This window comes from Cornus florida, unplaced genomic scaffold, assembly GCF_030987335.1.
Source record: "Cornus florida cultivar Cherokee Brave unplaced genomic scaffold, ASM3098733v1 CherokeeBrave_3.0.0_Hap2_Chr08, whole genome shotgun sequence".
Classification (NCBI taxonomy): Eukaryota; Viridiplantae; Streptophyta; class Magnoliopsida; order Cornales; family Cornaceae; genus Cornus; species Cornus florida.
In genome coordinates this window covers 835,494-970,235 of record NW_026775578.1, presented here as the reverse complement: position 1 = coordinate 970,235, position 134,742 = coordinate 835,494, and the positions used below count along the sequence as shown (strand labels likewise).

The 134,742-nt window shown below is 34.4% G+C and overlaps 14 protein-coding genes and 1 long non-coding RNA gene across 22 annotated transcripts; 8 read left to right on the top strand and 7 right to left on the bottom strand.

Moving 5' to 3' along the window:
- The first annotated feature begins 12,007 nt into the window (after positions 1-12,007).
- Positions 12,008-14,414, top strand: LOC132268776 (pentatricopeptide repeat-containing protein At3g62470, mitochondrial-like). The gene has a single exon (XM_059769611.1). It carries the CDS (start codon positions 12,179-12,181, stop codon positions 14,132-14,134), a length of 1,956 nt encoding a protein of 651 aa, XP_059625594.1. The 5' UTR covers positions 12,008-12,178; the 3' UTR covers positions 14,135-14,414.
- A 2,205-nt stretch (positions 14,415-16,619) lies between these two features.
- Positions 16,620-21,991, top strand: LOC132268326 (histidine kinase CKI1-like). Its single transcript, XM_059769182.1, has 7 exons — positions 16,620-16,673; positions 17,000-17,236; positions 17,336-18,025; positions 18,797-19,172; positions 19,291-19,865; positions 20,228-21,499; positions 21,721-21,991. Exons 1-7 carry the CDS (start codon positions 16,620-16,622, stop codon positions 21,931-21,933), a joined length of 3,417 nt encoding a protein of 1,138 aa, XP_059625165.1. The 3' UTR covers positions 21,934-21,991.
- A 342-nt stretch (positions 21,992-22,333) lies between these two features.
- LOC132268775 (uncharacterized) lies at positions 22,334-25,877 on the bottom strand. Of its 2 annotated transcripts, XR_009469363.1 has the most exons (3): positions 25,863-25,877; positions 25,484-25,668; positions 22,334-22,756 (listed from the first exon to the last, which is right to left on the bottom strand). It is a non-coding gene; the product is annotated as an uncharacterized LOC132268775 (long non-coding RNA). The 2 variants fall into 2 exon arrangements; XR_009469362.1 differs by lacking the exon at positions 25,863-25,877 and having other exon boundaries at positions 25,484-25,854.
- A 6,199-nt stretch (positions 25,878-32,076) lies between these two features.
- LOC132268774 (uncharacterized) lies at positions 32,077-33,504 on the top strand. The gene has a single exon (XM_059769610.1). The coding sequence runs from the start codon at positions 32,309-32,311 to the stop codon at positions 33,398-33,400; it is 1,092 nt and encodes a 363-aa protein (XP_059625593.1). The 5' UTR covers positions 32,077-32,308; the 3' UTR covers positions 33,401-33,504.
- A 680-nt stretch (positions 33,505-34,184) lies between these two features.
- Positions 34,185-50,561, bottom strand: LOC132268773 (vacuolar protein sorting-associated protein 51 homolog). Of its 2 annotated transcripts, XM_059769608.1 has the most exons (21): positions 50,416-50,561; positions 50,075-50,304; positions 48,453-48,592; positions 48,058-48,112; positions 47,784-47,891; positions 46,424-46,522; positions 46,183-46,260; positions 44,545-44,622; positions 44,035-44,190; positions 42,235-42,335; positions 42,039-42,106; positions 40,788-40,861; positions 40,615-40,681; positions 40,034-40,152; positions 37,603-37,869; positions 37,372-37,488; positions 35,505-35,576; positions 35,359-35,409; positions 34,968-35,198; positions 34,713-34,889; positions 34,185-34,537 (listed from the first exon to the last, which is right to left on the bottom strand). In XM_059769608.1, the coding sequence occupies exons 2-21, from the start codon at positions 50,261-50,263 to the stop codon at positions 34,418-34,420; spliced, it is 2,367 nt and encodes a 788-aa protein (XP_059625591.1). In that variant the 5' UTR covers positions 50,264-50,304; positions 50,416-50,561; the 3' UTR covers positions 34,185-34,417. The 2 variants fall into 2 exon arrangements, with proteins under 2 accessions (XP_059625591.1, XP_059625590.1); XM_059769607.1 differs by having other exon boundaries at positions 50,075-50,561.
- A 7,575-nt stretch (positions 50,562-58,136) lies between these two features.
- LOC132268769 (bZIP transcription factor 53) lies at positions 58,137-59,577 on the top strand. The gene is made up of 2 exons (XM_059769604.1): positions 58,137-58,219; positions 58,337-59,577. Exon 2 carries the CDS (start codon positions 58,861-58,863, stop codon positions 59,302-59,304), a length of 444 nt encoding a protein of 147 aa, XP_059625587.1. The 5' UTR covers positions 58,137-58,219; positions 58,337-58,860; the 3' UTR covers positions 59,305-59,577.
- A 2,978-nt stretch (positions 59,578-62,555) lies between these two features.
- LOC132268771 (calvin cycle protein CP12-1, chloroplastic) lies at positions 62,556-63,184 on the bottom strand. The gene has a single exon (XM_059769605.1). It carries the CDS (start codon positions 63,141-63,143, stop codon positions 62,754-62,756), a length of 390 nt encoding a protein of 129 aa, XP_059625588.1. The 5' UTR covers positions 63,144-63,184; the 3' UTR covers positions 62,556-62,753.
- A 1,613-nt stretch (positions 63,185-64,797) lies between these two features.
- Positions 64,798-69,290, bottom strand: LOC132268772 (probable cytochrome c oxidase subunit 5C-1). Its single transcript, XM_059769606.1, has 2 exons — positions 69,135-69,290; positions 64,798-65,234 (listed from the first exon to the last, which is right to left on the bottom strand). The coding sequence occupies exon 2, from the start codon at positions 65,203-65,205 to the stop codon at positions 65,014-65,016; it is 192 nt and encodes a 63-aa protein (XP_059625589.1). The 5' UTR covers positions 65,206-65,234; positions 69,135-69,290; the 3' UTR covers positions 64,798-65,013.
- A 3,879-nt stretch (positions 69,291-73,169) lies between these two features.
- LOC132268768 (uncharacterized) lies at positions 73,170-76,777 on the top strand. The gene is made up of 2 exons (XM_059769603.1): positions 73,170-74,034; positions 76,115-76,777. The coding sequence occupies exons 1-2, from the start codon at positions 73,599-73,601 to the stop codon at positions 76,651-76,653; spliced, it is 975 nt and encodes a 324-aa protein (XP_059625586.1). The 5' UTR covers positions 73,170-73,598; the 3' UTR covers positions 76,654-76,777.
- A 2,334-nt stretch (positions 76,778-79,111) lies between these two features.
- Positions 79,112-82,584, top strand: LOC132268767 (protein trichome birefringence-like 6). The gene is made up of 5 exons (XM_059769602.1): positions 79,112-80,028; positions 80,281-80,473; positions 80,562-80,752; positions 81,835-81,993; positions 82,087-82,584. The coding sequence occupies exons 1-5, from the start codon at positions 79,238-79,240 to the stop codon at positions 82,412-82,414; spliced, it is 1,662 nt and encodes a 553-aa protein (XP_059625585.1). The 5' UTR covers positions 79,112-79,237; the 3' UTR covers positions 82,415-82,584.
- Positions 82,585-84,041: 1,457 nt separating this feature from the next.
- On the bottom strand, positions 84,042-103,796 carry LOC132268766 (histone-lysine N-methyltransferase EZA1). Of its 3 annotated transcripts, XM_059769600.1 has the most exons (18): positions 103,651-103,796; positions 102,771-102,854; positions 101,787-102,070; positions 99,373-99,534; positions 96,563-96,647; positions 96,248-96,403; positions 96,100-96,147; positions 95,945-96,016; positions 94,899-95,061; positions 94,320-94,815; positions 92,986-93,139; positions 91,979-92,199; positions 91,475-91,606; positions 89,012-89,099; positions 88,870-88,917; positions 88,662-88,790; positions 84,689-84,766; positions 84,042-84,619 (listed from the first exon to the last, which is right to left on the bottom strand). In XM_059769600.1, exons 1-18 carry the CDS (start codon positions 103,687-103,689, stop codon positions 84,428-84,430), a joined length of 2,631 nt encoding a protein of 876 aa, XP_059625583.1. In that variant the 5' UTR covers positions 103,690-103,796; the 3' UTR covers positions 84,042-84,427. The 3 variants fall into 3 exon arrangements, 2 of the variants coding, with proteins under 2 accessions (XP_059625583.1, XP_059625584.1); XM_059769601.1 differs by lacking the exons at positions 102,771-102,854; positions 103,651-103,796 and having other exon boundaries at positions 99,373-99,539; positions 101,787-101,925; XR_009469361.1 differs by lacking the exons at positions 84,042-84,619; positions 84,689-84,766 and having other exon boundaries at positions 88,700-88,790; positions 91,956-92,199.
- A 2,087-nt stretch (positions 103,797-105,883) lies between these two features.
- Positions 105,884-106,899, bottom strand: LOC132268482 (uncharacterized). Its single transcript, XM_059769322.1, has one exon. It carries the CDS (start codon positions 106,897-106,899, stop codon positions 105,997-105,999), a length of 903 nt encoding a protein of 300 aa, XP_059625305.1. The 3' UTR covers positions 105,884-105,996.
- A 6,098-nt stretch (positions 106,900-112,997) lies between these two features.
- Positions 112,998-114,313, top strand: LOC132268765 (glycine-rich cell wall structural protein 1-like). The gene has a single exon (XM_059769599.1). It carries the CDS (start codon positions 113,125-113,127, stop codon positions 114,079-114,081), a length of 957 nt encoding a protein of 318 aa, XP_059625582.1. The 5' UTR covers positions 112,998-113,124; the 3' UTR covers positions 114,082-114,313.
- Positions 114,314-120,595: 6,282 nt separating this feature from the next.
- Positions 120,596-122,272, top strand: LOC132268763 (probable WRKY transcription factor 69). The gene is made up of 3 exons (XM_059769598.1): positions 120,596-120,895; positions 121,057-121,203; positions 121,544-122,272. Exons 1-3 carry the CDS (start codon positions 120,807-120,809, stop codon positions 122,169-122,171), a joined length of 864 nt encoding a protein of 287 aa, XP_059625581.1. The 5' UTR covers positions 120,596-120,806; the 3' UTR covers positions 122,172-122,272.
- Positions 122,273-123,665: 1,393 nt separating this feature from the next.
- On the bottom strand, positions 123,666-129,007 carry LOC132268762 (uncharacterized). Of its 4 annotated transcripts, none has more exons than XM_059769597.1 (8): positions 128,402-129,007; positions 128,215-128,300; positions 126,596-127,393; positions 125,374-126,034; positions 125,177-125,277; positions 124,991-125,080; positions 124,768-124,895; positions 123,666-124,591 (listed from the first exon to the last, which is right to left on the bottom strand). In XM_059769597.1, exons 3-8 carry the CDS (start codon positions 127,286-127,288, stop codon positions 124,447-124,449), a joined length of 1,818 nt encoding a protein of 605 aa, XP_059625580.1. In that variant the 5' UTR covers positions 127,289-127,393; positions 128,215-128,300; positions 128,402-129,007; the 3' UTR covers positions 123,666-124,446. The 4 variants fall into 4 exon arrangements, with proteins under 4 accessions (XP_059625580.1, XP_059625578.1, XP_059625577.1 ...); XM_059769595.1 differs by having other exon boundaries at positions 123,670-124,591; positions 125,374-126,040; positions 126,596-127,407; positions 128,402-128,866; XM_059769594.1 differs by having other exon boundaries at positions 123,671-124,591; positions 125,374-126,040; positions 128,402-128,865.
- Between the last annotated feature and the right edge of the window lie 5,735 nt (positions 129,008-134,742).

Genomic DNA, 134,742 nt, shown 5'->3' with positions numbered 1-134,742 from the left:
TTCTTAAGGATTTGTGCTGTCCCTTTTTCTGTTGATCCGAACACCCTCTTTATAGGGGTGTCAAGTTACATTAAAATAAGAGTGTTATACCTTTTATCTTTTTCGAGATACTGGAGTTTATCCTGATTTATAGACTTGTGTGACAGTTAAACTTCCTATGTAAAAACTTCTTATCAGTATGCAATGTACATTCTGAGTCTCTTATACGAAAATTGTGTCTTTTATATTTTATTCAATAAGATAAAAAGGTTAGGACTTGGTCCTGTAAACTCTGTGTGCCTATATTTGTGTTTGTATATTGTGTGTGTGTTATGTTGGCTGAGACTTTGTTACCCCAAGTGCCATTACAGAGAAAAAAATTCATAGTGTAATTGGTCCCTGTATGCGAAATATTCGACTCGTTAAGAATTCTAAGTGGCATAGAGACTCAAACGATGTGGATAAACTGAATGAGATAGAAACAACTACTGCCCTCTCCGATGACTCTTACAAATTGTAATGGACAGGGAAAATAAATCAGTTTCATGATAGAAGACTACCACCATTAATGCTTTTATAAAATAAGTCATTGGTCAACCTAAAAAGGTATACCATAAATATCATATTTAATCCTTTCGCCGATATTCAATCGTCAAGTACTAACTTGACCGTAAAAAAATTCACAGTTCCTTCTTAAGACAAATAAGAACCGACTTCTCCACTCCAAATTGGATTTGGATAGTCCCTCAATTAAGAGACACTCACATCGGCTGGTTAGGTTCCACCACCATCGTTCTACCCTTTTTAGAATATAACAGAGCAAGACCTTGCTAATAGTTAAGGGAGGGTTACCACATGTTTTCCATAAGACAAGACATTTTATTAAAACTTTCCAGACATTTGGGGTAAGTTGTCCGGGTGTAATATGGAGGAAGAAGAAAATTTTTCTAATAAAAGGAGGAAAAAATAAGCGTAACCCAGCAAGAAAGTCACACTCAAAAAGACAAAGTCCATCATTTAGAGCCTCAGATGCTCTTTCACGTTGAAGGGGGGCCCGGATATAAATACAAGAAGGAATGGAGTACAAAAATCATAAATTTATTAGACCAGATTTCGAAATTAAAGACTAAACATTGTCTCCCATTTTACATTGACAGTGTCCATCACAAAGAGAAGAACAGTGTGAGAGAAAGGAAGTTTATCTTTAGGATTATGAAGGTAAAAAAATTTTCTTCCTTCACGCTCCTTAAATAAAGGAGAACATGTGATTTTGAAAGAAAAAAATAAAAATAAAATGAAATAATAAAGGCGTGCATTGAATACTTTTGAAACATGCCTGCCACGGTCAGTGATTCTTCTGCTCTTGAAACATCTTCGATCAACTATCTACTTAATTTGATTCCGAACTGCCTACTGACTATACTACCTACTACTTTATTTGATACTTATCTTCAACTATCTACTTGATTTGATTCCGAGCCTACTACTTTATTTGATACTTGTACACATAATTTGATAGCTGTAAAATACTATTGATGCCTGTACAACGCGCCATTCAATGTCTACTACTTTATTTCCTACCATTTTATTTAATAAATTACTTTTGATGGTTGTACAATGCGCCATTCAACATACAATGCCGGTGCATTCAACATACAATGCTGCCAGCTGCCACCGACTATTTTATTTTAATTATCTACGTGGTTATGTGAATTATTTGTTCTTTAAATGTTATTTATTTCATGCGTAGTTTTTATTTAAATTCTTTATTTTCTATGGCTATGTGACTTAATGTTATTTATGTAATGTGTAATTAATTGTCACTGAGTTATAATTATTTAATGTATCTTTGTTTTATGAGATATTAATTGTTTGTTTATTTGCTTTTATTTATTTAGATGTTTAGGGTTTTAAATTAATTATTTTATTTTAGTTTTATATTTAAATTTAAAGAAGGTTTTGGGCTTGTAGTGTGGGCCAACCAAATGGTGTTGGGCCATCAGGAAGAAGCTTAAACGAGCTGACATTTTGTTCCATAGTTGTATGTGCAGGCAGATATAAAAAATATATATATATTTATATTTATATTAAAGTGTGATATATATATATATTTATATGTATGTATATATATATGTACATATATACATATACATATAAACTATTTTAATTTGTTATATATATGTATATGTATATTTACATGTATATAAAGGGTTATATACGTGAGGTTATAAAAGGGTGTACTGGTGTATGTTACTTTGTTATTATTATTATTTAATTTTGATTTTATTGTTACTTTATAGGTTTTACTCTTCAATGATCTTGGGTTGTTAAGTGGGAGGGTGTGTTATAGTGTAGCTGATAACATATAGGTCAGTATATGATTGGTTTAGGTTAAATTTTATGAAGCACGGACACTCCTCCTAGGGGTCTCGTATTAAATTTTATGAAGCACGGACACTCCTCCTAGGGGTCTCGTACCGATGTCAGATACTTTTCGGACACGGACATGCGTGTCCGACGCTTCTGTGAAATGTCCAAAAATTATTTTTATTGGACACGGGGTGGACATGGGTCAAACACGGGTGGACACGGCTTGGACACGGGGGGACAAGGCGGGGTATATTTTGTAATTTTTTTTTTAAAGATAAATGGGGTAACTAATGTAATTTTTTAGAAGTTTAAAAGTAAAATTTTGAAAAAATAAAATAACAACTACAGACAAGAGTACTACACAGTAAATTTATTTTCTCTCACTTCCTTTCTCAGTCTCTCTTCTTCTTTAATTATCTCTGTACATGAACAAAACATTTTTTTTTTTTTTTTTAAGTTACATGAACAAGACTTTGTGAAAGACTGAAAGTATATATGCTTATTCATGCACATATTTAGCCGATTATAACTATGTCTCTTCTGCACATCTTCGTTTGGAATTTGGATCAACTTTATTTTTTCATTTATTTTCTATTTTGTCTTGTCTATGTTTTTCTTATAACAAAGATGAAATTATTGAAATTGGTCATGTTATTTGTTATTGTTTTATTTGCAATTTTGTATTTATATATACCTGTTTGTTATTAAAAAAATGAATGTGCACGGTTCTAGTAATTATATTTTGAATATATAATTATATATATATATATATATATATATATATATATATATATATAATTTTATAGGCGTATCCCCGCCGTGTCCGTGTCCTATTTTTTTTAAATTTGCCGTGTCGCTGTATTCGTGTCGTGTCGTGTCGTACCCGTATTTCGTGTCGGTGTCCGTGCTTCATAGGTTAGATTGTATATATATACATATGTTTGTGATATGTGTGGTGAGGCTGCTGTACGCAAAAAAGAAAAAAAATAAAAGCACAGAAAGGGGTGGCGAGAAAGTGGGGAAGAAAGAGAGAAGAAGGACGAGAGTGGTGATGCTGGACCAAGAGGCATAGGAGGAGGTTGTTGTGGATGATATTCAGAACAGTAGAGGTAGACGACGGCGACTCGAAAGCTGCCGGGGTTAAAGGGAAATCAGAGAAGAAAGGCATAGAGAAAAGGCAAGTCTTCGTTTTACTCATCCTCGTTGATTTCATGTTCGATTCATTTCAATAATGACTTTATGGAATTAATTTTTAAATTGGTTTGATAATATTCATGCCTATAATGTCATACAGTGATGCATTTTTATACATATATATATATATATAGTTTTTATTTATTTATTTCTTGTGTGAGTATTTAGGAACCAAGTACTAAAATTCTCAGTCTTCGTTATTAAATAGAATAGTTGCATGGATGAGAGATTTCTTCCTCACCTTTCTATTTATTATATGTATATGTTGATGGTGATAATTAATTCTACCATGGGGATTTTATCTGGTTTGCTTATTTCATGTTACTGGGTCTTACTGAGTTCATGTGTTTCGTGATTTTAAATTTTAAAGTAAACATAGTAGATCTGTTACATGTTTACTCGGTCTCGGCGGCTCTGTTCGAATCATTTAGTACCCATTGTTACTTGCATGTATAGATATATAGATAGAAATGTGTGTGTATATATATATATATATATTGTAAACAATTCAATAGGATGACATGAAATATAGTGAATAATGGATTTAGAGATTTAAATTAAAGTTGTGTTTGTTTTGAGGAAAATGACAAAGGTCCATCATTCTGTGTTTTACTTTTATTTGAAAACCTTACTGATATGTATTTGACCTTATATAATTGATTATTGTATAATCATATTTGCAAGCACACATCTCTATTAAAATTGGTACTTGACCCAATTAAGGTCAATGGAAACATTTTATTACTTTAGTATATTTAATTCGTTCATGATTTCAAATGTTTTCTTTCAGTAGTTTGTATATTTAATTTCAGAATTGGTTACATCTACTTTACGGTGTGTTTGGTAGGGTTGATTTGGAGGGATAGGGAGAGAAAAGAAAAGAGAGGATAGTGTAGTGTGTGTTTGGGTAAGTTAAGTGGAGGGATAGGGAGGGATAAGGAGAGATAGGGAGGGATAGCTATCCCTCCCTATCTTTCATTTGCTTTCTCCTCAATTTTGAGAAGATAGGGAGAGAAAGGATAGTGGTTTTAGTGGTATTTTGATAATACCAAAATTAGCCTCCACAAATCAATACACAGATTTATTATTCCATTCAAGTCCCGTGATTATGAAAGGATAAAAAAGTAATTTGTCTATTATCCTTTCTTTTCTTTTCTCCCCTCTATTTTATTCAAATAAGAATAACTATCATTTCTTTTCTTTTCTCCCGTTCTATCCAAACACAAATAGAAATTATTACTATCATTTCTTTTCTTTTCTCACCAAACTATCTTTTCTTTTCTTTTCTTTTCTCTCATAACTAATACTATCCAAACACACTTAGTGAAAATTTGAGATGACAATGAATTGGCTAATTGTATAAATTACATATAATTTAAATAAATAGCTAAATCAGCTAATAAGTTGTTAGTGATGATAATCATTATTATATTTTACTATGTATTATATGGAGTTAAGTGGAATGACTATTAAATACAGTCATACTTATATTATATGGATGGGTGGCACAAGACATGATTTGTGGCTGTCTTGTGGAATCATATGGGCTGGCTAATATGTCTAGGCTCATACATTTTGTCACACCATTGTCAGGATATGGTGATGACCTTAGATTGCGCCATTGTCGGGATATGACTATAGTTACTTATATATGTATATGTTAATGGAGTACTATGATACGATCTTGAGATATCGGGATCGATGGTTAAGATTGACGTATATTGCTAGATGAGATGGGTAACTGGATATAGGGATATGTGTGTCCTGGTAGAAGAGGTACTCATGACCACTTTGTGTGCACTTGCATGAGACTTACTATCCGGTTGAGTCTGCCTTATAGTCCAGTGAGAGTCTATAATGTGTATACTTATGTAGTTTGACCCACGTAATTATTGTATGAGTCGGGCTAGAATGTATCGTTTATCGGGTTTCTGTTTGGGATGTAGTAAAAAGGGTTTGTTCGTGGGTTTTCACCCACCTTTGTTGTTATCTTTTCAGGTCCTCGTCAGTTTTAGGCGTAGAGTCAGTTCGTGTAGAGTAGAGGCCGGTCTTCTTCACTATTCCGGTGTCATCAACGTAGGACTCTACATTATTTTTTTATTATTTCTGCAATAAACATTCATTATTCATTTATCAGTTTGGGATTTTTATTATGGGTCTATATATTATGGATTTTCAAGTTGTTCTCTGGAGATTTATTTTTATTATAGGAATTTGTTGGAGATTATGGTATCAGTGAAATTTACTATTTAATTATTACATTAGATTCCCCTTCAGCAATATTTATTTATTTTATTATTATTTCTTTTGTATTTCATGCTTGTTTATTATTGATTGACTAATATTTCCTGATTTTGTGCGCGGACTTGATCAACCTGTGTTCCGAAATTAAGGGGTATCGCATGTAATGGCTTAAATTCGAAGGATCTGGATCGCTAATCGGGTCCTGATCTGACCCGAGGGCACTAAAGGCAAAATGGTCATTATGCACCTTACTATATGTTAGGAGTTATAAAGATGGCATACCAATCATATTTAACCAAATTGGATGATGAAAGAATAATAACTTAGATCTCGGGTTCACCCTAACTCCCTAGGGTTGATAAGGGTAAATTGGTCATTTCATGTAAAAGTTTTGGAATGGAACCGACACCATTAGAAAGATGGCTAAAAAATATTTAAGTTAGACTAAAGAACGACCCTATTCGGGTATAAAACGAAGAAGTTATAAGTATTTAAAGTTTGGACTAACATAAGTATAGGGTCAGACCACTTTGTGCTTGAGTTCAACCTTGTGCTCGAGTAAAAAAGTTTATGCTCAAGCTTTACGACCTGCAATGAAAAGTCTCGAGAGTAGCTCTCAAAATCACCCCAATACTCAAGCAAAAAAGTTTGTACTCGAGCTTTAGGATCTAATGCTCGAGCATAAACCCCCCTTGTGCTCGAGCATTGACCACCTTGCAAATGATAATTCTCGGCCAAGGCCCTGTGCTCGAGCACTGGCCTTGAAAAATGGCCAAATGCCCCTACTAAACTATGGTTTGGATCAAACAAATTGCTTAGACACTGGGATGCATTCTCATGGATCAAAATTATTTTGAATCATAGTCATACACTTGGGTACATTGATAAATAAAGTGTATACCTCAACATTAAACATCAATCTAACACTTACAGAGTCAAATATGTTTTCTTACATTCAAATTCATAACATTGTTTCCTTACACTTCAATATACATTAAAAATGGTCCAATTAATTACAAGTTACAATCATACACTCTTACAATCGGAATTACAAACGCCTTACAAGGAAAAATACATCAACTAAGCTTTTGTTACAAAATTATCAAATATACTATCATCAACCCTAACTATGCTTGTGAGGGACCATCATCGACCACGACTCCGTCATAACCCGAAAAATGTTAATGGAAGGGATGAGCACAGAGGTTCAGTATAAATCGTCTAAGGCGTCAACTTTGGACTCCCTTGAGCCATACTATACATAACAGGATAAAAGAATACCGGGGTCATGCATTAGGGTACTTAACACGTTTACAGTATAAAAGTAAGTCAATCAATATCAATCTCATAACTCAAATGCCAATGTGCATGAAATGAAATGAAATGCACATTGCTTCCCTACTTTGGTCTCTACTAACCCAAACTCACACCGAAAATCGCTAACTGACTTTATCGATGTGAGATTGATAACTATCCCTGGTTCTAAGTCCGGCAACCATTTGGGACTTATCAACTTTTTTATGTCCTATACCGGACTGCGATCCCTCTAGATCAAGTTAGTACCGGACTCGCGAAATTCGGTTCATTTGTAAAAACTTCCCTTTTTTGCAAAAACTTTCTTTTCAAACTCTTTTTCATTTCCTTCCCCGCCATCCAATGCAATGCATCATTTCTCATCTACATAACATCAATTTCATTTACAAGACAATGATGGAATTTGCATAGCGTTCTCAATGTAAGAGCTTTAGACATAGCAATTTGCATAATTTAACTATAAGCATAACATTCACAACCAAGCAACTATAATCATGATATTTCTACTTCACACAACAACAAGCATGTTTTTTAGTACAATTCTCATCATTTTCATCATTATATCAATTAACATTTAGCATAGAAAACACTCATTCATTTCATGTAAGCATGTTTAGAACACAATATCAAGTCATATCATTTATCAAACAACAAGTCATAATCTTGCATTAAAAACATGAATTTCCCGATAAGAATAAGCAAAATGCTCAATGAGAAGTAAAGTATAAAGTATTAGGAAGACATCTACCTCAATTTATTCAGAATTTAGCTTAGCCTTAGGAAGACATCTACCTCAATTTATTCTAGCCAAACAAGCCCTAAGGCTAAGCCAAATTCGAAACTCCTCTAAGCCCATGCATGAATGGTGTCAAATGAAATATCTTGACGTGCTCTCCAAATTTCCCTTCTTGGTCATCTTAAAAAACTCACTATAACCCTCTAAAAAATGGCCTTGAAGCATATGTGTATATAAATATAGAAAAAAAGAAAAAAGAACTAGAGGGTGGAAGAACTTTGGCCGAAATTGGGAAAGAAATGAGGAAAAAGTTAGTCTTGCAACCCAAAATGTGGCTCTAACCTTGCCACTTGTCAACCAACGGTCAAATCTAACTTCATGTGAAGTTACCAACATGCCTTCATTCATCCACCACAATGCTAATATCGTCCCACAAAATATCTCCTATAATATATAGATACATGTATATGTATATACGTGCAAAAAGATCACAATGCCTCTCACTTAACATGACAAAACCGGGAGAAATTCCCTAGCCAAAAAATCGTCCCCACTTCCAAAAAATTATAAAAAATGACACCATCACTTCTAATTGACTTAAAATAATAAAAAATACATTTCTAAAGCCCTCAACTTGAAAAATGACCGAAACGGACCTCGGGGCTTACGTGGCACACAAAACGAGTGCGTAAAATAAATAAAATAAAAAGATCTAGAAAAATTTGGGACATCACAAGCGCCATCTCCAAATGGTAAGAGGGTTTGAACCCAAAGTGGACAATATCATATCATATGGTGGAGTGTAGGGCTGCAAATGAACCGAATTGCTCATGAACAGCTCGGACGCGGATCGTTAAAAGCTCGGTTTGAGCTCGTTTATTTAGTAAATAAGCCGAGCTCGAGCTCAAATTATAGGCTCGTTTAGTAAACGAATCGAGCTTAAACAACATTGAGCTCGGTTCGTTAGGCTCATGAACAAGCTCGTTAACTTAAAAGGCCCATTTGTATTTTTCATTCTATATTAAAAATGTTTTAGCCTATATGAATATAAGTTTGACCCAACCCCATCAATTCATTAATAAGGCCCGACAATTATATAATTCATTAGCCCATCATGCAAGTCGCATTTAATCTCAACCATTAGACTTCAATACATCTTAGCAGTTGGTTCCCTGATATAAGAATAAACCTAGAACTGAGTGTGTACAGCGGCGGCACGACTTCTTCTTTTTCAGACTTTAGAGCTTCGTCGAGCGATCTCTCTGACTCTTCTCATGCGATACAGAATTCTCCCTCCCAAATATTTCTTAAGGTTCAACAGTGATGTGTACAAAGTTGATAAAATGTTGTTAGCTTTGGTTTCATTTTGAAAATATAATCTGTAGATTTTATTTTTCTTTCTAATTGGAGATGGAGATCACATTTTTTTCTTTTTTTGTCTGAGATAATCAGATTTCATTGAAGAAATCATGGTGATTTCTTGAATCGGTAAATGCTGTGTAGTTAATCGAGTTGAGTCGGAGCTTGTTGAATCTTTACTGAGCCCGAGCTCGAGCACCGCTCTGAAGTTGACGAGCCGAGTCCGAGCAAGCCAAAGCTCAGCTCGGCTCTGTTCATTTGCAGCCCTAGTGGAATATGCTATTACAATGATATCAAATCTTGACCCAGTCGGAAGTGTAGCCAACGAGAACCACTTTCTCAGTATTTGTTTTAAGCCATAGATGGGATGTTTGGTGAATTCTTTTAATATACTTGGATAGTGGGAGGTTTATTTATTTATTTGCTCTTATTTTATGGCATTCACAAGAACTATTTGCAGTTTTATCATTTTATGGATACTTGTAACTTATAAAGTTTTTGGAGCATTATTATTCATATTATTATATTCGTGAATTTTTTTGTGCACATATGGCCCCTAATGGGGTAATTGTGGTAATCTTGCGGGCAGCTACAGGTGAGTGTTACTCAGACTTAATCAAAGGGAAAGTCAGTTTTATATGTGAAATTATAAAAGAAGTCCATATTATTTAGACAATCTACATGTGAGGTAAATGTAACTATCTTGTGTCAAAAAATAAATAAAAAATGTAACTATCTCATTTAAGTTGGCCTCCCAATTTTATTTTATTTTTTAAAATATTCTATTTATAGTTATTAATTATGGTTTGCAAATAAAATTGCTTGTAACCCCTTTCAAAGTTCAACAAATCTTTTGCTTTTAAAAATTCAAATTAAAAAAAAAATGGTAATTATTATGGTAATTCTTTTTGCAACATACTTTATTAATATATATATACACGGACACACAAATTATATAGAAATTATATCAGCAGTGTTCGACAACTCCTGATTGGTAGGGAATAATTCTTGATCTAATATGAGGGCACTGAATTACTTTTCCTATTTTAAGAAACTTACCCATTATTTTCATTACCATTAAATATAATCAAATTAAAATGACAAAACCAGACCTTTCATTAAAGAATATAAAAATAAAATAAGGGAGACGATATTTGCACTCCACTTTTCTACAATTACACTACATTTTTAAAGAAATGAAACTTCCATCCCTAATTTTATAAATAATTAATTATTTTTCTCAAATACCACAATTACTCTTTCAATTATAGAAATATATATTTCTCTCACTCTCTCCATCTCTTTCAGTTAGGGCTTAATATTAATTTTTGTATGTAACAATGGAAGATTAGTACTGAAAGCATGTAAGATAGATTAGTACTGAAAGCATATAAGAATTATCAATACTTCATGAGCCATTGGACACCATTGATGCGAATGGTGATGGTAATTTTTTCTTTTATTTTTCCTTTTGTATTGTGTGTTTTGAGTTTAATTTCAAATTTTTTTCTTCACATGATTTTTAAGAATTAATTTGAAATGTATTTAAATTTTGAAGTTTTTCTTGTTGATGAGAAAAGCCCTAACTATTTTGACAATAAAATTTCAAAAATGGAGATTTTATGAAGAAAAAAAAAAGAGATGCATATTATTAATATGTCAAAACCTACATCTATAGAATTCATCTTCAAAATATTTTCTCCTTTCTTTTTTTCTCCTTGGGGTATAATTTTTTTTTTTGAAAGATTAACAAGATATAATATTAATTAATTGAAAAAAGCAGGGAAAAAAAAAATCATTAACTGCAATAGAGTTTTCAAGAAAAGTATTTTATAGAAAAAGGAATTTTCAACTAAATGAATAAATGATATAGAAAGAAAAATGGGTGAAGAAGATGACGATGAAACGATAGTTTTATCTAAAATTATTCAGTGCATTTAATATTCCACCTAACACTAAGGAGGACAATTGGTTTATTGCCACCTTAAACTATAATTTTAGAGTAAGTAAAGAAGGTAAAAACAGAAAGTTTATAATGTAAAGAGTAGTTATGGAATAATAAAATAAGAAAGTGATGCATTAATTAGTTTATGATTTTTTTTTTTTGTCATTCACAATAACGAAAAAAGAAAAGTGGAGTATAAACGTAAAAAAATGTAGTGCGTGTATAATCTCCCAAAAACTACTTGGTTACTCGGTCCTGCTCCTTCTTGTGGATTACTCAAAGATGATTTTTTATTTATTTTAAAAGGTTTAAAATAAATAAAAAATTAGAAAATTCAGGTAGCAACCAGAAAATTCCATTAAGTTCTTAAAATTGGGCATGTAGGTTAAAATTTATTCATTTAATTATTTTAGTTTTATTCCAATTAAGTCTTGTTGGATTTAGTTATCTGTGTCTAAGAATTTATCAACCATAAACCACCATATGGATTATGGAGTTGCATTGCTCATATAATCACTTATCGGAGTTGATGTTCTGTCTATTGCATGGGATGGATTGTAGGTCGACTCAATACCAAAGAGAGAGCATTAATTTTACCGGGGCAAAAAGAAAGAATATTTGTCCTCTTCCCCCATTTATTTCATCATATTTCCATCCTTTCTTTGTCCAATCGAATATTGTATAACCCAAAAAAATATATATATTTACAGGAGAAAGAGTAAAAACAAAAGGAAAATCTATTATTTTCATGGTTTTATTATAATATAATTTCCCATCAGTATACGCGAATAGTTGAGTTGACATTAGCCGGGCTGAATTACATATACAAGTCAGGCCAACTTAGGTAGTTAACACATTGGGCCAGGCCCAATCCTAACAAGGACCCGACAGGCTGTTTGTTGGGGGCACCAACCTTCCGGTAGCCGGTCACCATCCTACCAATACTGCATCACACTCCGATCTTCAGCATCCGTCGTCGTTGCCACTTCCTCGTCGTCATCTTTTTCTTCGTAATCCTACATTTTAATGGCGCTGAAATGAATCTTGTTCTGAAAAAACTCAAAAAATTTAGAGTTTTTAGAACTCTATTGTGTTCAAATTTCAACATCAATGGCCAACTCTTCTTCCACTGCTCCGCCGCCATCGACCTACCCTCCGTGGATGATAGACAAACCTCATGGCGAAGACGACAACGACGAGGGCGTTGTGGACAGCAGGTGCGCTTCTTTAATGGCAGCTCTCTGCCCCTGTCTCGTCTGCTTCATCCTCATCCTCATCGCAGTCTCCATCGTCCTCGTTGTCAAATTCCACATCTTCTGTCACACCCCTTTTCACTCTCTCTCCTCCCTCTTCTACAAGAAAAAGTGTTAGCCCCAGCACCAAACCCTAGCCTTGTCAATTCTAGAATCCCACTATTCCCCAATCATGATTTGCACGCAAAATCGTTATATTTGAATTCTAGAGGTTTCTGTAGGGTTTCAGATGTAGATGGAGATGATTCCGATGCTGAGTCGGACGCTGATGGTGTTGAGAGCGAAGGTGATAATGTTAGGTCGGAGGTGGATCCGAAAGAGGTTGATAGGGTCTGTAAGGTGATCGATGAATTGTTCGCATTGGATAGGAACATGGAGGCGGTTTTGGATGATAGTGGAATCAACTTGACTCACGATTTGGTTGTTGAAGTATTGGAACGGTTTCGGCATGCCAGGAAGCCGGCGTTTCGGTTCTTTTGCTGGGCAGGACAGATGCCTGGGTTTGCTCATGATTCAAGGACATATAACAAGATGATGGCGATATTAGGGAAGACAAGGCAATTTGAGACCATGGTTTCAGTGCTTGAAGAAATGGGTGAGAAAGGGCTTCTCACATTGGAGACATTTAAGATTGCCATTAAAGCTTTTGCAGCTTCCAAAGAGAGGAAGAAAGCAGTTGGAATTTTCGAGTTGATGAAGAAGTACAAGTTTAAAATTGGGGCTGATACTATCAATTGCTTGCTAGATGAACTTGGGAGGGCAAAGCTTGGGAAGGAAGCTCAAGCTTTGTTTGACAAGTTGAAAGAGAGGTTTACCCCGAATTTAAGGACCTACACAGTGTTGCTAAATGGTTGGTGCAGGGGGAGGAATTTGATGGAGGCGGGGAAGGTATGGAATGAGATGATTGATAAAGGTTTTAAGCCTGACATTGTTGCCCATAATACACTGCTGGAAGGTTTGTTAAGGGGTAAACAGAGGTGTGATGCAATCAAGTTGTTTGACGTTATGAAAGCCAAGGGCCCAACTCCTACTGTTCGAAGTTATACAATCTTAATTAAGGAGTTCTGCAAGCAAACAAAAATGAGAGAAGCTGTTGAATACTTCGAGCAGATGCTTGGTTCTGGCTGCCAGCCAGATGCTGCTGCTTATACTTGTTTGATTACAGGCTTTGGGAATCAGAAAAAGATGGACAAAGTCTATGGATTATTGAAGGAGATGAAAGAAAAAGGATGTCCACCGGATGTGCGTTTATACAATGCCCTGATCAAATTGATGACAAATCGGCAAATGCCAGATGATGCGGTTAGGATTTACAAAAAGATGGTTCAAAGTGGATTTCAACCAACAATACACACTTATAACATGATGATGAAATCTTACTTCGTGACGAAAAATTATGAAATGGGTTGTGCAGTTTGGGAGGAGATGAGTCGAAAGGGGTGTTGCCCTGATGATAATTCTTATATTGTTCTCATTGGAGGGCTTATAAGACAGGGAAGATCGGAGGAGGCTTGTAAATATTTAGAGGAAATGATAGAAAAAGGAATGAAGGCTCCTCAACTTGATTACAACAAGTTTGCTGCTGATTTCTCAAGAGCTGGCAAACCTGATGTACTCGAGGAGTTGGCTCAAAAGATGAAGTTTTCAGGGAAGTTTGAGACCTCCAATTTCTTTGCAAGATGGGCTGAGATGATGAAGAAAAGGGTTAAAAGAAGAGATCCTGTTACAGCTGAGAGGTAATGTGCTTGAGTTACTCGCTGAAGAATAATATTTTTGTGGTCTTTACATGGCACTTGGACCTTGGATTAACTACTATCGCTTGTTCAAGCACTCAACAGAAGAAGATTTACCCCTATCACATGTTGTTTGGGCAAATTGAGACCCGTAGTTGTCTCAATTGTATTTGTTTCTTGTTACAACCTTATTAGTATTTCAAAATTTTATCAATTTATCCGTTGTTGTGGTGTGCCATTTGACATTTACTTCTGTGCAATATAAACCATTGTTTGTCACTGTTTCAGGTTTGTTTCTTAGATGCTCTTTTATTTATTTATATATATATATGGTACTCGTTATTTTTTTCACTTTTACATGACAATGTAGAACACAGAATGAGCGGAGGAGACTCTGTTACCATTGCTATTCGGGTAGACAACTCATAATTGAATGGTTTAGCAGTGATTCAGGAAATTTAATTTTGGAAGGAATATGCAATTACTGATGAATCAAACATGCTGATGGAAACAACTCCCAACTACATTATATGTCAACCATCAGGTTCTCAAGCTTTCTTTTGGAGACTACTAATGTCCATCACTTCTTCTAAATCCCAGACTGCCAACATGTTCAGAATGAGTGTTTGTGTGTATATATGTACATATAGATATAATTTTTTATATTTAAATTTTGATTTTTAAGTCTTTGCTGGATGCATTTAGTGACAAGTGTTTTAACTCAAATTCCCAATAATTTAAATGATTCAATACAAAAGGTGATGATATTATTACCATTTTCATTTATTGAAATATATTGGCTAAAATCTCTGGAAATATATATATATATATATATATATATATATATATATATATATATATATATATATATATTGGCTAAAAATCTGGGTTATTCAATTGTTCCATTACTGACACAACATAGGGTGCAAAATTACTAAAATATTCTAATAATTTAATGAAATTAATTTGATCAGAGAACAGAATACAAGTTTTAGGACTGTACTAATCTACTCTTATAAAACAAAGGATTACAGATTACAATTTTGGTAAATGGTTTATTATTCAACAGTAATTAACAACTATACGGTGGTGAATGGTTTTTTCTGTGCTGCATGGAGCTTCTCTCTTGTTAATCAAGTTCATACATGGTACTATTTACAGTCAGTGCCAACCCAAATGCCAACAGTATAACAATTTTCGTAATAAATGTTAATCTGTTTGCAGTAGATTCTTTGGTGCTCATTTAATAATTAAGAAAACTAATTGAGTGAAAATACCAAAAATAGCCTATCAATTACCATTTTTATCCGCAGAACCTCCCTTTTGTGAGTTGAGAACTTAGCTCTTTTATACGCGTTACAAGGGTGATTATGTCAGTTAATTTTTTAGATAAATGTCAACTTCTGCTCTTATCTCATGATAAATATTCCTGGAGAATAAAATATATTGATTGTGTTTTTGCCTGCAAAAAACAGAAAAATAGAAGAAGAAAAAGATTTCATGTATTAGAAAGGCAAGTCATAGGTCTCTCTCTCTCTAGGGTAATCAGCCATGTCTACTTCTCCAACTCTCGTGCTCCAGTGAAGAGAAGACAGGATATGTAGAGAATCCACAGAAGAAAATGAAAAGCAAAATGTGATCTCAAACAACTAAAGCTCATATATATATATGTGTGTGTGTGTGTGTACACATACCTAAGCACTAGTGGAAGGATGGGAATTAGAATTCAACCACTTCTTTAATTTGTTTTCCTTTTGTTCTCATATCTCCTTGGGTTTCCTTTCCGATTGGTTGCAGAGAAAGAAGAAGAATTCTTTTGGACATGCAATAACATTAATGCATGTATAATCCTTTGATGATCAGATGTGAAGAGTATGGGCCAAACTTCAAAATCTGGGACAACTTTTTATCAACCCAAAAAATCAACGGTTCAAGGTTTCTGTAATGTCTCATATTACTAGTCTCTATGGTTATTAGTGTTCTTGTTCATATTATTTTTCTCAACCTTCTTCTTTCTTTAGGTCTGTGTTTTGATTCTCAGCAATGATTTATGGAAAATTAGTACAATCCTTTATGGAAAATAAGTTAATTGGAAGCTTCTAAAAATGAAATTAGAAAATTTAATTTCTGTTTCTCTTGCTCTTATTCAATTCATTCCAACTTTTTGATGTACGCGTGATTTTTTATTTTTTATTTTTTATTTTTTTTGTATTGCCAATAATATATATATATATATATATATATATATATATATATATATATTTGCATAATTAAGGGAATGTTTCACATAAATATTTATAAAAAAGTTAGCCGGAGAGTCAGGGATTTCCTTTAGACATGCCTTCTTCAGTTAATATAAGAGAGAGAGAGGCGCAGATACACTTTCCATACTTGGGACATTAATTTTGCATATCTCAAAATTAATTTCCTATATTTTCATGTCAATGCAGAGCTGACATTGGCCTTTTCATATGTCAAACTCATCAACTACAATGAAGGTCAGCTCATTGATAGTGTTGCGGCCTGTTTGTTTCTTCATCATTCTGGTAATTAGTTCACTGGTCTCAATGTTTCGTAATCTTTATTTCTTGGTTGAGTGCAGAAGAAGAACAAAAAAATGGAAACTTAAGTTGTTCAAGATTCCAAAATCTCCATTTTCCCTCATATCCCTGGCATGAATTGAGCATATATACATATAAATTAATACAGTTGCAAAATCTTCCAAAACACCATACTTATAATGTATAAACTATGCTTTTCAGTAATACCTTAGGTAACTTTTTCTTGTTAAATATATATTAGTGTAATAGTATTGGTTATGATCATTTATTTCCCTCTTGAAAATTAAGACTGACCTAATTGCATGGTACAGGCACTGGTAATGCTGCTACTCCCCAGTTTGTTGTTCCCATTTTGGATTATTAAGGCTAAAACAATCCAACGAGAGGTGAAGTTGATTTCCCTCAATGTCAGTGAAGAGCTACCATTGGAAATTGAAAACATTGCAAATTTGTTACTTCCAAAGATTACGTCAGCCACGACTCTAGCAACTCTTTTGAGCTCATCTCTTAATGGCATTCGACTTTCATTCTCTAATATTGAAACTAAGGTTTGTATCTATCTGCTCCTCTTGCTGAGAAAGAATTGTTAATTAGATATAATTAAGTTTGAACAAAAACAACTCATGATTAATAGTTTGATATTGCAGGTGGCCCCTATACTGTTTCAAGCATTGTTGACTATTCCGCAATTGTCACAGATTTCATATACTGGATTGGATGGATTGTTCTTCTCATACTACACCAAAGCCAATCAATCTTTTGCTGTGTATTCAAACAATTCATTTTCAGTTTATCCAATTACTCCAAATGCCACAACAAAGTACACGTGGTACACTCAGCCTGTAAATCAAAACACTGGAAGGCCATTCGGAGAAGCTGTTATTTCCCATCCTTGGTTTAATGCGAATGCAAGTTGGATTCAAGAAGCCTTAAATAGTACAAATGGGTATTCTTCAATAGGAATGGGGTGGAATGGTGCTAAAGATCTCCTATTCCTTAGGACAGCTGGTGTGGATGGAAGAGGAGCTATCTCTTTAGGGTTTCCGGTTGAATCATTAGTTGGTTTCTTCTCTAGCAAAAAACTTCATGGTGGGAGCTTGTATTTGGCCACAAAAGATGGGAAAGTACTCACTGATGGGATCCAAAACACTCACATGGTCCTTGTTGGTAACTCAGTTTCATTTCAGATGTTGAAACCAAATGGTGATCACATAGGTAATATTGGTAATGTTACTTGTGAACCCTATAATGGCACATTAAAACCTTCTGTGTTGGACATTTGGGAAAGAAAATACATGTTTTTCTGCTCACCAATTGAAATTGTTGGGCTGCAATCGGTATGGTCCCTTTCATCACAATGAACTTCTTCTCTTAGTATTTATCACAATATACGTAATGCTCATAAGTTTCTTTGTATGTAGAATATTGTGTACATGTTTTGCTTTCACATGAAAGTTTACATGCCTCATAGCATTTGCTTTTATTTGATAAAGTTTTCTTCAATATCTGTTATAAAGCAATGTAATGCTTCTTTCCAGAATAAGTGAATGCATATTCTGTTGTTCTATTAATTGTCCATTGTTTTAGAAAACTTTTAAAGCCTCAAAGTAAGAGTCCAGAAATCAAACTTGAGACACAATTATCTTGATTATTAGGTCACTTAAACAGCTGTGATCAATAATATATATATATATATCATGCGTAATAAACATCATCAGGAATAAAGCAAGACTGTAGTATATCTATGATATGTTTTTGAATATTTTCAGTTGATGGCTCGCTCTTGTTAGAATTTACTTCCCTTCTTCATGAACAATCTGTAATCTGGAATCTGTAATGTTGACTTAGTTTATGCTTATATTAGGTATGCCCTTGAATTAAATCACAAGGTGACAAGGTGTCTCTATAACATATAAAACATTTCTAAAGAACCACTGACCATGCGTACATGTTCTTACTCGACTTATGGTTACACAAAATAGAGTGAAATTGCATTATAAACGTTATTTTTTTTTATTATTATTTTTGGGCAAGTAAAATGCATTATAAACATGATTGTACTATTCTTTGTTATTTTTAAAACTAATGCTAACTTATCTAGGTTTCAGGTATATGCATTGGCTTTACCACATAGGGAACAAGAGAGCATTGTTCACAAGAATATCAAGTTTGCATTCATGCTACTTGTTATAATGATCTGCACTATGGTTATATCCATTGTCACCTTCGTGTTCTTAATTGTTAGAGCAGCTAGAAGGGAGATGCATTTATGTTCTACACTCATAAGACAAATGGAATCAACTCAACAAGCAGAAAGAAAGAGTATGAATAAGAGTCTCGCATTTGCAAGTGCAAGCCATGACGTGCGTGCCTCTCTAGCAGGAATTACTGGTTTGATAGATATATGTCGTGATGAAGTTGCTCCTGGGTCAGAATTTGAGACAAATTTAATGCAAATGGAAGTTTGTATAAAGGACCTTTTAGGTATGTTTACTAACTAGTTTTTTTATTTCTTCATAACATTTTCAACTGGTAATAATAGTTGTACACTCATAGAAATTTATATCATTAATCTTTTGAAATCTATAATGTGCTTATCCAGGTTTATTGAATTCAATTCTTGATACAAGTAAAATTGAAGCTGGCAAGATGCAACTTGAAGAAGAAGAATTTGATTTGGCCAAGTTACTTGAAGATGCAGTTGACTTATATTATCCTGTAGGTATGAAAAAAGGGGTAGATGTGGTGTTGGACCCTTGCGATGGTTCCATTTCTAACAATACACTCGTTAAAGGAGACAGGGGAAAGTTGAAACAGATATTGTGTAACTTAGTGAGCAATGCTATCAAATTTACCCCCGAGGGACATGTAGCAGTACGAGCTTGGGCAAAGAAACCTAGCTTCAAGAATTCCATACTTGGTTCCAATAGGAACAGATCATTGAGTTGCATATCATGCTTATTTTTCAAAAATAATGAAGCATACAATGACCTTGAAGCCATGAACACAATTCAACAAAACCCGAATTCTATGGAATTTGTATTCGAGGTGGATGATACAGGAAAAGGAATTCCAAAAGAGAAGCAAAATTCTGTATTTGAAAACTATGTTCAGGTCAAAGAGACAGCTCTTGGACAAGGAGGCACTGGCTTAGGACTTGGTATTGTTCAATCTTTGGTACGTAAATAGTTAGTCCTAATAATTTCAACAAAAGTTACGCTACTTTTATTCTTTAATTTTTTTTCCTGTTTCAATCTGTGAATTATATAGTACTCAATCTTGTTGCATTTGTTCTCTATAGATAAAAGTAATCCTGAATGATTTTTATGTGGCAGCCCGGCCCCTTGGTCTTTGTTTTTCAGAAAATTCATGTCAAGAGGGATGTTAATTAAAATTACCTGTTATTTGCATGTATTATACTTTGGTGAAGAATTTATTAGATTTTTATTTCATTATTTGTTCAGATTTTTTTCATCAATTAGTTGTCAATACTTCAAAATGACTTGAATGATTTTTAATTCAGAAAATTTTCACACTAGGTACGTCTAATGGGTGGAGAGATACGAATTGTGGATAAGGAAATTGGTGAAAAGGGAACTGTCTTCAGTTTCAATGCCTTCCTCACTACATGTGGGATTAACTCAAGCAGTAGCTATGCAAGAGAAGGTGATGTTAAATCAAATGGTGGTTCCATATCCAGTTATATGAATCAACACTCAGAGCCAAGTAATCATCGCTCCCCTAGCCCTATCCCAAAGCCAGAGTTGTCCCAAGTCATACTCTTCATTCAAAGTTATGAACGGCAAAGAACTTCACAAAAATTCATGGAGAGCCTGGGGATAAAAGTATGTGCAGTAAAACAATGGGAGCAACTTCCTCATACCTTTAAGAAGATAAAACATAAACTGAACTTTTCGCGGCACAGCTCTTCAGGAAGATCAGATGTGAGCATGAGGAGCGACTGTATGAGCAGACCGGGATCGCACAGCTCTAGTATTAGAGCAAAGGATTTACCTTTAAGTGCCTTGGATGGGACAGACCAGATACCACCCCTTCACAGGAGGATTAGTTATAGAGCTGTGCCCAACTTCATACTAATTGTGATTGATACTAATGCTGGACCTTTTCGGGAATTAAGCAAGGCTGTGGCTGAATTCAGAAGAGACCTTTACAATACCTGTTGTAGGGTCGTTTGGATAGATAAACCCGGTGCTCATAGCATCCATTTGAAAGGCCTCAACGAGGAAAAGCTCCCTCCAACCGATCTCATCATATCTAAGCCGTTACATGGTTCTCGCTTGTATCATTTGATAGGACTTCTACCGGAGTTTGGAGGTACATTGCCGGGTGATTCAACAAAAAGCAAGTATCGAGTTGAAAAAGTTTCTTCCGAGTCCGGTTGTTCAGAAAGCCATGCGCGTATGAGGTTGAGGAATTCTCCGACTCAAAACCTCCCAGTCCAAAGGCGAGAGATACAAGAACATGTCGACCCAAGTCGTGAGAAACGTTTAAGTGGGAAAAATGTTTTATTTGCAGTTCACAACCTCCCAATCCAACGGGGAGAAATACAAGAGCACGGTGGCACCAGAAGTGATCAGAAACCCTTAAGTGGGAAGAAGGTGTTGGTTGCTGAGGATAATACTGTGATGAGCCAAGTGGTTATGTCTAATCTTTCTAAACTCGGTGCAGCTGTTGAACACTGTAAAAATGGAAAAGCTGCCTTCGAATTAGTTTGCAAAGGTCTAAGTGATCAAAGGACAAGCAAAGCTTTTGGAGTTCTTCCTTATGACTATATATTAATGGACTGTGAGGTAAAAGATTTTTTATTTTTTTATTTTTTACCATGCATCTCTTTACATATATCGTATGGCTAGTTCTACTTAATTAATACACATACATAGTATAATTTCTTGGTGACGATATTCCAAACCCATACCCAAATTGTGCATATATAGTTGCATTCAGTTATCAAGGAAGGATGCTAGGCATCCTTTTTAGCTTGAAATATAAATACTATTCTTTTATTTGACAGATGCCGGTAATGGATGGGTTTGAGGCAACAAGACGTATACGGGAGGAGGAAACACAGTACGGTGTTCACGTACCCATCATTGCATTGACTGCTCATACAATAGGTGAGGAAGCAGAACGGATGATGAGGGCTGGAATGGATTTTCACTTGCCCAAACCTCTGAAAAAGGAACAACTATTGGAAGCCATCACATACATCCATAGTAAAATATGAGATACTAACATTAGTATCTATATTTCTCTTTTACCTTTAATTTGTAGTACTCGTGTACATTGTGTCTATTCTTTTGATGAAGTTATTAGATTATACAATATATATATATATATATATATATATAATTAATTAATTAATTAATTGTATTCCATGCAAATACAGAGAGTTTTCCCTGGGTTATGCAGACATTTTCAGCACATTGAATTCTTTCGTCATTATTAAAACCTTCAATCTTCAGCTTATATCATGTGAGGTTTTACACCAGCCCATAGAGGTAGCAGGAAGAACTTGCTCTTAGAGGAGGGGTTTGGCAAACAGCGATATGGAACATATGTATGTATCCTCGCAGTGTTTTATCTTTGCCCTTTATTATTGATTCATGTTGTTCAAAGAAAAAAGAGGAAGAATAAAAATAAAATATAGCAAGGAAAGAGCGTATAAATTGTTAATGGAGTAACATGCTTGACACTGAATTTTATGCAGTCTATTACATTTCCTGGAATTTAAATGTGCGTCTACGGGAGGAAAAAGAAATTATTTCCTCTTTTTCGACTTCACATGAACTTTTTCAGGGATTTCACCATCATCTTCTGAAGAGATTTCCTCTGGTTCATCGGGGACATCATTTGGAACATTATGTTTGGTGATGAAGTCCTTCAGTACGCTCATGCTCTCTTCCTTCATTGAAACCAATTGCTCAGAAAGAATTCCTTTGTTTACATGAACAGGATATGTTTCTGATCCAAGGACAAATGTAGCTTTAACCCGGGTGCCAGGAGAAGCATTCTCACAAGATTGAGCCTCCGTCATATATCCAGAACCCCTGCATATCATTCAAAATTCAATTCTAACTTCAATAAACTAATTACTTGCCCAAGCTCACCTTTCTCTAGCATGGACTAAATAAAAAAATATATATATAAGCAAGACAACAATTGAATTAAACCCATTTGTTAACTAGATTACGAGAAATTTTAATATAAATGGTCTAACCCAGAAACTAAATTCAAGATTTCCTTTTCCCATTTTCTTGGGTAATATTTATAAGGATTGAGTTTATGTTCTAGGCAGTAATCTTTTATAAACAGAAAGTGGGTTACCAGAGACAATGAAGTAGTTATGTGAGGTTTTAAGTATCAACATTTATGGACAATAAAGTTAACATCATACCATACACAAATTGCCAGATGATATCAAGTCCAGGTTCTTGGGAAAAGAGGTACGCAATGCAATGCACATAACTTATCTTATTATTTTAAAATTAACGGTGTGTGATGGAGATCAATGGCAACAATCTTTGAAGGTGTATATGAACTTGGTGGGCATCATGATGCAATGAAAGCTGGGTTTTATTTATGCTATTAAGATATGAATTATGAATTTGAAGAGTTGTGAGACTTATTGATGACCTCAATTATGAGGAAAGTTCAAAAGTCACGAGTTCTCATCAATTATGAGGAAAGTTCAAAAGTCAGGAGTTAAGCTCCACCTAAGTCTAAGAGGCAAGAGCAGAATCCTATAAAAGGGAGGGATGGGGTTGATCAGTGAACGAATGAATAAATAATAGTGTATGAAATTTCATTGTGACTTGTGAGTGATTCACAAAATATAACGGTGTGAGACCTTCTCTAGGTGTGATGCCTAGACCTACCTGTCAGCGTGACTCCAATGGGCTATTACTCTTTCTCATTGTTTGTTCTACATCTCTACTATCAAACCTCAAATTTCAGCCCTGATTGTTGAACTTTTAGCCACTGAATTTAGCAAGTTTTAGCTATTTAAGGCTGCTGTTGATGTCCTACATCAGTGTGATACCACTACCACTGAAAAAAGTGAATGTGGTCAGTCTAGTCTAGTCTAGTCTGATCCCACACTACAGATTTAGCAAGCCCTTGGACAATAATTCTAACTTTCTTAGATACACAAAATAATAATAATAATAATAAGTCCAATTTCTCAAAAGACAAACACCACTGGCTATGCGATTATGCTACTCCAACTACTCATGAATTTCATAGCAAGCGTGTAGGTGCTCAAATGCAATGCGATTATGCTACTCCCAACTACTCATGAAAACATAATATTATTATGATTAATGGAAAATTATAAACCAATCACAAGTCGATGTTCCAATTACCCCAAAACCGGAACTAGATTAAACAATATTGCAGCTCAAGGGAACCTTGTTCTAATCTAAACTACAGATTTTGATAGATTACAAATAGGCTGGTATGTAGTATCAATTCAGGGCCGGCCTAGAGATTTCAAATATTTTGAGAGGCCCTAGGTGAACTTTCAAATGTGAGGCCCTTGAGTTTCACACGCACAAAAAAAAATTATAAGAGTGCGAAATGATGTTTTCAATTTCTATAGCTAATATAATTGTGCGTCTGTGCAGTGTGCTTAAGACAACTAACTAATAACTATAAATTTTTATCACCACCAATAAATAATTGTGCGCAAATTGTACGCATGTGCAATGTGCACAAGACAGCTAACTAATAACAATAAATTTATAAATTAAAGAGTGCAAAATTTTCACAGGCACAAAATAAAAAATGAATAGAACAGATTACCAGAGAACAGAAAACTGCAGCTTCTTTTACATTCATTGTTTATATAGCTACTAAAATTTGATGATTACAGATGACAAAAATATGTGGAGATGAGAGTGACTATATATATATATATATATATATATAGGAGGCAGAACTTGTGGTACTGAAGAAGTAGTGGGCCTTTTAGGTTAAATGTGGCATCCACTATCATATATAGTTTTGTCTTTCACTCTTTATATTAACTACACTATACTTTCTTTGTGTTTTTTTTGGGAGCCAATTACCCGCAGTGATTGATTGATCATTGCTACAGAAGACCTGTGCAAATTGATAGAAAAAACCATTAACTTTTGTTTTGTTAAAGCCTGCTCTTGATTTCCATGTGCTTGTACATTCTGATGGCAAGTGCTTTGACAGTATTATTAACCGAAATTCTAGCTGAGCCAACTTCAAATAACATCAATAATGGTGGTATGCATCTTCATATAAAAATAAAAAAACCCTTAATTTGGCACTTTTAAGTATGAGCATAATTTAGAGATCGAAAAAGTACATTATTACCTCAACGCACTAGTAGAAGGGATCCTTAATTTTCTTGGGATTGAATGTGAAATGCAAAAAATTATGAGGAAAAGGGGAATGGTTGCTGCTGTTGTGAGATTGGAGTGGACTTGGGGAGAGGAAAAAAAAAAAGTACCTGCCATAGTTTATGGACTCGATCGCCATGAAAGACGCATGTAGAAAGGTACACATTTATTAAAATACTAAGAGAGCCATAATATATTCATTCAGCTTTTGATAGCCATCACACACTGACACACACACACAAAAACCCTAGCTACTTTTCACTATTGGAACAAAGGTAGAGGCCCGAATCAAACGAACCAAGGTTAGAACAAATCAAACGATGAGATGAGCGAAACAAAGAAACATATATAAAAAATCGATTCAAGCAAAAGGAGATAGAAGAGAGAGAGAGATGATGAACATACCTTGTCACCTGAGGCGATAGCGGAGGCGATAGCCCTGTGGAGTGTCGAAGCAGATTGTGTCGTCTGAAACTTGCCCTAACTTATTTTTATTTTATTTTTCCATCCCCTATGGGCCTCAAAATTTGAGGCCCTTTAAAATCTGAGGCCCAAGGCAATCGCCTGGTCGCCTTGGGCCAGGGCCGGCCCTGTATCAATTTAGGGATCCAGAGCAATACAAGAATAAAATAATTCACACCTGTACAAAAGTTTTGAAGTTGCAAAATCTAATACCCTAATTCTATAAACTTCATATCTGATATTATTGGCGATATTATATATATATTCTTTAACGAGTTTGTGGAGAAAAAGAAGAGAGAGAGAGAGAGAGAGAGAGAGTAACCTGGTGGGCAAGCGACTTCAACGTCGATAAGCGCTACTCGCTGTCTCTATCTGCTTGAATGGGAGAAGACGAAGTATCAAAATGTCTAAAACCCTCCTCCCCAATTACACTTTGCTATATTTAAATAGCAACCCAATAGTTTTGTATGGGGTTAATTACAATGACATCCTGAAGTTTGCTGTAATGACAATCATATATAAGTTGAGTGTTTTTTTAATAATGACACCCCTTATAAAAAAATGGACCCAAACAATCCCTTAAAAGATGTAAAATGTCAATATTACCCTTAAATATTTTATTATAAAATCTCTAAATTCTTAAATGACACATTTACCCATCAAAACCTTACCAATCTCTCTCCTCTCTCGCCTTCTTTCATCAGAAGCCCTCCTCTCTCTAGGAGTGGAGGATGGCGGATATGGATGCGCATAAGGCTTTCATCTGGACGATAGAGTCGGCGGAGTCGCTGAGATTGCGTTGCTGATTGCTGACGAGTTGTCGGAGTTCCTCACTTTTGTTCTCAATCTGCTTCCAGGTACTGGCTTCACATTGCAGATCTCGGAGATCGGCGAGAAGAACGATTCGACTTGTCTGTCTCGTTGGTGTCCCCATCCGCCGCCACCGACGACGGCTCCATTAGTGGTGGATGGTGACGAAGGTGGGTGGTGGTTCGCCGGATTACTTCTTAGGCACATGAGGAACCGGCCTAACATCTTTTAAATCGAAATCCACAAATGGAAGGGTTAGATTTTTGACTATCAGAAGATCATGGGCTATCAGAAGATGAGATCCATGAAAGTATCGACAAGTCCACCCTGTCCGAACACCAAAAGCAACATCAAAATAGTTCAATCATAAAAACTAATTTTTCAACATTCATTTTTTCTATAAGCCTACAGGGTTCTTTGTTTGGTTTCATATGAACTTCTTATATACATAATTTTATGCTTCATTTTGGATTTGGTTTAATGTGAATGTTTTTTTTTTATTTTTTTTTATTTTTATTATTATTATTTTTTTTTATGAATTGTAAAACAAATGACAATGTTTACTTAATTGTATATCTACGCATCAACCATTTCAATCTTTACTGATGTTTTTAACTTTTATTATATTTTAGGAGTAAAAAAAAAAACTAAGAAAACAAGAGGAAAACAACTAAGATACTGGAGTAGACTAAATTAAGTCTATAAAACTCTTGTTATTTTTATTGCATAACATTATAAATCTGGTTGATGATACCTACTCTTCTTTTCTTTTACCACTACAAATTCTAATACTCATCTTTAGAATTGATTTTGATTTGAATTGCAATAATCACGTCGATGCTCCTTGATAGAACAACCCCTCATAGTGAAAGGGTTGGATTTTTGACTCCTGAGTCCGGACCATTTCCATGGATTTGCAACAACTAAAAAGAAGCAATTCCTTATTTTCATCAGGTGTCTATGCGGGCAAGAAAGAGAAGGGGGAAGAAAGCTTGGATACTTAATTGGAGGAACTTTTTGCCCTGATTGGCGAGATTTTACTGACAGAAACGGTACAGGAGAGAATAGGAAAGAAAATAGTTTGTTTTGTTTTTTTGTTTTTTTTTTTTTCTAATTTTATTTTATTGATAAAGGTTAGAAAGGTAATTTCATCACTCAATTTGGTCAATTAATAAGTCAAAGGGTAAATTTGTCAATTCAGAGGTGGCATGCCATCATTGGGGTGTCTTTATTACCTTTATCAAATTTTGAGGTGGTGTCATTGTTTAAAAATAGCTCAACTTGTATATACTTGTTATTATAGTAAACTTTAAGGGGTGTCATTGTAATTAACCCTTTTATATATTACCAAAAGTCTATCAACCAAAAAAAAAGTTAATTAGTCTAATTCAAACGCGATCTTTTTTTTCTTTCTTTTAAGGTTCGTAATAGGTAAATACAATGATAGACATATACAAGTTACTTATTTTTGGACACCCCTATAAAAAATTCCATCAAACAAGGTGTAACGGGTGGGCGCTTGCCCATTTATCCAAAAACTCGAACTGTTAGGTAAGGCTACATACTCACCCATTTATACCCAATCTCTTTCCCATCCGATTCCAATGTGGGACAAAATGACCCTTGTTACATTCTCCCCCACCCAAACTCGCAACGCCCTCGTTGCGGTTGGGCTACCCTGCCTACCCGGGTGGACTCACCCGGACGCCTTCCGGGTCGGGCACTTGGCTTGGCACCGGATCAAGGACTGGGTTTGGCTCTGATACCAACTGTAACGGGTGGGCGCTTGCCCATTTACCCAAAAGCTCGAACTGTTAGGTAAGGCTGCATACCCACCCATTTATACCCAATCTCTTTCCCATCCGATTCCGATGTGGGACAAAATGACCCTTGTTACACAAGGCCTTAATGATCTAAAAAGAGGAAATTACTCATTAATATTAAAAGGACGAATTACAAAATACCCCCCTCGACTTTCACCTGTTTGCAAAAAAAAACCCTTTATGAATATTTTTAGCAATTAATCCCCCTCAACTATCGGGTCATTTTAACTAACCTCTAATTGATTGCGTGATAAATTTTTTGGACGAAATTACCCTTAAAATCAAAACAATACATTAATATTAATAAAGTACTCGCCACTCACTTTATTTTTATTTTTTTAACCGCATAAAATACTAAAACGAGACCTCTTATTTTGAAACTAGTCCTTTGATTTTTTCTTTCGAAATATTGTTGCATTTGGAACATATAAAGTAATATGATAGTTATTTATCATATGTCAACTTAAATTGATTTTGGTAAAAAAAAAAAAAAAACTAGTACCATGATTTTTTATAAACTAAGATAAAGAAAAAGATATATACGAGAGATCTAAAAATATCAGTACCGTATTTTTTTATAAAATTTAAAAGTAGAAATTTATAAGATTCTAAAAAATTATGGATATAGCTTACCCCAAAAAAATCCAGTGGTGTTCACCATAATATCAAAACAAAACCCCCCCTCCCCTACCTCCAAAACATATTTCACACACTTTTTTTTTTTTTTTAGTCAAAAGATATTTCACTTAAATATTAACAAATATTTGTTTGGATTATCTTTAATTATTTATTTATTCTGTAGAACAAACATTTATTATGACATAAAATTTGATTTATTTCAATATCATCAATCTTAATCCCAATACTTTTCTACTAGTATTAAATTGTGATATGCTACTCTCACACACACACACACACATATAAATGAAAAAAGCCACTTCCTCCAAATTATGAGATGATTTTGCCACATAGTTTGATAAATTTTTATTTTTAATTTTTTTAAAAAAATCATGGTACAAGTTTTTATTTTTATTTTTTTCCCATCAAAATCAATTTAAGTTGACATTTGATAAATAACTACTATATTAGTATATATATATTCCAAATGCAAGAACATTTCCAAAGAAAAAATAAAAGGCCTCGTTTCAAAATTAGAGGCTTCGTTTTAGTGTTTTATGCAATATTAAAAAAAAAAAAGAAAAAAAAAAGTGAGTGGTGGGTACTTTAGTAATACTAATATTTGGTTTTGATTTTAAGAATAATTTTGTCTAAAAATTTTATTACACAACCACTCAAACGGATATTTAATGGTACAAGTTTTTATTTTTATTTTTTTCCATCAAAATCAATTTAAGTTAACATTTGATAAATAACTACTATATTACTATATATATATTCCAAATGCAAGAGCATTTTCAAAGAAAAAAATCAGAGGCCTCCTTTCAAAAAATTTCCTCGTACAATCACTTCAACAGTGGTTAGTTAAAATGATCCCCTCGTGATAGTTGAGGGGAGTTAATTGCTAATGATATTCATAAAGGTTTTTTTTTGCAAATCGCCCATATTAAAATCAAATTTATTGTAAGAACAAATTACTGCTGAGTTAATTTTAGCATTACTATAAATTATTAGATGATCTGGTCTATTTGACGCTTGTGAATTAATTCAATAAAAACTCTTGAATAATGAAACTTTGCAATTTAGAGCCTGTATTTAATTGGTCCAAGTGCTAATGACCATCTAATAATTTCTTGCTCATTACATAGAGAGATATGAGGACGGCAGAGGCCGTGGGTGGATGCCGGCGGAGGCAATGATGCTGGCGGTTCATGGCATGGTGGCGTTGGGTAGTAGTGATAGCCAGAAAGATGAGGAAGACGGCGGTGGTAGTGGTTATGGTGGTTCATGGCGTGGTTGCGGTGGGTAGTGGTGGTGAGTGGTGATGAGGACAACGGACGGTGGCTATGACAAGGCCGGGAAGAGCAAGGAATGACCGGTAGTGACCCAAACCCGAACCACTGTGAACACGGTAGGTGGAGGACGTCGGTGATACCAATCACCCTTCGTCGCAGTGGTGGGTGAATACAGTGGTGGGTGGTTTTCAATTATCACTAATAGTCGCACATGGAATTGGATATCAATCTTTTGGATTTCTTTCAATACCACTGGAGTGAGCTTGTCATCTTTGCCTTGCATTCACCGGACGGTGGAGCTTGGGGGATTTGTAGCAAAAAGAGGTGATGCACTATTCGCGAACACGCATCGGGTCTTTGGTTTCACCTTCAACTATCACTCTCCGGCAATCCCTCGACTCCATTCTTAAGCTTGAAGGCCCTACCGCCTTCTATCACACCTTCACCACCGCGCAGAAATTAGGGTTTTGGGCGATGGTGATTGTGATTGTTGAAATTGAGGTTTGAATTAGGGTCGACGTGCACAAGGCCACTGAGGTAATGATAATTTCAATTTTTTAGGCACCAGGTATTCTAGGTCTCTCATAGCTAGCGACGCTGGTTGTGGTGGCGGTGGCAATGGTAGTGGGTGAATACAGTGGTGGGTGGTTCTAGAGATGGAGACGATGGTGGTGAGGGGTTTAGGGGCGAAGAAGGTTAGGGATTTGGTGATGGGTTTGAGGGAGATGTAGTGGCGGCTTGTTTGGTTTGAGAGGAGAGAGAGAATAAGTGAGTGAGGAGAGAGAAAAATTGGTTCCTCATAGGTTGTACGCCGTGATCATTTACACCCATTTGATTTAAGGATATTTAAGTTAATTCAAAATAATTGCATTGTTTAAATTTATAATTTAATGTGTCAAAGGATAATAAAATTAATTTATCATTATTAGGTGTTTTTGTCAATTTTATCAAACATGAGGGTGTTAATTTTAAAAAAAAAAAAAAAAAAAAAAAAAGTAACTTGTATATGTTTATTCTTATGACAAACTCAAGGTGTCATTGTACTTTATCCTTAATAATAATAATAAATTTTATCACATCCTTGTCCTATTACAAAATTTATTTTTCTGTACTTTATATTTGATTTAATTGTAATTTTAAAAATAGTCCATTTATTTAGGATAAAGTACCAAAAAAAAAAAAAAACCAAGCTCTTGTGCAAATAACTCCATTAAATTAAAAATTATTGATTTATTAAAATTAATGACAAACTCAATCATAAAAGACTATTTTACCCTTTATCATTTAAATTTTTATTTCTTATTAAATTATTCTTATTATCTTTTCTCTTATTTAAATATTAATTATTTTATTTACCTTAATTTTATTATTAGTATCAATTAAAATTTATTATTTATAATAAAACTTATTATAACCCGTTTAAAATTTTTACTGTAGAAAAATACATTTTTTCAGACAATATATTAATGAAAAATTAATAAATTGCTTAAATAAAAATATCTTCTTTTCATTTAATATATTCGTTAAAAATTAAGAATTAATTAAAAAATTCTCCTAAATTTTTTTATTTAAACAAGTATTTTAAAAAAATTAAGAAAAATTTATGCAAATTTAATGGTGAATATGTCATCAAATTAGTATATTTCTTTTTTCATAACTTATATTAAATAAAAATAAATAAACTTTAATTAAATAAAAAAAGTATTATAATCATTTAATGAAACATAATATATATATTATTATATTTTGTAACATTTAGAGGGTTGTTTGAAAATTCAAGCAATGCTCAGAAAGTTTTTACAATTTACCCATTTATATATGATGGTAAGGAAAAGAAATCATTTCCAATACAACTCAAGGATGTAAAATTGTGCATTTTTTATTCAGTAGCGTTAATAGTATTACATTTTAATATAACACGTCCGATGCTACAATTTTAAAAATGTATTGCATTAATGTATATGCTTATTTGGTTATTATATACGAGAGTTACATAAAATTGCATTGAAAAAAAAATAATAATAAAAAATTGGCATTGGATATATGATGCATATACGCTTATTATATATGCATGTGAAATTACTAAGAAGGACCAAAATTATTTCCCTGCCCGTGACGGCCGCTACCACTTTGGTTCGAGTATAATTTTCTCACCCTGTTCCACTGCATCTCACACACAACACACTCTCTCTCTTCTCCAGCACAGAGGCGTACTGTCCAGGATGAATATCCAATCCTTCTGCAATCCCGAAACTCCCACCACAGCCATGGCCACCCTCAATTGTCCAACCTATTTTCCTTCTTCGCTTTCCAACCTTAGAAGACAGCTCTCACTTCCGTCATCCTATTACTCAAAACCACCTTCAACCCTCAAAACCCTAACCACCACCTTCCCAAACCTCATCCCTCTCCGATCCTCCAAGTCTCCCGTCTCCTCCGACCTCTCTCTGTCGACATCCACCACCTCCTCCCCACTATCCCTCAAATCACGTCTACACAATGGCGAAACCCTCTACGGCATCTTCCTCCTCAGCTTCTCCCCTACTTTGGCTGAGATCGCCGGCCTCGCTGGCTACGACTTCGTCGTCGTCGACATGGAGCATGGCCACGGGGGCATTTCCGACGCCCTCCATTGTCTCCGAGCCCTCGCCGCCACCAGAACTCCGGCTATCCTTCGCCTTCCGGAGACTTGCCCTACATGGGCCAAAAAGGCCCTCGATCTCGGCCCGCAGGGCATCATGTTCCCCATGGTGGACAGCCCAAAATTGGCCCGTAAAGCCGTCTCGTATTGCCGGTTTCCGCCCAACGGAGTGCGTGGATCGGCCCATACGGTGGTTAGGGCTTCTGATTACGGCATCGACGTGGGGTATTTGAGTAATTACGAGGATGAACTGCTGATCATGTGCCAGGTTGAGTCGGAAGACGGAGTGAAGAAGATCGAAGAAATCGCGAGCGTTGATGGGGTGGACTGCATTCAGATGGGGCCGTTGGATCTGAGTGGAAGCATGGGGTACCTGTGGGACCCGGGAAACAAGAAAGTGAGGGAAGTACTTCGATCGGCGGAGAAGGCGGTGCTGGGTACGGGTAAAAAAGGCGAAGGCGGCGGCGAAGCCTATTTGGGCGGTTTTGCTATGCCGCACGACAGTCCAGATGAGATGAGGATGAGGGGATATCACATGGTGTCTGGTGCGGTTGATGTGGGGATGTTCAGGAGTGCTGCAGTTGAGGATGTGAGGAAGTTTAAGATGAGTTTGATGGAAGATGATGAGAGAGAAACCGGTAAAGATGGTGACGAGAAGTACTGGAGTGAATGAGTTTTTGCTTTCTGGAAAATAATAATGGATGATGATGATTCATGTTTTTTAATTATCTGAGATGATTATGTTTTATTTATTTATTTATTATTATTTTTTTGTCATGTGATGATGAATTGATTGATACATGTTAATGTTGAGCACTTTTGGCCACTCCGGGAGGGCACGGAGAGCGGTCAGTCGGTTTATTCCGGTCTGATTCATAGGTCTATGAAAATGCTTCATAAAATCATTCCCGGGAGAATAAGCCCAAGCGGCTGAGGAAGATGATATGCCATTTCAGAATTCTTTTGTGGCAGGCTATCTCCATCGCCCAAAACTTGAACAGGAGTAAGGAGAAACGGAGAGGATCTTACTCCCACGTTATTTTGGATTAACTTGGAATTCAGAGTCTTTATTTGATGCAAACTATTGCAAAATTCACTGAAAATGTATGCACAATCAAATTATATATCACAAAAAGGAACAAGGGGTCTGTATACCTCCAATGCAGACCTCCTACATCGTTCCATGAACAATTCCACTCATACCCTTTCTTCACCTTTCCAAACGCATCATCTCCCCAATTGCATCCGCCATAGCCAGATGTTTTATGAGTTTGTTGATGGAATCCCGCCTATGTTAATGATTTATGCATGAGAACTAACTGGTATCCACATTGGGCCAATATTTGGACAATATAGAAAAAAAATATTTTTGGCCTTTTGTTTGGTTTCTTTTGGGTTAGAATTTTTTTGTTTATCTAGATCGGGCTCCTGGGGCATGCCCCTTGTACATATGTAAATTACTCTTATGTTATCTATGCATCACTTTATTACCAAAAATTAAATACATCAAGGGGGTCTGTATCAGAGATATTCAAACTACAAGAAATCATAATAGTTATTGGGTTTCCCTTGGCCACACACAAAAATAAAAAGAAAAAAAGAAAAAAAAAAAAAACAAACAGACAAACAAACAAACTTCTTTAGGGGTAAAATTTGCATCGTTAAGTATATATTACACTTCTTTTTTGCTTTAGGAAGAAATTGGGTTCTGTTCCGAGGTCTTTGCCAACTTAGCTTGTATAAGTTTGTCCAAGATGGAGGGCTCCAAGGGAATTGGATCAAGACAACGCTCTGCAGCAGCAACAATGACCTGCTCAACAAGAGAAACCCATGTTTATTTCCTTGTTCAAAGCTTAGCTAGTATAAAAACAAACTTGTACTGACCAAGATAATCAAAGAAAAGAACAAAAAATAATTTTAAGAAATGTAAATGATTCAAACTTCAAATCACACAGACTGAAACTATACAACAAACTTCCTATTACCTCATCAAGCAAGAAATCAACGGCAGCTTCATCTTCAACAGTTTCCTTTAGAGTAGTCCTCAGGAATTGAATGTCCAACTGAATTTGCTGGAATCCACTTCGGTTAAAGGTCTGGAGTCTAACAAACTCTTGCAAACTCTTCAGGCAAAGTTTTACTATAGTTGTTACAACTGATTCCTGCAATTTAAATAAGAAATGTTATTTTGTTCCAATAACAATATCTGTCACTTTTCTACCAACAGAGAGTACTCAAACCTGTGTATATTCAACTTTTGTGAAAATTTCCATTTTTTGCTTGAACAATTTCGCTAGATGGGTTTCCAGAAGTTGGCTCCTGGCCTTTTGGGTATTTGACCGGCTTAATTTATCATCCCGTAATGGATTGCTGCGTGAAGAAGTGGTGCTCCCATTACTGTCAGTTCGACGATGTTTATGATGGAGCCCTTGAGGTAAAATCTGCTTCACTTCAGTTCCTATTGCTTTCAACTATAACACAATTTTTGAAAGACAAAATATCAACGCATTTCTTGGAACACAATATGATATAAAACTAATATTGAAACAAGCATGATTAAAAAAACCCCAAATTGCCAGCCCAACTCATAAATCAGAACATACAAGAACCACAAAGAACACAAGTATTTACCTCTTGAAGAAATAAATCAACAAACATATGAACTTCTCTGGGTTCCTTGTGCTGGGAGAAAAAATGAGCAGAATTAATAGAGAAATTATATAATGTGCCATTCTCAAGCTTCAAAGTCGCAAAATGATGTCACAAACTGTACTGACCTTCACCCAATTTGGTGTTGTGAACCTCTTTCTCAAAAGGACTGATATTTTTTGAGTTCTCATATTTATGTACTGAAAAAGGAAGTGGCACTGAGATCAGTTATCATTTTTATTTTATATTTTACATATTGAAGGCACTTAAAGTCAATATAGACTACAATTTTTATGTTGCATCTTGCCAGAGATAGCAAATGGACTCAGAGAGGCAACAATCTCAGTCTCACGTCATAGTTAATCTGAAAGAGCCAAATTATATACCATTCTATTTATATAAAAGTTGCATTCGACAAGTTTATAAAAGCCAAATACTATTCAGCCTTTCCTCATATCATTTAATTTCTCTCCCATGCCTATCCAAACCAAATGGGTGCAAAAACAGCAATATTGTTGTGTGATTCCATTTCAATGCTCAACTCTGGTTAATGGACAATAATTTCATCTTACATAAACAACATTTTATGATTCAATTTGCAATAGGAGAGAGACAAGAATAATAATTCGCCCCAAAGTCTAACCCTCTAGACTGTTCCTTCTAAGTCCTTGTGTTACAGGAGGTGAAGAGGATATAAAGATACCAAAGCAAGTGCAAATAGTCTAGGATATTGGTGTTTTCAAATTACAAAAGATAAAATAAAAAAATATACATGGCTAATATAAAATATATAAACATCAACACGAAAAATTCATAAAATGAAAAACATATTAATAAGAAAATCAGTATAAAGTACAGAGAAAAAAGAAAAAACAGTTTCCAACTTGAAATTATCAACAGCACCGTCATGGATGATATAAAAGTATGATTAATATAATACAAACAAGATGCTATTAGTTGTGTATCTTCAACTTGCTATATTCAACAAATTACTAATTTTTTTTTTTTTGATAAGTTATATTCAACAAATTACTAATTAAAATCATGGAAGCAGAGCTAACTAAATGATCATGCAGAGATAATTTATTACTTAATTCATACACAAACTGCAAATATCCAAATTTTTTTATCCACTGCAAAAAATCAACAGCTTGTTAAGCCTCAGTTTGTATGCATACACAAAATCAACAGCTTGTTAAGCCTCAGTTTATATACATAAACGCTAAAAGTATTAAATTAAATTTATAATCACAAGGCTAAGAATGTAATCATCATATTTCCCCCAAAGGGGGTTTATTCTGAATCCTCGTATTTATGTGAAATCGGACCTGATAGTTGGGTTGTGCATACAAGTGACACGACATCTTATATTAAGTTGCATCAACATTAAATTGTACATTATGAGGTATTCACCTACATATTAAACTAAAACTGTATGCTGGACGCTCAAAATTTAGGTGCTCCACAGCACTAAAATTTATTCATAGAATGTCAACAATATATTCAATATATCATTTTTTGGCACCCAAAACTGCAGAGGCTGAAACGGATTGGAAATGGAATGAGCACATGGTTGAGAACACAAGTGACCATTTTTTGGGGGTAAAATATCAGGGGGAAAAAAAAAAGTACCTAGCTTAAAAAACATGTAAATACTATGTTGCGGAGACAGGTTTCAACAATAATGATGAGACAAGAACAGATGTTTTGGTATTGATGAGATTACTTCAATCTGAACATTAGAAATTGATATTATTATCATCCACTATGAAATGAGCTGTAGGCCATGTGTTGCCTTATTAAAGTGTTATCTCAAGTAATTTCTAGTTATACCAGACAAATAAAATCACAGACCACACAGAACAGGCATATTGGTGTGACTTTAGTTTCCATTAGCAATTTCATAATAAATTGGCTTCATAAACCTACTAGACTGCTAGCCAGAAACAAACATCAATTTCAAATCCTCGTAAATTCAGAATTGAGCACTCATACATGGTGCAGAAATTTTTCACCAGCTGACCGAAATATGCGACAAATTTCTGCAGGAACAAATGCAGGCCCATACTCATAGCCTCGAACGCCACCACCAGAAAAAGAAGAAGCTATTTCCTGATTAATTGAAACAGAAGTACAAAAAAAGCAGCTAAGGTTATGAAGAGGACTATAATTATAGTAATTAAAACTTGAAAAATGTTGAACATGCAAGTATAATATGGCTTTTACCTCCGTAATTCTTGGGATTGCACTCTGTTCAATAAAAACAGAAAGCTGAGCCAGCACAAGAACTAGCCCAGCATGAACTCTGTCTCCTTGTTTTCCTTCTGTCAAATCTTGATCTTGACTGGTTGGGTTACTCTTTCCTGAGAGTATGAGGAAGTGATAGTCAAGCTTCCTGAAGAAGTCTTGAAATCCTTCTTGTACCCAGTCAATAATCAAGGTTGGCAACTTCACTAGCAGTCCTAAGTTGTTGTCAAGAAGCTGGCTGAAATCCTATAATATACAAATAGAATAAGAGACAGAAAAGCAAAATGAAGTAACATAAAAGAAGTAACCTATAGCAAAATACCCATTTAACATGATAAAGTGTAAGAACTCCAAAAATTATAACAAAAGAGATCAAAATGACAAAGTTGAGAATACAAGTAAGCTAACTGAATTACAAAATTTCATGTCAGAATACTCTGAATTTGGTTCATTGTGCTAGAAGGAACATGACAGGTAAATCATGCCTGGTCATACCAGTAAATGGAATGGGAGATGTTTTGTGTAGAAAATTACTCTAATTTTGTACGCATTAGGGTTCTCTTCAATCAAGAGAAGACATGGAAAGATTACCTCAGAATCAACAGGTTCACTAAGCACCTTCACAAGTTCGTTCAATATAAATTAACTTTATAAGATCAAAATGTCATTTCTTTGCTTGCCATTCATTCTACAGAATTTCATACTCTATTAGAATGTGTTAGGTATATCAGTCGTGTTGACATATTCCTACTTAAAATCTGTGCTGGAATGAATCAAAGTCTCTTGAGTCGTTCGAGGGCATCTATTGAAGACAAGGCAGACAAAGTGTGAAGATCAAGGTGGAATATCACATACTCAGTCACACATCTAGGTCACAGGTAATTTGACATTAGTAAGACCTTAGCTTGACCTAATTTGATCTTGGTTGGGCTCATAATATGTTTTGAAAGTGTTTCTAAAAATTGGCTTTTCAAAATTTAAGTCTTATCTATTCTTTTCACAACTGGTTTTCAAACTGGAAAGCAGTGTGCATCAATCAAATGGTCGATCGAAACGTTAAAAGTAAATTTGTTTTCAAAAGAAGAATCCATCGATCAAAGTGTCAATCGATCGAAAGGTATCGGGTGCAGTTTGATCGAAGGCTCAAACAACCGAACCTGTCGAACATGAATTTTTGGAAACTGTCTCAAAATACAATTTTACAAGGATTTAACTAACTAAAACGTATGGGACTCTTATATTGGCTATAAATATGGGGGGTTATAACTAGTTTAGGTATGGGTTGAGAATCGCTAATCATCCATAGAGATAAGAGTCCTTGAGAGAATTTTTTTTTTGTTTTATTCAATCTATGGTTTACATAGACTAAATTGTGTGTGATTGAATATTCATCAAGAAGAAGATCATCAATCCGATCCTATTCAACTTAGCAAATCCGAGAAGACATGGGCGAGCAATCACTAGAGAAGCAGATTCATGAGAAGCGGATGTTATAGACGAACAAATGGACAACTTGGAGATTTTTAGGAAAAAGTTTGTCAGTCATTTGTGTTTAGAGGTAAATAGGGGTTCGAGCATGAGTAAACTGTTAACCTAGTTGCCATCTCTTTCCCGACAGTGGATTGTGCCTGTTTGGATTAGGTCTCATAATTTTTTCCTTTTTGGGTTTTCCACAAAAAAATCTGGATTTTTTTTTTGATAAGTAAAAATCTGGTATCTTTATTCTTCTCTACTTTACTTTCTGTGTATTGCTTAATTGTGAGCTGGTTGATTGAAATTGAAGCTTAACTATAATTGAAATATCAATATTCACAAATAACTAAATGAAATTTAAAAAAGGATTAACAGATTTTTACAATGATAGTTAAAAGCGGGAATATATCCATAAAACCTATTCAACCCACCCCCCCAGAACAAATTCACCACTCACACTCAGAGCCTCGATTAACGGTCTACACACTTTCAAGATGAAGACATTATTTAACATATTGCCTTAAAGGAAAGGAAAAATAAGGGAAAAAAATATGAAATTCCTTTGGATTGTCAAAATCTGATTTCCAGAGCACAAAGTTTCAGCATGCTAATAGCACTACCCAGATTATATAGATCACTGCATAGTATTGTTTCTCTAATAAAACTGATTTATGCCCAAGTATTTAGCAAATTATCAACAATATTTCCAAGCATACCTTCCTAATGAAAAGGCAAGAGACAGTGAGAGAGAAAAGAGAGGTGCAACCATAACAGCACTAACAAAATCTTAAGTATTTATGGTGAAATCAGTTCACGAATAATAGGCAAAGATAGCGGAAATATCAATGATATTCACATTACCTACCAGAAAGTAAAAGGTCAATTATCCCGAAATTAAAGCAGACGTGTGCAGTTTTCATGGAAGATCATATTTTACCAGTAAGACATCCATGCAGCCCTGGATTACTGCCTTTTTGCTGGATTCAAGTGCAGCTTGCAAAGAATATTCTACTTCTGCTCCCTCCTTCTGTCTACCTTGTACTTTTATAAGGGCATCTTCCGGTTCAAACAGAATTTCAATCAGACATTCATATCTAAGGATGAAGTGAATCTCATGCAAACATGCTGTCATTGTTAACATCACATGCTTAATAAAAATCATGTTCCCAGTAAGCTGAACACAATTCATTCAAAAATCCTCAGGTGGTAAAAAATCTAAGAGCCTATGCCACTGTATATCCTTCTTTTAGAGCTATTATCCATGTTATCGACAAACTGACATCTGTCTCTTTTTTAAAGTAGTAAACTGCCATTTGTTTCAACATATGCACGCTTTGGATTTTTTTTTTTTTTGTTTCTTTTTCATTCGTATTTGTGGGCGCTGATAAGAATTTCGGTACATTCTCACTTTTAAGGTAAGATGACCACCGTGGGACTTGCAACCAACATTTTATTGGGAAACTGAATCTGAAGAAATGAACATTTTTACCTTTTCTAAATTATCACAATAAGACTAACCTGAAATATCATTTAACAGACGGGAGAATGTGCTAGCAACATACTGTTTGACAGCAACATGGGCAGCCTGATATCACAGAGGATTATTTAGTGCACCAAACTTCACCTAGCACGAACATGAGATGCAAAAAAGAGAGATTCATTAATTGTAAATTTAAAAGAACAATAATGACCTCCAAAAAGAAATCAGGGAGAGCAGCCTCAGGTAACACTTCATCCATCAGGACCACATCAGTCCAAATAATCCCTGCATGAAAATGGTAAATACTAGAACATGAAAAATTATTTTCACATTCTATGATGCTAAATGCTAGAACATGACATTATTTTCAACATTAAAAATTCTAGATATTCTGGTAAAGCCTGACCAAAACTAATTTAGTGATGAAAATATTGGGAAAAACAAATGAAATTTTTTCATATTTAAGTTTAATAAACAAAATTTTAGTGGTACAAGTCCCCTCTATGATACTAGAACACTGGCTTAAATATGATGGAATCTCACCCAATAGATTTGCCTAAGCCTGGCTCAAGGGCATCTAACATGTTAAAATTTATACCTAGAAAAGGAAATAAAAAGATTCTTACAGATCATTTAACAAATTTATACCCAGAAAAAAATAAAAATAAATAAATAAATAAAAAAGAAGAAGAAGAAGAAGAAGAAGAAGAAGAAGAAGAAGAAGAAGAAGGTTCTTACAGATCACTCAACCTGTCAACAAAGAGATTCACTTGTGTAGTTGTGTATTATTAATCAACTCCTTGTAATTGTTTACTCCCAGGTCTGATGAATGATAACTAAACAAATCCTTAGCCAAAAGGAGGTCTATGCAACCCCTACTGCACTTTCACATTGGCTGTCCAAGTGCTTAGGCAGTAACCTAATGATAAAAAAAACTTACAAGACCCAACAACCTTCAGCCTAGACCATTATCAAAGTAGTTAACCGCCTGGCTTTACAAGAACTCACAGAAGCATTCATGCAAGACCTGGGGATCATATTCATCTGAGCACTTGCTGATTTGCATAAGTTAAAGAAACATACTTATTCAACTCAACTCAAGGTTAAATACCAGAATCATGAGTTCCTCACCAACTCGAACTAAGTAATTTTTTGCCTTTTCTCTTAACCTTATAGGTACCTGCAACTTGATTCATAACAGTCCTTGGTGGTGCATTCAATGCCCTCAGTAGCAAACACCCAAACCAAGTTATACACTCATGTATTTGTTGAATATAAAAAACCCCTCTGATAAATCTACAAATCTATGTCATGCACAAAATAATTGGTAGAAGCATTAAAAACATTTACCCAAAAGAAAATTTGATCAGTCATAAAATAAATATTGCAATCACTTGAGCAAGAAATTAAAGTTCCAAAATTATAAATAATGACGGTGTACTAGCAGGTGTATCGAACTTACGAAGCATTCCCAAAAGATCTGACGAACAAATCCGTTTGTTGATATATTGTTGAGTGGCTTCAAAGTGCCTAAGCAAACAAATTACCAGCACATTCTATGAGCAAAATGTGGTTGTGCTTTCAAATTTTACGCTCAAGAAAAGAAAACAGCACATACTAAACTTATTGATAAAAATATGATGAAAAATAGATCATACTTGGTAATTAGGTCTTGCACAAGTTTAATTAGTTCCTGTTCTGAATCAGGAAATATCACTCGGCAAGCACGTATAGCTTCCGCAAACTCACGTGTAGAAGCCTAAGTTTAGAATATTTTGAGAGCAGCATAATGGTCCATTAGTGCGATAATCAATAATACACATGCCAAAAAGTAAACAGAAAGATGTAACAAGAAGGAAATAGTTATCAAGAAGCACATAAAAGCTAAAAAGACCATAACTCGGTGTGGTCGCAGAGCAAGGACTTATTATATTAATTTTTACCACCAGCTATTGGTGACCTATATACATATCAGACAACAACATTTATCTCTTTATCATAGCTAAAGTGCATTTGAGATTTAAAAAGGTCACAGTGTCAAGGTTTGAAGGAAACCTCATACCCATGTCAACACTCACTACCATGTGAATGTCGTTATTACACTGCCACAAGCCAAGATGCAGGGGAAGGCACATAAAAAATTAGGTATATCAAGAAATTATTGAATGCTGAGAGTGGAATTACATTTTACAATGTAGCACAAAGAGAATAAGCACATAAAAGCTAAAAAGACCATAACTCGGTGTGGTCGCAGAGCAAGGACTTATTATATTAATTTTTACCACCAGCTCTTGGTGACCTATATACATATCAGACAACAACATTTATCTCTGTCATAGCTAAAGTGCATTTGAGATTTACAAAGGTCACAGTGTCAAGGTTTGAAGGAAACCTCATAACCATGTCAACACTCACTACCATGTAAATGTCGTTATTACACTGCCACAAACCAAGATGCAGGGGAAGGCACATAAAAGATTAGGCATATCAAGAAATTATTGAATGCTGAGAGTGGAATTACATTTTGCAATGTAGCACAAAGAGAATAAGGCTAGCTCCAGGTATTGATTACACAAAATCAATTCAGTCCATCTTCTGGAGGCTCTGTACATATATGAACTCAATAATTGCCGCTGTAAATAGCATCTACTAGAGTACTCAAATTGCCAATGCCCTTTCATCATAAAGGCATTAGCAACTTACTTCAAGAGGGAATAAGTTCATAGGCAGTCTAAGAGAGCTACAAGATTATACAGATAACTACGAGTTACAATTTGCACATCAATCATCTTTATTTCATACATGAAGTCCAAAAAGGAATTAGAAGGACCCTGACCATCCCCACTTGCAATTGGAGTTAATAGAGTTTTGGGACTAGATCCAATGGGCACACTAATTCCTTTGTGCATTACCTACTACCGGTCCTAGTGTCAGTTTTTGCTAAATTTCCTGACAAATAGAGGATCCTGCCAACCAAACAAATTCAAACAGCAAATGCCTGGCAACTATGTTGAAAACTCAAGGGTCATGCATAAAAGCTGTAGAATCGTAGACACAGGATTCCTAATGAATTCTCTCTCTATAAAGCATTTTAAGTATCAACAGTAAAGGGCATAGGTCATTAGCGAAACAGGTTCCTTCAACATCAGGAATTTTCTGCAAATCATTCTTTTTTTCTTTCTAATTCACCAATAAATAATGCAGATATAAGATAAAGGATTTGTAAAACAAGTAAAACATTTACACAAGATATTTTTAGGGAACTGAAGTTAACGATTTTTCAATCAGAAGAAATGTTGGCATTTAAGTTTCTTGTTTTCAACTATTACTCTGAATCAGAATGCTGTTCACCTATGTACAAAAACATCTACATTTAAGAGGGCACCCTCACAGTGGAGCAACCCATGATATCTTTTTCCCCTGTAAAAATTTGTATAAGACATATTGCTTTTACTTACCGCATGAACAGTAGCAGGAACTGATTCAGAAAGATTTCCTTGTTTTGTAGGTTCATCAGGATTCCCTGAAGCATTGCTTATTTCTCTAGATTCAAGATTAAGGTCCACAAGGCACTGTTCTAGCTTTTCAAGTAGTTTCACCTTCAAGTTGTCAACCTGTCAAAACACGGTTAAAATGTCATGGCACGCACATCAATATATCAGATACAATCAAACGACACATAAGAAAATTAAAGGATTTTTCTCTCAGCATACTTGCATTAAGAAGAATTTAATACCACTGCAAACAAAGGATTCTACATTTATCCCACAATCCCTACACATTAATGAGATTCCAACTAACTGACATGTAATTTTCCATCGTTCTATGTTTTAACATTTTAATATTCAGCAACAGTCATCGTGTAGTCACTGTAGTGATTACCATGATGTGTGCTTTCCTTTAAGGATAGACACATAAAACAAGTAACAGAAAAGCTTAATTGAGAATGAAGGCAGAAAATTACAAACCGGGAAATCCAACTGCTTAAGAAGCATTACAGCCTCAGTCCTTGCCTGTATTGATTCAGAATCTGAAAATAGCTTACCCTGAAAAAACAACTCGTGATGGTTATTTTTTCGATATATCTTTTCTTCTTCCATTTTTTATGGAATCAGCAAAAACAAAGTCAGCAAGTTATACAGTGAGCAATTACACTTCTTAATCATCATTTATGGCTACTTGATAATTTCCTCTCAGTGAATATGGTTAACAACATGGCCCTACCAGTATATCAACAGAACATCCATCCTCATGTATGGCAAGACCTATTCTTCTACTGTACTGCCTAGCCATAGGTTAAAAGCATTAAGCAAGGAGGCCACAAACCATAACCCAAACAGAAAACATATGACAATTACAATTTAAGTCTCATCTCAAAGAATTCTCAACCTTAGGCTCACAGCTCATTAAATGCCTTTGTCCAATCTCAAACGTTTATTCTGTAAGAATCATTCTATTCTCTAAGGGTATCGTACTACAACTTGGTCTAGGGGCCTGGAGGTCCATTTCTTTCTTCTAATTTTCTAAATTGGTATATTGCCATGCATGTTAAACATTCTCAAAAAATTGTGATACCCATGGCAATTGAAGGGGATTGGAGTAATAAGCTTGCAAGAAAAAACTCAGTTACTTCTACTGTTTATAGAAGTCAGAATCTGCAATAATGATGACAACATATGTAACAAGTCTTGCTCTCCTCAATATGATGGTTGAATAATTTTTATTTAGCATCATACATGCATATACATATTAAAGTATATGCCGCAAACAGTCATAAGTAATTTAATAGGTTACTTATTCTAATTTATTCTTAAAACACAAGAAACACCCATTATGGCCCTTCATGCAACAGGAGGATAACATCAATCGAGGTATATCTTAATAGATACAGGAAAAAATATATTAAATTAATTTATAATCTAACGGCTGGTTATGGAAATGTCCAAGTACAACTTATGCAACATACTTGTACAACTCAAATTTTGAAAAATAATAATAATAAAATAATAATCTTCACAATTTCTAATTCCAAATAATTAAGAATGAATTTGGTTGAGATAACCTCCAATGGAAACAAATCCAACAAGGAAAGATTAAGATATTTTCGAAACATTCCACATCCACTTCTAGATGTCTTGCTTCCTAGTTCCTACTGTCCCTACAAAAGTAGACAAAGGATTACTAGAAGGCAACTGTACATAACTCCTCGTCTCCCACACTTCCCACAATCAGCAACTAAATGTAACAGCATCCAGTAGTTGCTGACACGCAAACACACAAGACTACAATCAGCTCAACAAAGCCTTGAATGTAAACTACTCAAGGCCATCTACACAAGTACACTTTTTCTTTTCGGATCTACTACAGCCATATTTTCTGCTAAACCATAAGCTATTGTGTAGTTCTACCAACCTCAACCAACTTCCTTCTTGGCTCCAGTTTCTTGCAGCATTGTCAACTTAGATAAAATCACTCTATTCACATGTGCTTTGACCAATCTTCATTGCACACAACTGAACGATCTCAATATCTCTCCCATCATGTCCTCAAATAGTGAAGTTGGTTAATCCAAATGAAAACACCATTAAAAGCAAACAAAAACTTACCTGTAAGTTTTTTGTAATTATGGCCACTGCTTCTTCAGATGCCCTTTTACAATCCTGGAACGATGAGTCCCCGTACGCCTATTGAGAAGAAAAAGTCAAGTAGGCATGTCATAGCTGAAAGAGAGACTTAAGAGGAAACATTGACAACATACCAAGAAAGGAAAATGACACCAACCAACACAGGACCAAGTAAGAAGAAAGTAAACCTTTTTTTTTTTTTTATAAGAAAGAAGAAAGTAACCTTAAAAATTGGCATGGCTCCAGTGTAGAACCTGACTGCATCAGCATAAGCTTCTGATTTGATACACTTTCCAAGTCTAGTAGGAAGATCATATATGAACTGCTCTTTTCCACAGAAGATGAAATCTGTGTAACTCATACATGACCAAAACAAAATTTTACATAATATATAGGACGTGAAATAAGACTATTTCCATCCCCATGCAAAATGAACCACAAAAAATTAACTCATAACCCTATATAACCGGCAAAATGATAACTTCATTACCATATGGTTATTTTTAAGACAACTGTGTTCACTAATGTGTAATTGTCACTATTGACTGACAAGTAACCTTCGTCCCCTCAGTTCAATCACACAAGGTTTATACCACACCACTCATTGGAGAGGTTGGAGAGCATGACTGCATTAGCAAAAGCTTCTGATATGATACACTTTCCGAGTCTAGTAGGAAGATCATATATGAACTGCTCTTTTCCACAGAAGATGAAATCTGTGTAACTCATACATGACCAAAACAAAAATTTACATAATATATAGGACTTGAAATAAGACTCTTTCCATCCCCATGCAAAATGAACCACAAAAAATTAACTCATAAGCCTATATAACCAGCAAAATGAAAATCTCATTACCATATGGTTATTTTTAAGACAACTGTTTCACTAATGTGTAATTGTCACTATTGACTGACAAGTAACCTTCATCCCCCTCAGTTCAATCACACAAGGTTTATACCACACCACTCATTGGAGAGGTTGGAAAGCATGACTGCATCAGCATAAGCTTCTGATTTGATATACTTTCCGAGTCTAGTAGGAAGATCATATATGAACTACTCTTTTCCACAGAAGATGAAATTTGTGTAACTCATACATGACCAAAACAAAATTTTACATAATATATAGGACGTGAAATAAGACTATTTCCATCCCCATGAAAAATGAACCACAAAAAATTAACTAATAAGCCTATATAACTGGTAAAATGATAACTTCATTACCATATGGTTATTTTTAAGACAACTGTTTCACTAATGTGTAATTGTCACTATTGACTGACAAGTAACCTTCATCCCCCTCAGTTCAATCACACAAGGTTTATACCACACCACTCATTGGAGAGGTTGGAGAGCAACTGGGCCACAAGTTGAAATTACTTGGATTACACAGATGCGAAGCAAATGAAGAGATCATCACTTTTGTTCTCTCTTGGATGGCAACCTTACCTCACTCAAAAAGACAGGTCTAGGCCCCCACGGGTGGGAAAGTTAATAACCTATCAAATATGTTATCATGCAGTATATAGCAGCAAAACTAGAGATACAAGCACAAATAGTTTGATACATCAATTTAAATACCTGAACTTTACGCAAAAGGTTACGTGTGCGATGCAATTTCTCTATATGCTCTCTCTTTTCAAAAAGAGAAGTGTTGACCCCATCACTTCTAGATTGCACCGACATTATCTGCAACAACAATGAGGAAGATGTGATTCTATATAGCACTGCTTCTTTTTTTTTTTCTTTCGCTCTCTCTCTCTCTCTCTCTTCCCGCTCTTGTTCCTTTTTTCTTTTTTTTTCTTGATCTGGATGCACTGATACAACAACAGAAATAAATGTTTTCCAAAAATACCTTTTCAAGCAGCTTTTCCATATTTGATTCCATGCCCCCAATATTGTTTTTCATCCTGAAAAGGAAAATATTGAACAAGAGTTTTTCATCTGAGGACCATTTAACATTCCCAAAAAATTACTACCTGCTTTGCAATGGACAAAGATCTAGTAATAACATTAGTGAGATTAACACAGAAATTTTGTCAAGAAGAGCCAATACACTAGTTTTTATTTTTGTAAGACATTGGACATTGACATTGTAAACTCTGAACATATTCAACAATATGCAAATGTACACATTTCAATTAGATAGCCATATAGAGCTACTAAGGTATTCTTCCTGTATTTCTACCAAAGAATGATAAAATGTCGAAATAACAGTTCATAAACCGTGTGAAAAAAGAGGAACGTTACCTTTTAATGGTCTCTGTGGCACTGATAAATTTGTTGTAATTTTCATATACTAGCATTTGCAAGTCAGTGTCAAGGTTCTTTATCTCAGCAGCCATTTCGACATGTCTCTGAAGCAGTCCCTCCACATTTGACTTTTGTATCTGCACAATTTAGTAGAAAAATAGAATAATAATTATCAAACCCACATCAGAAGATTAGAGATATACGTCAAACACGGCAAATTCAGTGTTGTACAAACCCCAGCACCAGATAATGCATGTGGTTACTGTTGGAAGTTCTGATTCTTAAAATGATTTATTTACAGCAGAAGCTGAAAAGCAACAAATATCTGCATTGATCTGGACCTAAATTTTGCTAGCTCTGTGCAAAGAGAATACTAACCCAATACAAAGGACGTTGTTTTGCGTTGTCACTTGGCAACAATATTAAGTCAAAACCACATGAGAGTTTGAACATAACTATGAATTTTGTAGCTGCAAAGAGCTGTGATAATGTTTATTACAGTTCAACAAGTAAATTAACATACCAACAACCTAAAGAGTTACAAAACTCAACAATTGCAAAGAGCTGGGCCTCCTTTTTTTTTTTTTGGTAACTCAATCATACAGAGTGGAATGGAAAAATGAGATTCATGTAGCCAACCCCAAATAATTGGGAAAAGGCTTGGTTATTGTTGTTGTTGTTGAAATTCAATCATAGACCTTATTGATGCAATTGTTGGTCTTCCTTCCAATGAACAAATTCATCACATCAATAAACTCTCACTCTCTTGTCACCTGTATGTACTGCTACATCTAAGCAAACATGCACATATCCATTTTGAAGTGCATGAGAATCTTGAAAACTAAGTCATGCTAATTGCCTTCCATTGTAAAGAACTAGCCCAGGCCAAGAAGAAGGATTAACATTAACCCTTTATTAATCATTTACAAAACAAAAGAAACCCTTTTATTTGCCATCATATATATTTTTTTTTTTTCGGAAATTACCATCGTATGTTATTCCCGGTCAAATATGTTATAGTTCCCAACTAAACTTTATTCTATGTTAAGATTCCACACAATGATAACATTTTATTTCAACTGACATTTAAAAATAATTACATTTTATTTCTCACAGCATCTGAATAAATTTTGCCGTAGTGTACTAGACAATCTTTTGAATATATTTTTGTTATGTTTAAACAATAGTTCTATATTTTCTCTTTTGAATATATTTTTGTTATGTTTAAACAATAGTTCTATATTTTCTTTTCTTTCAGGAAAAACTCCACTGGGACTGATGAAACTTGAAGCATTCAATACATTAATTATCAATTTATATATAGAGAGAGAGAGACAGAGGAACTCCGTCCCTTGTAGACTTGTAGTAGAGTAAATCACACTGAATAAAACAACAATAAGTACGGAAAGAAACAAATTATTGCAGATCATTTGAGTAAATAGACTTAACAAAACATTCCAATTAAGATCTGATAGTCAAATAAAATATACGGAGAGACTAATCCGCAGCGTATCTGCAACAGATGATTCATATAATATTCATGCGTATATGTATGTGTGTGCAATTATTGATGGATCTTGAAAAAGAAAAATGAGAGAGAAAAAGCGAAGGGGGCGTACGAGAAGATTCATGTACTGGTCGGGATCGAAGGAGGTGGTATTGATGGTGTCGAGCGTGGCAAATCTGGAAGAAGTGTTGGCGGGAATCGAAGAAGAAGAATGATCCGGAGAGTAGAAGCTGGATAGCAGATCTCTCATCCTCTTCGCCTTATCGTCCATCGGAGGAACAACTTCCTGGTCTACCGGCATTTTATTTCCTTCTGACAATCTTTTTCTCCACTTCCTAAAAACTATCAATGAATTCGTAGATCCCAAATTTAACAACAAACACAGACACTACTTCAGAAAAAAAAAAAATATATTTCTTTTCTTTTTCCTTGATATTTACAGTATTTAATAACCTGATTAAATTCAATAACTCGGCAGTGTGAATGGATTGAAATAATAAAAAAAGAAGAAAATGGTTCTTCTTAGGGCTTCGCTTGTCTTAACGCAGATAAAAAGAAGATGAAGGCATGTTTGGGACGGTGGGTATGAAGCGGGAGTATAACATTAGTCACGAAAGAAAGGAAAAAAAAAAGAGGAGGATAATTTAGTTAACCAAAAAAAAAATAAATGAAATGATAATAAAAAATAAATAAAATAATAATAATAATAAAAAATTATTTTAAAAATTTAACTATTATATTTTTTATATTTAAAAAAATATATATATATACACACACATAGTCTCTTATACTTACACAAGAAAAGAAAAGAAAAAAAAAAAAAAAAAATTTGGGCAAATCATTTCAGCCTCCCCAATCTCACCTCCATCTCTATATTTATATATATATATAGTCTCCATGGGGCACAAGAAAAGAAAAGAAAAAAAAAATTAAGCCAAATCATTTCAGCCTCTCTAATCTTGCTTTCATCTCTATTATATATATATATATATAGTCTCCATGGGCCACGAGAAAAGAAAAAAAATAAATAAATAAATAGGGCAAATCATTTCAGCGTCCCCCATCTCACCTCCATCTCTATTCTAGTTCTCAACTCTGAAGTTGCCCTTTCCCTCTCTCTCTCTCTCTCTGCACTACAAGAATCAGAAGTTCAAAATCTAAACCCACATATTTCAGCTTATCTTTCTGTCCGCAAGAAACAAAAATTCAAATTGTTTAGAAAATCAAAACTCATATCTTTCAGTTTCCATTGCCGCTGTTCCAGTTCGGTTCCCCGTTCGCAAGCTTCAGCCGCTGCCCGTCGACTCTCATCCTTTCTGCAACTGCTAACTTGTTTGTAACTTGTATATATAATGTTTTGAGAGTAAAATTGGCATCGCAAATATTGCATCAGTCATTGCATTCCCTTTCCTTCCGTTTTAATTTTTTGAAGAATAAGCAAATTACTGTACAAAGCTATACATAATCCTCCAAACCGTTCCCTATTCTTTTATTTCCTTCCACCCATTTTACCCAAATACAATTTTTTAATCACCCTCCATTACCTTCCCTTTCCTCCCATTTCCATTCTACCAAACTGAGCCTAAAAAATGAAGAGTAATGATAGAATTAAAAAAGAAATAATTTTCTTTTACATGGTGTGAATGAAAAGGAAAGAAAATAAAAAAAAAATTGGTGTTCTTTTCCCTCTCAAACACAAAACTAAAAACTCTTCAAAATTGGATGGAGAGAGAGGAAAAAAAAAATCACAAACAGAAAATTATTGGTTCCCAAAGTAAAAAATTTATAAAACTATACAAATACAATATTTATCTATATTATGTATAAACCAAATATTTATCATTTTAAAATTTTTATTAAAGAATTTTTATTTTATAATTTATTCATCATATTAAAGTTCTACAAAATGTATTTGTCTTTTACAAAAAAAGTAGGGGTTGAAAGTAATTTTATAAAATATGACGTTTGAGGAGAAGTTTTAGATATATATCTAATTTTGGAGAGATTTTTGTTTTATGTTTGTGAGGGAAAAAAAAAAGTATCATGTTTTTCTGTTCTTTTTATCTTTTCTTTTTTTCTTTCCATTTTTTGTTTTGTTTTTTTGTTTTTTTTTGTCTTTTCATTTATACCATGTAAGAGAATACGGGAGTTTTGGCAAGAAAAAGGAATAATAATTTGAATAAAAAAATGAAGGATTAATTATTATTACCATTTAGATTTAATTTTACTTTTTCTTGATACCGGTAAATATGGGTGAAAAAACAATTTTAACCCTAAATTTTTTAATATTTTTTTATTTAAAAATATAAAAAAAAAAAAAAATTGAAATAACTAAAGTACCCTTATTTTATCTCTTTCTTTCCCAAGTACTCTTTCTCACTTTATACACTTACACTATCGTCGACACCCAAAACTCAAATTTCCAACCAACTCAACTTTTCAACTACCTCCATCAAAAACAAACCCTGATCCCATCTTCTCCTCTTTATGTTTTGAATCTGCTTCTGGATTTCTATTTATTTATTTATTTTTTGTTTCTTTGGTGTTGAAAATCACGAGGAAAATTCAAAATATTTCTCTTGTTTGAAGGGCATTGTCATTGGAGGTCTAGAAGTGCAGTGATGGAACATAACTTCCATTGTTGAACTCCCTTTTTCTTTTTCTTTTTTTCTTTTTTTCTTTTTTTTTTATAATTTAAATATTCATTCCAGTCGCAGTCGCAGCCGCAACAATACTATACAATCTATACCAATAAAATCTTCAATCCAAACTTTTCATCATAAAATTGATTTGAACATTTTGAAATGAGAATATGAATTCCAATATACACACACGCACACACAAAAGGTACAAGAAAAAATAATAAGAAATTTTTTTTGGGAGAGAACCATACAAAAGTCCTTTATGATCCCACAAGTCCTTTATGTTTGGGAGAGAATTGTTTGTATCTGTCTTTGAGTCAACCTATCAATGTAAATATATCGATAATATCACTAGGAACAATATAAGGAAAACAGAAGAGTAGAGAATGAGGGAGAGAGAGCCAGCCCAAATTAGGGTTGAGAGCGATGGTAGATCAGACCAATATGTTGCTTGCAGTTGACAGAGCCTGGTATTTTTGTGTCCCTTACCTCCTTTCAGCCCTCTCTATTTATAGCCCAAGGTCATTCAAATATTTTATCCACCGACTGTGAATAAGGTCGAGTCAGGGCCCATTTCTTTATGCGGCTCATTTCTCTTGTAACTTGGATAGAGGGTGGTTGGGAGGCCTCTATGTTTACTCCAGATTGTCTTTTTGCTTTTTCCTAAATTGGGTCTGTTATTCACAGGACTTAAAGCTAATCCTCCATCCTCCATTCTGAAATCCCTTCAATGCTCCCAAATGGCTTTGAAAAGTCTTACCATTAGTCTTCGTTTAGGTACTTGGACCGATGGTTTAGGTTCATCGATCGGCAAATTGTGGATCGATCGATTGACTGTTTGTGGTTTGGACAGATTGAGGTTCTAGGACTGTTTGTGGCTTGGTCAGATTGAGGTTCTAGGACCGTCGTTGGACAATTTGTAACTTAGTCGGATCGAGGTCATAGGCCGGTCGATCGATAGTTTGTGACTTGATCGAATTGAGATTCTGACTTGTCAATGGAGAATTTATAATTTGGTCAGATCCAAGTTTTTGACCTATCGATCAAAAAGGACAGTTTGTGACTTGGTACATCTAGACTCTAAGCCTATCAATGGACCGCTTGTTTGAGTCTGGCTAGTCTTTTCATGTTTATCGACCAAGTGTTTGAAAATATTTACTTGGTATTTTGTTCCTAATGTTTGGTCAGGATCACTATTGCTGACTTGCTGACGTGGCGTAACCCACGCCCACAAGAATCATACAGACCAAATTTGTAGTTTTTATGTCTGTGTGTATTGTATATATATAATTATATGTATATATGTGTATCTATATATTTTTTTATTTTGACGCTCAAATCTACCAAGAAAGCCAATTCACTTAAAACAATTACTCCTGTTAACTAATTACTCAAATATTGAAAGAAAAATAATCAAATAAAAATTGATTTATTTGGTTTCTTGCTTTTATTTGGATTCTAATTATGTTATAGTCATTGGCAACTGCACCAACGAATATGGAAATGATGCATTCTAGTTCTATTGCTTTTATTTTGATTATAGAAGAAGAGGAGAAAGAGGAGGAACAGGTTAGCATCTTTAATTATAGGAATTGGGTTACGAAAATTGGTGGTGGTGGTGGTGGAATTAGTCCGTATATGATGAGAAATATAAATATATATATATATATATATAAAGAATAATTTTAAATTTATACAATGATAGTTAAAGGGTATTCATATCATTTCAATCTTTTTTTCTTTTTCTTTTTCTTTTTTTAAATCAACATAAAGTTAAAAGGGTAGCACTGTCCTTTTACATACAAAAATGGCTCTTGTACTATTGAAAAGTGACATTTGGGGTATGAGCTAAAACGGACCAAACATTTGTGATGTGAGTGATAGTAATTTTCGAAAGTTATTTTAATGTGATATTTGGCCTGAGAAGGTGTCAATGAAATTAACTAAAAAATGAAATCATAGTATTCTTCTTTGTAAAGGACCAAAAGATTAAAAGGAGAGAAAATAAATAGTAAGTAACAATTAAATTACTAGCATATCCATTTGTATTTATCTTAGCAAAAAAAAAAAAAAAAGAGTTGTTATTTGTCCTCTAAATTTCTGGACGCTCCTTTTGCTTTTATTAAATAAATGGTAAATTACACTGACACCTTCTTAGTTTAAGTCAAATCTCACACAAATGAATATTTTAGCTTTAACTTATGTATACTCGTATTTTGAATAATTGATTCGTATTTTCCTTGTACCCAAATGTCACTTTTCAAATATATCAAAATATTTTTAAAATCCAAAATAACTATGTTAACCTTTGATTTACTGTTGATTTACAAAAAGGATATTTTAACTTTTTTATGACAAAAATACCCCCAAATAACCCATAAAAGTAGTTGTGCATATGCACCCATCATAGCCATTCTCAACAAATCACTGGGCTCATCACCACCACCCCAACCCAACACCTCCCACCACTTATAACAAATATTTCAACCAGGTTATAACATTTGTTAAGGCAACAAATTTGGGAAAAAAAATATAATAAATTTCTATCATATTACGAATGTAGTATATATTTTTTTTAGGGAGTTGTTCCATAGCTGACTTGAAGGCAGTGGTGAAAGATAATAGAGGTAGTTGTGGTGGTGACGACAGTAATGGTGTAGGTGGAAGGTGACAACAGTGGTGGCAATAATGGTGACGGTGGTGGAAAGCAGCGGAGGTGGGTGGTGGCAACAACTATGACATTGGTGGTTGTGGAAGGTAATGACGGTGGTGGTTTTTGGATTTGGGGTGTTTCTTTTTTTTTTTTTTTTTTTTTTTTTTTTTTTTTGAACTCGAATTTTTTAACAAAGTTAATTGGGAATGACCATTTCATAAGTTTTATTGTGGAATGGATTTTCATTAAATGAAATAAATCTGTATTCCAAAGAAATAGTTATTCCCACTTTAAATTTCACACCACACAAATGTAAGTTGGAATAGACATTTTAATCCAATCTATTTATGTAAAAATTATAAAAATACCCCTACAATTTAGTACATGCACATAAATCCCAAATATTTGAAAATATGCGCAAATTTCTCATTAATCGTCAAATTTGACAATATTTTTTTTAAATAATTCCAAAATACTTTTAATAATCAATGTTTTATGAAATTAGTATCTTTTATTTTTATTTTATCTTAAGTGTATTTTAGGTATTTCCATAATGCTCTTATTTGCTCGATTTAAAAAATGTATAATATATATATTTTTAACATATATTTGTACATTTTAGTATATAACAAGAGTTTTTTGCATTTACCCTTAACAGTGACAAATTGACAATCTTTAAATTTGAAAGTTCAAGGTTTAAAAATTTTAAAATCCATAAGATTATTTTGAGGCAAAAGATTTAAAAAAAACATTGACGGAATATTACATAAGGGTGACCATGGATCGGATTAGGCTAAATTTAACCCAATTCGATTTTTATGAATGGATGAAAATTGAATCCAATCTGATGTGTTATTTTACGAATTGGATTAAATTTTTTCATTGATCGGATTGGGTCTAAGAATTGGACTTTTTCTAGACTAAGAATTTTCTTATTGGGAAAATTAGATGTTGGTGACCAAAAGTAAACAAAAGTGACCTTAGAGTCAAGAAATAATGGATAGTTGACCAATTTTAAAACTTAATTACTAATAAGTGACCATTTGAGGGCAATTTGGTCAAAAAAAAAAATATTTACTTGTTTATAAAATATTCTAAAAATAAATTCTAGATAACAAAATTATTGATTCATTCTCCTTTCTCTTTTTTGTTCTTTTTTTTCCTTTTTTGTTTGCAACTTACCATTTAAAAAATTAGAAATTCTTTAATAACCTTATATCTTAAATTTAGAATTTCTTTATTAATCTCTTTTTTTTTTTTCAAATTTTTTTTTTTTACAGCTTTTCACCATAATCAAAAAACATGCTAAGCACAAAACTAAGTATATCATATCCATTATTATAATTTCTACACAAAACTAAGTATATTATATCCATAATTATAATTTCTATAGATTTACATTTACATGTATACACACATACACACATCTTGTTTGCACTTCCCTCATTGTCTTCATCTTATCCTCTATTGCCAGACAACAAAAGTATTTAAGGTTGGGGATAAATTTGTTCAATTAAAAAATATATATATATATATATATATATATTACAATAAGGATAATTTATGTAATAACCCGTCAAATAATCACTTGGATCAGTCTAAAGTGTACCCCACCCTATTAATCATTTGGTTGGATTCTGGCTTTCCCCAACTAACTACTAACAATTGCCGGACTAAAAAAAATTAATAATAATTGTATTATGAGGCAAATACATCCAAATATATATATATATTTTGTTGGCACCAGGAACTTCCTAAGCAGGACCCAGCCTAGGCAAGTACATCCAAATATTTGATTTATTTATAATTATTTTTTTATTACCGATATAGCCATGCGACTATAGAATGGTTGAAAAATCAATCATAAAAGGTATAATTATTTAATTGAACTTTAAAACTTAACATTGTAGGACTAAATTAGTCTTTAAAATTCTATATCTTTATTTTTTTCCCCATTTGTATATATACATACATGTATATAACTTTCATTATTTATCTTTTTGTACAATTGTCTATATATATATATATATGATTATATATATGTGCATGCTTACAAAGTCACAAGGATGGAATCTTTAGTTTTCATCATTATTAAGTTTTAATTGAAGTAATATTATGAGATTAAGTTTTAATTAAATTAAAATTATAAAATTTGAGTTTTAGTTAATGTGTAAAAGAAAAATAAGAATGGTTTTATAATTCATACGTATATATGTTCATACGTATGTGTGTGTGTATATATATATCGAATAAAAGGAAAAGAATTGAAAAAAAGAAAAAGGAAAGGAAATAATCTATTCACATTAGTATTTATTTATTTATTTTTTTCACATAATATTGAGTGCATATATATATATATATAAAAACAGTTAAGAACTATTAAAAAAATATAAAGATAGAATGAAGGTAATGTATATCTAATAAATGAAAGAAAGAAGATTACGTATGGTAAGAGACAAAATGTTAAGTTGTAACGGTAAATTTAATCTTAAAATGTTAAATTGTATAGGTAAATTTAATCTTAAAATGTTAAGTTTTAAAGTTCATAAAATGTTAAATTTTAAAGTTTAACGGAAATACAAAAAAAAAAAAAATGCATTAATTACACTTTTTATGATAGGTTTTCAACCAATAAAAAGGGGACGGTCCTTCTACAATCGAAGTCGAATGACTCCAGCTAGCAGCCCTCTGTTTTTTAAATAAGATTTTCTTACTTAGTGAAGGGTCAAAATATGCCAACTGGCTTTAAAGCTTCGCTGTCTTTCACGCTGCACACCTGTAATTCCACCGACGCACTTAGTCACACAACTCACACAAACTCGTAAGCGCAACTAACCTAACAAATATTATTAAAAAAATGAATTAAAAAATTCAATAAAACGCGTTTTTCCGGCTATAAAAGCCGAATTTGTGGTGTTTCGCCAACCTTCTTTTACCCAACAATTGGTCGTATCGCCTCCTGGTAAGTCCGCGTCTCTTTCATTTTCTTTTCGTCTCTATCCATTTCGATTTATGCCATTTGGGATTTGTTTTCTTGATGCGTCAATTTGAATGATCTTTTTTGTTGTTTTCTTATCAGATCGATATTGAATTATCTCGATTGATTTTCCCTGAATCCGTTGTCGATCCATTGAGTTATTTTGTTCGGATCCATCTTGGTCGCCGATCGGTTCGTTTCTTGTCTATCATACTCTAATTTCAATTTCAAATCGGATCCTTTCTCAATTTTGTTATCACATAATTAAATTTTGTTCGATTCCATTTCTCGGATTGGAAATTTAGGGTTGGACTCATGGTTTTAGATTCTGGTCTGTGGGAACCCCACATATGACGTACGCTATCCTCATTCGTCGGATTCGCATTCTCCACTCCTTCTCCGTTGTGTTTCTTTACTGGTTCTACGTCTTTTCATGAATTAACCTTGTCGATTGATCATTGTTTTTGGTTTCAAGTCCTCAATTTTTTTCACCTGTTTCTCAAATTTGTAATTCAAAACCCTAATTATTGACGTCCCTTGTAAACACACCAACTCAAATCTACATTATTCACTTATAAATCAAGGTTGGATTGGATAGTTTTCTGGGAAAAAGAAATCAGAAAAAAATGGCTTCAATGCAACGTCAGGCAAGTTCTGGTTCTGGTTCGGATGTGGATCCGCGAAATGGTAAGGTGGACGAGAAGAAGAGGAAGAGGATGATATCGAACCGAGAATCAGCTAGGAGGTCTCGGATGAGGAAGCAACAGCATTTGGATGATCTGATTGGCCAAATGAGCCAGTTGCAGAAGGAGAACAATCATGTTTCTCAGAAGATCGATGCTGCCTCCCAAATGTACGTTGGGGTTGAATCTGAGAACAATGTTCTCAGAGCTCGACTTGCCGAATTAACTGATAGGCTGAGCTCATTGAATTCGGTGCTGGAGATCGCAGAGGAGGTTAGCGGGTTTGCAATGGACATTCCTCAACTCCCGGACATTTTGATGGAACCGTGGCAATTCCCTTGTTCGATACAGCCTATCACAGCATCTGCTAACATGTTTCAGTATTGAACACTCCCATCAGTAGTTGGAGAAGTCATCATTGTGAGACTCTTCTGTTATGGTTTTATATGTTTTAAGTTTGTTTCTGTATCTGTCTGGTCTCTGTCTTTGTTTTGTTTATGGTTATTATGTGTCTTGTCTATCTGTTGAGCTTCTTATGTGTCTGTTCTGGTGCCTTGTAATTTCTAAGTGTGGGAGCGCTATTTAGCTTAAATTTGTGTTCTTTGAAGGTCAAGTAATCTAGTCATTTTCTATATATTGGCTGTCCTCTTTTATTTGTTATGGGATAATTGGTTTGTGGATCTTTAAAGTTATGCTGCAACTGTGTTCTTTGTTTGTAGAACAGCCTGAATCTAACTTGTGTGTTGGTTTTGCATGATATTATAAAATTTTGATGGTGTAGTGGCAAAGCATTGGCCTTTATTGTATAACATTTGTGTGTGGGGGGTTAGGGTTGATTCTGCATCTTAAGTTCCAAGGTGCTTGAGCTTATAAGCTTTCCACCAATGGGCATTAGTCCAAATGGTATGATCATTAGCTTGGGAGAATAAAAAAGAAAGAAGTAAGGGGCATCTTTTGTTCTCGAATTTCTAATAATAAAACAGTAAATGATTCGGAGATATTTTAAAAAATTGTTCTCTAAATACTAAGTTGGAAACTTTACAGATGAATGTTTTTATATAATTATTCAAAACACATTCCCTTTTGACGTTGATGTTTCCATATAACTGAAATAAACAGGCTTAAAATGCTTTGAGACGGTTGAAGTTTAACATGGAATGAATAACTGGTGATTTTTATGAAAAGACATGGAATGAATAACTGGTGATTGATTACACAAACATACAGATTTTTATGAAAAGATTGTATTATCTACATACTTCTGAGAGCTCTGACCATGCATCTGAGAACATCTGAGAAAGGAAGTTATTAACAGTAAACTATAGGCCGGGAGGGATGGTGATTTCTTCTTTTTTTTTTCTTTTTTTTTTGGGGATTTTAAAGCTACTGAAAAATATTAATAAAAAAGGAGGAAATTACAATGTGGGCCAATAGGCCATGAAGTCCATTTGGACCAAGAAACAAGCCCAAGAGGGCCAACAAGAGAGAAACCCAACCCAGAAACTAATGACCTCCATTAACACTAATAAGAAACTGTTAAAGGAGGGTGTTAGTGAGCGATCCGGTAAGACCAAGCAAGGAGCTCAACTCCGGCGAGAGCTAGTCCGAAGGCCATGGAGGGGGGCGACAGTAAGATGGAGACACGTTCCAGTCGGAGAGGATTCTTCTGGACCCTGAGCATTCTTTAAGAAATCCCAACTTCAGAATTGAAGACACAGTGGAGCAAATTTTCCGGAGGACGATCCTCTGTGCAGAGTGTTCTGCTTGAAGACCCTTTCGTTCCGTTCTTCCCAAGTGTGGTATACCATGGCTGAGAAGCAAATCTTGCGAATGAAGTTCATAGGAGTCTTCCTCTTCCAATTGCTGCTGATCCAAGAAATCAAGGCTTTCCAATTTGTGATTGAAGTGCGGAACTTGCATTTGAACTTAAGGAACCTCCAAATTGGGGAGATGAAACAGCAGTTGATGAACAAATGATCATGAGATTCAGGGCTATTGTGACAAAGAGAACACAAGTTATGATGTTTTGCCATGGATTTGCAATCCAATGTTGGGAGTCTACCTTGCACTGCCAAACATAAATTAAACTTCATATGAGGGATTGTAGGGGAGTGCCAAACAAGACTGTACCAAGGAGCAGGATCAGAGCGAGGGGCCAGGAATAATGATGTGTGCTTCAAGTGGAATTGACCTGAGGAAGATGCAGTCCATTGCTTTGTATCAGACCTGGAGAGACAAGACTGTTGGAGAAAGAGGAGCTCAGGAATGGCAGCAGTGAGTGAAGGTGGGAAGGACCATGATGAGGTGGTTAAGAACCTCTCCACTGTGCTATCCTCATCTATTCCAGCATCAATGAGTAGTGCAATTGGGAATCTAGAACAAAGAGGGCCACCAGGAGCCCAATTGTCCCACCAGAAATAAAACTTTTTTGTGAGTTGTGATTGCACTGGGTGTGCAAAGGACGCAGTGATGGAAATGTTAGATTGATGGATACCCCAACTTTAGATTCTTCTAGTCCAATTCATTCGTGTTGCATTGCTTTGAATTGCGGACCTTTAAACGGTCAGGACCTCCAACAACCAGGGGCCAAACATTTCAATCAAACTCCCCTATTTGGTTATGGGCAACCCATCTACTCAAAGCAGGAGCCATCTCATTACAAACTTTGTTAGTAAAATGATGCACTAATTGTGTAATACAACAATTGGTAGAATTTAGAGACGAGGCATTTTTACAGTCGTCCTCAATTGTTACAATACGATTGTAGCCCCAACGTAGCATGAGTTTCAACCCCTCCTTTAGAATGACAGATTCTGCAGCTTCAGCATCACCAATATTAACAACCCCATGTGGGGAGCTTTTCGGCCGAGAATTGGTTGAAGATCATTACGAGGCAAATAATGAATAAGGAATATTATCCTGTCTTGCCAAATTATGAAATTCATAATATTGCATCATAACTCGATCCAAAGAAAAATAATCATCAGCATTATCCAACCCTTCCCACATATTATGAAGATAAATCTACACTTGCTTAGAACCAAAGTCCACCCTCAAATGGACACGCTCTCCACACAAAGCTAGCAAATTTGGGCAAAAGCACAACAAATGAGAGAGAGATTCTTCTCTTCTACCGCTCAACTATTGAGGACACGCTCTACGCACAACTCGGAATGCTTGTTGGATGATAGACTACAATTGAGAGACTAGGAAGGATGATCAGCTGAGGGAACTAAGTAAGAGTGCAAGAATTAGTTCTTTATGTTACAAACAATTGGAACTATTGTAGGAAAAACAATAACATATATATTTTTTAAATGAAAAAAATAATTGCATATACTCTGTACAAATTTGAGCTCCCACCAAATAGGTCATTGAGCCAGTTTTTAACCTAAAAATGAACTTGTCATTGAAGCCGCGCACTTGACCTGACTTTATCCGTCACCCAAATTTATGTTATGTGGGATTGGTATTGACTGTCAAATGGAAGACAATATTAGCGTGAACGTCAAATACTAATTAAGCATCACAACAAATAGTTTTAATTCTACTTATCCTTATCAAAAGGAGATCGAAAGACCCATGAGACTGCTCAAATATAAATAAATTCAGAAACTAAAAACTAGTTATATCATCCATGGAATAAATATACTGTTCCAGATGGTATATATATAAAATATAGTATCTGGTCAAATAAACAATAGTACAAGTTTCTTCATACAAGGAAGTCTAATATGCATCAGCCCATAAACAACACTAAAAAAAAAAAGGTTCATTTTTAAGATAAAAAGGCATGATATCAATAGACGACCCATGCACCACCAACTAATAACATCTCAATCTTCGTAAGTGCGGCATTCATCGGTTTCGGGGTTATCCTTACAGTAAGCTTCAAGTGGATCGGAGTCTTTCTTCTTGTCCCGTGCATGGCTAGCCGCTGCACTCAGCTCCTCCACCTCATCCCATGCGGCCACACACTCTCCGCTCACCGGGTCACCGGAGCATGCTTCCTCCGCATGCTTGATGCTCTCCTCCACTTTCTCCGAGATGCTCTCCGGTGCTGCAGCCACGGGTCGCAAGCGCATGCGACCTGCTCCGAAATGAGTAGACGACCTCTTCCATGGATGCAGCAGGTTCGGCCTCATGGTCTGGGCCTTGGGTGAGTCTGCTGAGGCCTTGGCCAAGACTCTTGGGGTTGAGAGGCTCACACCAGCTATCGTCGCCATTGTTGTCTGTCACTTGTGTTTAGTTTTGCGGTTGTGATAAAATATGTGAGGCAATATAATTGGGGGCTGTAATGCTTTGTGAACACACACATCCTATCAACTCACTGCCAATCATGAGCTTCCACATCACCACCTATTTCGAGATTTTTATATGGAAATATCAGTTGGTCAAAGTCCCTCTTTCTCCCTACTACTAGAATCATGTCAATACACTGCAAAAATCAATTGCTTCAACGGCCCTTATTTTTCCCCATCACTCCCTCCTAAAGCATTTAAAATAACAGTTTATTTTCCAAAGCCATCCCAAATATTTCTTGGACCAAATAAAGCGGTAAGAAAATTGTATAGAAACAGGTTCGATTGTCACCACCTGAAAAATCTACACCACTGAATTCAGAATTGCGTTAAGTAGCACCAATTTATAGAATTTATTTTAAATTATTAAAAATAAACGTCTTCACCTCTACCACAATTTAGCGGGGAATTCCGTATAATGATAAAAGAAGACATCGCTTTTAGATGTTGCTGTTGCGGCATGCCTGTGCGTCTTCACAGTGCTTGTTAATTGACTCAGACTACTTTTTTTTTTGGTCCTTAAATCCTCAACCTCTCCTTAACACCTTGGTTGATGAGATTAATTACTGCAATTTGCAAAAGCAATACCAATCGTTTTTTTCCCCCTACTCTTTTGGTAATTATGAATATATAAATAAAACAAACTACACACCACTGGAGTATCCACAAATACAGAGCTACACTCCTAAAAGTTAAAACCAATAGAATTTTCAAGGGGTAACCTCTACTCAATCCAACAGAGTAAGAGGCTTACCCCCTTTCTACAAACAGTTTTTGGCTTTCTGAAAAAGAAAAAGCAGCAGCAAGTCTTGTAGTTCAAATATGATCATCAGCCATTAACAAATTGTCACCTACAAATACCACAAATAGTGCGACTCAATTGCAGCTAAATGTTCTCTTCACACTCGCGCACACACACCACACAAAAAAAAAAAAAATCATTATACCCTTCAAATAATAATAGTGATTATAATTATCCTGTTAAGTTGCCGTAATTTTGCTTAAATGACATAGTTTACTTTACACAACGAACGTAAGTGCTAGAAAATAGCGATATAAAACATGCATGACAATGTCTTGTCACTTGTTTCACGTACTTCAGAATAATATGAACAATATGACAACCTTGTTTCTTATCCTTTTTCTTATTTTATAGGCAACTATAAAAAGCATTGATAGAAGTCATGAAAATAACAAACTCCCTAGGGTTTCATGAGTAATAAAACAATGTAGAAATATGCATAACACACTTGGTAGTAAAGACTGAAAAATCAATGTCAAGGAACAAGATAAAAACTGAAGAAAGATATATTTATCACTAGACAATATCCTTCAGGGACCATCTATCAGTTTTTCAAGCCACAGCCTTCAAAGGCTTGCTTGGTATTATTCCATAAATGAAGCCAGCATTTAGTCAGATAGCTGCAAGTCTTCAGCAGCCAATAATTCATAAACTCCACATTTTTCACAACTCATGAAGCTACAATTGAAACTAAACATTTAGGAATACCGTTCAACTATGAACAAGCCTACACTAGAAGGCAAACTGCAAACAAGCAGTAGCTATGAAGAAAACATCTCGAGTCAAACCGCCATTAAACAAAACATAGAATCATAAAACCGGAAGGTTTTTTTGAGCAATAATGTGCCCACACTGGATTCAGTACAATAAATTTATTTTTTTAGAAACTGGAATTAAGTATGCTCATTTCAGATTCAAGAGCCAATAGACAGGGATACAAAACATCAGGTTACCAAAAGTGTGGGTAGAATCACTATAGAAGCTAAGAAATATTTATTCTTCAGCAACGACGCTGATCTCACCTTTCTCTAGCAAGTCATAGAATGCCCTTGTCTTCCTCTGCTCATTCCAGTGATGCATCTTCCATAGGCCACCTGCAGCCAAGCCAAGTGCGAGTCCAATAATTATCTCCTTCACCACACTTGGTCCTTTCAAAGTGGCATGAGCAACCTTATGGGCAGCCATTTTACTTCACTAATTAGAAGCTTGTAAATCTGCAATTAACAAACAAAACATATTTTTTCTCACGGAAGTGTAGAAACACCATAAAGCACTATCACCATATAAGCACTCCATTCATATTAGTTCAACATACTGGATCGGGAAAAAAAGAGGAAGGTAAAATAGAAGAGAAAAGGTTTAAAGGTAACTGAAAAAAAAAACTACTTGTTACAGATAATAGGTATCTGATTAATATCAATCACAATCCAGACAAACCGAAACCTTCAGATAAGCTAGTATCAGTACTTCAATCAAGGTGACAATAAAGTCTCCCAGGTGTGGCCAAAATCAGCCTCACACCAGGCCTGAATTATTCAAGTAGAGATATCAGCTTGAATTTAAACTAGTCCATTCAGCATATTCGGCTAACCATCCTAATATATAAATAATTTGCTTGGCCCTTCCTAAGTTTACTTCATTTACCAATGTTCCTATCAAGATTTTTAGCCGAATAGCTAAATTAGTAAATTTTCACAATTTTCTAAATTTCAAGGAGAGAAAAGAAAGCAAAATTTCAAAGAGAACAAGTGAAATTTTCCATCCAAATAAATCCGATTCAGGTGCATGAATACTTTCATTGAGTATGACGAAGCTCTTTCAGAATTTTTTTAATTTGAAGTAGATGAGCATAACAAAGTGCACAATGACGCCAAACAGGTGATATGGTGAGAGATTGAGTTTGAGTTTACTGCATTACAGTGATATTGAAGGCAGATAAGAACATTGCTTTCAGTTGCAAGCAAAGGTATGACGGGCTTCGATTAAATATTTTTATGAACATAAATCTCGTTAAAAGAAGAAAGAGAGAAGCCCAAGTACACAAGAAATGTACAAAGTAATGCAAGTGGATTGGATTAAGGGCCTGAAACAGAATGATTGATAGAAGGGCCAGCTGATTGATACAAAAGGTATCCAGCATCATTTCCTTTTACTCCATAAAAGGAAGCTACTGTATAAACTCCAACTTTGTCCTATGCACCCAAAAATCATGGAAAAGGGTAAGGGATGTTAAAAAAAGAAAAAAACACATTAATTGTTGATTTGTTTTCCATAACCTTGTGAGACACAATTATATAAAACAAAAAGATAGAAAAAGAAAAACCCTAACCCTAGACCTAGAACTTGAATAACCCAAATTAATTCAAACTCTCTATCTCTCTCTCTATGCGTGGATGAGTGTCAATTAGTGTCGATTTGGCCTTTTAAATCTTTTTTTTATTATGACAACAAAACCCCCGTTTTTAATAAAAATATTTACAAATTTCCCACCTATATCCCTACCGTATCCCAGAAGTATCCGATTTGAAAAATATATACATTGATCATCATCATCATCCTTGCCTTAGTCCCATATGACCATATGATTCTCTCTCTCCAAACTTTTCTATTACATGCCAAATCACCTACTCTCTCTCTCTCTCTCTCTATATATATATATATATATATATTAAAATTATGGATATTCCCCAGCAGTATTGGACATGTAACTGGCGCGTAACAGCGTCGAATAATTGTCCGATACAACCACGACAACCTTGGGGAAGTCTTTGTGCTTCCTAGGAATGCAAAGGACTAAAACACAATATTTCTCCCACAACTCTCTAGTAACCAAACAATGAAGGGAAATATGAACTGGTGCGTATACATGTCAGATACTTGTCTGATACAGCCACGACAACCTTGGGGAAGTATCTGTGATTCCTAGGAATGAAAAGGACTACAACACGATATTTCTCCCACAATTCTCTAGTAACCAAACAACGAAGGGAAATAAGATGAAGGGTTCGACAACCCTCCTACCACACAATACACCTTTAGGAAACTATAAGTCATGTAGTGACAAAACACAAATATTAGTCATGTAACGAATCCAAAATAGTTGATATAAGACATGTTATAGTGGAGCTTGTTTATTAAACTTTGTTTCATTTTAAGTTTATCATGCTATAAGATTGTCTATCATAATTTTGACAGTCTTTTAGCAGATTAAAATATCCAAGTCCGAATTCTAGCTTATTTTCTTGAATCATTCAGTTTCAATATCAACAAGCTAAAATTTGCCAAGGAGGCAAGGAATAATCTAGATAAAATATTCCACGTCATTAAGTACATTTTTATAAGATAACAGGTTCCCTGAATTCCATCTACACAATTGATCATTGTGTTTAGCAGTGTGTTGAGGGTGTTCTTTTTCAAAAATTTCTTGATATCAAAGCAATGCTTTACTTGCAATCCTATCTCAGAATCTGGGAATTCCACAAATTCCCAAGCAAATTCATCGACGGGAACAAAATCGTCAGAATCCAAGAAACACCAAAAGAATGATATGATGCAAAAAGCATTTGATGAGAAGCTGAATCACACCAACAGAATCTTGGATAAACTTCCACCGGTAAATCCAAGGCTTGATTCCACATAATAGCAGCAAAATGATAATAATTTCTTCCTTGTAATCAGGTTTCACATAATCAGTTGGATCAGAATGTATTGCAACCATTTCTATCAACTTCATCAAGTTGATCAAGCTTGTTATCATGAAGCCAAACCTCCAAGCTAATGCTTGGGAAGCTGGGTCCACTATTGTTTTAAAACAATGGGGCCGGTTTTGGTCAGTTTTCTGAATATCATTCTCAAAAACTTGGAATATTGAAACTGTTTTAAGGAAACCATAAAATATTTTTCTTCAAATATAGGCCTTTTTTTAATTGAGCTTTTAGAAAACTGTAAACCAAACAAATATCTATATTAGTATTTTCGGGTATCCAATTCTCTAAAAATAGAAAACTGTTTACAAAGAAAAAAAACCAAACAGGCCTATAATTTCCATCTTTAAGGAACTGAAAAATCAATAAATTTTTTAATGAACCTCTAAGTAATGCAAAACCATGTAAAATTCAACAAAATTTTAATATGGTTAACCTCCATTCAACCAATCACAATGCCTTTTAATTGTCAAGAGTCATTCCAAGGTGCCATTTTGCATCAAGGATTGTCCAATGCAATTGCATTAAGTTTTAATTTTTAAAGCTTTTTTCAATGTTAAAAGATTTTCAAATGAATCTATCAATCATATACTAAAATTTAAGATAAATCTAGAGGAACAAGGTGGGACCATTTTCAAAGGAATGTGATTTGGCCAATGTGATGGGTCCCAGAATTGAGCTTCTTGTTGACTATCCTGGGGCTTACTCGATGCATTTGAATTGTGAGGCATAAGGGCTAGCCTCAACCAAAAATGGGTTGTGTACACCTATTTTAAACATTTGCCACAATCCTCAGAATCAAATCAATTATTTTTCAATTAGTTTAAAAAAATATGACCTCTTAAAACATTTGGTATTATTTTCATAAGGACTTTTAGAATTTTCCTGATATAATTCTCTCTCTCTCACACACACACACAGATGCAATCATTTAAATGAAATATGTAGACATCTATTAGACACCAATTTGGACATTTCTAGGTTACCAGAACTTAGTTTACAGAGATCAGTTTAACACAAAAAATTCAATATCAGTCAGCAGTGCAAGTCATATTAAAAGAACAACTAGAATCGACAAAAGTATACATTATCAACAAATAAACCATTAGATATCAATTAAAACAATTATGCATATATATATATACGCACACAATAATAGAAATATACATATAGCGATGATACAAAAGAAGGGAGTATAATAGATTTCAGATCGACAAAAGAAGACAACAGTATCAACACTTAAAGAAGAAAGAACCATTACAAAAGTCTTGCACATAATGTGACCAATGACTGACCCATCATTTGCACGACTTCATTTATAGATCCGAGAAGTAAAACCCTAACAAATATAGACTCGTAAATAAAAAAACTGATCAGATGTCAAATCGAAAATCAAAATTAGGATTTTACCTGAAAAGATGGATGAGTGAAGCAGGGAAGGAAGGAAAGAAAGAACCTCTGAGATGGTTCTTTACAGGTTGGAGCTTCTCGCAATTTGGCGTCTTTGTTTTGCCCTTTTGACGGATACAGGGCCTTCAACAAATTTGTAAGCCAGCGTTTGTTTACAGGGTTTATGCTATTCATGAAAGGGTAGAAGTGGAATACCATACCCACACTTGTTATAAGAATGCCACGTTCAAAAAGGCGGATACCAACTTGTACCGTGTTCAAGGTTAGTGCTAAATTCTCAACGTTCAAAAAGAAAATAAAAGAAAAAGATAAACGGGTACAATAATATTTTACGAGGTTTATAAAAAGATACACAAGTAAAATTTATTATTTTTTTGAATAAAGACATCCTTTAAAGATTAAAAAATTGACAAAGACATCTCTAAACATAAGAAATTGACTAAATTACACTTTGATCGTTTAAGAAACCATTTTAACTTTATAATGTACTGTAATAAATTGGACCAATTAACCCTCATGAACAATTTATGTATAAAAAAAAGAAAAAAAAAAAGAAGAAAGAGTCTCTTCTCTCACAATACCTAATATCTAATACCTTCTCTCTCAATAGATTATACGGCGGCTGTGATGGTCTGGACAACCGTCACCGTCCTCTCTCTCTCTCTCTCTCTCTCTCTATATATATATATATATATATACACACACACAGCAACACCCCGGGTAGGGACGGACTATCTGACTGGTCTAATTCATCTTCAAAGGTTTCATATCCAGATCAAATAAAGATGCCTAGAAAACTATTAGAGAGATATCAGTGACACTGACAAAAGACATCAGGAAACAAATGCCATGTACATGAACTTATTTTAGTACATTAGATCAAATAAAGATTCCTTTAATAATAACTTAAGAACAGTAGGGGATTGTAAGATTACAAAGATCTTGTTCGATTTTTGTGACTATGACAAATTAATTCAATACAAAAGGCTTCCAAATTGATATGGCTGAGTAATTTCATTTCCATGTGATGCCCAACCACCTTCCGTTTTGTTTGATACCAGCCACACTTGAGGGTAATTTTGTCTTTTTAGAGGATTTAAGGCCTTCGTTTAACTAGAGTTTCGTATAAGGGGGTGTCTTTGTTAAAAAAAGAAGTAAATTTCACCTGTGTATTCTTTTGCCAAACTTTAAGAATGTGATTGTAATTTACCTAAGATAAACAGAAGGTAGGACAAATGCCATGATTCACATTATTATCTAAAGCGGTCTCTCCTACCTTAATTAACGAAATTTACCTTCTTCTTTTTTTTTTAATTAATGAAATTCACATTAGGAAAAGGCCTTGTAACTCTTTGTATGTGTGTGTGTGTGTGTATATATATATGTGTGTGTGTGTATATATATAACTCTTTGTATTTGGCTGAGTTATTAGTTTAATGGCTGTTCAAAGGAAAATTTTGCAATCTTTCGAATTAATTTTGGATGGTGTGTGGTATTCTTAATCATTTAATTAAATGTCAAATAAAAATAAAAATAACACTTATATGAAGAAGATTTAATCTCAATCTATCATCAAGATCACAGTTGTGCACTTGACGTGACAACTATTTATTTACTACTGAGTAAAATTGCTCGCGCCATATTGCGGTATGTATAATTTCTAATTGAAAGTACTATTAAAAAAATAAAATAAAAAAAAAAATTCAGTCAAAAACTTTTCACATATAACCGCTAAATTAGAAGATATATTAAATAATTCAATTGATTTTCTAAATATCTCAAAAAATAATTATAATTTAGTGATTAAATATCAGAACCCATAATTCTTTTCATTCATGCACTCTTAGCAACCCGCTCTTCTAAATTTCCCAACAGCATCCTGTAATGCCAAAATGATATTTATTGCGGATACACCTAAAATGGGCTTTAAAACTACAATCTAATTTTAGACAATTACTTAACAATTATAATTATTATATAAAAATATAATTATAAAAATTTATTAACAATCATAATTATGAATTTTATTTTTTAAGTATTAAAAATTAATTATTTTTTTTCCCATTTTCCCTCAACTTTGTAATTAAATAGTGAAAAGGAAAAAAAAATTAAACAAGTCAGTGACCGTATCATACCGCTATTTTTGAGAGAGAGAGGTGAATTAAGCCTTCATAAAAGTGTATGAGTACCTACTAATAAAAAATAGAAAAAAAAAAAAAAGAAAGAAAGACTCAAACTAAGAATACAAAATGTGTGATTACTTCCTCTTTCTTTTTTGAGTTGTTCTAAAATAGTAAAATACTACTCTTATTTGAAAAGTCAAAGAAAAAATAAATGCAATCTTTCAATAATTATCCCTTTAAGTTAAAAAACTTCTATCCACAGTATAAATATTTAAACTTGAAAGGCAACTTAATATTTTTTTATATAAAATAATTTCAATGTAAAATAACTTTTTCGAATAATATTTTTTATATAAAAAACTTTCAGGTAAAATTTATTTATTATTTTTTAACGTTGGCAAATGTTCTAAGAAAAAATTCAGAACAGAAACACAAGTTATTTTGTTAAGTTTTGGTAAAATATTTTACTCAGTAATTATTTTACTAAAAATTTGAACAACCATAAAATATATATATATATATATATATATATATATATATATATATATATATATATATATTACATTTAGGCACCGTTTGTTTGGATGTAAGATAATTTTTAAAAAATATTTTTTTATTTTTTGATGTTTTGGTTGTCGTAAACCATTTATGAAGAAAAAATATATTAAAATATAACAAAAATAACTTACCTATCAACTATTGATAAGTTATTTATAAATGTTTGTTATACAAATCTTATATTTTTAGAATCCTTATTTTATAAGCTTTCCGTGCATATATTATTTACAATTTTTAAATGTATGATTTGTGAAATATGATTTTTTGAAGTTCGGGAGAATTAAGATATAAATTAAAAGGTATTTTGATTCAAATATCAACTATTTTACCTTTTTCGGATAGTTGAGGGGGTTCTTTGATAAAAAATTAGGCAAAGGGGATTTGTTGGAAAAATGCTACAAGTTAATGAAGGTTTTTTGGTAAAAAAAATAGATGAGGGGTTTTCTATACTTTGACCTATTTAATACTTCCTCTTTCTTTTTTGAATTATTCTAATTTACTAATCTTATATGAAAAGTCAAAGAAAAAATAAATGCAATCTTTCAATAATTATCCTTTTAAGTTAAAAAACTTCTATCCACAATATAAATATTTAAACTTGAAAGACAACTTAAAATTTTTTGATATAAAATATTTTCAACGTAAAATAACTCCTTCGAATAATATTTTTATACAAAAATTTATTTATTTATTTATTTTTTAATGTTTGGCAACTGTTCTAAAAAAAAAATCAGAATAGAAACACAGGTTATTTTGTTAAGTTTTGGTAAAATATTTTATTCACTAATTATTTTACTAAAATTTTGAACAACCATAAAAAATAATAATAAAAAATATTTTACATTTAAGCATCATTTGTTTGGATGTAAAATAATTTTCAATTTTTTAATTTTTTTTTAATTTTCTAATTTTTGATTGTTGTAAACTATCTATGAAGAAAAAATAAATAAAATCTAACAAAAATAACTTACCCATTAATTATTGACGAGTTATTTTATATGCCCAACTTAATAGACTTGACCTCAATCTCGATTTAAACCTTTGTCAAACACCCAAAAAATAAAATAAAAAAATATTTTACTTAAATAAAAGAAGTATTTTATGAAAAAAATATTTTACCTCAGAATAAACTGAACATAAATAAATTCGTATTTAATGTAAATTTTAAAATAATAAAGAAGGTAAAAATAAAAATAAAAAGGGGGAAGACGTTTAATTTCACATGTACACGAGAGTCTTTGCGTGCTCAACGGTCAAATGATGCCGCTGCCTAAAATCTACCACCACAAAAAATCAAATACAAAAGTCCAACACCCATCCTCTCGGATTCTTCTCCCCCATTTCTCACCTGTATCTGTCAAACTACTATTTCCAGTTAATCTTCCTTAAATCCATTTCAAAGCAAAAAAAAATAATATAATCAATTGCAAGATCATTACGTATATTATATCACGAGATCCATCATCACTATTGATTATTTTATTGTCAAAGAAAGAAAGAAAAAAATCTATATTAACAATGAAAATGATGAGTATTTACTGTAAGAGTACACAATAATTTATAATTAAGTGACATCGCCAAATGCCAATATATATAATATATATATATATAGGCACACAGAGTCACACACTACACAGCACGAATTCAATATATATATATATATATATATATATTTAAAGAAGTAGCCCCCCTCCTATAAAGAAACCCCCCTTCAGGTATAACGAATTCACAATTAAGTAAGGCAACACAACACCCACCCCAACAGTTGTCTCAGTGATCGATCATGGCGTCCTTTTTCTGCTCCATGAAATTCTTCTTCCTCCTCTTTATCATCTCCGCCGTCCCCATCGCCTTCCTCATATCACTCGAAACAGCCAAACCACTCACCCATGTCTACAGCTACCACAGCACCGGATGGCTCAGAGAGTCCAGCAAGTGGGACGATCTCAACCGTCGCTTCCTCGTCTCCTTCCTCGAGGGCGGTGTGGGTCAGATCCAGGTGCCGGACGACCACTCTCCGTCCGCCGTCTTAGATGAAATTCCGGTCATCAAAGACGCTGACCTGGCCGGAAACGGCTCTTTCGGCATCGTCATCGACCGTCCCAGGAATCGTCTTCTGGTTGCCATCGCCGACGTGTTCGGAAATCGCTACAGCGCACTGGCGGCGTACGATTTAACCTCGTGGAAACGGGTGTTCCTCACTCCGCTCAGTGGCCCAGGTACGAACCCAATCACTTCATTTGATATTGTGTGAGTGAAGTATACAGATTGTTCATAGTTGGCCCTTTACTTTAGCCAAGCTTATTAATTTGATCGGAAAAGAAAAAAAACACAGAAGATACACTAAATTACACCGGCCGGAGATGTGACAAAATTAAGCATTACGCCTAATTCTTGTCAGTGACGTGTTTGGTATTGTTTTAGTAAAACATTATCGTACGTATAAATAATTTATAAATAGAAATGAAGGTTATATTGAAATGATTACATTTTTATAACATTGACAAATACATTAGTTTTTGTTTTTAGAAGTATCAATATAATTTTGAAATCATAAGAGGATCTTGTAAAGGTTAATATATTTTACTCCAAAAATAAAAATAAGGAGAAAAACAAGCTTTTCCAAGTGAAAAAGCTAGCGATTTTGACAATAAATTAATAGATATGAATGAGATGGACACATTGATTAGCCAGATACTTTTTGAGCTTAAATAACATTAGTTGAAAGTTGAAATGGAAGTTTGAAAAATTCCAATAAAATTGATATTAATTTGGAGGGTGACATCAAATATCAATTTATGCCATCAAGTTTAGAAAACAAAAAAACAAGGTAGTGTAATAGAAAACACTAGTATGCTTCATGGGTTTGACTCAGAGCAGTATTTGGAAACGAACGCACAGCCTTAGATTAACTAGTATACTACATATATGAAATATAACAATAATAATATTCCTTCTGTTCTAAATTAGATTTTCCGAGAACAGAGTCAGGATTTTTGTAAAAGGAAGGTTATTTAATTTAGGACAAAAATAGTAATAATTATTATTACTTGGGTTTTGAGTTTAAGTTGATGTGAATAAAAGTAGTTGGGTTGGGTTGAGTGGGGGCATTTTCAACTAAATTAGAGAGCTTTTATTGTTTTTTCCTTTCGTAAAAGATATCTTGCACCGCGTCCTTTTCATAGTCCTCCTTGGTTGGCTTACCAAACACACTGTCCACCCATTAAATCATTTACTCAATTTCAACTCCATCTTCTCAATGGCATTAAAAAATGGGATTGATGTTTCGCGTGTTACTTTCTTTATTGTTAAAAATTCTCAAACTCATTTTTATTTTTGGTCCTTTTTATTTTATTTTATTTCATTTGGCATTCAGGCTATCCAGCTTCATAGCAGAGAAATACAAAACCATGGTATAGTGGATGTGTGTGCCTAAGGGTCAAAATTAATAAAATATTAGTAGTAATTTAAATGAGTGAAAACGTATTAGAAACCAATAATATGAAAAGGAGAATTTTAAGTCCCGAGGAAGGAATATTAGGATACATTAGTTTAAAGATAGTGAGATTTTATGGGCGTCTAAATTTGACCCAAAGCTCGGTTGCCAATGCCAATATTAAAGTCTCCAGTCTCTCACGGCGACTGCCAATATGAGCTCAATTCACTTTGTTGTAATGTATATAAATGACTGGTTGTATGACTTTAAGTTATTGGAGGGACTGACTTATTCAAGAAATGGTTGGCAATGGTCCACCCTACCCCACCAATCAAAATGCTAGTCAGCACCATGTATTCTAAGTTCTAACCCTTCAATTATTCATCCATTTTCATTATTAGGTCCTGCATATGCTTTGAAATCCTCGCATCTTCACTCTATTATTTTTTACACACCAATACACCATCATGACAAGTTAGCACAACAAAATAAATCATGCCAATTAATAAATTAATTTCATTATTAAATGTGTTTACAAAAGTGTACGTGTTTTTCATTGAACTTGCGTTTTCTTGTTAATCATGTCAACTAATTGTTGTCACATTAAAACATGTCATTCACATCAGACAATCAAATTACTGGTTCGCAGGTGTGCTATATTGGAACTAGTTCAGTTTCTTGGTAAATTATTAATTGTTTTCTTTTTTTTATTGGTAAATTTAATTTGGTAATCATCTTTTTCAAAAAAGCCAAAAACATGGTTTATGTATACCTTCATTATTAATTGTATTCTAATTCTCTGTTTTTTTTTTTTTCCTTCTTGAATATTGCGCGCGCGCGCACACACTTATATATATATATAGGAGATGAGAAATCATTTGCAGATGATGTAGCAATCGATGGTGAAGGTAATGCATATGTGACGGATGCGAAAGCAAGCAAGATTTGGAAGGTGGGGGTGAATGGAGATTTCCTGTCAATCATTAGAAGCCCACTCTTCACTCCAAAAGAGTGGTACAAAAACCTGGTAGCGCTTAATGGAATCGCTTACCATCCGAATGGCTACTTAATAGTTATTCACACTTTCACCGGCAATCTATTTAAGATAGATATAGGGAAGGGAGATGAAGTTAAGTTGATTGAGGTGGATGGGGGTCCATTGTCATTTGGGGATGGCGTTGAGCTATTATCTCCTACTAAGCTCGTGGTTGCCGGAAACCCCTCCAGGTTGGTGGAAAGCTCCGATGATTGGGAAACCGCTGCGGTTGTGGGTAAGTTCAAAGGGCCACCACACAGGTTGGCCACTGCAGCAACTGTGAAGGATGGAAAAGTGTACTTGAACCATTTGATCGGCTTGGGGTACCCTAGGAAGAAGCATGTCCTTGTTGAGGCAGTTTTTTAAATTTGAGAGTGAGTGAGTGAGTGAGGCACAATCATATTCTAGTTGGGTATTTTATTTTTAATGTGTATCAAACTTTTGGGGTTTAAATCCAATATGCATCAATATATGTTACTTTTCGCGGTAATGTGTCAATTAAAAAGATTGCTAGCATTTGAATTTATATGAATTAATTGACGTCTTGTTTGATTTGAGAGTCCAAACATGCCCCTCATGTTATGGGCTGTGCCCGTTTGGATGGCTTGACCATCCCGCTAGTACTAGGATCATCCATCCCATTTTGGGTTTGTACATTCTTTACCTTTGGCTTTGGGTTACACAGTCCCCCAAAATGATAAACCACACTAGGACCCCGTATTTCTCTTCTTTGAAATTTTTTTTTCTCATAATTTGTACTTTGGAAATTAAAAATAAAAAATATGTATAAAACTTGCTTTAAAGGACCGTTTCTGAAAATTATTTTATGAACTCCCCCGTTGTAGTGTGACTTTAATCGAGGATCACTCTTTATAAAAGATAATTACTCTCTTTTTCTATTGCTAAAAGGCAACGAGCATAGCCTCCTCAGTCCTCACTCCTTTAGGTTAGATTTCCTATTACCTGCACTTATTATAAGGGTCTTTTGCAGATATTGTCCTTTGTGCCGTACCCAAAAATTTACAATTTTTAAAGTTGGTCTACAAAGATAGAAGACACCTTAATTCCCTCGTAAATGCCAACAATTTCTTTACTAAACGCCAATTTTTAATTTATGACAGATACTTGTGTCAAATTTTTATCGGTAACTTTGTAACATAGAAGAAAATCATTTTCTTATATTTTACATATATAATCAATTAAAATTATTTTGTATAACAATTCATTTTAATAGGCTTTAAAATAAGTTTCTTATACAATATGAAACATCACCCTTGTCATTCATGGACATATGCACAACCCTCCAACCGCTTGTAAAAAGATTAGTTTAGAAGAATCATGTTGAAATTGATTTTACAAGAGTCCAATTAATCTCCTCTATTACATGACTTGGGCTTCTTTGGATTGAGTAATTTGGGAGGATTTGGAAAGAAAATAAAATAAAATAAAAGATTCTCAAAATCATATTTGGATAGCTTTTAATGAAAAGAAAAATAAAAAAAATTTGGAGAGATAATTGTATCTCAAAATTTCTTATGTACTATCCTCTCAAAAATAAAAAGATTGGAGGAAAAGAATAGTGAGTTAAGTAATATTTTCATAATACCAAAATTACCATTTTTATCACATTAGACTCATATCTTATACCACCCGTCTCAAAATAAATATTTTTTTTTTGGAAATTGTTGTGAGTCACAATTCTTAAAAGAGACATTATTTTTGAAACATAAAGAGTAATATTTTATAGAAGGGTTATGACAATAATTTAATTCCTAACCTTTTTTTTTTTTTTTTTGTTTCATTATGTTTTTCAAACAATAATATTATCATTTCATTTCTTTTTCTCATAATTTATCCAAACATGAATAAAGTTTATTACTATAATTTTTTTTCTTTTTTATTCTTTTATAATTAAAACTATTATTATTATTATTATTATTATTATTATTTTTTCAAACGAAACCATAAAATTGTGTTTGTACCAAATTTAGTCCCATCCAATCACGAGAGAAATAACATTTATTTCTCCGCAGGATTTTGGACCTCATTTTCAGAAAGAAATCTCACAATTATTAGCATTTCGGTACGTGACCTAGTATTTATTATCTTGTGCAGAAAGATGTTAACAAAAGATGGTTCGATCGTGTGAGTTTGTGGAGAGGGAGAGAGAGAGAGAGGGCATAAGTGTCATTTCAGTGGACAGTTAAAAAATTGGTTTCCAACAAAACACGTGGGGCCTTTTTGGTAACTGACCACACCCTCATAATGTGCCACGCACTCTGTCCACCACTTGAAGAATCCAAGTATGATCTACTCCAAGGCCTTGCCTTACCTGCTCGCTTATCTTGATGATGATGATGGATTTACTTGTCTTTCTAGTAGTAAATCTTTGTTACCTCCTCCTCCTCCTCCTCCTCCTTAATGCTACCTAGAGGCTAGATACGCTGTCCTTGGAAAGACAGGTTTCTAGGGGAAAGATATTTTAGATATACTTGGAATGGGTATAATTTTAACAAGGGATGCTATTTTATTGGATTTGACGATAAATTTTTTAATTTTTTAAAATAAAAATTATAAGAATTTGAGGAGATTTGATAATTACCCGCATTAATTTATGAATTTATCAAAGTTATCCTTCCTTTTTACATATCTCCTGCCTAGCTCTAGGTTATTTATTGGTCTTTTTACATCTCGCCTATTTAAAAACTACGTTTTAATTGCTATTCACCTGTTTAAAAATTATTTAATTCATTTAAATTTCTATTTATTCCAAACATAAAAATAGAATTTCATTTTAATTAAAATTCAATTTCTTTTTCCATTCCACTTTCAAATCCAAAAGAATTTGATTCCAAACAAAGCCATCTTTGACTGATTTTAGTTAAACCCACCTTGGATCTTACTCCACTCTGTGTCTCCATCATCACCAAAGAAATACTCCTCCCATGATATGATGGAGAGGCAGAGAAGTTTCTCCTTGATGAAACACACTAGATTCTTGGTGTTTTCTTTCACCATCTCCTCCTCTCTAATCTTTCTTGCCGGTCTCTCCATCTGGCTCATCAACACTGCCCCTTCACTCCATCAAGAAACCCATTTTCAGTTCAACAAACCCTCATCTCTTACCACCATTACAGATCTCAAACCCTCAACTACTACTGTTCAGACTTCTTTCACTGGTGTGGGTAGAGATTTTTCAGCAAACCAAGTGTCAAATTCAATTCTGTTGGATGCCCATTTCACTAGTCCTGAAAATAATTCAAGATTTCAAAGTGGGACGTCTCAAGTTTCAGATGATGAAACTGTTCAAAGAGGTAATTTTACAGGTTTTAGTGCGAAATTATCTACAGCCAACGATGGTGGGAAAATTACCACTCTGGCCGGGACCCATCTCATAAATCCTGAAAATGCTTCTTCTGAGTTTAACAGTACCAGTACTGATTCAATTTTCAAGGGGCTTCAAAGAAAACAAAGTGAGTCGTCGTCGTCTCAAGTTTCAGTAATTGGTAGTAATTTCAGAATCAGGCAACATAATGCATCCGAGGTTTCAAGTCATGAGAGAAATAAAAGAAATTGTGATGTTGCAAAGGGGAAGTGGGTTTTTGATGATAACTCCTATCCTTTATACACAAATGGTTCATGCCCCTTTATTGACGAAGGCTTTAATTGTCAAGGTAATGGGAGATTGGATCAAGGCTACATCAAGTGGAGGTGGCAACCACAAGACTGTACCATTCCAAGGTACATAATCCCTCATTTACTTTTTCTTTTTCATCTTTTATGAATTTCAAACTCCATTTTCAACTGAATAATTAAGATCCATTATGCATGAGTAGTAAAAGCTTAGACTTTACTAATCTTTTTTTTTTTTTTTTTTAATTTTTATTCAAACTCAATTTTCCAAGAACAATCAGGACCAAATTTTGAAGAAATTGGCTATATGATTACTATTGTTAAAGAAGGTAGTTATGATGGGATGGGGTTTTACTATAGGTTCAATGCAACAAAAATGCTGGAGTTGATGAGAGGGAAGAGGATAGTATTTGTGGGCGATTCCATTAACAGAAATCAATGGGAATCCATGTTATGTTTATTAATGGGAGCCATCAAAGATCCAAAAAGAGTATACGAGACACATGGGCGGAGAATCACCAAAGAGAAGGGAAACTATAGTTTCAAGTTTGTGGTAATTATGCAATAACTGATTTTCTACCTTTTTTTTATTTTGCTTTGTTCTTGGGTGGGAATATGCTGAATTTTGCTTAATTCTTCAGGATTATCAATGTACAGTTGAATACTATGTGACCCATTTCTTGGTTCATGAGAGTAAGGCAAGGGTTGGCAAGAAACGGGTGCAGACATTACGAATTGATGCTATTGATAGGGGCTCATCAAGATGGAGAGGAGCTGATATTCTGGTCTTCAACACTGCACACTGGTGGACACATTATAAAACCAAAGCTGGGTGAGTACCCTTCTCAAACTATATGCTTCCAAGGCCTGGCCTGATATCCATCATCTAAGTTTTTCACGCCTGCATCTGTGTCAATTGGGATATGTCTTGATTGGATTTACGAGCTTCATAGTTCTGTTGTTTGTGCATGTGTGTGTGTAAATGGTTTATGCCTTTACCCTGGGAGCAAGCATCCTCTACAGTAAATCATGCGTGTTGTACTGTATTGGATGGACGTGAGTGCTTGAAATGATCATGGCTGTCCATTGTACTGGTGTTGTACTGTATTGGATGGACGTGAATGCTTGAAATGATCATGTCCGTCCATTGTACTGCAAAGGATCTCAACTCCCGGTGAACGTTTATCAGGGATCTTGATTCGATCTATTATGAGCTTTATAGTTTAGGGTTGACTGACCTGACCGACCAAGTTTGAATAAGGTGTTTTTACTGGATTATCTCCATAATATGCCTTGATTGGATTTATGAGCTTCATAGTTCTGTTGTTTGTGCATGTCTCTGTGTGAATGGTTTATGTCAAGCATGCCTTTACCCTGGGGGAGCAAGCATCCTCTGCAGTAAATCATGCGTGTTGTACTGTATTGGATGGACATGAGTGCTTGAAATGATCATGGCCATCCACTGTACTGCAAAGGATCTCAACTCCCTGTGAACGTTTATCAGGGATCTTGATGCGATCTATTGTGATCTTTATAGTTTAGGGTTGACCGACCTGACCGACCAAGTTTGAATAAGGTGTTTTTACTGGATTCTCTCCATAATATGTCTTGATTGGATTTATGAGCTTCATAGTTCTGTTGCTTGTGCATGTCTGTGTGAATGGTTTATGTCAAGCATGCCTTTACCTTGCATCCTCTGCAGTAAATCACGCTTGTTGTACTGTATTGGATGGAGGTGAGTGCGTGAAATGATCAAGGCCGTCCACTGTACTGGATTCTCTCCATAATGTGCCATAATAGGAGGATATAAATTCAGGCAAAGGATGGTCTACAGACATGGGAAAATTGTATTACTTCATTAGTACCCTTTCATACTCCATGAATCTTTTTAATCTCTACTTTGCCTCATGACAGGATCAATTACTACCAGGAGAGGGACCAAGTTCATCCTCGTCTTGATGTTTTGACAGCTTTTCAAAGAGCTTTAACAACTTGGGCGTTATGGGTTGACAAGTATATCAACCCAAGAAAAACCAGAGTTTTCTTTCGAAGTTCATCACCTTCCCATTTCAGGTTTGTGCTTGCTAAGGTTTCCCCTGAAACGAAAACATATATTGTTTTCTTCCTCGTAACACTTGCTGACTAAGCGTTGACATGTTTGAACAGAGGAGGTCTATGGAATTCTGGTGGTCACTGCAGAGAAGCTACCCAGCCCTTGAATGAAACTTTATTTGTCAATTACCCCGAAAAGAATATTATTGTTGAGGAGGTGTTAAGGAAGATGAAAACTCCTGTAACCTACTTGAATATAACTAGACTGTCAGAATACAGGATAGACGGTCATCCATCTGTATATGGAAGAAAGTCCCGAAACAGCTACTCTTCAAGCATTCAGGATTGTAGTCATTGGTGCCTCCCAGGTGTTCCAGATATTTGGAACGAGTTGTTGTATTTTCATTTGCAATTGAAAAGCAGGGAGAGTTTTGCAGAGTGAAGTGATTTTTATTTATTTTTCTTATATATTTTTTATGAAGTGATTTGTATCTCTCAACTAGCACATTTTTTTTCATTTGTTTTTCCCTGTTGGGCTAGAAGGGGGTTATTGCTCGTGCAACCTTTCCAGTCATCAAGTATTCTAACTGCTTGGCATTGTGGCTCCTAAAACCTCGGATTCATTAAATAATGTCCAAGCATTGGTGATGACAATTTTTTATTTTATAAACGCAGAACAAAGTTTACACTGGACGCTTCAATAACACCTAAAATGCTCAGTTACTTCTTCCCCTAGCTGGACTCTGACGCATAAACTTCATATCATTTAAAACTCATTCATTTCTCTTGTTTGGTGTGTCACTTTAAAAGTGGAATGGCCATTCCCTTGGAATGCTCATTCCAGCTTTTAGATAGAATGACCATTCATTTTTGGACTTGTGGAATGGCCATTCCATCCCCAATAAATTAGAATAAAAAAATGCCAAGGACAAAAACCATACGTATTCTTCTCTACACATCTGACAGATTCTCTCTCCTCTCTCGCTATGTCACCGTACACCCTCACTCTTTCCTCTTTGTCTCTTCACGCATGGCATACTATGGAATATATATATATATATATATATATATATATCTCTCTATTTGTAGTTTGTGCTCTACAATTTGTTTTATACGTATTATATATATATAAGATGCATATTATATACTTTCTGCATGTCAATATCTATATATATATATATATATATATATATTTATAAAATATGTATATCATATATTCGCTGGTTGGGGAAAAGAAAAGGAAAGAGAGGAATTGATTAAAGGAAAAAAAAGATTCTTTTGCCCGTACAAGAATCCTTCTTCCTCTCTTTATTTCCAACTATAGATCTTCATATATGTATACACGGGAAAAGAAAAGGAAATAGAGGAATTTATTAAAGAAAAAAAAAAAGATTCTATACACGGGAAAAGAAAAGGAAATGGAGGAATTGACTAAAGAAGGAAAAAAAAAAATTAGAATGGTTATTTCATTCTCTGTTTGTATCCAAATAGTGGAATGAGAATGATCATTCCATTCCTACATCATTCCCATTCCATTCCCACTTGCATTCCATTCTTGTCTCATTTCATTCCATCACACCAAACGCCTAAGAGACTATTTGTCTCACATCGGATCAGGATGAAAAAGTGATTGGATATAAATGGAGGGTAAGCAACACTACCCAACAGCTTGAACTTTTGAGTAAATGGGCAAGTGCCCATCCATTTCCGTTGGTATCAGAGTAAGACCTAGTTCTTAATCTGGTGCCACACCAAGTGCCGGCCCGAAAGGCGTCCAGGTGAGCCACCTCGAGTAGGCAGGGTGGTCCGACCGCAACGGGATCCGGATGGGAAAGTGATTGGGCATAAATTAGTGAATATACAACACTACCCAACAACTCGAGCTTTTGAGTAAATGAACAAGCGTCCACCCGTTACTAACTCCGCCCCCATATGCTTTCACAATGGACGAGCAGAGCAGTTTCCTTCTGCAAACAGAAAATCCTTATTCCAAGCTATCTTGTAATATGCTCCATGCTTAAATCACAAGATAGCTATGATATGCATGCTGTTATATTGCCCTTGAAGTCTTACGCCGTTAAGCATTGTAGCTTATATCTCATTACAACACTTTAATAAATAATAGCAAACAATGTAATAGTATTACAAAAAAATTTCCGTCATTAACAATATAATTGTGATGTATGCCCCTCCAGCAGCATCACACTTATTTCTCGTGTATATTATCGAGAGTTGCTAGACAATTTTCTAGCCTATTATTGCCAAACAATTTTTTTGGTTTGACCTCAACAATATTTTAAGCTATGCACGCTCGTATACATACCTTTATGATGCACTTTGTATGGGTTGGCTAACGAGAAAAATAACCGTCAATAGGTCCTAACAGATAAACATCTGGAATTAACAGGCAAACGTGCAAACAACTATATACATTGAAGACAGCAGAGATGGTTCTTTAATGAGATTGGTGTTTTTTTGCTCGACCTTGAGAGATTGACAAATCATCTCCCTTGGAACCCTCAGGTTTTCGAGCCCATGCAGGTGCTTGATCAGGTCCATAACGATAATCATAGAAGAGTTCCTCACTAGCTTCAATATGCTCCTTGGCAAAAATGCCAACTCGATGATCTCCGGCCACCAGCATTACCTGTAACAATCATCATATTTGCTCAATCACAAGACAACTTATTCAACTTCAAACCTAAAAAACACACACCTTTGCATAACAGTTGGGGTTTGATGAGTGGTTTGCAAATTTCAGTTTGTCTCCTTTCCGGTAAGCATCAAGGACATACTGCAATGAAAGAGATGTTTTCAGAGTTCTGATATTATAGTACCAGAATATGAAGCTACAATTTCCTTTCCTCTTTCCTTCCCCGGTTTGGAAAGTTCATCTGATATTAGCTATGCAATATTATCAGTTTAAAAGAAGAAATATATATAACAGAAACAGGTAGGACCACTGGCCCATATAGAGCAAACATAAACAGATCTCCATAGTGGGCATTTGTGGGGCGTGTGTGTGAGCATTTATCTAATAGATAGAAGAAAAAGAAAAGAAAAGGTAGGAATCAGGGGGTGATACACAGATAATGATGCCTTCACCTGAAAACTGAATAGGAAGAAACAAAGAATGATTCATACCATAATCACCAATCAGATCCACTGGCATCCATTAATTAATTGGAGACCAACAATAACGTCGGATGAAGTTATTAGAAATGACTTTAAGACGTTAAACATAGTAGGTGATATAGCGGGCAATAGAAAGGAATGGAGAGAAAGAATTCATGTGACCGACCTCATTCATATGGGAAAAAGACAAAGATGATGACGGTGATGATGATCTGTGCTTTGCATTGTCGCTTTTAGATTTTGCTTTATTTTTCTTCTATTTAAGATGGGAACTTTTTACAACATATAGCTAATAATTTCATATGCATTGGATGGGTCTACTATACATAGATCAACCATTAATTAATGTGCTTTGGATCTGCTTTGCATTGTCGCCTCTTGATTTTCTTTTATTTTGCTTTATTGTCCTTCTATTTAAAATGGAAACTTTTATCAACTTACAGCTAATAATTTCCTATGCATTGTACGTGTCTACTATACATAGAGTAACCAGGTATCACCTCCGAAAGGTTCATGGCTATGCAATAGGTAACGGGTTGTAGCAGGGATGGTTGTGGGTTGCCTATATTATGTTACATTACCAACATAAAAGATGAGCATTCTGTGCAAGGATGACAGCATTTTTAAAGTGTCAGCAGGGGCATAAAATTATTATTTATTACAAGACTTCCAATTTTACATATAAATATGTTATTTTATTATTGGTTTGAGAACAGGATGTATGTTAAGCTTTTTAATATATGATTAATATATTGTTACCAGTGAAAACTAATTGAATAACTATAACTAAACCATGTTTCCCTTTTGCTTGTCGTTTGAAGAACTACACGCAACCCATGTCTGAATCAAAAAATCATTTCCTTGCACTGCCGCACGACGACTGACTCGTTGCATATGCACCGACTGATCCTAAATTGAAGCTGCTCCTAGCTACTTATGAATGAAATCAATTCTAATCTAATACTTTTTGTCTTGTCAATCATTCATCTCGGTTTTACTTTTCAACAAATAATACTAAATAATAATAGTAATTAATTCAGATAAAGAGGCTGTCCTAACCTAATAGGAGACATGACATGTAATAGGGGAAAAAAAGAAAGAAAGAAATAAGAAATAAGAAAATTCAAGCGGCCGATCCCATTCATATGGGATAAAGGCAATGATGATAGAAATTAATTTAAAAGGTTAATAAAAGAACTTATAAAAAAAAAAAAAAACGTTAATAAAATAATATCTAAGAGAACAAAAGGAGAAACTAATTTGGTTTAAGAGATACTTTAGGATTTAAAAATTGAGTTAAGAAAAACTGACAACATTTACTAGATTAAGACCATTGTGATGGACAAGCTAATGCAGGATCACAAGAGTAATAAATTGGATTCAAACCTGAATTTCGACTAACTATTTACAGAATGTGACTCACTCAGGCCAAATTTTTATAGCACCAAGCAACAACCCCATGAGACTACATACAGAACATAATTCTAGTTAACTAGAGGTTGACATGGTTGCGTAATAAATATTTATGGCCAAGAGATACTTTAGTGACCCATTTCCTATATCTTGGATTTATTATCCATCCTATGGTGAATACTGAAGGCCAAGAGCTTGGATCTATTATCCATCCTATGGTGAACACTGAAAGGCCAAGAGATACAAAAGCATAACCAGTCTCTTGATTAAAGGCGGTCCAGCTCTGCTTTCCTGTCTTAGATAGATTATCCGTAATAAAAAGTTAGGAACGAATTGCCAGGAAAGTAGGATGCATGAAACAAGGAAGTGCTAAGTTCAAGGTGCATATTTAGATAGGTGATCGGGCTCGGCTCAACATATCTAGATAGGTGTTCAAGTTCGGCTAATGGAGCATGGCTTAGCCAAGATCAAGCTTGGCTTGGTGAGCTTGTTTGCGCCTATTGGTATATAGATCAATCCATGCAATCTTTGTTCACACACACACACACATATAAGGGTGGCAACACAATTTGTGTTCCTATATGTATAAGGGTGGAAATACCTGACACGAAGAGCTAACATGACTCGAACATGATATATGGGCCGCATTCCCCGTTTGAACGCTTTATATTACAAATCTTACATATATAAAAAAAGAAGATAAGTGGGTTTAGGTTTGGCTTAATTGTGTCCAAGTCATAATCATGTCGATCCAAATTGACATGCTAATTAAACTTGTCGTCTTCGTATTTGACTAGTCACCCGTTAACTATCCGATTAGACCCATTTAACTAAACAAGTCATGTTCGTGTTAAAAACGACCCATTAAACTAAATATGTCGTGTTAGACTCTTAGTAAGAAATTTTTATTAAACTTGTCTTGTTGGGCCGTCTTGACCCATTTATTAAACATGTTATATGGGCGTGTCATGATATCTGTTTAATAATAATTGTGTCGTGTTCGTGTCAACCCATATAACAAGAAACAGAAACACAAATTGTCACCCTTATGTAACACACAAACACAAACACAAACACACAGAGGTACTTGATCATTTAAGTGTGGAAAAAATAACCACTGAACTCCAGTAGATTTCCGATCTCCACCATTTTCAACATCTTTCACTCAATAAAAAAGAAATCAAAATTCTACATCTAATATCTTCTTTTTTTTCTTTTTTTTTTTTTTTTTTTTTCGGAAGGTCTATATTATTAGGACAAAAGAGGGAGAGAGAACCTTCTTGATCCTTGGCCAGTTGGAGCTTACCACCGTTGGGTAGCTATGGCTGTTGGCTGTGGCATAGGGTTCTCTTCATCGTGAAAAGAATGAAAAAGAAGAAGAAGAGATTAGGGTTGTTATTTAAATGGTAGATGGGCTTGGGTCCATAGAAATGATAATGGGCTTGGATTTTACTTTTTTAAAAGGTCATGTAATGGATTGTGTTGGACTGGGATTTACAAGTATATGAACGATGGTTATATACTTAAGTGGTTTTCTTGTATGTGGGCTAATATAATATCACATGGATTGAAAAAAGAATATATATTTCTTGAGGTCAAAACGAGCCTATTCATGAACAAATGAGTCGAGAAGAGAGGTGTTTGACCCTAGCTCCTTTAATAAACGATTCTAAGAATTTTGTTCGAGCTTAGTTCGTTTATAAAACAAACGAACACGAATCGAGGTTGAGCTATTCGTTAACAGCTCGAATCATTTACATCCCTAATTCTATTTTTCCATTCCGCTCTATTCAAGGTCATACTCTTAATCAACCACATGTTAGCATCATATCTTGCCTTACTAGCTCTGCACAAGTTGACGTCGGTATTCCCCTTCCCCTAGCATTACGCTCAATGCAGGGACCATGTCACTCTTACTAACTGGTAGACTTAGTAATATTCTTTGCACATGACAAATCATCTTAAACGTTTTTCTCACTTGATCGCCAATTGGTGCTCAAGTTCAAAATAAAAGTAATAAATAGAGAAAATTGAGTGCCAAGCCTATTGCTGAAGATGAGAAAATCCCAAAAAAGATCTGGTTTCAAATACAAGGCATAATTTCAGAATTATGAAAATTTTGAACAATAAATATCGCTTGCCTGATCGTTCAAGTCAAAAAGGAATGACGAATTTGCACGATCATAAATTTTCCCACGCTTATCTGCTTCTCGATGTGAGATCAATTCACCGGTATACTCTCCAAGATAATCATTTTTGTTGACAGGGTTCTGAAATCATATAAAAAGAGTTTCTAAGAAGAAGGAACAAGTAACTGTAGAGAAACTAAAGGATACCTTGTCTTCCTACCTTTAAAAAGGCTCCCCATCCAGCAACATCAGATTTTGCCAAGAGGATCTGAAAGTAAGGAAAAAGGGTGTAAAACAAACATATTTCTTGAGAATCATACATATAGTGCTAACTTGATAATTTTAACTCCTGTATCACTCACCCTTTGTTGTTGCCTTAGAAGAAGTCTCATGTTTCCACATTGACCATCTCCTTGTCTGGGTGGCTCACCAAATGAACCGTCCCCACAACTGCACAAAGTATAGAAGTATATAAAAAAACTCCCATATATGGCAGGATTCTACAATGAGAAGAAATGAAAAGCGCATCCCCAAATGTGACAACTAGATACAATGAATCAACGTATTTGGTCCTGGATTGGAGCTAAAATTGGAAAGAAGTCTGGTATATGGATTGGACAGTAGCATGCTGGCAAAAAAGAAAAAATTAAAAAAAAAGGAAAACTAAAGTATCTTATAGACCACCAGGACTCTTCCAAGAGCTGGACCTCAAAAAAACCCATAAAACCATGATGCTTTGCTGTGGTATGTCGTCAGTAGACTAAAGCAAGGACGTCATAATATTGTCTTACAAATTTTCATTTAGGTTTTTTACTGTAATGCTTCACACATAAAACTCAAGATCAGTCCATGCCATCCAATTTTTGTATGTAACCCCTAGCAACATCCCCTAATCCACCTTCTCCGCCTCCTTCCTTTCTACTCACTCTTGGTTCATCAATTTTAACTACTTCTACATTATTAGAATAAAATACCACATTCCTCATATAAAATATTAGCACCGTTTAGCTTAAAGACCAGTCCATGCCATCCAATTTTTGTCTGTGACCCCTAGTAACATCCCCTAATCCACCTCCCCCTCCTTCCTTTCTCCTCACTCTTAGTTCATCAATTTTAACAACTTCTACATTATTAGAATAAAATCCCACATTCCTCATATAAAAATATTAGCACCGTTTAGCTTAAAACCTTTTACTCCTATAGTATGTCTCCAAAATTCTAACTCACCATCTTTCCCTCAAATAGTTAAAAACAATATGTCTAAAAATTAAATACAGCCAACCTCTCTAATGCTTGATAATTGTGAGCTAAGCAAAATTTATTAATTGGTAGAATTCTTCAATATCAAACTTTTTACTAAACCAAAATTTCTTTACCAGTATACAATATTTCACACAGAAAGAAAACCTCTTTCTACCTCTTATTGTGATACTTAAACTTTTTTAAGGGATATAAATATTACGTGTACCAAATGGCATAAGAACCTCTTAATGTCCTTTGGCCGATTCTTAAGGATTACAAAATAGGCATTTGAACTAACAAATTTGGCGGGTCGAAGAATTTCATTGGCTAAGACATAACATAGGTTTTTATATCAATAATTTTGTAATATACACGTGTGAGTAATTATATTCTAATAATTAATAACATAATCTCATTTAAAATTCATTAATTAAGCAGAAGACTTATTAATTATCCACCTTGGCTCCAAATTGGCTGCTAAAAATATTATCAATTATTAGAATAATAATTTATCGAACATTAGTGATTAGGCAGTCAATTGTAATCACAAGACCTCTTCATGTCTATTTAACTATAATTATTCATCATCATCATCATCATCCTTGCCTTAATTCCATATGAACAGGGTTGATCATTTCCATTCTTTTTTATTATAAGCAATCTCTCCTATAATATTTTACTCTTAAAAAACATTTCTAATGATTAATCCCATGTTATTTTCTCTTAATAGGCGCCACTCCTAATTTCAAGTAATTTTTAATTAGTAACCTTGTTTCTTCCACCCACCCCTATCATCCACTTTAACATCCTCATTTCCTTTTCATGAATTCATTGTTCATGTTTCCTTTCCTAAGACCCAACACTCTAAACCATATAATATAGTTGGCCTAATAATTGTTTGATAAAATTTTCCTAATAATTTATTTGTTACTCTTTTATCATATAAAATTCCACTAGCTTGTCTCCAATTAGCCCAACATATTCCAATTCTACTAGTTATATCACCACCTATCTCAATTATAATTATCCATGAATTGATGCAAAAACATTAGCAATTTAGCACTTGTACGGAACAGGTGAAGCAGCATCAGGACGAAAGTGCATGTTTTTTTAATGATCAATTTCTATTACTACTATCTCAGAATTTATTTTCAAAGCCTCAATAAAAACACACACATTACATTTCTCAACAAAAACAGCGCAGTGCATAAACATTAGAGATAAATGGTTCCTTGTCAAAACTTAATAAATGACGGCCACTAAACAAGGAAGTTCTTTCATAAACAAGGCAAGACCAAAGATACAACTAACAGAATGCATGAATCAAAAAGGTCCATCAGGAGTTCTTCTAAAAATGTGCTCAAAATAGCCACTGTAAGATAATAAAACATTCTACAGGTCCTTGATAAAAGTGATTTAACTTAATTTGATCCATAGAACAACTATTAAATTTTACCCAAAAATGTCGGAACAATAGAGAGGTCATTGCCCTCAAATACTCCTAACAGAAAAATGAGGGTTATCCAATTTGCTAACAATAAGCATATACTGGTATTTAATATATGCATATGGAGACATAATACCTAACCCAGCAATTCCGGCAAACATCTGGGTCACATTCTCGTCCAGCAGCAAAGCATGGGCATTGTCGACTTCTGCATTGACTCTTTGCACAGTGGCATCCCCTGAATCGGTTTTTGCAGCTTTTGGAGCACCTGAAATTCAATAGATATTTAGACGAGTCAAACTTTATTTCTGTTCTGCGTCATTGAAATGCAACTAATAAAATTTCCATTTGCCATAAAGGGAAATATCAAACAATTAATGCACTCACCTAATTTCTTAAATTAACTGCAACCAATGACATTTTTTATTAGCACACAATTGTTTCAAATTTTAAATCAATTAAACCTTATCCCAAATACTTGAGATGGCTGTAGGAAGTCTATTATCAGCACTTTTAAGGCATATATTTCACATGCCAATTATCAGATCTTTGATCAAGATTACCATGAAAATCTTAAAAATTCTCCACAACGCAATTTATAAACTTCGAGCACTCACCTAAATAAAATATAACAACATACCCACAATATTTTTCACAGCATGTTCCATTATGTAGACAAGGGCATTGCTTTCCACACATAGACTGACATCCGCATGGAATATATTGCTTACAAGACTGGTTTTTCCCATCTGCAATTCTTTTCCAGATTGCTGGATGGCCAGCAGACTTCCAAGAATATTTTAGCTTCCGTGTTCTGCCCCTTCTACGAAGTAACCGTGATCTTGCGGGTATTTCTCGCTCCTAACACAACCGAACAATGACATCAAATTGATCTGCTCTGCATACATATGCTCAATCGTAGACGTAGCTACTATAAAAAAACAACAGATTTACAAACATTTACATTATTGTTTTGAATATCAAGTGGTAACCTGCAAATATCATGTCAGCTTGTTTCATTCTACTTTTTAGATATTGAAGCAAAATAATAACTTCCTAAAAGATGTATAGACTTAACTCTTTACAAGGTGCATACACTTGTTCACCAAGATTTGCTATCCCACCAATGGAGCTACACCGAATTTACCCTAGCACTACAGTCCATTGAAGGACATAGACTACCTTTACAGTTAGTCCAATCTTTCTATGAGAAAGATGACAACCCCTAAAAAAGATTTAAAAAGAAGGATAAACACGAAATTCTGTGTGGCTGAACCCTCACAGGTTTACTTGCAATTTTGCAAATCCTTTTTGTGTAGTTGTGCTTCAACAAGTAAAAAGATAATTAATTGTTAGTACATAATATTCTTGCTCAACACAACAAACATTAAGCTATATACATATATAAAAATACAAGATTGAGAATTATTCAACCTCTCACACAGTACCCCTAACTTTTTCTCCCCCCGCTAAATCAGTAGACCCCCTCCCCTCCCCTTTTTTTTTATCAGATATGAAAAAGAGATGTCAACTAGCTTACAAGGAAAACTCTATTGCTGGTTTCACATTATCACCTAAAGTAGAACAGCTCCTCACCCACTTGCCTGTCAAAAATTGTAAAACATACACAGAGAAAGTAACACAAACCACATAATCTGAATCAGCTTTCCCACTGTCTTCTGAAAATGAACTTGGTATAACAATAGATCCATGAGGCATCGATGCTTCATAATCAAGCATGTAACGTGATACCTCTATGCAAGTCTTTAAGCCAGAAAGTAAGTTCCTGGCTATGAGGCAACTGCAAAGCATGAGACGAACATTAAGCTCAGTGTAATAAGCAATGACATAATATTTAATGTACAAATATTCGAAAAAATCTTTAAACTGCAAATAAAACTAAATCCACAGTGCAGAATATTTGGTTATGAATTATATTAGATTTTATTAGTATTATTTTTCTTTTTCTTTTTTATAGTTCACACTTGTAAAAATCAATATTTTCAACAGCAGTAACATACTATTTAAAAACTTCTGCAGCATATACATATTGAGATTAAAAAACGGAAATGCAGTATACATAACTAAGTTTAGAAGTTTCTCTGTGCGGAACATAAAAATCGGATCAATTTTTTCTTTTTTCCTTGGCAAGAAACTCACGCACCCATTGCCCCTATGGGAACTTGAACCCTCACCTCACCATCCACTTTAGGAGGTAGAGGAGATACCAATAGGCTACAACGCCTTGGTAAATTGTATCAATTTTGTTCTAAAAAACTTTCAAGATTACAGAGCTTGTCATAAATGAAAATTTCAAAAGTCACTATCCCTTATCTGCTACAACCAAAAAATTTTATACACAAACCTCCCTCCCTCCCTCCATCTCCCCCTCTCTTATTCCTGTTCTATGTGAAGAAAATAGATAAGAAATTCTTAACAGCACCATGTTAAGAGACGTGGCATCTTTTTAACTTAGAAATCCTAAAAAGCACTTCCTGCTCAAACGAACAAAAACAGCATCACATATAATCAGACAAAGAATAGTATAAGATGGGACACAACGTATATGTAATGCATTATTTAGTGAATGATATGTAATGCTCACCATTTAATGCTGTAAAGGTTAGTGATAAGGTGCTATCTAAATTATCCATCATTCTCCATCATGTTATATTCTAAAGTTTATTTGTCACCAAAAACTTATAGGAATACAATGCTTGAATAATTGAAGACATAAACAGACATTTCAATGGTAACCGTGGTAACAAGAGAGACACTGATTTAATCTTGACACGAAAAGAAGTCACAACATAAAACATGTAATAATAAGGTGCACCTAGGCACCTTGTTCATCAACAATTTCTTGCTCATAACGCAGATGCTTAAACATGTAATAAATGATTATGACCCTGTTCCATATTATCAGTAACATATTCAAAGAAATTAATCTAAGGAAAGGATCATAACTGACATCTTTGTACCTGTTTCTCCCAAATATCTCTATGCCCTTCAGATATAGATCTTTCTCAAGAGGTTTCCACTCACAACTTCCTAAGACCCCCTTTACTTGTCCTTCAATGGAATTAGATGACCGTTTGAGAACAGGAACTTCAGCAATGTGGCTAATGCCTTTTGCTGCATCTCTGATATTGTCCTCAATCTCGTCCTTGGAAACACTAAGAGGACAACTAAACTTGTCTGAAGCATTTTCAGTCAATATATTTATTGCATCTTTGGTGCTCATATCAGGTTCATTTTTATTGGGCTCGAATTCCAATTCCCTGCTTTTGGGACTAGAATCACTATCCAAAGCTATAATGCCTTGACTAGCCTGACTAAGTGAATTCAAATCTGATAATTTCTTCTGTTTCTTACTGGAAGAACACTGGATGTCATCAGAAACCAGTGTTGAGTCTTCTGGCACAGTATTTGTTCGTTTTGGAACCCTGTGCTTTCCGGTACTTTCTGAATGGGGTACTGAAATGACAAAACATATCAAATTTATAGATTCTGCAGAAAACTTTTGAACCACAAAGAGATTATGAAGTAAAAGCATCAACCTTTAGCAATGCATCCGTCAAAAGACACTTCTTTGAAATTATCAACTGGCTGTTTAGCATTAGGGGACACCAAAGTCCCATTCTCCTCTTCTGAAGTTTTACATTCAATCCTACACAAGGCACTAATAGTAGAACCTTCTTGCAAGTCTCTAGCACCTCTTAACTGAAAACAATTGAAGTGAAATTTGCCATTAAAATTGGCAGAAAGCCAAGTTAGCCAAAAAAAATTATGTGGAGAGTGGTGACAGTGGTTGTGGTGGTAGTAATGAAGAAGAGGGCGATGACAACAGAAAAATCAATAAACATTACATTACAACAGTAACTTGCAAGTTACTATTTCTGATAGATAATCTCCCTTATATTAATAAAAAAAAACATTTTCCAGTATATTTTAGTATCACAAGCAATTCTTTGCAAGTTCTGTGTCAGACAGTATGATTGCTCATCACAAAACATAGCCAGTCCTGTGCCCAAAGCAAAGAAATGTAATGTATTACAGTGTTCTGAAGACAACTGGCAAACAGCATTTAGTTAATCTTTTATAAACGCATTTCCCGGAAGTTTGTGATCTTATGGCGTCGTGGCAAATAAAGACAAGCCCTAAAGACTTGAGATTGGGACTTTGTTTGAGTTAGAATTGCAAACAACTATCCATCATTATGGTTTAGATGAAAAAGAGACTTTTCAAGATTGTAAAAATATGATTTTAGAAAACCAATTTCACTTAATACTACATTAAACTCCCTTATAAGTCTGAAATCACTGCAGCGTCCACATATCATTCAAAATAGGTAATCCCAGCAAGGGCACAATACGCAGCAGATTCACTGACAAAGGTTCAGAGTTTACACAAGGAGATTAAAATATAAGTGGACCAAGAAAACTCATTCGGTCCCGAAATAAAGTGTTCAAGGATTGCACATAAAAGTCTCCTTTCTTAATTTTTTCCTCTTACTCCTGGAAGTTTGAATACATATGGAAAAGAAAAATCCAGATAAATTAGAACTCTATAGTTGTGGATCTTAGCATACAAAGGAAAGCCATACCCGAAGATAACATTGATCACTGCAAGGTTTCCCATCCTCTTCGGATTCAGAAGAATAGGACTGCTTTTCGCTCTGTTAAACAAAGTGTCTTCAAAAATCAACAAAGGGAACAAACTCCAGTTCTAGTTTGAAAGAACTGAAATGGACTTACTCACAGGATTAATTAGACTTTGAGAACAGCCATGCAGACGACAGTCAAAGACCTGCAAAAATGATTAAGGCAGATAAGCATATTTCCATTGAGACAATTCATATATACACTTTTAAACATAGTATTAAGGCCAATAACAGTTGATCAAGTACCAAACAACGACGACAAAACAGATTATCAAAAGAATCTAAGGCAGCACTAAGGCTTTTCTCCAGAAATATGCTCCTCTCTGACCCAATCTCTCCAGAACCTTTAAGGTTTTGGTCAAGTTTCTCCGGATTCTTTTTCTTGAGAATGTTGTAGCGCTCCTGCATATCTCAAAAGAGAAGTAAATCTCCAGGAATAGGTATGATACTTGCAACACAAAAGAAGTAAAACATGCATGATGGAATTTCAAATAAAGAAATGCTTAAACTGAGTATCGTCCCAGAGAAAATAACTATCTTCTATTTGTTAATATAGAGTACCTGGACTTCTGAAGGTGTAACTCCAACAAATTGGCTCACAATATTGAGTACTTCCTCACCTAGCCCATGCTCTTGTAACGCTGTCCTGTAAAATTCATGGAATGGGTAGTAGAATGCTTTAACAATTTCTTCATTTTTTATTTTTTATTTTTTTAAAAAAAAAAAAACTAGTTAAGATTTTCCATCCAGATACATATTTTTCAGATAGAGAAGACACAGCATTTTGGGAAATATTGGATTGGATAAAAAAGAAAAGAAAAGAAAGTGCAGGCATAATCACACTCTGGGAAAGTAAATTTTTTGAGATCCATAAGAAAAATTATATCATTATTACAACTGCTTAGCCTTGCAACAGTCGTCGTTCGATTTCTTTTACTCGAATCATTCCCTCAACCAAAGGCTTCATCTTTTCCAATCAATTTCAACTATGCACTTCTCTAGCTAATGTAATATTGATAAGAACAGAATTCTGCACAAAAATTCCATGAATAATGTTCTTATATTTACTTATTTTTTTAGGACTGTAAACAATTAAGGTCGACCCAAGTAGCAGGTTGCTCAAACTTCACTTAAAACAAGCTCCAAAATGTTGGCTTGTTTATCTTGCAAGCAAATCCTAAGCAAGCCTCTAACCAAGCATATCTAATTCCAAGCTCCAGTACTTCATTACATGGTAGTTTAGCTTATCAAGACAAGTTTTAGTGGAGCTCAATAAAATGTGATCAAGATTGGCTTGTTTATCTTGCAAGCCAATCCTGAGTGAGCCTCTAACAAAGCATATCTAATCCCAAGCTGTTACCTGATAGTTTAAAGATACTTATTAGCTTATCAAAACAAGTTTAAGTGGAGCTCAATAAATTGATGAGTTTGAATGTGATAAAGCTTCACTCCCTTATCTCACAAGTCAGTCTTGAGTGAGCCTCCAACTGAGCTGGTCATGAGCCAAGATCGAGCGGCTTGGTTTAATGGTTTATCGTACAAACTATATTTATGAACACCATACATAACACAATTTTCAAGTCATATAATAAAACTAGAACATTTGCCTCCTCTAGAATATACATATTTAATGTATGTACTAAACCTTGTTATTTCAATTTTCAAGGAACAACATATCATTGTCATCATCATTCTTGCCTTTAAACCCACACATGAATTATCTTTTTCCATTCTTTTTTATTACAAGCTCACCTATTATATTTAACTATTAAAATCATTTTTAATAACTTAAAGAGGGAGGGGGGGAACCCAAAGCACGAGGCTCCCGCTGTTGCAAGTTCTGGGGAGGGTCAGATGTACGTAGCCTTTTCTTGAGATGCGGAAAGACTATTTCCTTGTTTTAAACCTGTGACCTCCAGACACAATGGAGCAATCTACCATTGCACCAAGGCTCGCCCTCATTTTTAATAACTTCATTCCATTCAATTTTGGTCGCCCTTGGGCATCACTCCCAATTCTTCCCTCACACTTTCATTAGTAACCCTTATCGCTTGTCACAGTGACCATCCATCTTAACATCCTCATTAATGAATGTTTTATCCTTAATTTTTTTAAGCCCAACACTTGTGCCATATAAAATAGTTGGTCTAAAAACTGTTTTGTAGAATTTTCCTTTTAAATAATTTTTTCTTTTTAAATCGCATAGAACGCCACTAGCCTGCCTCCGTTTTGTCCACCCTTATACAATTCTGCTAGTTATATCACTACTTACTATTTATCTCTCCATTCTTTTGTATTATTGATCCTAAATATCAAAGTGGATATTTTGGACAATTCTTTGGTTTTGAAATGTGATCATTACATTATTAACATCCGAATCTTTATTAAACTTAAATTCCATATATTTTGTCTTGGTTCTATTAATTTTCAATCCATTTGATTGTAATGCATTTCTAATTTTATTGCCAAATTTCTTTAGAAGTAGTTGTCGGCAAACAACATGCACAATGAAATGTCTCCTTAAAAGTGTCTTGTTATTTCATCTAAAGGTATTGCAGATAAATATATACATACTACTGATCCTTGGTGCAATCCTACATTTATAGAAAATTCATTAGTCTCACCAAATATACAATGAACTCTAATTTTTGTGTTCATATACATATCCAAGATAAGCTTTATCATCTGTACGGAAATTTGTTTCTTTGTAAGACCCACCAAATTATATCTCTTGGGACCCTATCATATGCTTTATCTAAGTCTATATAAACCATTTTATTACTTCTACACTCTTCAACTAATTGTCTTATTAAGACAATAGCTTCCATTGTTAATCTGAAATAAAAAATGGAAGCAATGATCTCCTTGGCCTAATACCAAATTGGTTATCAGATACTGTAGATTTATTCCTTAATCTTTATTCTATCACCTTTTATAATAATTTCATTGTATGACACATTAATTTAACTCCTCTATAATTGCTACAATTATGTATCTATCCTTTATTTTATAAATTGTACTGTTGTACTTTTCCTACACTCATTTGGCATCAGGCCTTCTTTAAGAAGGAACAACATATAGTTACACCTTTAAATTTTCTTAAAAAATGTACCATTGACCTTTATGAAAATAAGTATCATCAAATCTGGACTCGTATTACTTTAATTTCTCCAAAGCAAGCTGGAAATTAGTGTTAAGAGCACCAGGGAAAGTATGGAAATTGAAAGATTACAATAATGCACATGTTAAAAACACATGGAAATCCACTTTTTATATATCAAGCACCAAAATCTTTTTGGTAACAGCCAAGACACAAAATCTGTTTTATATTTTTCCCAACAAATAAGTAAAAGCATCATCTTTAAATTTACCATAAAATATAATCTTCCCCCTCTGAAAATTCACGTTTATCTTCCTCTGGTTCCACAGTCTCTTCCTCGCTGTCACTACAGATCAGTGCTTCACTGCCATGAGGATCATAGTAAATACGTCTTCTCCCAACCACTGACTGGTCTTCAGCCATTCTCTGATTTCTGTGCTGCAAAAAGAAAATTTGAGAAAACAAAGCAAAAATAAAATCTTCATTGGAACAAGAGACGATAACTTATATCTGGATATTTATTCTAAGCTTACCATCCATATGAAGTGCATGCTTCCAACTCAAGCAAAAATTAAGAAGACATAAACAATATAATGCTAAAGTGAAAAATAATTAAAGAAAAAACAAAGGTAACATTTTTTTAGGAAGGCATACATAAGTGGGTTACAGCTGAAACTATTTAATTTACATTAATCCATTAAAAAACCCTATTAACATACGAGAATGATCCAATTTGTCATTATATACAGCCAAATGTTAGACGAGTTATTTGGCAAAGAGATCAAATTTGAAGGACTGTCCTCCCACTTTGAATGTGCATCAAATCATGGATAGAGCATGCTCATTGGGCCTTCTTAGTTGGTGTCACTGGGCAATTGTCTCACTGTTCTCATTTCTGGGGATCATGCAGAAAAACCACAAAAAAGAAAAATCAAGTAATCCAAAAATGAAACAAAAGAACATGGAGGCACATGCTCTCCCCTAACCTCTTAATCTTTTTCTCAAAGTATAGCGATTAAAATAACCAGACTTAAAGCTCCTTCCTTCCACAGCGCCCTTGGCTTTGATTATCCAGTCTTTGCTACTGGCACTATGCATTCCCATCAACGAGCACTTGCTGCAAACGTGCATTGTTTCTTGTCATACCACTGGGTGGGTGGACATGTTGACACAACACCATATCAACAAAGTGATAAGGGGGTGGATGCCTTATAGCCTATGGACATGAGATGTATTCCATATTGCTATCCAATGTCATACCACAGGGGATCATCTGACTCAACCGGTGCTAATACATGTAGCAGAAACACCGATAGATAGGGGTTATATTTGAAATTTTTGACATTTCCTTTGAAATGTGAACTTTCAAATACAAAAGTCCTAAAAGGACTCAAATTGATATTCTTTATGGTTTGGGGGGAGCAACATATTAAATTTTTTCAGTATTTTGAAGCTCACCATTCATAGAGACCATGTTTTTTTTTTTTTTTTTTTTTTTAGGATTTTGCAAAAAATTTGAGCCTCCAAGTAGTTCAACTCGCAGATTGACGAGTCAAGAGTTGATAATTCATGAACTGATTTGCTGATCCCAACCTAATTCTTATTCTAACCAATGACTGGGGACCACATATAAGATCAGTGCATCTGCCACTGAACTACTCAATGTTTGTGTATAGTTGATGCCAATCAGCTTATTTAACCTCTGCAATACTTGAGTACATTTAACCAATATAACAAGAAGCAGCCTTTTCCTAACTACTTTGGGGTCAGCTACATGAATCCTCGGTCAAATCATATGCTATCTTATCCTTATTTATTAACTCTACCTACGTTAACTTTGAACTTCCCCTCCCCCTAGTATTACCCTCAATGTGGACTACATCACTCTTCCTAACTGGCGTAGTTACAGGTGTTCTTTGCATATGACCCAAACCATCTTAATTGATTCTCTCATTTTATCTCCAACTTGTGCTACTCTCTAACCATCTCCCGAATGTGATCATTTCTAATTCTATCCTTTCTAGTCTTTATAGCACATCCATCTCAACATTTGCAAAATAATTAAAGAAAATTGAAATAAAAATTATATATAATTATGAACATAAAATATGTGAGAAAATATATATACACACGCTCTAGGACTGCTCTTGCTCTCCACAAATTTTAGAATGTAATATTCAACTTCTCACTCCCACTCCTACTCCCGCTTTGCGTGACTTAGGGCAACGGTGCCTCCGACCTTGACTTGCTATGCTTCAAGGCATAACCATTTTGTATCCAGAACAAGCCAAATCAACCTTTTTTCAAAATGTAAATGTCAGTCGGGCATTTTGCACATTTTTCCTATGGTGGGAATCAATTTTTAAATCAAAGAGTCACCAAGTTTGTCCAGCAATGCCATATTGTTGAGGGTACAAAATTTAGCCACTACAAAATAAATGTATTTTATATCAACCTTATCTCAGAAGGTAGCATAACTTAATTGCGTCAAAAATACATTATTCTTCTAAATTCATGTCCATGCATCATGTGGAAACTGCTGTAATCTGTAAATTCTTTTTCGTCTATGAAGTCAATAATAATATAAAACAAAATATAAGAAAAAAGTCTTTAAAGATATAGGTATATATCACCAATTGAGTTGAACTACGGTCATAGAGGAAGAGAACTGAATTCTTTTCATACCTATCCAAAAAAATCCAAGTCGTGTAAGGAGGTATCTTCTCCATATATGGAAGCTTGGCACTTGGTGAGAATACAACTTCTTGAATGTTAATATAGTCTTTATCACCAGATGCTGATCCTTGAGCAATTCCACTAAACTTGCAGAGAGGATTTTCAACTCTTGAAGAAAGCATTTTACCTGAACCATTGTTCTCCGTACCTGATACACAATTTCTTGATGTAACCGCCAACAAAAGCTGAGAAACACGACCTTCTAGCTTCCTCCCGTTCTCCTTAAGTTTCTCCTGTGAAACAAATAAGCACAAGGTGCAAACATACTAGAATCAGGAATACAATAAATGCTTCTCCTCTTTTCAATGGGCATTCCAAATAAAAAACCTATATATATATATATATAAGGAAATCTGTGATTTCAAAGAAAATAACCCCATTAGTATATATTTACTGCAGTATATATTTTTCATTGTTATGGAGCAAAACAAATGTTAACTTATGCATTAAAACTTAAAAGCCACATTCAAGTTACTACCCATATAATCTTTAATTTCTTTACTAAATTCTTGAAGGCATGTGTATCACTAGTAAGCTGGATGTATCAAATCAAACCTGCAAAATGCTAGACAAAAATCTGCCAAGGAAACAATGGTTTATTGCAATTTTATGAAAAGAGTAGCTGATTTGTAAATTAATCACACACTTGCTATAGTACTTGCATGGATTTTGTGGATCAATTTAGAAGTATATTGGCCAAATCACACAATTATGTTAGTGAACCGAAATCATAAAAAATGTGTTTTTAACAAACAATAAGTGCAACCCCTTTGGCCTTCTCATAAAGTAATAAATTACGTTTTCATGTCCGCTTTGAAGTACAAGACAGGAGCAGTATGAAAATTCAATATATTGGACTTATAATGGCAGAACTAAAAAAAAAAAAAAGAAATTTAATAATAATAATAATAATAAAAGATGTAAGGAACTTACTCTAACTGAAACAACTCTGTCTGCTTGAATCTGCTTTATCAGCTGATGCATCTTACAAGTTAAGGTTCCAAAAGCATCACTCGCCTGTTCTCCATATGACTTATGTCAATACAATGACAAATAATAATAATAAAAAAAACCCATGCATCTCAAGTGGAAAATGTATTCACTTCAAAACAATCATCGAAATTAGGGAAAAAACATATACTTCAGGGTCAGACAATTTTCTTTGAAGAAATGTTATATTGGTGATAGCATGTGTGAAAAAGAAAAGAAAAGAAATAAAGTGTATCAATTTCCTTGAACTGGAATTACAAGATAAAGGGTTATTTCTGCAATGTCCGATGAGGTACTTAATAAAGAATTAAGAAATTCATTTCAAACGAATCACGAAAATAAATAAATAAAAGAAGGAATACATACGATGGTCAAATAATTTATCAATCAACCTCTGTTTCATTGGTGATTATATGTGGGGAGGAATGGGATTTAAGGTTTCATTTTTATCGCTAACGATAAAAAAATATTTTTTAGTCAAGAAAACAAACCTCTCTCCCACTCAGTCATAACGGGTTCTTAGTTGAGGTGAATTATAGATTTAAAGATAAATTTCTATTTTTCCCCGCCCAAACAGTTGACAAAACGATGGACTGTCGAATTCTAATAATTTTCAGTCTGTAGCTGAAAATCTTTGATCCAATGCAAAGAATGTTTAGTCTTTCAACCATATGTTGTATTATGACAGAGATAGTAAACCTAGGATGATTCCATTAAAAAATAATCGAAATTTCTTCGATTCCAACAGTGATGAATGGTTGGTTAACCAATTCAGTAGTAGCATAAAGAACTCATAGATCCAGAGAAAGAGAGAGAAACTGACTCTGAGTTTAGATGCAGAGTCGCTTGATTTCGAGACCATGGGCGCTCTGTTCCTACTCTTGAGACGCTCTGTTCCTATTCTTGAGAGAGAGGGGGAAAGGGAAGGAGTCGTCGGACGTGGCCGAAACGCAGAGAGACTGGAAAGGAGGATAAAAATCTGGTGCTCTTTATAGTCGGTGGGGAAAAGAAAAATGTGAGTCCCGCAGTGATAGTTTGGCACGTGGCAAAATCCTAACGGAAGATTCACTTATTACTCTGTACTATGTTGATCTTGGATCGTTCGATTTTTATAGCGGTTAATTGTGAAAATCGAAAAGTTAACGGCAAAAGTCTGCAAAGATGGCGCTCGTCCTCCGTCAGTTGATCCGACTCTGAACCCCACTACCAACCAACTGGTGCAACCCCGCGGATTGGAGACTCAAACTTGATGTACCAAATCTTTAACCTTAATCTAATTCAATTTAAATTTATTTTGTTTTTGAATTTTTTTTTTTTTTTTAAAACTCGGATTGAATTTGGAGTTGTTTTTATTCCAAATTAGAATTCGAGTTGCTATAAAATAAATACTACGTAAAATAATCCTAACTATTTAAAAAAATTAAATAACTAAACACATCCAACCAACACAAATATATATACATATATAATACATATTAAATATGCTGGGTTCATAAATTGAATTTGTCAAGTTTTATAATTTAGGACTAGTTCGAATTGAATTATGAGTTTTTTGACACAATAACTTGATTTTGGCTCAAAATGAGTATGATTGTTACTTTTTAATTTACGTTTGAACCGAATCTTAATTTGTATCTTAAATGCACATAAATTTCAAGCTGAGTCTGCGCTAGTTGCACTCGTAAATCCTAACTGAGGTAATTTTCAAGCAGTTAGACTAATGCCATTGCTATTCTCACTTATTATTTTACTAAATAAGGTTCCACTGACAGGCAGCACGTTGTTTAGTGGATATGGTGTAGGTGTTTACTTTTTTGTTTGTACATATAAAAGAATTTTAAATTAGGGCCAGACTGGGCCAAACCGAATTTATCCAAGCTTAGCTCAAAATTTTCAGGGCTTGGGCAGTGTTTTTTTATTTTAGGTTTGGGCTTGAGCTAGATATTCTAAGTCCGAACTAAATTCGGGCTGGGCTTGGGCTAGATATTCTGAACCCGAACTAAATTCGGGCTGGGCTTGGGTTGATATTATATACAAAGCCCGAAGCCCAGCCCGAGCTCAAAAAAGATATATTTATTTAAAAATTATGTTATTTCACAAGTCTATAATAGCTTAGTTGGTAATATGTTTGGGATTTTTCTTGGAGGAATGTTGTTCGAATCCTTGTATTCATAGACGGTGATTTAATGTACAGTATCAATGTTGTAATGATACCAATTGTTAGAAGCTATACTTGATATGTTGTAGAGATATTAAATACAATATGAAATTGTAATTGAGTTTTATAGGTCTTAACTCTAAAAATAATTTTTAAAAATTAAGAAAATAAAAAAATATTTTCAAATAATAATCTTTAATATTTTTCTAAAAAATAGATATTTTTATAACTGAGTTTTTAAAAAATAGTTTTTAAAAAACTGAACCAAACAGAGTTATTTGTACAGTTATTTTTAAACAGAATACTGTTTTTATGGTTACAAACCAAGCAGGCTTATAGCAACCAGATTACTTTAGGTTATGTTCAATTTATTCTTCCATTTTGTTAATTTGATGCCATTGTTGTTGACTTAGACAACTTTCTAGATGGTTAATTACTTTATATTTTAAAATAGGTCCCATTATATTTGACACATAGATAGCCACATAGACAAAGTAAAATAATAAGTTTTTATTTACCGGGCTAAATAGCAGGACTCATTGATCAATATTGATTTGTTACCGATTGTCAGAAACATTAATTAATGTGTTGTCCAGATTTAAACATGATATTGTAATTGAGTTTGATAGCAACCAAACTACATTAATTTATGTTCAATTCTTGTTAATTTGATGTCAATGTTGTTGACCTTTTTTTTCTTATTTGATATTGGTATGTTGTTTTCTTAACATTTAAACGTCTTCCATATAAATTATCTAATTGTGAAGGATTGGCTATGGTTTAAGATTGCGTGATGGTTTATCTAAGAATTAATACCATTTAATAATGAGATGAATATAATAGCGGGTTATAACTTGGAGTAACTAGATTGCAATATAAAGAAGAAGAAAAAAAAAAAGAAGGAAAACAATATTGATTGGATATAATATTTTCACCAGGGAAAAAATAAAAAGAAAAGTAAAAGTCAAATGAAGAGAAAAGGTCAAATTAAAGACTACAACAACTCAAGGTTCAGACCTTTTCTTCCATAATATGAAACCAGTGGGACTGGGAGTCGGCCTGTAGAGGAGGAGTCGGCCTTTTCTTACAAAACAAAATGATTCCAAGCCAAATAAGGGCCTTCACAACTCTAACCATACCAATTGTGACAGTAAGGTAATACAACCACCAACCGACAAAGTCGGTGACGCCAACACCCATGGACAGCTCTCTCTTGACCTCAGCAACAACAACCAGAGACTCGACCTCATCTCTCAATCTCCACCACCACAAGCTACCAAAGCTAGCAGCCATGGCCATCCTTTCTAACCACCCGACCTCTAATTCCCTGGCGAACCCATAAACTGTGTCGTCAACCACGGGCTTCACAACCAACTGGGACCAATGAAGCATGGTCTCGTGTAACCCGAGAAAGAAAACAATTCTACTTACCAAATTTCTCTCATGACCCACCTGTACCAGTCCTCCTGTATAACCATCAATTCCAGCGGCTATGCTTCCTTCTATGCCCAAACCCACACAAACTTGTAACGTGCAAAGCAAAATCCATGCAGTGTACAGACGAGGTGGTCGCACTGTAGGTGTTGAAGACGACGACCACGATGACTCCTCATAATTAATTATAAAAAGCGTAATCCGACAGGTCAAGCCATGAATGAGAGTGGCAACACAAACAAGGGAAACCAGAACATGTAGAATAGTTGGATTTGTGTAGAGGAAAAGAGAGAATAAGAGAGAGAGGGGTTGTGGTGTAGTTTGAGAAGTAGTGAAAGTTAAGAGATATTGGGCAGTAGAGAGCCTGGCTAGAAGCAGAAATGAGAGGGGGAGGAGGAGACTGAGGAGGGTGATTGTGAGGAGGTGAAATGGTTGTAACAAGTTCCCACAACTAACCACCTGCTTCTTCCCACTCATCATCTTGCCAAATATTCCAACCTCCCAATTAACACAAAAACAACAACAACTCTTGAAAATTATTGAATTTGTTTGCAGAGCAAAAAAGAAGATAATATGAGGGCTATATATATATGCTATATATCAATTATATAACATCTGACCGGGAAAGAGTGGAATATAAATTGTGGTTGCCACGACCACGCAGTTGACATAGGAAATGGTCTCAATCCAAGCCCTCGTCATTTTCTATTTAATTACCTACCGATTGGGGAGACTATCTAATATTTTTCATTAATTAAACTATTAGATCCATTAAGGAGTATATGTTTTTTTGGGGGTTAAGTATTAATTTAATTTAATTTAATTTATAGTTGTTGTTATTGTTTGAGTGGCAAATAAAAAAAATATTTATTATGAAGGATAGTTGTTTATAAGCTGCAGGACGGCTATTTTGTGGCATATGTACAACAACAGATGGCAGGTCCATAGAAACTGATGTCTCCTGTCAACAAAACCATTTGGGACATGCGTGCTGCTGCAATGCACTGGGACCAATACATGTAAGGGAAGAAATTAAGCATAACAACTGCTCATCAAAAAGTTATATTTTTTATTGAATGATTTATATATAACTATGTAATTAAATTTCAAACCATCAAACATTAGTTCTGGGTCTGAGATAAGTCATTTTAAATTGAATTATTTATATATAACTATGAATCCTATAATTTATTTCTTTCAAGAAAAAAGAGAGAGAGAAAGAGTAAGAGAGGTGATTAGCCTGTTAAGTTAGGTGAGCTTATAGTTTACCGAGAAAATGAATACACGGTAATTGACTAAGAAAGCTGCTTATATATTACTATTAGAAACACGCGGCTATACACACACGCACACACACACACATATATATATTTATACACATATGTAAGTGAACATGATTATCCACAAAAAAGTACTGTATATCATAGTAATGAATGATGATAGTTGAAATGGTCTTATCATATCTGCTCTCTGTTCTTTCACATTGTGCCCTGTCAAGGTTGCCATTTTTTATTTTATTTTTTGAAAAGTAGGAAATGAGAGACTATTCTTTTTGTTTGATCTTGAAATGGTTGAGACTCTGCTTCAATTTTAATATAACATTTCTACAGGATTAGTGTGGATTGTAAAATGTTTTATTTTGAAATATATTTTCAATGTAAAATATTTTAGATAAAATAATGATTTCCTTCTTTTTTTATATCATAAAAATAATTTAATTCTTAAAAATAAGTCGTGCAAGCATACATATGAAATAGAATATAAATATTTTATTTAGTATATCTCAACATTACTTTATAGTTTATATTTATAATCAAGGTGCAAGTGTATCATTTTAGGGACTTCAACTCAGACCTTTCACGTTGAAAGATGAGGAAGTACCAATCACACTGCAATGCCTTTGGTGGCACACATGTATATTTTTATTTCAAGGGTGCTTATGTATATTTAAAGTGGCCATTGCATTGTGAAAATCAAAATTTCATACAATTATAATTTGCGTAGATTAGATTTGAACGACGGCGATGACAATGAAATTTCTGCAACGAGCCCGCAGGTAGTGGACGGATGGTAACAGCGGCATGAAGTATTCTTACTGGCAAGCATAGAGTCCGACAAAGACAGCAACTATAAGAGCCGAACAACCCGAACTACCGGTAGCCAAGGATGAATCACACCGGCGTTTCTGTTCTAACCGGCAATGCAAGGAGAGTGACAAGGCAAACAACAGACTTAGTCTACGTCAAGAATTGGGTCTGGTCTACTCAGCCGTTTCTTTGGTCCCACCAATTTAGATTTTAAGTCTTAAAAATAGACTTCACTTGAAGACCGTTCAAGAGTCCGCTTTTTCGGACCGCCTGAGAGCCTCTCCATATATATATATATATATATATATATATATATATTCTGAATGGTATGGTAATTGTATTCAAAAGACTGATCAATAGAGTACACTGAAAAGAAGAGGGCATACCCACACCAAGACACAGAAGAGTACATCCATTTCCAGTAAGAAGGAAATAGACAAAACCACGCAATACAAGTAAGAAAACTAAAACAAGGCTGCATGAACAGAAGCAGCATTTGCATCAGGCACATTAAACCATATAGACCTAGCCGACACTGTAGGAGAGGACTCTAATGACTGGTGAAGTCTTTAATTCCTCTCCTGCCAAATACCCCAAATAATTGCAGCAAACAACTGCCTTGGCAAAGGAGAGTGAACATTGTTGAAACTAGCTTGCAAACTGAAAAAGGACACCTCTATTATTGTTGAATTGAAGCAAGTTCCAATGAAGAAGTTGCCCAAACCATCTCCAGGCCTCAGAAGCAAAACAACATTCAAAAAACAAGTGATCAACCTCATCAGAGGTATACATGCAAATCAAACAGAGATGTCAAATGGAAACCTCTTCTCTGCAAATTGCTGCTATATATAAGCGAGAATTATATCCAACTTAACCAAGCAAGTAGTAACTGAACAACGAGGCCAACCCCCACTCCAGCACACAGCTGCCCAAGAAACAGTAGGACATTGAGTCCTACTTGTCATCCAAACCCTCTTAAAGCTGAATTTTGCCCTATCCCAGAGCCAACTATCATTTCTAGCAGAAATTGGGATACCCTGCAGAAAGTTTTTTAGAGGATGAAGTTCTGCAGAATTCAGCACGGTCCAATTCCAATCTCCACGAACCATAAGGGTGTGTTCAATAATTGCATGGAATTTGAGCTTTGGAATTGGTGAAATTTCATAAAAACAACTAAGAAAATTGAACCAAAATTTTGTCAAATATCACCGACTTCAATTCCATGTATATGTATATATATTTGTGAAAATTTATTACAAATTGTAAAGTTTTAAAAATTAAATGTATATTATAGAATCTTTCACGCCGTCATGTGTGTGAGAGTACAAATTATAATCAACAGGCCAGTGGTCTAGCGGTATTAGCCTCTTACTTCTCAAAGGGAGGTCAGAAGTTCAAGTCTTAATAGAGATATGTGTGTGTGAGTACCAATTAGGAAAAAATATATATATATTATATAATCGATCTTTGATTAATTTTTTAATTATATATTTAATGAAAAATGATAAATATATTAAATTTTAATTGAGAATAATTTTTTTTTTTTTATAATTACAAAAAGAACTGAGATTTTCATCGCATATAATAATCCATTAATCTGACAATTGTGAGGACATATATATATATTTTTGGGATATTTTTTAATCTTTATTTGACCAGTAAATACATATATTAGAACTTTTTAACTAATGAGTGACATTAAGTCTTAAGAAATGTATAACTCTCAACTAAGAGACAGATAAGACACTGTTAGGAGAAATATATAGAGATAATTTTTTTTTTTGTAAAGTTGAGAGAAAAATCCTTAAAAGTGGGTTAAATGTGCACATAACACTCTAATGCTATGAGGTTATTAGCATACAAACCCCTTGGTCATTTTCGAAAGAGTAAAAAGGTAAAACGAGCATTATAACATTATTTTATGTCAAATTTTGTTTGAAAGGTATTTCAACATAATTTAAAAAAAAAAATAAAAGAGACATTAACATACATCTTCAAATACGGGTGAAAGTATTACGCGGAGTGTGTGTATATATATATATATATATATATATATATATATATTATAGGGATGTTTTCTCCACTTAATCCATAAAGAAAAACAATTTTAGCATATTATTTTAAAAACAATACGTGCCTACTCACCGGTGAGTAGGAACCACAGACTTACTATTGATGTGGCGCAAAAATAAAGTAACAAATGTCCTAAAATATTTGAGAAGCTATTCGGATTAGACCCAATTAAATCCTAACCTAATTCTCTCACGCTGTTCTTATGTCAAGAGCCCTAATATGATCCTCCCTCAGTCATTCAACACCACCCCACTTACAATAATTCTTCAAAAATCAATTAGTGATGTTCCAACAATATATAAAACATTATTATCCAACCAAAAAAAATGGTCTATGATAAGAATAATACTACTAGAGATGTTTTCGATTTGCTAGGATACTGATTGTCCTAATGTTCCATGGGTCACCAACTATAAGCATCTATGGTGATGGAGAAAAACAGAGCAACAGGTGTGTGTGAGAGAGAAAGTCAGATTAGGGCTATAAAGATTAAAGAAAGAGAGGATTAGATTAGGATTGACCGATAATCTCTCAAATCTTTTATTTCTTGTTATTTTATATTGTAAGACATTTGTCATTTTATTTTTGCGCCAAATCAATGGTGAACATGTTGTTCCTACTCACCAATGAATAGACAAATATTGTCCTTACTTTAATAGTAATTGGTTTGGATGTTGGCTTGTGAGAGCGTGAACCAAACCAAAACTTCCTAATTTGATAGGTGGGTATTTACCCCCACCATATTGAATTTGGTAATTAAAGATGACATATCCATTTATTATTGGTTCACATCATACTAACTGTTGGTGTGGACCAATAATAAATGGATATAATCTATTTTAATTACCAAATCATGAATGGCTATCAAATCACCATCTCTAATTTGGTAGGTGGGTATCTACCTCCACCATATTGAATTTGGTAATTAAAGATGACATATCCATTTATTATTGGTTCACATTAACAGTAAGTATAGTGTAAATCCGCACTAGTGAATACTAAGTCATCACTATATCTACACCACACTGACCATTGATGTGGACTAATAATAAATGAATATATTCTATTTTAATTACCGATGGTGATCAAATCATCATCTCTGATTTGGCAAGAGGGTATCTATCCACCATATTGAATTTGGTAATTAAAAATACCATAATCACTGTTGATGTGAACTAATAATAAATTGATACATTTTATTTTTAATTACTGGTAAGCCTGTATGCCTAATCTATGTAGAGTAGGTGCTCTATTCAACAATACAGGATGCTCTTGCATAACTTTCTAAAGTTGAGCAAGAGCTAAAGTAACGCCTAATAATACTGTTATTATACTTATCAAAGATATTAGATTCAGTATGTAAAAACTCTCTACCCAACCATATTAAATTTGGTAATTAAAGATGACATATTATTGGTTTATATCAACGGTGAGTATGGTGTAAATCCTCGCTAGTGAAGATCTAAGTATTGTTTTTTGAATAGGGTGGACTGGTGGTGATTTTGGGCTAGCATGACCTGATATTGGGCTTAGCACCCCAGTGAATTCAGAATGAGCCCACGTAATTTAATCAGTCCACTTCAAGACCACGTCGCTCACACGTTTATGGTTTTGGCCCATGCAGCCATACGGGCCTAAGAACAACTACCCATGTGTTCTCTCATTACTTTCTTTCAATTTCTTTTCATGATTATATATATATATATATATATATAAATATATAGATTGGATTTGGTTAAAGAAGTCGAGAATCGACAAGCCTACCACAATGGGGGCCCTACTCTGACCGGACAAGAATGCCAACTTGCATACCATTAAAATGAAGCCCATTAACGCGGATTGGTTGGGTCTCCATTGGGTCATTCAAAAGTCAAAACTGTGGATCCATCTATCTAATCGGTTCCGAAAATAATAGAACTATTGCAACCGGTCCAGTGCGCACCCAAAAATATATACATATATATACATTTATTTATTTTGGTTGAAATCACACAGCTCCTAAATAAACTCAAGCTTGATCTCGATCATAACTAGAGGAGGCCAGGAGGGATTAATTAAAATAAATCCCAATTAAACCAATGAATTAAAATGGAATAGATGTACAGTTTATAAGAGAGGCACCCAAGCATAAAAATGGAATTATTTTATCATGCACTGAGGATGGGCAATATATATGGTTATGAAACATTACCATTGCATTATGTGATCTAGTGTCGGTAGCTAGCTCGATCAGTTGATCAACTTCAATTGATCTACTGCAATAGTATATATATAGAGAGAGAGACTGCATGTTTGACTATGAATTTGTCATTTAATGTTCCCGCCATATCCCCAACGGTTCCAATTACCGAACGCGTCCCGGCCATAACCACGCTGGTACGCATTAATGGGGGTGCATAGTGGAGCATTTAAAGTAAAATTTAGCTTGTGTGACTGGTAGTAGAGGGTTATATAATGAGGCTTTCCGGATGCATATATTGAAGCAAGCTCAAGTGAGTTTTTATCCGGCCGGAGATCATTGAACAACCCTTAATCATTAGTAGCCATGGGAATGGGTGGTGGTGTCACTCAAAAATGGCTTTGTGTGATTTTTCTTCTTTTCAGCATTGTCTTCCATTTGAGTGCAGTCGCTCTTGGGGAAGATAACAAGGTAGAGAAAGAGAGATTTGGTCGTGATGATGGTTGTCGATTTGGAGGTCGACGAGGCTGTGGTGGTGGTGGCCGTTTTGGTGGTGGTAGGGGTCGTGGTGGAGGAGCTGGAGGAGGAGGAGGGTTTGGTGGTGGCGGAGGTGGAGGTGTTGGTGGTGGTTCTGGTAGTGGTGGAGGATTTGGAGCTGGAGGTGGTGTAGGTGGGGGCGCTGGTGGAGGAGGAGGTATTGGCGGCGGCGGTGGTGGGGGTAGTGGTGGTGGTGGGGGTGTTGGAGGTGGATCAGGTCACGGTGGTGGGTTTGGAGCAGGTGGAGGAGTAGGTGGTGGTGTAGGAGGAGGTGCTGGAGGAGGTGGTGGTGCTGGAGGTGGTGGAGGCGGTGGTGGCGGTGCTGGGGGTGGCTCGGGTCATGGTGGAGGATTTGGTGCTGGAGGTGGTGTTGGTGGTGGTGGAGTAGGTGCTGGTGGAGGTGGTGGTGGAGGAGGAGGAGGAGGAGGAGGAGGAGGCGGCGGTGGTGGAGTAGGAGGAGGATCAGGCCATGGTGGTGGATTTGGTGCAGGTGGTGGCGTTGGAGGTGGAGCTGGTGGGGGTGTTGGAGGTGGAGGAGGATTTGGAGGAGGTGGTGGTGGGGGTGTAGGAGGGGGATCAGGTCATGGGAGTGGGTTTGGTGGAGGTGCAGGAGGTGGTGTTGGCGGTGGTCATGGAGCTGGTGGTGGTTTAGGTGGAGGAGGTGGTCATGGAGCCGGGGGTGGTGGAGGATTTGGAATTGGAATTGGCATTGGCGTAGGAGTTGGTGCTGGTGCTGGCCATGGATCCGGTAGTGGTTCTGGCGGAGGCAGTGGTGGTGGACATTAAGGCAGCTTAGTCCTAAACAAGCAAGCCATTTAGTCCTACTACATATATATATATATATATTTGCAAGAGTTGTTAATTAAGTTGTATTGCCAAAAAAAAAGGGCGGGTTTTGTTTGCCACTTTATAAACTGTGAAACAACGTTGTAACGAAATTTGGCGATTGAAGTTTGAACTACTTTACAATTGAAAGTTGCTACTTTGTAACCTAATAAAAGAATTTAGTATTTGTTAATGCATGAGATGACAGTAATCGTACATTAATTATATAATAATAATAATAATTAATAGCCTCTTGTTTTCCACTTTATAAGTCTGCTGGATGAATGTATATATGTATGTATATATATAATTAAATACCGTCCACCACATAACATTAGTATGATATAATCCCAAGCTCTTCTTCTACCTCTAGTTCTGAAAGAGACTTCTGCGGATTCAACTTACTCAAGTTGGAAATTTATGCCTTGCAATACTTGGATAATTATGTGTATTACTCCACACACACACACACACAGCAATATATAACCAAAGAATCATATAAATAGAATGACGGCAGGAATATTGAATATAATGGTAATTGCTAAGACTTTAAGCATGCATATCATTTTATATTGACGTACCTTTACATTCTGTTCAGTTAGATATGTATATCGTGAAACAACCGAAGTATTAAAATGCTATAATATTTTAAAATCATTAGTTGAGTAATGTCGGAAGATTTTTCTGACTTGCAACCGTTGTTTTTATGTTAAGCGGAAAAAATAATAATAATAATAATAAAATAAAAACCTTACTAAGATATATATATTTTTTATTTGAAAGAGGATTGGATTATCGGACACTAATTTAGGAGTTATGAGAAGTAAAACCCAAAGCTCTTAATTTTGTGCTGATTAGGTCCACTTAATTACAACTAGAAATCAAGACAATGGTACATGCCCAATGGGCAATGTCATCTTCTAGCTAATCATGAATACATACTGGGCCTAGCTATCAATGCTCTGCTCAGTGTCCAACAACCCATGTCATCTTCTAATTAAATTTTTACAAGAGTACTCGACTCTACATTAATTTTTCTTTGCACCCGCAGCATTCATGTTGAATCACTACTGTATCTATCAGCTTATATAGATATATATGGGCCTTACATTACATTGCATATATGAATACATACATCCAGCTGTACGCAGTAGTTATTAGGATTAATTACATTAACACCCCTTTCCGTCATTAACACCATTAAAAATGTACAAAAAAAAAATAACTTTACCCTCAATTTTTGAATTTCATTTATTTCAAAATATCATATAACTTGAATAACCAATTTACCCTCGTTATTACACCTGTCAACTGCACTCGCCCTCTCTTTCTCCCTCTCTTGACAATCTGCTCAAGCAGGCTGCTAGATGCCTTGCCTTTCACATTTCCCTTTACCATTTTTCCCTTCTCTCTCTCTTCTAAAATACAAGGTTTCATTTATATACATTTACAAATGTAATAGACTCATAGTAGGCTAATTCACGAATCAAAGATATATATTTTCAAGAAAAATTCTTACCACCCACGGTCCATCTTCTTCTTTTGATGCCTTCACTTCCTCATAAAATGGGTTTCTTACTAACCAAAAAAAAAAAGAAAAAAAAGAACGGGTATCTATATACTCAATATATATCATCATATTTACATAGTTCCTTAATTAACTGATGAAATTGATATCACTCATGAGCATGGCTCGGATATATAATACATTACTAATTCAATTTACTTTACTTTGTTCTTTTTTTTGGTACGTATAATTTAATTTGCTTTACTTTGTTCTGTTTTTCCCATATAAAATGAGATTTCTTGCTTGATTTAATTTAGATTTGTTAGTTCTTACTTGAATATTTTCAAAGCGAATAATTTTTAATTAGCTATTCATACTAAATATAATTAAGTGGATGGCTCCACTTCATTATTTATTGCATAATTGACCAATTAAAAGTATAGGTTTAAGCAATTCACTGCATCTATTCGGTGCAAGAATCATTTTCCTATTTTCAAATAAAATGAGTTTTTTTTTGTTATCTGTGGATAATGTGGTATTCAAACATGAAATGCATCAAATAATGTTAACATTAAATAATTTATATATATATATATATATATATATATATATAAATGTTTATTTAAATATATATGTTAAGAATTTTTTAATTATAATATTCAACTTCATGTTTTTAAATTTAATTATAGATTTAAATTCAAATTTATTCATTTACATAAATAATAAGATTAACATTAAATAAAAATGCATGTGAATATTAAATATATTTAAAAATTAAATAAATTATATATAAATTTTATGTATTATATATATATGTATAATATTAGAAAAAGTTTCCCAAATTAAATATATTATGTATTACGTTGAAACATGTAACTTTCTGTTCTGGTGCTTAATATATTATGTATTACAATGAAGCATGTAGTTGCAAAAATATGAAATGTGCATAATGTGACGCAGTATCATATATGGAGCAATGAAGTGCAGAAATATTATTTTTATCAAACAACACTTCACTCAGTCAAACCAAAGTCAGAGGGATAATAATATCTTTTTACATGTAAAAGACTAAAAATGGTCTGACACATCTGAAAAGTAACTTTTAGAGTGTGAGTGAAAAATTGACTAAATATTTGTAATATTAGTAATAGTTATTTTTAAAAAATATTTCAGTATGATATTTGACAAACATAAAATAATGTCAGTATAATTTACCCTAGTTATAATATGAAAGAATGACAAAATACATTAACTCAAGAACTACATTTTAAAGCTAGCATTCAAAAATCACAAGTTTCTTACTCAATTCTCTCCACTCTCCTAATAATTAATTTCCACCGGTGAGAACAACATACACATAAAACCCGCAGTCACATATTGATCGAGGCTTTAGTAAGATTACTTTCACATATTCGGATTTCTATATTACTTTTTTTTTTTTTCTTTTTTTTTTCCCCCTAGTTTGGATTTTTATATTCACATACTCACTTCATGTGAATCCTTCTCAATATATAGGGTTAATTTCACTCAAACTGCATGAGGTTAGGTCATATTTTGAGAGCTTTCTAATATATTCTTTAAAAAAGAATTATAAGATTAGGTTAAAAATTCGAATATTATCTGTAAGCACAACTAGTCACGATACCAATAAATATCTAGTTTAATAGTATCGCGTTATAATAAGGGTCATTTGTCTCACATAGGATCCGGATGAAAAAATGATTAGGTATAAATGAGTGGGTATGCAATACTATCCAATAACTTGAGCTTTTGGATAAATGGACAAGCGCTCACCTGTTATAGTTGATATCAAAGTCCAACCCAGTCCTTGATCTGATGCTATGCCAAGCGCCTAGTCCGAAAGCCGTCCAGGTGACTCACCCGGGTAGGCCGGATGACCCAACTGCAACGAGAGTGTTACGAGTTTAGATGGGAGAAAATGTAACAAGGATCATTTGTCCCACATCGGATCCAGATGGGAAAGTGATTGGGCATAAATGGGTGGGTATATATACAACACTACCCAACAAATTGAACTTTTGATTAAATAAGCAAACACCCGCCTGTGTAACAGGGTTTGAGCTGGGATATGGACAAAAAGATACATGGTAGTAAAATATATGTTTTTCTTGTCATAAATTAAAAAAATGCTTTCCACAAAAGTTGAAATCTTTTTCTCTCCCCACCCAAATAAAGCAATAATGTATCCTATCTCCACGTCCTCTCGTGGAACGTCTCTGAAATTGCAAAAATATTTCATTTTCGACCAACCATCGACATTACTTTCTGAACAGGCAATACAAAGAAAAGAACTAGACAATATAATGAATTCCGATATTCCCTAAAACATAATCAAGAATACGCAATGATTAAATGTGTTTAATATTAATTATCATGTCTTCTTGTTTCTCATGTTTTTAATTTTTTTTATTTTTATATAGTGGTTTTTCAGATGACAGAGAAGAAAAAAAATTCGGTTAGTGTCTCTCTCTGAAAAAAGAATTTTGTATATATATATATATATATATATATATATATATGTATGACGAAGAAAATGAGAAACTAAAAGAGTATTTTAAGCTAAAAAAAAATATTACATTTAATCTGTGAGTTAAAATCGGTCGGTATAAAAGGGTCGTCAAATGCAATTAGTCAGTTAAATACATTAATCTGGATGCATTAAATGACATGGCTCACCTACCAAATGAATAAACAAATAATTAAATTATGTTGGGGATGCTAAACAAATCCAGCCAATTAGAAAGAAAGGATATACTGACCACGTCCCAAAGTGACTGTGGACCCTGCCCATACTTAAAATATCTTTCATTTTCCAATAAATTATCACTGCTCTGCTCTGGTAGTTCACTGCCTTCGATGTGCCACTAGTTAATTACTTGAGATATATACAGTAAGTATTAGTGTTAATGAATTCTATAATATATATGTCTTTGTGTGACTGGTTTACAATATTATAATTACTCTCAACTTGGTTTTAGTTTCTTGTGATTGTGTGAGGTTCAATTTTATAACTGTTACTCGTTGCGCATGCATGTTGGCATCATTTCATAGACACATTATATATATGATTAGAAAAACGAATTAATTTGATTTTGATAGCTTATATTATAAAGGCTGGGTATCAGAATCAACTTTATTGCACACTAAAATTGGATTAATTTAATCTAATATGAAAAAAGAGATTTACAATTCTAAAAGAAATTGGTATTTTCATCGATCACCGGATTTTCAATTTATGATTTGTGAGAGGCTGTGGTTAAGTGGAAGTTGTTACTTGTAGGTCAAACAAGAAGCTTCAAAATTAATATATCACCATATATAGTTACATCTAAAGTGAAAGAAAATTATGTACACATTTGTCACCCATGACATGTCATACCCACCAAATCCAGTTGTGCGAGAGGGAGAGATGGTGATGACAAATGCCCTTATGGTGTTTGGAAGATTTCAATTGTGTCTGGATTCAGAGATTTTGGATTAAACTAGTTGAAAATTGGCATACGCACCAAAATAGGGCCCTACTCTGCCCACAGCCCCTAGCTAGCTACCATTTCCCACCACCGAAATATCTGTCAGTGTTCCTGTTTGCCTTTATATGAATTATTTTTATATAGTTTTGGACTAAGTATCTAAAATACCTGATATTTACTTTTTGAGTAAATAAGACACACTCCCTCTATCTCTCTCTCTCAAAAACAAGAAAAAGAAAAAGAAAAAGAAGAAAAAAAAGAGTCATTTTTTTATCTATTTCAAAATAATTATCACTTTTATTTTTTAAATAATATATTTTACATATTTTTATATATGTGTTTGGAGTTTAAAATTTTAAATTTACATATTCAAAACTTAGAAGGACAAATTAGTAATTTTATAATAAGACAAGTCATGTCCCACATGTCCCTTTAAAAACTACTACTTCCTAAAAAGGACATCTAAATTGGGACAAAAGGAGTATTTCTTTTATTTTTTGGTCATGGTTCGCCTTATCGCTCGATACGCGACGTATCGACTAACGGTTTTAAGCTAAACAATATTGAGCGCGTAGTCAAGACAAACACAAAACGCAAAGGCACCCTCCCGTGGAAGCAATCGATCGTAACCCGAAAGAATGACAACCAATCCATCTCGAGAATGATGTCAAACGCGTTCAAACGGTAAAACTCCATGAACGAAAAAGATTTAAAATGAAAAAATATAAATAACGGAAGAAACAGCGTTAAAAACTCACTTTTGGTTTATAAAAACTATGTTGTTACTTTTGGTAAAACTACTTTTATAAAATTGAAAAGATATACGCGACGCGATTCGTATCAGCTAGTTTATACTAATTCTGTCTGAGTTCGTTATACTTCAATCGTTACCGATATTGTGAACCAAGAATTTAGGTACATAACTTCATCAATAATTTAAAAATATTATAAAAATGAACTTTTTGACTATTACTATTAAAAAAAAAATGTGTTTGGTAATATTAAAATTATTCTTTATTGATTTCAAAAATGCCATTTCCTTTTGTATATAAATCAAAAAAATAAAGAATATAATAATAATTTTATATTAATTAAATTTTTATTTATTTATTTATTTAATTGTAAGAAAAACATTATGATATTTTTATCACTCATTAACGACCAATTGACTAGAGGTCTTTATTTGCCGCTATAATAAACATTAGGAGAATTTTCAGAACAAAGTTGTACAAGCTAATCGGAGCTAACATTTTTCATAGTAATGAATGCAGAAGAATGGACCCTAATCGGAGAACCGTGATACTTAATTAGATTACAACTCTATATATATATATAACGAATGAAGAATGGACCCTAATCGGAGCTAACATTTTTCATTCTTTTAAATTATTATATACATAAAGGGAAGTGAGTGATACATGTGTGGGTAGTTGTGTGCGTCGCCTAAGTTGGCTTTAATAATAAGTGAAAAGAAAGACAGAAAAAGCAACTTGGAGTTGGGGGTTAATTTTGTCTATCATCATATCGGCTTATCCTCTTTCTCTCTCTGTCTCTCTCAATCAATTCAGAGCTCTCTGATTTCGATCCATCTTTTTCCTTTATTGCCGTCTTCTGTCTCTGATAGATGATAAGATTTTTTAGATTAACATAACAAAGAAAGAGGAGGAAGCTAGAGAGAGATCTGAGTGATGGATGGTTCTCATTATTCTTCGAGAAGATTGGACTCAAAGGTTTCGAAACAAGTTAAACTAGTAGAAACACAGGAATCCAAAAGAAGGTAAGCTCCTTGTGTTATTTTTCAACCTAGATCTCTATTTTGTGGGTTCTATATATATATATATATATTAATTTCCTTAATTACAGAGATGGATCCTTTTATCTTCTATGTGTTCCTATTAATTTGGTTAATTATAGATGTAATTTTTGTTGTATATATAGGAAGGTTGTTGAGAAGACGGTGGTGGCAGTGAAGATAGAAGCAAATGATGATGATGATGGGAAACACAAGAATGAAGGAGCACCTTCTGATTGTTGGTCTTGGAGGAAATATGGACAAAAACCCATCAAGGGATCTCCTTATCCAAGGTTTTAATTCCTTATACCCATCCATCAAAGCTTTTTAATTAATTAATTCCCTTATTTTTCCCCATCCCTCCCTCTATTCTTTCTTTCTTCCGTTATGGTATATAGTAATTGATCTCCATCTGTTGGTTCATGCAATTAAGCTTTATTCTTGTTGATCCATTATTCTACAAGCTTTATTCATCTTTGAGTACTTTGATCTAAAGTGATACAAATTAACATTGTTTTTATTTTCTTCATCTCCCTCTCTCTCTCTCTCTCTCTCTCTCTCTCTCTGTCACACACACACACACACACACACACACACACGAGTATCCTCACTGGTTAATTTTCTTAACTGCAGGGGTTATTACAGGTGCAGCACATCTAAGGGTTGTTCAGCCAAGAAACAAGTAGAAAGATGCAAAACAGATGCTTCAATGCTCATAATCACTTACACCTCTACCCATAATCACCCAGGGCCGTCTCATCTTCCCACCACCACCACCAGTACCAATTCCCTGACTCAAAAAACAAAGAAAACCCACCACATAGAAAACCTTCCCACAACCCCAAAAGGAGGAGGAGAAGAAGAACAAGTTGTGTTGCAAGAGCAAGAGCAAGAGCAACCACCCCCAGTGGCCGCTGATGATGAACACATGACCAGAAAAGATAAAGAAGATGATTTCTACTACTCCCAATATTCCCCATTCAATAGCTCCCATGACATCACAATCAATTACCAAAAAGAAAACCCATTTACAGATGCAAAACTAGAGCACACCATCTATTATGATTCACCAAGTATTCTCTTTCAAGATGAACAGCCCCTCTCTTATCCTCATCTCATGACTTTCTCAACACTACCCAAATCCGATGAAAATAATGACTTCTTTGATGAGCTTGAAGAACTACCCTGCACATCTTCATCTTTCACAAGCTTCCTCAGGACCAATTTCTTTGATGAAAGAATTCTTGTCTACCCTTCTTGATTAAATTTTTAAGTATTAATCTCAGTGCTAGCTAGTAGGCCAACATGTACTTTTAAATGTACATATATATATATATATACATAGCTGGTATTTCCTTGGTATCTCTTCTATGCATTCTGTGGGATAATTATTTTTTGTTTTGTTTTATTTTATTTTATTTTATTTTTTTTTTTTTCCCAGATGTAAAACTCTTTCTCGGACTTAATAGTATGAGTTTGTTATTTACAACAATGGTGGTCCTTATGTGTGTAGAGAGTATCACTATGTTTGGGGCAGACACACATTCAGAAAAGTTGCATTACTTTAGCATTTAGCATTAGCAAAAGTTTTAATTAGTGGGTGTAAGCGTGGATGAAATGTTATAGGAGACACGTGAAAAAAAAAAAAACACACACACACACACACAAATGCCAAGGGGGGAGTGGTGGGGAGTGGAAAAGTTGGGAGTGTTGATTTTTTCATATCTATTTATCTATATGTATATGCGTGTATGTATGTACAGTACATATTGTTATTTCTATATTCCGTAGAGATGCACGAGAGTCACGAGGTTAGTGACCAAAGATATGTCTCTGGCTTCTTTTATTCTCGAGTGGATTGATTTAGTGGAAGTGGGTCTTTGTAGTTTTGGCAGTTTCTTTTAGCTTCATTTATAGGCACCGGAATCTATTTGATAAAAAAGCCTATGCTGCTTTTGTTTTTTTAAATATATTTTACTACATAATATTCCCTCTACAAACGCCAAACACAACAAACTTGTCCTTTTTGTGGACGAGGAGAGGATATATTCAATAAGATTCCACTGTTCCACATAACAATATGGCAATTCTATTTCTATATACCGTTGGGGGGTTCAACATGTGAACTTACACAGATTGTTTGAATACACAGGTTTATTAATGGATATATATATACATATATATATATATATTGGTGAACCCCACTCCCGCAATTCTTTATTTCTTTAAAATAAGTTGGGTTACAGAATAATACATGATTCATGTGAAAGCACCAAAAGGAGTGACATGATTTTTACCTTTAATGGTGTGTATAGAATTGTGTACTTAACTAATGTGACTAGAATTAATAAAACTCGGAACATCTGCGAAATTTTGTCACCACTTTTCTTTAACTCAATTCATGCTGGAGAAAATTTTGAATTTCGTTTGGCGAAAAATGCAGCAGCAACCGGATTTGGCCTAGCAGAAATGAAAAAAGAATTAGCAACTTTCATCCTCTGATATTTTTTTCAGATACAATGTAGACCTTTTTCCATAACAAAGACCACCTGGTTAGGGAACAAGAATGATGATAGCCAGCCAGCTTGGTGGCCTATGTTAATAAAAATCACAGCACACAACTTCATAATACTTCTTGATACGCTACTGCATGGAATTGGAATGCCACTTGCTTGTCACAAGACTCACAACATGGTTCTCACAATCAACACCATATATATATATATATATATACTTGCAATCAAATGAATTAGGCATGCTATACGGCCAATCCATCAACTCAAGTAACATTTCTGATCTACATTCACCCATTCTCACCTCATCAACAAACACCTAGAAGCTTGAAAATGGCCCTTTCTTAGGAAACCCACAACAATTATTTAGTTACTTAACTTCCTGCCATAATAGCTGCCTCAAACATGTCATCATAGTTCAAAAACCTTACCAACACAACTTATTCCACACTGCACCCAACTATCATTCATGATTCACACTTCTTCACTGTAAGAAACCAACAAGTACCATAACCATGAATACAGAAGCCCGAAGCTTAGAAGAGCATGCTTTATGAAACTTTGATGCTGCACTCGAAGGTATATTATTACTGAAAGATATGCATACAGATAAAAGCCTAGGATGTACCATAACCATTTAAACCTAACAATAATAAAGGGGAGGGGGTTTCAATCAATTACACACACAAATTTGATTTCCACAATACTGTCACGGATGCCGTGGAATGAATGGCTGAGCAGAGCTACCGGCACAATTACAAGCTTTCTACATAACAACCATGACTGACATCCCTGCACTGTCCCGGAACCCAGAAAATAAGAAGCATAGCAAATCATCTACCACTGAATAACAGAATTTCAAAATATGGATAGTTCCTGCTGTGCATACAGCACGTGAACAATCCCATTTTTTGTAGATCTCTCTGGATTATAGTGATATAAACGTTTCTTCACTACTCACTAACCAAGCTATATTAACATTAACGTTCATAAAACCCTGCATGCCCAAGAGTGCCAGCAACATTAGTGGGCAGCTTCAGCCTGCATCTTTTCATGAATTGCCTTGTAGCACCGGAGACTACAAAGAGGAAGCTTCGACTCTGAATCTCGATATTTGTACAGGTTAATACAAGATGGGCTAGCACATTTTTCACGAGGAGGAGGGTAACTGACAGTCCACATCAAGAATCCACAAACTATTAGCAAACAAACATCAAAATCATTTGAACTTTTAACATGCAATTTTGTTGGTGGGCGAGTGCTTGGACACTTCTTTTTTTTTTCGAAGGAACAAAAATGTGAAGCGAGGAAAGAGGAAAATAAATGTAAAGGACAAACCACTACCTGCAAGGTTTGGAGTCAAAGATACTAGGCAAACCCATATCCTTTGGGAATGAAACAACAGTCCCATTAGGACCCATGACCAATCTAATGGTGTTTGATGCAAGCATCATCTCATTGCCAGCCTTCTCCTACATCATATACCATTAATAATATATAAATAAATAAATAAATCAATCCGATAACAGCATTTAGAAAAAGACATAACCCGAGCAGGTTACAACACCTGTGCTAATTCTTCCTGGCGCTTCTTTATCTTAGATTCTCGCTTCCTCCTACTGGAATCTTGACCAAGTATTTTCCTAATTGCCTCGGCCTACAGAATAAATCAAACATGCTTGTTTCCACCTCATAAGATTTAAGAAATGTATAAAAATAGGCAACAGTAGTTAAAGCATAAACAAGGGCAAACCTCTGATTCCCGAGCCGCCTTTTCAACTTGTAGTCTACGTCTCTGAGCAGCCTCGGCTTTCTTCAGTTGTTGCTCCACTTCTGAAAGTTTCTCCTTTTGCTCTGTTATGGATTGAATTATCAAATACATGTCAACAGATTAATCAAAACACATTGCCCCTAAAAACAATTTGTTGTACAAGGCCATCAGATACTCACTTCGAGGTGGAACTGGGGGTAATCCATTAGGGAACTCAACAGATGCAGACAGGGCATCTTTTACAGATAAAAGAGCTCGTTGTCGCGTTGTGAGGGTTGTTTCCCTCTTACTTTCCGTTAATGAATCAACAGAGTTATTCTTCAATTTCTTCTTCTTCTTCTTATCTTCTGCCTCACAATCAGACATCAGATCTTCCTCCTCACCATAATCCATGTCTCCGGACAGTCTTTCTGATGTGGACTTCTTTGTACCATCTTTACTTGGCCTTGAAGAGCCAAAATCTTCCAAATTGTCGTCATTCTTGTCACTCTTAGAAATCCTAGAGAGTTTTCGCTGTTTCTTGCTTGATTCTCCCTCAGTATCTTTATATACTGCAGTGATCTTTGAAGTTCTGAATTTCTCTAGGTATTCGATCTCATCATCGTCATCATCTTCATCTAATGCCCCAACCAGTGCACGCCTCTTTGGCACCCTTTTGCTCTTACGAACTGGCTCCAAGTTCTCCCCTTGATTTCCAGAGTTGTTCTTTCCAGACATCTTACGCATCGAAGATTCCACCTTCCCAAGACTAAAACTGTGTCTCGAGAAATCCTTACATGGGATTCCTCGCAAACCACTCTTCTTATCTAAAGAACGAGAACAATTATGATCGGAATTGTCCTGAAACTAAAAAAATAAAAATAAATAGTTAAAAACTAAAGATTGCATGGATTCCAAATGTTATAATGTAACAAAATGTTTTAAATGACAATTTATTTTCCATACATGTTGCATTAGACATCAAATATCTGTCCAATAAATGAATACCAAGTACGTCAGTCAGAAAATTTATGCCATGTGTGATCCTACAAATCATGTAAATAATCAAGGATAAGTTCTGATTACATAAACTTTTTCTTCCTTTTTGGCCACTGAAATTAGACCATAATGCATTGTTTGGTTGCCCAGAAAACAAAACCCTCCATTAGACTGAGTCCAAAACAAAAATATGATTTTTCCTTTTTAGAAACCAAAACAACAAAGAACAATCTTTAAATAATTTCCTATCTATTTCTCTGATCTAATTCCGATATTTTCGTTGACTAATCTTCTTTTTCACAAGCATATTTCTTCGCCAGTTATCAAAAAACCAAGACACAAGTGACAGTACTCAAGCTTGAATGGTACAACACAGACATATGATCATAATGAATTTATAGCTCATGAGCAACGGTTATAAACCTGGAGCATTAGCTTGGGCCGTGGACGAGGGGCATCTGAAGACTGAGTAGTCTTTTTAGCAGTCCCACTGCTAAACAATCCATGGGAGTTGAATTTGGTTTGCATCGTACAAGTGACATCACCGACCTTAAGATTAACCTTTTTAACCTTGTTCTCATTTCCTACTTGATTCCCGATCACTTCCAAATGCCCTGAACTGTGACTTTCATCATTCCTTCCGCCAATGTCTGCACTTCTAGACTGCAATTCTGAGCATCCCTTGAACTTGTCCATGCCTTTCCAGATAGAAGGAGCAAGGACAACCTCACTGCAGCATTTGTGATTCAACCCATTCCGCTCCTGCTCAGTGTGGTCTCCCGGACCTCCATTAGCATATAACAAACTGGATTCACCATCCTCTTTCTTGATCTTTTTATGGGGATATTCCCCTTCAGCTCTGCTAGTTGAAGAAACTCTCAAAGCACAATGATTAAGATTAAACTCTTTCTTCCCATGATTAGTATCAAAATCAGTATTCTCATCACTGGAGACTTTGCTCACATCATCCGAAGGTGGTGTTGATGATAAGGGGGAATGATCATGACTTTCTGGTAACGGCTGTGACTCAGGTCTAGGTCGGCGGGAAGTTTGGCTTCTCTTCTTTCTTATAGTTATTCCATTACCTTCAAACCGGGGACTGCCAAAATCCTCCATCGCTGAAAGAATTTTAAAGCCCAATTCCTTCAAGGGTAGAACTAACCAGACATTGAGATGCGCGCAGGTCAAAAAATCCACCGGATTCCGCAAGTTTGGAAGCACCTATCCAACAAATCCTTGAGAACTACTAAATTCAATAAAAAAAACCCATTTTTGTATAGAAATACCAAAAGAAAGGACAGCATTCATAAGCAAATAAGTATGTCCCCAAGAAGTTAACAAGAACAATTAAAAGATTAGACCCAGAATTGGCTGATATAGAAAGTACAAGCAGAAGAGGAAGTATGATTCAAAAAATTTGTTGCCAATGACTGATGCAACAAAGTAGGGATGTATGACAAAATTGAATTAACAGAAAGAAACATTGAATTTATATATACTAAAAGTGTAGAACTGGGAAAAGGCTTGGTGGTGGTTGTTGTATATCAATTAAAAGTGTAGAATTGTGGGAAGCTTGAAAAAATAGTAGTAATAATAACACCACCACCACAATGTTCACAAATCCATGAAAGGATCACAAGGGGAAAAACATGATACCGAAAACAAAATTGAAAATTAGCAGTCAATCGTGAATTCAATGACTAAAAACATAAATAAATAAATAAAACTCAAATAGAAATATAAGAAGAATTAAACAAAATTATAAGAGAATAGCTCATCAAAACAGACCCTTCGACAAAAAACATTGAAATAAAAAAATGAAAATCCACTATCCAAATTACAATTCACATCACCCTATTACTTCAAATAATATAACATAAAACCAAATTAATTATTTAAAAAGGGATTATATTGAGATGATTAATGGACACAAACCAAACCCTATCAACAAAGATTCACAATATAAGAACTCTGTAATAAAATAAATGCAATCACTCATACACATATACATCGAAAACCCCAAACAAAAAGAAAGCACATACCTAAACGCACAAATTCATCGATCATCCCACATATATAGAAACCAAGTCCTCCAAAGGAGCTTAAATAGACCTATCCAGAACAGAACCTGCAGCGAATCAACAGAAACACAATTTGTATATACATGTAGAGAGATACTGCGAGTGTGTATATATATATATATATGGAGAGAGAGAGAGAGAGAGGTACCTTGTTGATGGAATGGAATTCAGAAACCTTTTGATGGATGTAATGGTCTTCAGAAGAGAGAAAGAGGAGAGACAGAAAAGATATAATTGAAGAGGAGAATGGGCAGGTGTGTATAGGGAGAGAGAAAGGTGAAGTTGGGTTTGGATTAGAGTTTTGGGGGTCACTGTGTGTATAGTGGTAAACGATACCAGCGCTCTTCTCCATTTTGCTTCTTATTCCACACCCACACCCACACCCACACCCACACACACACGAACACAGCCTGTGATTTATTGGACTAGCCTTGTCTGGGTCACCCGACTCAGTCCCAGTCTCTCTCTCTGTCTCTCTCTACGCATCCCCTGCCGTTTTAAATTTCCACGTCTTTCCGTCTACATATGGTTATGCTGCAAGTAGGTGCGCTGTACGCCCCTCAGTTTAGGTTAGCTCCTATACCCCAAATTTCTCCATTCTTTTTCCATTGCAGGTGTAATGAAATGTACTAATGTACCCCACGTGTGAAGCCTTCGCATGATTTCTTCCCACATTTTTTTTTTATTTTTTAAATTGTTAGTCTAGTTTGGGTATTTCATTATTTTTTAATTATTACCAGAAACGAAGAAGTGCAAAGAAAAATCACTCTCAATGGCTACAGACAGCCAGGAAAGCCGGCTGCTTCAATCCAGATGAGTGGACTTAACTTTAAGAACCCATTTTCTAATAAAGTAAGCCACTTCATTGAACTGTCTTTCAACTCAAACTAAGGAATATTAGGATCCAGTGCTAGAAAACCTTTAATATCATTAATAATAATAGCAGCATCAGTTTGGGTACATTAGTATTTCATTTCTGTCATTACAATTTATGTAATTAGGGTAAAGTAAAAAAAAAAAAAAAACACTTAAACTATATATATATATATTTTGCAAAAACACCTCCTATCACATTTTGTTGCAAATTACCCCTTTCCCTCTATGTGCCTCTCATCTGACACACTATTTTACATTAAATAATCAAAATGCTCTTATAAATTAACAATTCAAAATTATTTGGCAAATATAATTAATTAAATCTCAAGAGCTAAATGAAAATAATTTGAGATTGAAGAAGATGTAATAAATAAACAAATTAATAATTAAATGCTGCCTTTAAGCGTGCATGCAGGATATTTCTTTAATTTTATATAAAACAATTAATGAATGTATTTAATGGTATACATTCATTAATTGTTTATATATATATATATATATATATATATATCCCCATGAATGAATGAATTAATTAAAGCTGGTATTCAAGTAATATATGCTTGTTGAACAAATTAATTGGGATTTACAAATTGGACGTTGTTAGTGGACATGAAAAGTGCAGGCTAGCTTGTGGCTCTTCATGGAAACAGTCTTTGTAGGTTGTTGTCTCTCATTATGTAAGGCAAATTGATGTTGCCTATGTTAAGCAAATCCTTGTTTTCAGAATTGACGTCGTCGTTGTTGTTGATGTGAGGCAAATTATAAGCAACATTAGGGTTGTTGTTCTGCTGATGATGATGATGATTAAGATTGTGATTGTGATTGTGAAAACAGAGCATGCAATACTCGGGGTACTTCAAGATTGTCTTAATGGATTCAATGACGTCCCTCCCCAAGTCGCCACTCCCCATGCTGGATTCCTTACGGGTGTCCTGGTATTGCTTAAATCTTTCTTCGCATTTGTGGATGCATTCTTTTTCAACAGTTGCTGTATTTGGATTTGCTTTACGTTCCTCGATGAAATCCACTGTTTGGTTTAATTTCAACGCAAATGACTTTACTTCCCTCTCCATATTACTCATCATCTCCGGTGAAGAAGAACCTGCAGGGACTGTCTTCACCCTTTCCTTCACTAGCGAGAGTTCATCCATGAGGCATTTGGGTGCTTTGCTCCCTGACAACCCAATACAACTAGAGATGATGATCAAGAGGACCAACAGTACTACTTGTACCATATTATTTAATTTTTTTTTCTTTTTTCGATAAGTTAATTAATTGAGGACGGGGATAGATGGATGGATGAATGAATGAAGAGATGGAGTTGAAGGTAGCTAACTAGCTAGGGGATCATCGACAGATTAATTCCCCTAATGCAACCATTCCTGCTCTGCTTCTGCTTCTGCTCTCTAATCAGAAAATGGGGAGAAGAGTATTGCTTGCCTAGAAAAAAGTTACACCACCTATTAGATAAATTACTTTTAGCTCTTAAAGATTGAGGACCACCTACTACACAAGTATACATTCCCTTAATTACTTAATTACCAATATTAATTACATGTACTACTTTTATGGACATAATAAAATAAGGTCATAAATTAATATAGATTAATTAGGCTAGACATTGTCAAATCAATTCAGGTGCCTATATATTTTCTTTCATTTTTCTATTTTACGGAGTCCCTATAAATGCAATCAAAATCTCACTTGAATAAATACATACTGTGTATATATTCAACTATTATATAAATAAATTTAAGAGATAATAATAGTGACAATTTTTAAGGATTATTTAATAAAGGGTTAAGTACAAAAAAACTCTCTCCCAATATAAAAAAAATGTGTAAAAAAACTCCCTTATTAGAAGGAAAAAAAAATGCATATAACTCCTTACCCCCCCCCGGCCCATTGAAGTCATTGGTGATGTCATTTTTACCCAAATTATCATTGATATTCTGTATATATAATTGTATAATTTGTCTTGCGAACTTACCTCATAATACTGCAAATAAATAAGCGCTTTTTTCATGTAAAAATAAAATTTTCGCTTTTGGGGGAATTTTTTTAGGGAAAATACTCAATAAGGGATAAGGGTCTGTTTGGTTAGATGAAAATAGATGATGGAAAGTGAAAATAAAAGAAAGTGAAGTGAAAGAAAAGAAAATTAAGTTTCCATAGTGCATTTGAATATCATAAAAAATTTTCATGAAAGTTGTGAAAAAATATTATGCTGTTAGTTTGGATAGAATGAAAGAGAAGAGAAAATGATTTTACTTGTCAATATTACCCTTATAATTTTAAATACTAAAAATATAAATAAATTTGAGTAAAATTAATTCATGCATCAAATTTTGTTGTTGATAATAATATTTTGAACTTGTGTGAGACACCAACTCACCTGAATTTATTTACTCAAAAAATATATATATATATATATATATGATTTGGACATTACAATTTATATAGTAATTGTAAGGACTTTGACGAAATGGAATAAGATTAGAATTTTTCCACTAGATGTTTGTTTATATTAGAATAACCAAAAGCAATAGAATTTTACATATAACAACCAAGTTTACGAGGGGTTTCTTTTTGAATTCAAATAGAATTATATAACTATAGAATATTTTGTATTATTCTTTTCAAGGAACATATATATTTCCTAAAACTTATAATAACTCTAGTATCCAAATTCTAAAACCTAGTTAATATGTATATATACATATTGAAAATTAATATAATGCACTTAAAAAATACTTACCATAATATGTTATATGTATATACGTATTTTTGGAAGGGAAAAAAAAAGGAAAAAAAAAAGAAGAATAAAGTGATAAAATAGATTAAAAAAAAAATGCTAAAAATAAGATCTCTCCAATTTCATGAATTCATTTATGTTTGGAAAAAAAAAAAATGTCTCTCAAAAAAGGAGAAAAAGATAAAGGAAACCCAAGTTATACAATTGATAATTATGGGTATAATAGGAATTTAGAATATAACTTAACAACTTTCCCTAGAAATAAAAATTTTCACGTGTTTTATACGGGAATCGTTTTAGAGAAAATTAGTTAGTTACGGAAAATTATCCGTTTCATCCTAAACAAACGCACAAAAAATTTAAATATTTTCCAATTTTTTTCCTTTCTTGCTAGTTCTATCTAACCAAACGAACGCTAAGGAAAACTAAATTTTCCACTAGTTTTCTTTTTCTATCTATCCAAACTTTAAATTTTCTCTTTCTTTTTTAGTTGTTTCCATCGAACCAAACAAAGTTTTAAGGATAATCTAGACTTTCTTCAAAATGATCTTTTTTTAGGTTTTCTTTTCATTTTAAATTTTTAAAAAATTAAAATTTTAAAAAGAATTTGAAAATTACACACCATTAAAATTAAATTGCAGTTTAACATCTCTTTAATGGTACGTAATTTTCAATCATTATAAATCATTTTAATGGTACATAATTTTCAAAATCACTATATTAATTATCAATGCAACACGTTAACTCAAAATTGTTACATTGTCAATTTAAAATTATTGTGTTATTGCTTTTTATTTTTATTTTATTGGTAAATTTGTTGTGGCTACTAATTTTTGGGCTTTTATTGCTGCGTCTTTTGCTATAGACTTATCGAGTTTCTGAAAAAGGAAAGGATCAAAAAGAGTATAACTTTTTGAACACTATCAACTTGAATTATTGTAGTTAATTCTACAAGTTACAATTAATAATACAATCCATGTACCTATCATAATTATTAAATGGGAAAGAAAGAAAAAGAACACACGTACATAACCATGAAGAGTTGGAATTAAAAATTAGTCGACCAGATGGAAGTTATGTCAAAACTGCTTCTTTTCTAGTTAGTTCTCAATAGTTATTAATTTATGATATATATATATATATATATATATATATATATATATATATATATATATATAGCTAGCAATTAATCTAATTAACTAAGTAGTTGAAGAATGTTTAGGCTCTCACGAGCTGCCTTTGTGATGGAACTGTAAAATTTGTCTAACAGAGAATTAGAACCACCAGGCTCCAAGTACTTATCCATAAAGCATTGTTTGCAAGAGTTGAGCTTTTGTGTAACTGTATTAAAATCTTCAGTTAGTAAGTCCAAGTGGGTAGCCTTAAGATCATCTTTGGCTATCTTGAAATTGTTAACCACTGATTTGTAGTAGTCGTCGCGCTGCTTCAGGCATTCTTTTTTCTCCTTTGATATCGTAGAAGAAGAAGAAGACTCTTCCATGCGTTTGCTGATGAAGTTTATGGCCGACTCCGCATCGCCCCAACCCTTTTCTATGTGCGACTCCAGGACGAAACTTAGGTGGCGGCTATCCCCTGCCCCAACCAATGGTAACGGTACTGCATGTGATGATGATAGTGCGGCGGCGGAGGACGGTGAACGTGGTGACGACGAGGGTGTGCTTGATGGCGACGCCGGTACACGGGATGATGAAGGTGACTGTGACTGTGAATGTGGTGATGACGGTGCAGGCGCACGTGACAACGACGGTGAGGGTACTGACGATGGTGGTGGTGTTGCACTTGAGGACGGTAAGGGTGAGGGTGATGATGTTGCACGTGAGGTGGGTGAGAGTGAGTCTGACGATGATGGTATATGTGATGAGGGTGCCGATGAAGAAGGGGTGGGTGTTGCCGATGGTGTGGGTAACGGAGAAGCCTCAGGTGTTGATAAATCGTCTCCGTCTCCGGGGGATTCCGCCTCCTCCTCATAGTCCGATGATGAGAGGGTGGTCACTGGAGAAGCCTCAGGGGTGGTTAACTTATCGTTTCCGTCTCCGGGGGGTTTGGCCTCCTCCTCGTAATTCGATGATGAGAGGGTGGCCACTGGAGAAGCCTCAGGGGTGGATGACAAATCGTTTTCGTCTTCGGGGGGTTTGGCCTCCTCCTCGTAATCCGATAGTGAGAGAGTGGCCTCATCTGTTGGGAAACGTGCTAATTTTAAAAACTTTTCGAGGGATTTTGATTCATAGATCTTGATTCATCACATAGAGACAAGTTTTACGCAAAAATAAAAATATGATGTATCATTCAATTAATGGATTGAATACTTACATCAAAGGTCTGAGTAAACCTTTAAAACTTTCCTCTAAAGTGAATGTTCTCACTTATTGTAGATCCCTTAGCAAGATGCCTTCTCCTTGGATCTCCATCTTCTTGGTAATTATTTTGTCTTTAGGAATCACTCATAAGCCTCCATGAATGACCTTGGAAAACTAGGCTCGTGGGAGCCTCCATTAGATGAGAACATAAACCCTAATTTTCTAGAGAGAGAACATAAATTCCTTTTTCCTTCTCATTAAAAATCACCCCCTAAAATATACATAGACCATGTATATTTATAGGCAACATAAAAATAAAGAAAAGGAAACAACAAATCATTCTCCATCTCTAATTCATATGTCTCAAATCTAATATGATTCCAATATCAAGTTGGGCTATGAGTGAGAATCCATTGGGCCTATTATTTTATTGGCTACAATGAATTAATAATTGGCCCGGTCCATGGACCCAATTCAATTAATTCATAAATTAATTTCTACTCCACTAAAAGAAATTAATTGAACTCCAATTAAATAATA

Excerpts from the sequence above, each read along its gene's own strand:
- LOC132268769 (XM_059769604.1), top strand. The coding sequence starts at position 58,861 with ATGGCTTCAATGCAACGTCAGGCAAGTTCTGGTTCTGGTTCGGATGTG.
- LOC132268763 (XM_059769598.1), top strand. The coding sequence starts at position 120,807 with ATGGATGGTTCTCATTATTCTTCGAGAAGATTGGACTCAAAGGTTTCG. Across the intron at positions 120,896-121,056 it reads ACACAGGAATCCAAAAGAAG|GAAGGTTGTTGAGAAGACGG; the intron begins GTAAGCTCCTTG and ends TTGTATATATAG. Across the intron at positions 121,204-121,543 it reads AAGGGATCTCCTTATCCAAG|GGGTTATTACAGGTGCAGCA; the intron begins GTTTTAATTCCT and ends TCTTAACTGCAG.
- LOC132268766 (XM_059769600.1), bottom strand. The coding sequence starts at position 103,689 with ATGGTCTCGAAATCAAGCGACTCTGCATCTAAACTCAGA. Across the intron at positions 93,140-94,319 it reads GAGATATTTGGGAGAAACAG|TTGCCTCATAGCCAGGAACT; the intron begins GTACAAAGATGT and ends CATGCTTTGCAG. Across the intron at positions 88,918-89,011 it reads TTCTAAGGCAACAACAAAGG|ATCCTCTTGGCAAAATCTGA; the intron begins GTGAGTGATACA and ends CCTTACTTTCAG.
- LOC132268762 (XM_059769595.1), bottom strand. The coding sequence starts at position 127,288 with ATGGAGGATTTTGGCAGTCCCCGGTTTGAAGGTAATGGAATAACTATA. Across the intron at positions 126,041-126,595 it reads GGCCCAAGCTAATGCTCCAG|TTTCAGGACAATTCCGATCA; the intron begins GTTTATAACCGT and ends TTATTTTTTTAG. Across the intron at positions 125,081-125,176 it reads AGGCGGCTCGGGAATCAGAG|GCCGAGGCAATTAGGAAAAT; the intron begins GTTTGCCCTTGT and ends TTTATTCTGTAG.
- LOC132268482 (XM_059769322.1), bottom strand. The coding sequence starts at position 106,899 with ATGATGAGTGGGAAGAAGCAGGTGGTTAGTTGTGGGAACTTGTTACAA.
- LOC132268776 (XM_059769611.1), top strand. The coding sequence starts at position 12,179 with ATGAATCTTGTTCTGAAAAAACTCAAAAAATTTAGAGTTTTTAGAACT.
- LOC132268771 (XM_059769605.1), bottom strand. The coding sequence starts at position 63,143 with ATGGCGACGATAGCTGGTGTGAGCCTCTCAACCCCAAGAGTCTTGGCC.
- LOC132268773 (XM_059769607.1), bottom strand. The coding sequence starts at position 50,263 with ATGCCGGTAGACCAGGAAGTTGTTCCTCCGATGGACGATAAGGCGAAG. Across the intron at positions 37,870-40,033 it reads GCTGCATGGATGTCTTACTG|GATTTCAGCCAGCTTCTTGA; the intron begins GTAAAATATGAT and ends TGTATATTATAG. Across the intron at positions 34,890-34,967 it reads CAAAAGTTGAATATACACAG|GAATCAGTTGTAACAACTAT; the intron begins GTTTGAGTACTC and ends TTTAAATTGCAG.
- LOC132268326 (XM_059769182.1), top strand. The coding sequence starts at position 16,620 with ATGAAGGTCAGCTCATTGATAGTGTTGCGGCCTGTTTGTTTCTTCATC. Across the intron at positions 16,674-16,999 it reads TTTGTTTCTTCATCATTCTG|GCACTGGTAATGCTGCTACT; the intron begins GTAATTAGTTCA and ends TGCATGGTACAG. Across the intron at positions 19,173-19,290 it reads TTGTATAAAGGACCTTTTAG|GTTTATTGAATTCAATTCTT; the intron begins GTATGTTTACTA and ends GTGCTTATCCAG.
- LOC132268772 (XM_059769606.1), bottom strand. The coding sequence starts at position 65,205 with ATGGCTGCCCATAAGGTTGCTCATGCCACTTTGAAAGGACCAAGTGTG.
- LOC132268767 (XM_059769602.1), top strand. The coding sequence starts at position 79,238 with ATGATGGAGAGGCAGAGAAGTTTCTCCTTGATGAAACACACTAGATTC. Across the intron at positions 80,474-80,561 it reads ACTATAGTTTCAAGTTTGTG|GATTATCAATGTACAGTTGA; the intron begins GTAATTATGCAA and ends TTAATTCTTCAG. Across the intron at positions 81,994-82,086 it reads TCATCACCTTCCCATTTCAG|AGGAGGTCTATGGAATTCTG; the intron begins GTTTGTGCTTGC and ends ATGTTTGAACAG.
- LOC132268774 (XM_059769610.1), top strand. The coding sequence starts at position 32,309 with ATGAATATCCAATCCTTCTGCAATCCCGAAACTCCCACCACAGCCATG.
- LOC132268765 (XM_059769599.1), top strand. The coding sequence starts at position 113,125 with ATGGGAATGGGTGGTGGTGTCACTCAAAAATGGCTTTGTGTGATTTTT.
- LOC132268768 (XM_059769603.1), top strand. The coding sequence starts at position 73,599 with ATGGCGTCCTTTTTCTGCTCCATGAAATTCTTCTTCCTCCTCTTTATC. Across the intron at positions 74,035-76,114 it reads CACTCCGCTCAGTGGCCCAG|GAGATGAGAAATCATTTGCA; the intron begins GTACGAACCCAA and ends ATATATATATAG.